Source organism: Stigmatopora nigra, chromosome 3 (assembly GCF_051989575.1).
Source record: "Stigmatopora nigra isolate UIUO_SnigA chromosome 3, RoL_Snig_1.1, whole genome shotgun sequence".
Taxonomy (NCBI): domain Eukaryota; kingdom Metazoa; phylum Chordata; class Actinopteri; order Syngnathiformes; family Syngnathidae; genus Stigmatopora; species Stigmatopora nigra.
This window is the reverse complement of record NC_135510.1, coordinates 1,055,465-1,177,360: the sequence shown is the minus strand read 5'-3', so window position 1 is coordinate 1,177,360 and position 121,896 is coordinate 1,055,465. Positions and strand designations below refer to the sequence as shown.

At 39.1% G+C, this 121,896-nt stretch overlaps 4 protein-coding genes across 7 annotated transcripts; 2 read left to right on the top strand and 2 right to left on the bottom strand.

The window, feature by feature from the left end:
* Nucleotides 1-4,105: 4,105 nt before the first annotated feature.
* Nucleotides 4,106-48,554, bottom strand: crtc3 (CREB regulated transcription coactivator 3). 4 transcript variants are annotated; one of them, XM_077712682.1, is made up of 15 exons: nt 47,297-48,554; nt 44,872-44,982; nt 40,923-41,051; nt 37,160-37,221; nt 29,616-29,678; nt 23,805-23,908; nt 22,155-22,193; nt 21,990-22,075; nt 21,276-21,325; nt 20,650-20,870; nt 16,228-16,463; nt 15,148-15,321; nt 14,928-15,011; nt 8,294-8,501; nt 4,106-7,134 (listed from the first exon to the last, which is right to left on the bottom strand). In XM_077712682.1, the coding sequence occupies exons 1-15, from the start codon at nt 47,426-47,428 to the stop codon at nt 6,929-6,931; spliced, it is 1,905 nt and encodes a 634-aa protein (XP_077568808.1). In that variant the 5' UTR covers nt 47,429-48,554; the 3' UTR covers nt 4,106-6,928. The 4 variants fall into 4 exon arrangements, with proteins under 4 accessions (XP_077568808.1, XP_077568807.1, XP_077568810.1 ...); XM_077712681.1 differs by having other exon boundaries at nt 22,155-22,205; nt 47,297-48,553; XM_077712684.1 differs by lacking the exon at nt 29,616-29,678.
* A 1,191-nt stretch (nt 48,555-49,745) lies between these two features.
* Nucleotides 49,746-92,857, bottom strand: iqgap1 (IQ motif containing GTPase activating protein 1). Its single transcript, XM_077713096.1, has 37 exons — nt 92,566-92,857; nt 91,210-91,312; nt 76,784-76,940; nt 74,079-74,156; nt 73,671-73,747; nt 72,414-72,481; nt 71,966-72,079; nt 71,325-71,503; nt 68,797-68,884; nt 68,563-68,720; nt 68,398-68,482; nt 67,762-67,925; nt 66,686-66,846; nt 66,464-66,588; nt 66,192-66,355; nt 63,311-63,401; nt 63,046-63,213; nt 62,819-62,961; nt 62,565-62,735; nt 62,248-62,331; nt 62,091-62,162; nt 61,176-61,245; nt 60,730-61,094; nt 59,780-59,943; nt 56,926-57,150; nt 55,590-55,730; nt 55,422-55,506; nt 54,644-54,876; nt 54,438-54,570; nt 53,451-53,553; nt 52,836-52,971; nt 52,666-52,753; nt 52,149-52,358; nt 51,884-52,050; nt 51,675-51,794; nt 51,073-51,181; nt 49,746-50,971 (listed from the first exon to the last, which is right to left on the bottom strand). The coding sequence occupies exons 1-37, from the start codon at nt 92,609-92,611 to the stop codon at nt 50,858-50,860; spliced, it is 4,959 nt and encodes a 1,652-aa protein (XP_077569222.1). The 5' UTR covers nt 92,612-92,857; the 3' UTR covers nt 49,746-50,857.
* A 5,210-nt stretch (nt 92,858-98,067) lies between these two features.
* On the top strand, nt 98,068-100,259 carry cartl (cocaine- and amphetamine-regulated transcript-like). The gene is made up of 3 exons (XM_077713636.1): nt 98,068-98,286; nt 99,267-99,341; nt 99,945-100,259. Exons 1-3 carry the CDS (start codon nt 98,149-98,151, stop codon nt 100,050-100,052), a joined length of 321 nt encoding a protein of 106 aa, XP_077569762.1. The 5' UTR covers nt 98,068-98,148; the 3' UTR covers nt 100,053-100,259.
* An 18,343-nt stretch (nt 100,260-118,602) lies between these two features.
* Nucleotides 118,603-120,641, top strand: cart3 (cocaine- and amphetamine-regulated transcript 3). Its single transcript, XM_077713150.1, has 3 exons — nt 118,603-118,894; nt 119,873-119,956; nt 120,074-120,641. The coding sequence occupies exons 1-3, from the start codon at nt 118,694-118,696 to the stop codon at nt 120,179-120,181; spliced, it is 393 nt and encodes a 130-aa protein (XP_077569276.1). The 5' UTR covers nt 118,603-118,693; the 3' UTR covers nt 120,182-120,641.
* The last annotated feature ends 1,255 nt before the right edge of the window (nt 120,642-121,896 follow it).

Sequence of the window (121,896 nt, the reverse complement as noted above, 5' to 3'; positions counted from 1 at the left end):
AAGACATGCATGGTAGGATGATTGGACACTATATTGCCCCTTGGTATGAGTGTGAGCGTGAATGGTGGATTGTCTCGTTGTGCCCTGCAATTTGCTGGCCCCCAATTCAGGCCCCGCCTCATTCCCAAGACAGCTGAGATCGGCTCCAGCACCCCATGACACTAATTAAGACAAAGCGGTTCAGAAAATAAAAAAATAAAAAAGTGTATCATCGAGAGAGAGAGTATATAAGAATACAGTTTGGAAGATGGCACGTCTTATTTAATAATATTGAATGTGTAACTTGGGAGATAAAAAGAAACCACGTTAAAACATTCATTGTACAAGGCCAACTTTTCAAAGCACTTCATGATCACAGTCGTAAGTGCAACAGGCTTATAATCATTCAGGCTGTCAATGGTTGGCGTTTTAGGGACAGGGATAATGGTGGCAGATTTCAGGCAAGATGGGATGATGGATTTATTCAATTATTCGGTAAATTGATATTCTTTAGTGATTATACTCTATAAATACGTGATTCCATTTTTTTTCAGCAGCCAAAAAGCAAGATACAAGGTACTGAAACGTAGGCAACTACTGGATCACATCCAATCCAAGAGTAGGCCAATAATTTTGAGAATTTTAGTTTGAATGTCCTTCGTATTATATCGTATCTTCTGCATAGTTGACTTGACAATAGTTAATGAATAAGTTAATAAAAATAACTGAATAAATAAATAAAAACAAATACATAAATGAACAAACTAAACAACTAATAAACAAATAAACATAAATAAATATACACATAGATATATATAAATATATAAATTAAGGGATATATAAATAAATAAACATATAGAATGTAAAGTTGCGTAAAACATTAACAAGTGCATTTCAAAGGACATACATATTTCCTATTGGCTCTATGACAGATCCGCAGCCAAGCAGTGACACTTGGTGACACCTATGATGGTGATGACACTGATGATTGTAATATTGATTGGAGGTCCCTATGACATTTAACCGTGACACGGATTGAAAGATTATATGCAAGGATTCGTGGCATCCAAATTCCCTATAACAAAGAACAACCTGTCAATAATCATAATGATGTCTTTAACATGTCTCAGTGACTGTTGTACCTTTTCCATGACATCATTGCTGAAACTTAATAAAAGCGCGACTTGGGACTGGGGAAGAGGAGAAGGTCTGCTGAGCCGAGCGCGTGTCCATAATGGACTCGCGCCTCCAACCTTCCCCAGCCGCGCGGTTGCTTTGAAATATAACACAGTCTCATGCCACGTTTTTCCTTTGTGCACGGTTGGTAAGTATGGGGATCTGTAACTTCAGACCCAACAAGATAAATAAATATGTCAATATATAGATAAATGCATAAGCATGATGCTAATATATATATAAACATTACACACCAAAACTTGAAACGTTTCTACACAAGTTGTGAACATTTGAGGTCATTCCAAAAAAAATTCTCAAAATGATTGGTCAACGAAATGGGCTCAAACATTTTGGAACACCCTGTATTTTAGAAATTTTACTCCATCGCTCCGAATATGCTTCCTTTTTCCCCCCGTCTGCAAAACCGCTTCCTGTCTGCTGTTTTCTTCTAATAAATAAAACAATGTGCACAACCACATTGGGAGCACATCAAACTCTCATGTGCTACTTTATAATCTAAACAAGGGGTCACCAACTCCGGTCGTCAAGGCCACCTGTCTTCCATGTCTCCCTCCTCCAACCCACCTGAATCAAATAATCAGGATCGTTAGCAGGCTTCTGGACAGCTTGCTGTTAAATTGATTATTTGATTTAGGTGTGTTGGAGAAGGGACACATGGAAAACAGACTGGATGGAGCCCTCGAGGACTAGAATTGGTAAACTCTGGTCTAAATAATATTACAAATGGTGTCATTTCACTTATCAATCAAAATAATTTCCAATGAACCATAGAATATTGATGTCAAATTTAAGAGGTCAATGATGTGTACTATTTAAAGCTGAGATTTTGAATGCAGCCTTGCTGTCATATTTGAATGTTTGCCTTCTGACTGGGGCAGCCCGGTGGAGTGAGTGGTTAGCACGTCGGCCTCACAGCACTGGGGTTTTGGGTTTAAATCCAGGTCACGTCCACCTGTGTGGAGTTTGCATGATCTCCCCAGGCCTGTGTGGGTTTCTTCCAGGTACTTATGTGAACCTACAATCCTTCAATTGCACTCTTTAAAGGCTTTCCGTGAAAATTTTCACCATGAAAAATGATGTAATTTGATAGTGAACTTTAATCCGAGAGGATTCATTGGTTCTTGGGTTCAAGATGCTCCATCAGTATATTCCTTTACAAACAATCAAAGTATTTAATCAGAAATGGGCGGCAAGGTGGATGAGTGGTTAGCTCGTCTGCCTCACAGTGGGGGACCTAAGTTCAAATCCAGGTTGGTCCACCTGTGTGGAGCTTTTGTGGGTTTTTTTGCCCCTAAGTATGAGTATGAGCAAAATTGATGCCCTGCGATTGGCTGGACACCGATTCAGGGTGTCCCCGCCTCTGGCTCAAAGTCAGCTGGAATAGGCTCCAGTCCCCTACTCCCACAACCCTAATGAAGATAAATTGGTTCAGATAATGAAATGAGACTTCTGACTGTCATAATTGTCACTAAAAAGTAGTCTGGTTGGAACAAACAAAAACAAAGTCTACCTTGTTTCATGTTCATTTTATTTTGGAACAAAGTGGACTGCTGACTGTGTCAATACTCTCTTGTGCTCAGCAACTACCCTAAAGACAGAACTCGGCATTCCAAATCTGGAAATGTTTTTTTTTCTTGTTACAGAAAATAGGTAAAATGCATTACAACCCCTCGTGGATACTTTGAATTTTGCTTGTGTTTTTTTTTTTCCCATGAGGTAAAATTAGTTTCCGGACTGTGCTTTCTAAGCCACCAGAACAGAACATGCAGTGACTTGGAAGAGTTGATGTCAAAAGACCCATTTAGATGATAAACACGATAAATAAATAAAAAATCAAAACCAATCCTCCTTTTCGGACCTTCTTGGAAACTCTGCTGTGGGAACCTTCCCAGTTAGGTGTGGAGGGTCGCTTTTGGTCACTAGTGTGGTAGATTGGACTGCCATATACCACATTGGGGACATCATAGTATACTTCCAATCAATATGTGGACGCAGTGGTGCCCAACGGCAAGTGGTATAAAACTATAAAATCAAGTCTGTCAAGGTTTCCAGGGGTCTGCAAACTGTTTCTTCAGGTTTTTGTTCCAACCGATCCAACACCAAGTTTAACCAATGAGGTTTCTGCTGAAACAAGAACCACCTGACTGCAATCCACAAATTGCACTTCTAAGATACCAGATTGGTGGAAAGGTTTCCTCATATAGGTTGGAAAGAAAACCCATACCCACTGTGGCCCTTTCTGGAATTGTTTAGAGACCCCTGCTGTATATTGTAGCATATTTTGGCTCCTCCAAAGCATGTTCAATGGGATTTAGGTCAGGGCCACCAATTCCTGACACCGGGCAGCACATTTCTTTCTACACTACCTTGGTAGTCTTGAGATTTCATTCACCTTCTCATAGACACGGGAACACTTCCTCTTAACATAAGGAGGAGGCCATCCATGTTTTTCAGAAGAGAAAGTGTACATTTTTTAAACTAAAATATGTACTGAACTTTAAAAAGTACTCTTAAAATTTTGGGGTTTACACACAATTTCAAATGGGTTAGCTCTTTTAGTACTCGTAAACCCAAAGCAGTCACAGAAATGTCCACCAATATGTCCTACTATACTTGTACGTTATATACGAGCATGTCATATAGCAAAATATAAACTGTTTCATAAGACCTTTGGTAATTTTGTATGAAATTGATGCAATCAAATTGGTGTCAATTAGTAACGTTGGCTTCATAAATTCTTAATCCAGATTGATTACAATAACCTCGTAAAATTAGCAGTTCATATAGCTTTCTTGGATGAGTTGACCTCAACAATTCTATTTAACACATTTTCAGTGAACTGAACACATTTGGGAGCAGGTCGTCATAAAATTAATAGACAAAAGCACCTTTAGTGCCATCTACGTCACAAAAGGAACAGAAACAATCATTCATTATACAGTTATGACTTTATTTCTTTATATTAAACCAAAAGGGTAAGCACTAAACGTATATTCAAAACCAAGACATTTTTACCTTATGAGAGGAAAAATAAGATCAAATTACAAAATAAGTAGTAACACAAGTGGGCACATTTTTTTTTAAATAACAGAACTGTACATCATATGTAGCTAAAAAGTAGGCCAGACTAAAAAAAAAATAAAAAATCAAATAAAAACAACAAAAATACGCAAAATTGATACTAAGAGACGAGAGAAGAACCACAGGCAGGGAAGCGGTGGCTAGCTGGAATATAAAATAAAGTTTCTAAAACATGTAAGGCAGCAGAAGGCAGGCATTGAGAGAGCGACAGAGAAGGAAACAGGCGGGACACAGACAAAAATACATTTTGGAGACCTTCAGACACAGAAAAATAAGCTTAAAAGTGACTCCATCACTCACAGAGACCACAGCGCCTAATGGTGTTCACATCAAAGCCAGTACAAATGTATAGAAGCTTCAACTAAATATAAACTCTGATAAACAAATTCCCAACACCCACTTCATTTTCTAATGAGATATCGCAAAGGTGAAGGATCTTTAATACTCCTGCGTCAACTTGGGCCTGAAAAGTAAAATGCCAACTCTGCCTTCCACTCTTCCAATGCCATTGACGATGGCACCTCTCCAATTGGTTGACATTTTTCATCCTCCTGCTATGATTTTCAAATGGGCTCGTTATAAGTAGACATTCAATTTATTAGATCTGGGAGGCTGGCCGCCAATACACATTGGTTAATTCGCGGCCAAACTCCTAGTTCACACAGACTGGACGCTTTTGGTTTTCATTGGCGGCCAATAAGCTAAGGAGTTTCAAATGTAGTGCTGCTCAAAATGGCAATAGCGACACTTTAGTTCTCAGGCTGGTGACACCCTGCGGAAGCAGATTGAGGGATGACAAACACCAGTGGACACTGAACACATGTAATATTGGGACTTCACAATATGATCTGCTCATATATAAAAAAAATAAAATAAAAACCTTAATGGTTAGTTACACTGCATAGTGTAGAAGTACCTGTTCAACAGGCAGCAAAAAAAAAAAGAAAACAAGTTGCATAGCTAGAAGTGCAAAGCCAGATCAACGCATCTTCACCTTGATTTTACAATATTAAAAATATAATTCTTTAAATTGCAGTCCCTGACTTTCAGTGAAACAGACAAGTGGGCAATGGATGCCCCAAAATGGCAAATTTCTCCCTGTGAACTTGTTAGAAAAACATCACCTGTACTTTATATAACCCAAATATTTCAACCATAGAAAATCCCTAGTTATCCCTAGTTACTAAATTAAACTGGTGCACCATTTAGAAATCAAGCCAAGAATCTTAACTTCCTTATAATGGCTTCATTCAATGTCTTTGGGTTGTCATTTAAAAAAAAAAACATTTGGGTAGGTGTAAGACAGCATGAACCAATCAGTGCAAAAAAAATTAAAATAAAAAGCCCAAGTGCAATGTTACATGGTGTCCCGTGTCCACGTGATTTGTCACTTTGCGTATTCTCCGAGCATGTGCATTACTGTGCTGCTAAGACAAGTCATCCACAGCAGTTTTAGAGCAAGGTCTTCCACACAACATTTAAGCACAGTGTAAGCGCTAGTACAACTTGGTACAAAACTCAAATGACAATGTAAAAAAAAAAATTTAAAAATGAAGAGTTAATTTAAGTTTTTAAATTGATGCATACAATGTGTCCCTGCTGAGGGGCTATAGCCTTAATGCAGCACACGGTCATTTTTAGCTCTTATAAATCTACTTTATGTCCTTCAGTAACATGTACTTAAAATATCTTTGTAAACAGTTTGCCCTTTTTGTTTTGTAATACATTCTAATCATCCTAAAATTGCAACGTGTATGTTAGTATATCTCTGTGGCAAACACCTTCAAAATAGTTGGATCACCATTCTAGGCGACCGATTTTTTTTCTTTTTCTTACACGATTGTTCGAGAAGGTGAAACTGTGGAAGTGGATGTTTTCCTGGGCACAGTGGCCTGCAACACACATCTGACATGCGCTCATGCACGGAAGCTTTGGGAAAAGTGGATTGTGTGTTAGCATCCCAATGGCATCTGTTAAGGAATGGGATTGCCGTGCCATGTAACCGTGGCGACAAGGCTTCCATGGCCACGACGAGAAGAAAAAGCAGAACGGCTGAGATTTTTCAATGAATTGCCTCACTTGTTTGTTACAACACTTTTAGATTTGTAGTCGACTGCTGTGACTGCTTTTCTTCCACTATACATGTCTGAGTATGAATTAAGATGAACCTTTCATAGGGCACTCATTTAAATACTATATTAAAAAAATAATTCAAAAAAAAATCTCTTGAAACTTTAGTATGTATTTGGGGACCATAAATATATAATATTTTTTTAAAATTTAGTTTTTATGGTCATTATTCCTACATTCATAATTCAATCTTATAAAAATAATTCTTAGTAAATATATGGACATTATATTTTTGGTCACATAGGCCACATTCGTATACCAAATAATTATTGGGCCTACTTGGATGTTTTTTGTTTGTGAGTGTTTTTTTTTAATGATAAAAAAACATCACTAGTGCTATAAAGGGTTAAGTGTGACGGTACCTTTTATTGTAGTAGGTGTAAACCAGGTCTCTTTAACATCCGACTTCAAGTGTGTGCGCGAGCGTTTATGCTGGTGTATGCACAATTCAACATGCATATTCCAATTCATGCACTTTGCTCCTTCTATCGTAAATGTGACTGTCTCTACATTTCCATGAAAGGAGTCTAAAATGTCCCACTCAGAGTCTGTCGCTGCGGAACGTATCCTCCACAGACGGGTCTGGCAAGACCATATCGGGGTCGCTCAACATGCTCAGACCGTCCAGGCTGAGGGGCTCGATGTGGAGCTCGTCTTCCAGGGGGAAGACTCCTTCCGAGTCGAAACACTCCGGCACCGTGGAGAGCACATTGCTGATGTCTTTTGAAAGACTGGGGCTGGACTCATCTGTAGGGATATAGAAATAAGGGTGGTTAGGTTCTCCCCACTGCCTTCTTAGTTTGTAAGTTAACCTGAAATAACCCCATTAATAGTTTACAACAGCAGGGAAACATTAATGCACGAGGCATCATATCTAATTTCACCCTCTATAATCAGATAGCATATCCGAGGAGAGGGCAATTTTGCAGCCTGAAGACCCATCATGTTATGCTTCGTAATCTTAATGCTCCTGTCACTTATTTGCCTTATTTACTCGCATAGAAGACACTTTCGTTGGATAAAAAAAAATATGACTGAATCGGATACGGCTTATGTGCGCATAAAAACATGACATGCACGAAACTGCACGTTGACAATGATGTCACGAAGACGTAACGACACCATGATGTCATGACTCGACGACGTCAAGACCCAACGACGGCACGACACAATGATATCACGACAAAATGACGCAAGACAACACGCCTGATTATTTCAAAACAAAGAAAAAATAAACAGATAAAACGCTAAACAAAATTTATTTTAACGTCCATCCAAAAATAAACAGTATCTTGCATAAAACGGGAAAAAACTCACGTTCTGCGATAATCCGACGTACACGTGTATTAAGGTCATCGAAATGAAGATGTACCGTATTTACCCGCATGTAAGCTGCCCCTGCATATAAGCCAAACCCTTAAAATGGTCAAATTTACAATTTCTCACGTATAAGCCGCCCCCTGATTCACAATGTTCCCTTCCATATTCATGGTTTTAATAGGGAGTACAAATGTGTTACTTCGAAGGGAAAATCTTAAGAAAAATGATCGTACGTGGTATTTCTGAAATACTGTATGAATCAAAAGCACATTATTATGGTCATTATCATAAAGTTAATATACCTGTCTTTGTAAATGCAAAATATCAAATTATTCAACTTGAAAAAGCTCTATCTTGATGACAACCTGATGCTTTTTAACGACAGAAATTACAATTTCATGATGTTTCATTTACTCAATACTTTCTTGAGTTTTTCCATGCAAATAATTTTCCAAATTATCTTGCAACAGGTTGTAAATTAAAGATAAGTTGTTACTTCTAAGTATGAACATTTTTATTTGTAGTTTCACACGTCCCTCTTTATGTAGTATTTTGTTACCTTATGCAAAAGCAGGTGGTCACTCACCGGTAAGTATGATGTTGGGCAGCCCTCCACTGTAGTTGGAGTACAGCATATTTGAAGCCATGGTCATGGGGTCATGCAGGTTCCCATGGCTTCCCACCAGGCCTGTGAGAACTGGCTGGGAGGAGTAGAATGAAGACGAGGAAGGGTCGAGGCAAGACCCACCCGCTGTGGAGCTCATGGTATTTTCCAACAGACTGAACTGGTCCAACTTGTCGCCAGATGGTTTAGAAAGAGATGGCACAAAGCAGAAAAAAACAGTGGCTCAACATGCATGTTGTTTCTTTTTATAGAGCACCACTACTGTCACAGTCAATTTTCATGAAGAATTTTAATTAAAAATGTGGCATATTCTAGGATGTGACCCATCCAATTTTAGTTTTGCTGTAATGCTGAATTATATCTATGTTCCCAGCAACCACAGAAGGCCTGCAAGATAAAATGTAGCACAATTGTTACATCAGCTAGGGTGAATCAAGCGGAGAGCAAGGTTGCCAGTAGACTACAATGGTAAAAGGGAGGCCTCAGATATTTTGGGAGTCCTCTTGGGGAATGAAAAGTTCATGACAAATATAATATTTTTTTGTTTGTTTTTGGGGTGGAAGTGATTTTGGTCATCAAGAGAAATAATAACCCTTTTTTGAGATGTCACTAAAATGAAAAACAGTCATAGCCGATAATCAGTCTTTTCTCAAAAACAGATCTACTTGTTAATGTCCATTATTTAGTTTTTATTTATTTTACATTATTGGTTACATTATTGGTGAAGTGGTTCTTCAGCCTCACTGGTGCAGGCAGTCTAGGTTCGATTCCAACTTGGTGGCAGTGTGAGTGGTTGTCTGTCTCTGTGTGCCCTATGACTGACTATGACCAGTCTAGAGTGTAGTCGGCCTTTCACCCAAAGACAGTTGGGTTAGGCTCCAGCAACCCCCGCAACCCTTTCGAGGATAGGCAGTATGGAAGATGAATGAATGAATGAACAATATTGGTTAGCGGTGCAGCCACACAGCTCTGGGGTTGAGGGTTTGATCCCAGGTCTGTCCTCACTGTGTGAAGTTTGCATTTTTCTCGCTGGGCTTGCGTGGGGATTTTCAGAGTACAATGTATCTCGACATACGAGTGCCCCGATTTACGAGCAATTTGAGATACGAGTACAATTTCGGACAAATATTTATCTTGAGATACGAGGCAAATTTTGATATACGAGCATACAGTGGACCCAAGAGGCTGCTCATAAGAGCAACATGGGCACTATCTTTCTGGTCGCAACTCCCTTGCACTATTATTGCCCCGCAAATAATTTTAGATTTATTTAATATTTTCTTCTCACCCAACCAAGCCCCCTTTCCCCCCGAAAACTGAGAACAGCAGGCATTGGATACCCTGAATTGGTGGCCAGCCAATCGCAGGACAAAGGCAGACAGACAGCCATTTATGCTCACTTTCAAACATACTAAATGCAATTTAGAGTGTTTAACAAGCCTACCATTCATGTACGAGCATGTATCAGTGACAAAGCAAATTAATTTTTTTCTTAACTTGATAATGTATATTTTTAGATTGGGTGCCTAACACTATCAACCATTTTAAAAGTACGCAAAATCAAGTATTTTTCACAACTTTGAAAACATGAACATGAAATTCGAGCACTTTCAAGGAATTGTACAAACACTGACATGCAAGCTATGTTTTGTTTTAATTAATTCACCCAGATCGTTTTAAAATTGATTGAAATTTAAAATTTTCTTCCTAGTGTATTTCATTGCATTTAAAATGTAGGACATAAAAAAGCTTTGAGTTGTGTAATATAATGTTTTATGGATGATGTAATTAACCCAGAAGAGGGGGATTCATTTTTTTTGCCATTGGAAAAATTATAATGTTAGTAGAAAACAGAATTGTTGTCTACAATGCTTCTCACGTGCCTTCCATTAAGCTATCACTCAATGCGACTGTTCAGTAAGTGCTTCCGGACACATTAAAATTAGACAGACCATTTCCTACCAGGTTAGTTAAATAACAAGGCATGCTTAAGTCATCCTTTTTTAAATACTATACTACAAAACACATAAAATGCAAATAGCACTTCATATCACCAAACAAAAATATCAACACAAGTAATGATAGCAGTACAGAGAATTTGTGGTTAGCTCGCCTTCAAAATAAGGATATTTAGGATTCAAATCTCTGGTAAATCTCTAATGCGCTTTCTTTTTTTTCATGTCATAATTGTCGTCTCGTCCAGTTAACCCCATTTTTGCATGTGATTGTCAATCTTTTTAACACATGGAATACAGTGGGGAAGAAAAAAAATCGTACGGGAAAACAAAATTAAAAGAAAAGCAACAACCATAAACATATATTGATAAAATGATACTTCTGTTTATGGTGCAAAAGATTTATAGTAAAATAAAATCTAGCTCTGCATTATCGTATTTATTTTGAACAGCAATACAAGTACATTGACGGACTGCTACTTCTGTTTATGCTGGAAAAACATTATGAGCAGTGAAATAAAATCTCGCTCCGCATGAGTGTATTTATTTATTTGTTCCTTGCCAAAAGAACGTCATAGTTGCAGTGATTGTATTTTATGATTTGAATTGCCTCTTAAAAACAGCAGTACGTTTCAAGAAGTAAATCCTACAAGGCCAAGCTTTACGCTCATGATTAAGTTCTGCACAACAAATCACCCTTTGCAGCTGATGACTTTACAGATCTAGTCAAAACAATGTTTCCAGACTCAACAATTCCATGATTTTTTGTTTTTTCAAATGTTTTTGTTAACAATATCTATCTCTATCTCTATCTCTATCTCTATCTCTATCTCTATCCCTATCCCTATCCCTATCCCTATCCCTATCCCTATCCCTATCCCTATCCCTATCCCTATCCCTATCCCTATCCCTATCCCTATCCCTATCCCTATCCCTATCCCTATCCCTATACCTATACCTATACCTATACCTATACCTATACCTATACCTATACCTATACCTATACCTATACCTATACCTATACCTATACCTATACCTATACCTATACCTATATCTATATCTATATCTATATCTATATCTATATCTATATCTATATCTATAACTATATCTATACACACATGTATATACACACATACAAATATAGAGTGAGAATATTACATTTCATGGATACAGTTGTGGTCAAAGGTTTACATACAAGAACATAATGTCATGGCTTTCTTGAGTTTACAGTTATTTCTACAACTCTGATTTTTTTCTGATAGTGATTTGAACAGATACTTCTTTGTCACAAAAACATTCATGAAGTTTGGTTCTTTTATGACTTTATTATGGGTGAACAGAAAAAAAGTGATCAAATCTATTGGGTCAAAAATGTACATACAGCAGCGCTATTATTTGGTAACATGTCCCTTGGCCATTTTCACTTCAATTAAGCGCTTTTGGTAGCCATCCACAAGCTTCTGGTTGAATCTTTGACCACTCCTCTTGACAGAATCTGTGCAGTTCAGTTAAATCTGATGGCTTTCTGACATTGACATGTTTCTTCAGCATTGTCCACAAGTTCTCAATGGGATTTAAGTCAGGACTTTGGGAAGGCAATTCGAAAACCTTAACTCTAGCCTGATTTAGACATTCCATTACCACTTTTGATGTGTGTTTGGGGTCATTCTCCTGTTGGCACACCCAACTGCGCCGAAGACCCAATCTTCGGGCTGGTGACTTTAGGTTATCTTGAAGAATTTGAAGGTAATGCTCCTCCTTCATTATCCCATTTATTCCCTCTAAAGCACCAGTTTCATTGGCAACAAAAAAGCCCCACAGCATAATACTACCACCACCGTGCTTGACGTTGGCATGGTGTAGTTGGGGTTAAAGGCCTCACCTGCCTCACCTTTTCTCCTACAAACATATTGCTGGCCATTGTGGCCAAACAGCTCAATTTTTGTTTCGACCGACCACTGAACTTTCCTCCAGAAGATCTTATCTTTGTCCATGTGATCAGCAGCAAACTTCAGTCGAGCCTTACGGTGCTGCTTTTGGAGCAAGGGCTTCCTTTTTGCACAGCAGCCTCTCAGTCCATGGAGCTGCAAAACACGCTTGACTGTGGACACTGACACCTGTGTTCCAGAAGCTTCTGATTCTTGGTAGATCTTCTTTTTGGTGATTCTCGGTTGAATCTTCACCCTCCTGGCCAATTTTCTCTCAGCAGCACGTGATAGCTTGAATTTTCTTCCTGATCGTGGCAGTGACAAAACCGCTCCATGCACTTTATACTTACAAACAATTGTTTGCACTGTTGCTCTTGGGACCTGCAGCTGCTTTGAAATGGCTTCAAGTGATTTTCCTGACTTGTCAAGGATTCACTTTTTCAGATCCATGCTGAGCTTCTTTGACTTTCCCATTGTAGCGTTTGTGGGCATTTGCATCAAATGAGCCCTTATTAAATGGCCTCAGAGAAGTCATCAGCTGTAGTCCCTCAATCACTCACAAGAAGTTAAGAGGCCATGCTATGAAGCTCATTTCACTGACACAACTTTCTAAGTCACCAAAATTGCTGTTGCATGTTGCTGTACGTATATTTTAGACCCAGCAGATTTGATCACTTTTTCTGATGAAGTAATAAAATAAGCAAACTTCATGAATGTCTTTTGTGACTAAGAAGTATCTGTTCAAATCACTCAATCAAGAGAGCCATGACATTATGTTCTTCATAAGTGTATGTAAACTTTTGACCACAACTGTACATATGAAATCCAATTAAACTATGGTTGACAATATTACTGGCCGAGTGGTTAGCGTGTCTGCTTCACTGTGGGGGTCCTGGGTTTAAATCCACGTCGGTCCACCCGTGTGGAGTTTGCATGTTCTCCGGGGCCTGCGTGGGTTTTCTCCAGGTACTCCGGTTTCCTCCCACATTCCAAAGACATGTATGGTGGGCTGATTGGATACTCTAAATTCCCCCTAGGTATGAGTCTGAGCATGAATGGTTGTCTGTCTCCTCGTGTTTTGCGATTGTCTTGTCACCCATTCAAGGTATCCCCCGCCTCTGGCCCGAAGTCATCTGGGATAGGTTCCAGCACCCCCCACAACCCATAGTGAGGATAAAGCGGTTCAGAAAATGAGATGGAATGAGATACTTTTATGTACATACATAAAAGATACATATGTCTTCTTTTACGTTTGGGGTGATTATAATAACAGTATACTCCATGTGTCAGGGACAGACAAGGGGGCGGTTGGGCCTGTCATCCAATTCCAGGTCCAGCACCCCATTAAGCTAAGCAGCACCAAGTGCAGCTCATCACAGCCACGGAGCTATGTGATGCAGTTGCAAATGTAGCTTTGAAACAGTATAAGGACTGAGTCTGACGCAAATATTTAAACATCTGGCCCCATTTTACCCATTTCCTAACAATAGCAATATCATTAGTGTGCATGACTACTTTCTTTTTGACTATGTTTGTGATTAGTAGAAACAGATTGATCCAATTCTACACACACTCCAAACAAAGCTAGGGAAAGTGTCCAACTGTTTTTATCAATTTGTTGATTAAAAGAAGACATTTGAGTTGTGTATATTTTGTAGGTCATGATAGGCTACTTAGAGGATACCACCTCTGACACATCAGGTATGCTCTAATAGGTTATTGCCATCTTTTTAACTTTTTTTGTTCAAATTGAACCACAGTATTGTGTGATTTCTGTCTTTTTCTGCATCATTTCTCTTCTCAGTCTAAATGAACGACTGCAGAGCTTGAATGGAAACGAGCCGAGAGCTCCTCAGCTAGGCGCTCGTGGCTCTGTTGTTTTTTCCTGCATCCGTTGTGCCCAAATGAACCCATATTAATGGAGACCCGCTCTCAGTGTCAGAAATAAATCCTTCAAATGGTACAGTCTAAACCAGTGATTTTCAAACTTTTTTGGCCACCGCCCCCTTCACCGCCGGGCCAAAATGCCAACGCCCCCCTCTTTACCCCTTTCCAACGAACGAAGCTTAAATAAATAGAAGACAGGCGCCTCAGATATTATTCGCTAATTTCGTTTCTTTTAATAGACCAATGCGCAGTTCACCTCGAATCATAAAAATTGATAGCTGATGCATTAAGCCGGACGCTGTGCGCATACGTCTGTGGTTAAGCGTTGCCGGCGCGCTATTGTGTGCTCCTCTGCGGCTGACTGGATGGTGGTGGTTTCCCCAGTCGCCTGCATCGACGATAAACTCGCGACAATTAGTGATATACGGTATATGCGCGCTGCTCGTGAGCGCTCGAGCAGACAACGTTTCTTGTTTTTTTGTCGACTTTTTATCACAGACAATCAATTTTTCCGGTCTTTCTACAAACACCAACGTCACATTTTACTGTAATTGCTCCATCGCCCCCTTCACTATTTCAACGCCCCCCATTCGCCTGTTTATTCGTCAGCGCCCCCCTGAAAGTTCACACCGCCCCCCGGGGGGCGGTACCGCCCACTTTGAAAACCACTGGTCTAAACTCTAACCTTAGAGGTCTTCATCAGCGTCATGTGGAAACTTAACCAGTTCATTAGTGTCACAATAATTGTTCAAGTTCAGTATTTTTCAAATCTTAATGCTGCTATATATAAACAGCTGGAAAACGTATTCAACCGTGGTTGCATACCTGGTATGGGAAGGTTTTGTTGTGACGATTTGAATACTGTTGCTCCATGAATGAGTCACTGAAGAGGGCTGCCATGTTGTTGTGCTATGAAACAAAACAAAGTCAAATTATTAAAATACTTGAAATAAATTGCAATTACATTTGAATGTTGTAATAAAAAAAACAGCAGTAGTGTGTTTTTTCTAAATACATGGATGGAGACCCTCTTTCTGCCACTGACCTGGTGTGGGTTGAAGTCCAGTGTGATGCTTTGTAGAGGGGGAACAGGTTGGTGTTGATGCTGCTGCTGCTGTTGACACTGACGCGTCTGATCCACTGCATGTTGTGATTGCTGGTAAATTGGATAGGGAGGGGGTGGCTCCCGTGGCATGTTACTGGTATCTAAAGCAACTCCCTAAATAAAAAATAAAGAAAATACCCATTACAAGAGTCTTGAGGATGATTTTCCTAAACTGTTGAAAGCATTTAAATCAATGTACATTGGCCTTAGTTTAGAATTGAATTTCAAGTATTTTCACATTACTCGATATATTGTACAGCATCTTACAAAAATGAGTACGCCCCTTTCATTCCTACATTTTTAATTAGCTTTTTATGAAACATCACTGAAGAAACTATATTTTGATAGAATATTAAGTAGTTACTGTAGAGCTTGGACAGCAATGTGTAAAATGCTGCCAACAAAATTAAGTAAAATCCGAGTTAAAATCAAAAAATTGGGCCCAAAATGTCAATATTGTGTGTGGCCACCAATATACACTTTCGTTTGAGGATGTCCCTCAGATACTCAATAGGGTTTAGGTCTTGCCTGATTTCCTTAAGACAACTTCTTGATATGACGGCGAGTGAGTACACTCAACTTCTTTGGATGACCGTGGCGAGGGATGTTTAGTTTTGTTTATCCTTTGAACCACATTATGGGGTGGGCCACCCTGCTGCACTTCAATTTCACAATGTTTGAAACTCTATACCTGAGGTCATCTTTATGTAGAGCAGTGGTTTCAAACCGGTCCTCAAAGGGCCGCAGGCATTGCTAATTTTCATTCAAACCGAACAAGCGGACACCTATTGCAGGTGTAATCAGTTGATTTCAGCCAGGCGGTACTTATTTTAAACAATCGCTCATTAGTTAAACTGTCGACACTGGATCGGTTAAAACAAAGACCAGGACCCTCTGTGGTGGCCTCTTGTGGAATTGGTTCGAGACCCCTGATGTAGAGTAATACATCTTTTTGTTTGTGGTATTTTTGGGAAAAAAATCTGCAATAACCCAAGTTCTACAAAGGCTTGGTATGTGTACCTGTGTGATGGGGGACAACGATGGGGACATGGTGGGAGACAACTGCTTAGATAGACCTCGACGCTGCTCAGCACCAGGGGACAGGGTAAGAGGGCTGATGGGGGCTGGTCTTCGCCGAGGGGAGTTTCCAGAAAGACGCAGAGAAGAATTTATGGAGGGATTGCTAAGAGAAGACTGTAGCTGACAGTTGTTGAGGGATACTTGAATTGTAGGATTACTCAGAGAAGAGGAAAGGCCTGCAAAACAAACACATGAACGATATCAAATAATTTTTCAACCGGATTCGAGGCGCTGAAAATGAGTCATGATTCCTGTACGTGTTACAGCAAGATTGGCCTTAATTTGCACAACAGTTTCTAGGTCGGTCGGATACAAATAGCTGCAAATATTGTTTGTAAATAAGATGAGGCCATATCAGGATAATAATATGTAATGTATCAAAGATATTCAACAAACAGCAGTTTTTACCAGAAGCACATTGGAACAATCAATCATCAGCTATCAGCTTTTTTTCTAATTTATGTAGAAAATGACTCGCCAGCGTGGGTCCCTATTGAAATGACGACAATAGCAAAAACGGATTGATCTAAATTCAACCAAACTATCGTTTTAGCTTATGACTTAATAAACCAGTGAAGCCTAGTAAATGTGAAGGCATTAAGAATTCAACAAAAATTATGGCTGCAACCGTTTAATGCATTATGTATTACATTTCCAACGAAAGACCAGTCAAAGACACCAGCCTATATTGTGTGATTACGGAACTTTATTGCGTGACGGAGAGGCTCAATCCAGAAAATGGAGGAAAACTAAGAGGGAAAAAGAAGCTTATTGTTGAGACGGGTCAAAAGTTCCTGTGTCTCTGCTCAGTCAGGCTGAACTGTGCTCAACCGCACATAGACACAAACTTCTGAACCTCAAAAGGAGCAGTCGTGGCAGCCAAAGTACAAAGTTAAAATGTTTGAAACAGAGAGATCATTCACTGAGCTCACACATAGTTGGCTGACAGAGATACGCATCTCAAGCCCAAAAATGTGAGCAGTGGTTTAAGTGTGAGGTGCCCTGCTTTGGCAGGAACTGGTCAGAAGGAGTGCCACGGTCTAAAAAACAGGATGTGATTGGCTAAACTGTGTGACAAAAAGTGACAGTATGAAACAAAAAGTATATGGACAGTAAGTACACAAGACAAGATCGTGTCTATCGATGATAGACATTCTTTCAGTGGTTATTTCAATGTTTTCAGTCGTTTATCGCCAAATAATTTGACACACTTTTTATCCGACGCATTTTTTCTACCTTTGTTCTCCGGGTTAGCGGTTTACCACGCCTCCACCCTCACGTTCGCTATCAATGGGCTGTTTGCTGTTGTATTCCCTTTAAAATATTCCGGAAATGATGCACACAAATGTCCTCACAATGGGATAACGCACGACCACCTGCCAACAAGAAGTGGTCTTGAATGTGCGAAATCCCTCCGCTAACGGGAGCTAACAGGCTAAGGGGGCGGGGGGAAAACACTGAAAAAATGCAACGCTCCGCTCAGGGGTCATATATATCTGTTATACACGAAAGAGATGCTACAATGATAAACAGCCTCTCATGTCTTGGCTACCTGGCTTTCTCGCATCTCGAATTTTTTCCCGTATCTAGAGATTTGCCTCATATCTCGAGCTGCTCGTATGTAGAGGTGCTCATATGTAGAGGTACCACTAAATCTGTTCTAGGAAAAAAAAAACACTCAAGTGGACACCTGAAAGCGTTGCTTTCTAACGCTCCAACATCAGATCCATTGTAAACAAGACAAATGATTTGGAATTAAAGCTTGCCGTGAATCACTACGTTCGAGAATGCTGCATGCTAATCATAACCGAGAGGTGCCTACACCAGAAATACCCAACATGTTGTGGAGCTAGCAGGATGCACGCTGGACTCGCGACTCGGTGGGAAAAAGAGGCAGTGGGCTTTGCATTTACATGAATGAGGGATGGTGTAACAATAGCAGTGTTCTGGATAGACACTGTTTCCCAGAGCTCGAATTCATGTGGGTGAATGCAGACCCCTTTTTCTGCCCACGGAGCCAACCGTCATTATCATCACTGCTGTCTACATACCACCAGATGCTCATGTGAGAACCGCCCTCTCTACTACTGGACACCATCAACAATCATCAGCACGCCTACCCAAGTGGCGCACACACCATTGCAGATTATAATCAGCCAGATCTCAAAAATGTATTGCCGAAATTTTACCAGCATGTGAAATGTATAAAAATAGAGGATAAAACTCTGGACCATGTTTAGATCAAGTCTGCATACAGAGCCATACCACTAACACACTTGGCAGAGTCAGACTACCTCTCATTGTTCATGGTCCCAGCATACACTCCCTTCAACCGACAAAATCCCCAAAAACGAACGTGTGGGAGACTTTACATAATGTGGACCTGGGCACATTCACAGACACTATTGTCTTACATCAAGTACTGCGTGGCGAGGTTCACTATGGACAAGACCATCCAGATGTAACCAAACCGGAAACCGATTACTCCTCCAGGCCCGTGATGCAGCCTGCAGATCCGGAGACGGGGCTCTCCACAACATTGCTCGCTACGGCCTGAGGAGAGGCATCAAGGCTGCCAAAGGGGACTACAAAGGGAAGAAAGAATGGTAACTCAACAAATCCTGAACGATGTGGCAGAACATACAGTTCTTTACCATCTACAAGGGCCGAGCTGTGACTCTAGCTGACTCAGGTGCGTCACTGCAGAGGAGCTAAACAACTTTTTTGCTCGCTTTGAGTCCCAAACCCAGCACCCAGTCAGACCACCTCAACCTCCAGTACATCCCACACCAACCTGGGGAGAAAGCTACACCCCACTCAACGTGGAGGGAGTGGACTGAGAAGTGTGCTCCGTGCAGTCAACCCTAGGAAGGCCACTGGGCTGGATGGAATAACCAGGCAAGGTACTGAAGGCATGTGCTGACCAACTAGCCCCAGTCTTCCCAGGTATTTTCAACCTGTCACTAGAATTAAACACGACCACCATCATTCCAGTCCCCAAGAACTCACCTACAAACAATCTGGGCGACTACCACCCGGTAGCCCTCACACCAATCATGAAAAAAGTGCTTTGAAAAACTTTTACTGAAACAAATCAAAGCCTTCCCCCGCATCACTTTGCATATCGGCCAAATGAATCCACCGAAAAAGCAGTAAGCACCCACCACATTGCACTGAGCCACCTTGAAAACAGAGGTAGCTATGCAAGTATGCTCTTCATTGACTACAGCTCAGCCTTTTACCACCAAGAAACCTGACATTCTTATTCCCAAATTGGCCAATCTGGGGCTTCCACCTGCCCCTGGATTAAGGACTTTCGGGTCAACCGACCCCAGCAAGTGAAGCTGGGTCACCACCTCTCATCGCCCTAAGGCTGCATGCTGAGACCACTACTCTACTCGCTCTACACATACAACCGGAGACCCAAGCACTATGAGACCATCAAACGGCCGATACTACGGTGGCGGGGATGATCACAAAGGGGAATGAGATGGCCTAGGGAGATGAGGTCCGTAGACTCAGGGAATGGTGCGCTCTCAGCAACTTGGCGCTGAACGTCTCCAAAACCAGAGAACTCAGGCTGGACTCCCGACGGAACAAGCCTGTTCCATCCCCTTGTATAACAATGGTGAATGTGTGGAGCAAGTGGAGACTTTCAAATTCCTGGGGTGCATATCTCTGATGGTCTCAATTGGGCGACAAACACCAAAGCACTCGTCGAGAAAGCGCACCAGAGGCTACATTTTCCGAGAGTACTCAAGAGGAGCTACTAAACACCAACATGCTAATGACCTTCTACTGGTAAGCCATTGAGAGAGAGGATGCTGACCTACGCTGTGTCAGTGCGGCACTCAAGCTGCACAAAGAATGACAGGAAAAGACTGCAGAGTGTGATCAACAAAGTCCAAAGGATCATTAACTGCCCCCTACCTCCAGGTTCCCTGTCCATGATCTACAAATCCCAGTGGCTAGGAAGGGCAAAGAGCATCATAAAAGATAATACACATCTAGGAGGACCTAATCTCGACTCAATTAAGTAGTCACTGCATATCTAAAATGCCATTACATAACACTCCTAGATTCATATCAATAAGGAATGTGCTCAGACTTTTATTTCAGTCTTAACACAGCAAATTTTTACCTTGCACTTTGATAGTTGCACTAAAACTCCATAGCTACCCAACGCGCTGCTAACCACTTTAGTCACTTTTTTTTAAACTCAATTCAATTTTATTGCATGTACATCCTTTTATGAATACTTATTTCTGTGTGCACTTTATGGTGAATTTTGAAATGTCATTGTACTTGTATAATGACAATAAAGGCATTCAATTGGAATGGGCAAGAAAATCTTGAACTCACCCTGTGAATTGCTAATGCCAAGGTGCATCATTGCAGCTGGCAGATTTCCAGTACTGCTCCCTCCACTAAGATTGGGGTATCCGCCACTGTCGTCAGGGTCCAATGGGGTTGAGAGAGGGGATGGGAAGTGAAGGTTGCTGAGATCTGGTAGGGAGCCCCCTGTATTTAAAGACCCCTGGTAGTGCGAGAGACCAGGGTTTTGCTCCGGTGATGGAAAAACACTGAAAGATAAAATTGATTCATTCAGTTCTCTTATCTTGGGCATGCTAAAAGTTGAGCATATATGGAATTTGACAAAAAGTGGGTTATACCCAGTACTCCAACAGTCCATTGCATTACTTGCAGAGATAAGTTACCATTGTCATTGAGTGATATTTAGATCAACTCTTCAAAATCCTCCATCAACCAAGCGTCAAAACACAGAAAGATCAGCGCTAGGTTTGAAACCTCAATCTTTAGTTAGCCAAAATTATACCCTTAAGTAATGCCAAATCTTAATGATAATAATTAGCAATTAATACAATTTATACAATATTAGGTGAATTTTGGAAATGAAAAAACAGTAAACAATCAAACCGTTAGTCCATTAAATAAAGGCCCATCTGTACTAATGTGCATGTACTTACTTGATACCAGGCACTTCACATGATTTTGGCCTTGAAGCGAGAGACTGGGCCTGAAAGAGATTTGTTTCCGATAAGAAAGATAAGGGGGTCTTATTCACCAAACTTCTCCTTTGGCAAATAAAAAGCTAAATTTGAATGATGAAATAATGACTAAAAGGAATAATGAGGTAAGTATGTGGGTCAAACCTTTAATAGGTTGCCAAAAATTAAAAAAGCAGCACAAATATGTTAAATATTTAGACATTGAGACCGACGTGTGTATATTATATATCCCTCACATAACAAACAACTATATTTAGTGAGGTCCATAAAATTTTGTACATGGATATAATTCTTCCATATTTTTTGCTATGAACTCCACTTTAGTAATTTAAAACACAACGTCCACTGCTGATTTTTAGCAATAATATTAATGTACAGTAATCCCTCGAATATTGTGGCTTCAACTTTCGCAGCTTTACTACATCAGATTTTTTTCTGGGGGAAAATAAATAAATAATAATTTTCATCAAATTCATAAACATGCAAAGATCCATGCTGAAACTCCCAAGCAGAAGCCACTCCCCTGCCTTCCGCTTACTACTAGGACACTAAAGGAAAAAAAATGGTATGGATATGGTTGCCTTTCAAATGCAGGACTATTCTAGTTATATTTTTAAGAATATTTTTTTAACACAGTTCAATGACATTTTTTAAAGCATGCACCAATCTTACCTTTTTGGCTTCCCACAGCTGCTTGGGGAGGGGCTTACTGACACCTATGAGACCCTCTTCATTGGGTAAGGTAGGGAAAGAAAAGACTGCAGAAAAAGGTGAAATACTTTGTGATTTGGTGCAAAGTAATATCTATTATAAGGTACGGGGACCATGTTAATTTACCGTCTCCAGACCGATCCACCTCTGCCTCATTAGCAGTAGCTGCATGCCAGCCTCCACGAGAAACACATGTAAACAAGCAGGACAAAATAAAGTAATGATTAAATGAATTGCGGAAACCCCCCCTGAAAAATCAGAATGCCCCCAAGGCAAAGCAGGGAGTAAAATTCACGTTGTCATGAAAATTGGACTGAAAAATTCAGGCTAAACACATCAAACTTAAATTTTAAAATCTCATTTTCTGAACCGCATGAGGGTCACGGGGGGTACTGGAGCCTATCCCAGCTGACTCCTGGCCAGAGGCGGGTGACACCCTGAATCCCGCATGCTGGCGTGTGCGTACACTGCAGACACTTTGCCGCATTTGACCTCGAACGCATGAAGAAATGCTCGCAATGTGCGTGCAAGAGCAGTTGCGCGTCTTGTGTTTTTCTGCACGCATGCATTGCAAATTTGTCGTGCTATGCAAAGAAGGGCTGAGGAAAATTGCTGCAATTATGTTATTTACCCGCATATAAGCTGCCCGCACGTATATGACGCATTCTCTTGCGTCATGGAGCCATGGTGTCATCACGACAAGATGTTATGGTGTTGTCAACTTGCAGTTTCGTGCATGTTGACTTTTTATGCACATATAACTCGTACCCTTGATTCAGTCATCATTTTTTTTTGTCTGACAAAAGTGGCTTATATGAGAGTAATTGCGGTAATTTTGGTTCGGCGACCAATAATTGATAATTTTTCTGCATAAAAATAAGTATATACATCATAATAGCTCAACTGAAAATTTATTTGCGGAAATGTATTGCAATCATTTTCTACCAATCATTTTCTACCAATTATTTATTGCCGGCACCTATCCAGCACTCCCCGCATTGCTTGTCAGGACAAACGGTTCAGATAATATTAACAAACCAGCCGGAATTTTGTTTAAGATCATTCTATAAAAAGTTGACATTCAGAAATGGCAGATACTGTAACCTAATTCTCCAATTTAGATATGTTTTCATAATACTTATAGGACTTTCAAATGTTTTAAAGTAGACATGGACTGAAATGAAACTTTTTGGCCAAAAGCCAAAACAAACGCAAAATCAAAGCTGAAAAAATTCAAAATCACATTTTCGAATTAAAAGAGGAGTCGTTACCATGTTTCCCCAATTCTCATTTCAACTTTTATTTTTCATGTTATTTGTGTATTTATTTTTTAACCAATGCTGAGAAAAGTGGTTCTTAAGCTGGCTTCGATCGGACCCTAGGGGTTTCGGTGAGTCAGGTGGAGCCTCTACAATCACTGGCTGCAGTGGAACACGTGACATTGCTTGGCCAATCAGTGCTCCGAGGAATTTATATATCTTAATTATTGTATTCTAAATTAAAGTAGGGTTCGGTGAATGCGCATAGGAAACTAGTGTGGTTTGGTAGCTCCAACAAGGTTAAGAACCACTGTCTTAGAATAACAAAAATATTTATTTGATACACAAAATTTTAAAAAAATAACTTGACCCACTACACTACACAAACCTATTTTTCTAACAACTGGAAGAACACATAATCCTGAATACTGAAGTGCAAAATTGTGAGGATACATGGCAAATCATACTACAAAACACATGCATCTAGTGGATGAGTGCGTTCAAGTGCTATTCTCACCATTGCGCTGTGGGGGACATCGAGCCATTTGATGGTTCATGCTGAAGGGGTTCTGAGGGTTTGGGTTCATAGCACTTGTATGAAGAGCAGAGTCTGAGTTGGTTCTGTGTAGGAGGGAAAGAATGAATATGTTCTAGCACCCTGGACAGAGGCCCATCACCCTTAGGGCAACAAGATCAGTGAGTCATTTTGCTTCCTCCACATTACTCCGTCATTTAATACAAAAAAAAGAATGAAAAAACTTAAATAAATGTCAGTAAGGGCTAAATATGTTTCCCTGGCCCGTAATTGAATATTTGTGACCTAAAAAAGTCAAGGGAAAAATTTACACTTTAACATCTACGTACTTCATTATATCACTGGTAAAGCTTGTACAATGGCAGATTGCAAAAAATCCATTAATGTGCTAATACCAGAGACTGTCATTGTTTTTAAATCTAGAAGTTATTTTTTTAATTATGGTCCATCATTATATAGCATTTTTTTCATCATCATTATCCAGTATTCATTAATGACTCGCTTTGTAAACATTAATAAGGTCTCCTCAGTGGGTAATGGCAAATCATACATTTTGAGTATCATTGAGTTAGATCTACAGACTAAAGAAATAAGATCGATAAAAGTTTTTTTTAAAGGACGACTCCAAAAATGAAAAAATATGATTGGTATGATGAATAAAAGATGATAAGTTCATCACATTTAATAAATGATCTTGGGATCACATTAACTGATCATATTTTAAACAGTGTGAATTCACAAAAGGTTTTTACATTGAGAATAGATGACAAATTGGTCTCTTATCATAGGTAAAAGTCTAAAAATAAAGTACAAGTTTAACCTCATGAAGGAGAATAAAAGATAATGAATGAAACATTATAAAGTGTATACAAAATTACAACACTAGGGAATATTTAAAAATAAATAAAGGACTCAAAAAAGAAAAGGAATAGGTGAAAACATGCAGGACACAGTAATGACTCAAACTTGAGCTGAAGGAAATGCAGAGAAATAAGAATGGGGTTTGAGGCAGGTTTAAAATAAATGGTGAGGCGTGGCTTTTAGAATGAACAAAGGAAGGTCTTTCTATATTTGTAGAGCAGGAACCATGAACCTTTTTTACATTTCACACCTCTTTCTGATTTTCCAATCAATTTGACCACAGGTTTGGCAATTCATGGTCTCATAGTATATACACTGTATCCATTAGATATAGCGGTATCTCTACTTACGAACGTCTCTTCACACATAATATTAAGGTTATGAAAAGCCTCAATGAAAAATGTTGTTTCTAGAAACAAAGAAATTTCCAGTTTCGAAACGCAAAATCCCAAAAAATTCAAACCTTTTTGTAGCGTCCTGTATTCTATTTTGAAATGGTCGTGATAGAACTGCTCAGCTGCTCTCTCAACACGCTGCCCTCCCATTGGCCAGAACAGGACTGCATCTTCATGATGCGACAGGGGGAGAACGGCGGGACCCCAACCCGAAAGTGGCGCACTATAGACTTGACCCCGGCTGCGATCTCCTACCAAAACCCCCCTTTCTGGGGGAACTTATTCATCTTTTTAAAGGACTATGGCAAAGCCGCTCTGGCGGTGAGGTCCCGATCCATATACCTTTGACCCTTGTTCGCCACTGAGTTCTAACATGTTTCTTGAGTTTTCCTTATTGTGCTGCTTCTTCACCTTTCACCATTTTCAAACAAGACGTTAATAAGCATGTCCTTATTAAAAGGGTTTACGAGCCCAGTTTAATGAAGTATGGCTTTCACATTTTAGGAAAATGATGAAAGGTCGTAAAAGGTAATCTTTGTTGGATCAATCTTTCACCTAACAAAACGTAATTATAGTTGCCTTTTTAAAATCGTGTTTTTAGCGTGCGGGTGTAGCGTGCATTTGGTGCATGTAGCACCAAATTAGTGTTCGCCGTTGTAGTATATTTACACTATTAATGCAAAGTTATCGCAGCCGTCAATCTGGGTGTATTGACAAAAGGACTATATATCCAGCAGTCACTGCGCACCAGAAATAGCGTCTGGTGCTGCTCCCGTAGACAGCGCTATTCCATAAATAAATGCCATGCCTGGCTGCGTCTAAAAGAATGGTGTGTCCTTTGTGTGTGTAAAATACAGAAATAGCACTCGTTATTGACACTGCGGCTAAAAATACGATGCGCCGAATAGTCATGAAAATACGGTATTCAAAAAATGACTGGTACCTTTGTGTTAAAGAATGTAACAAACAATTATTTATTTATTAATTAACTTATTTATTACCCATTTATTTATGTCCAAAATGTCTTTTCCGGTGTCTGTATTGTCACCCTCTTGCTACAGTGACAGTGAAATTTCCCAAATACGGGGTGAATAATGTTATCTAATCAAGTCTAATCTAAATTTACACTAACTGGAAAGTGAGTAACGATTTACACGAGATTAAAACTAAGGAAAACCATTAAAGCCTGAATCATCACAAGAACATTATGGCGTATGGTTTGTATCTTGTCGAACTGAATATATGGAAAGAAAATAGTGGGACCATAAAAAAGGAAAACTATGTACTTTGAAAGACAGAGGAGGCTTGGTTATATTTAGCAGCAGCTCTGCATCATTTGGAAGAAATTGAGAATTTACTGCCAATTCTTAAAGCAATAGGTCAGGGGTGGCCAACCCGCGGCTCGCGAGCCGCATGCGGCTCTTTGCCCGGTTTCATGTGGCTCTTACGTCCATATCAAGAGTTTGTATTTGTGTTTTATTTTTATTTGCGTGTGCGCTTCGCTTGAGTTCAATACGGTATTTTCGTCCAATGCGCATGTGCTTGGGATGAAAATACCTCAAAGTTTCCCAGTAGGAGCAAGGTCATTTGAGTAAACGTTTTTAACAGAGTGGGAGAGCTCCCGTGAACCAGAAGCGACAATGAACAGCGTCGCGCACACAAAAAGTATCCCAAAGATCGAGCGTCGGCTGAAAAAGCCACACCCCCTGCGAGGCAGACCAAGGCGAGAGTGCTCAGCCGGGAGCAGCCAATAGGAGAGCGAGGTGTACACCCACGTGGTGGGCGCGCTAGTTAAAAGCCATTCATAATAAATGACAGCTCACAAGGAGCGAACGTTGCGCAAAAATAGGCTCTGATTTTATGACAGAAGTCCCACTAAGTAACATGCATAGAAAAAGAACAACGCTATTGTAAATTATTATATTTTTGTTTGTGGACTTGGTTGAACTGAGAGTTTGTCTGTGTGAGACAGTGCACATAATGTTCATTGTTGATAATGACTGGCCTGTGCTGTTAGTACTGTAGGAGTCAATTTATGTCATTACTATGCTGGTGTGTGACATTTACAATAAATCTGTGTGATGTGGCTCTTTGCGGTAACACAGTAAAAAATGTGGCTCTTTGCGGTAACACGGTAAAAAATGTGGCTCTTGGTCTCTGACTGGTTGGCCACCCCTGCAATAGGTCTCAGTTGGAGGTCAAGTGTCATGCAACAGGCCAATAACCCTTAAAATAAAGGCACAATGACTAGGAGCAAAACATTGAACTATAATAGATGTTTTCTAAGAATGCTGTTTTCAAGTCTATTGAACACCAGCAATCTAGAGAAGGCTACAGCCACACCAAAGTTCTTTGGAGCGGGTTGCTCAGAAGGAGAGGCCAACATTATGGTGCACGTCTGATTGACAGTTTGACTCAGGTTGTTGTCTCAAAGTTCTGGCAAACAAATATGAAGTTACTTCCATTCTCCAACAAAGGATACCAAACATTTTGTCCACATGTAAAATAAAGAATGATATCCAAAACATGAAATGTCGAACAGACTGTTGGTTGCACTAGTTTAAAGATACCTTAAGGCAAAGATAAAACAAGAACAAAGAGGAAATGATACAAAAAAAATGTAAATTAAGAAGTCAGATGCTATCTTAAAGAAAGTCTTGACTCCTAACGCTGTGTTATCAAGAAAGAAAGAAAGGATTATTATCACGAGTATCAAACTGCATAGAAAGCAGGAAACAAGAAGCCGGACATTCAGTCATTACAAATAATAATACTTGACCTGGTTACCTTAAATGCTCCAGAAGAGAAAGGATTAATGTAATGTTAAAAATGAAGCAGAGGTAACAAAAATTATAGAAAAGATGGCAATAAGACAATTAGGAAATTAGTTTTAGTATGAGCAAGGGTAACTGGACGTTTCGTCGACGGAACCTTAGTCGACGGACACCTCGTTCCCGGACGTTTTGTTGACGGACAGTTCAGCAAATGGACGTTTTCTCAGTGGAAAATTTTTCGCCGGATTTGCCGCCAGACATTTCGTCGAAAGGAAAATTTGTCGCCGGAATCACTCGCTCTCAAAATTTTGTGGTCTAAGAATGTACTTTAAAAAGAGGTTTAATATTAAAGCAGGGGTGGGCAATTCATTTCACGAAGGGAATTAACCTGTGGCTATAATCTTACATATTTATATGTATAAGTTCATTAATTTGTATAGTCCCATTATCCAATGAATCTAACTCAAACTCAAGTGCAGTTAAAATGCAGTTGCCACACGGCCAATCCATTTAAAGTGGAACCTCCGGTTGAAATTTACTGTTGACAAGCGCAGTGAATGAAAGGGCTCTTTAATTGCCAATCGCCCAATGAAAATGGATTGGACGCTTATTGCCGTCAGTGGCAGAATATGAGTTAACCTCACACACTGACAGCACCATGGACAGAGGTCACATCTGTTCAAACTGGACAGATGACCTCTGAAGTCCTTATGCTGCTACACAAACTCAAGGGACTTCACTAGAAAAGTTGCCAAGGAAGCTATTGTGCAATGTGGGTTCTTTGCAAACAATAAAGCAGTAGGTTAATTTCGTCCAATCCCAGCAATTCAAGTCACTGATGTGACCTCTGTCCATGGTTCTGACTGACCAGCAAAACAATGATTTAGGGAAGCAATAATTCGGTCTATTTCCTATGTAATACTTATTAATGAATATTGTTTAATGTCGGCATTTCTTCAATGAACATAGTTTCCTATTCAAACAACAATAAATGAACAAACCAATAGTGATAAACACATGGCCTTCATATTGTAGTAGCACCTCTGGTCAGTTTGTTGTGCTGTCCATTGACGAATCTGTCAGTATTGAATAGACAAAATTCCACAGAAAAGCTTAGACAGCTCAGTGTGTGAAATTAATTCATTCTGCCATGGACGGCAATAGGCGTCCAATCCATTATCATTGGGCTATTGGCAGTTAAAGAGCTTATTCATTCAGTGCGCTTGTCAACAGTACATTTCAACCAGATGTTCCACTTTGAATGGATTGGTCGTCCGGCAACTGCATTTGAACTGCACTTGAGTTTGAGTTAGATTTATTGGATAAAGGGACTATACAAATTAATGAACATATACATGAAAATATGTAAGATTATAGCCACAGTTTAATTCCCTATGTGAAATTAATTGCCCACCCAAGCTTTAATATTCAACCTCTTTTTAAAGTACATTTTTAGACCACAAAATTTTGAGAGCGAGCGAATCCGGAGACGGATTGTCCGTTCGACGAAATGTTCGGCGGCGAATCCGGCAACGAATTGTCCGTCAATCAAACGTCCGTTTGACAAAACGTTCGTTCGACAAACTGTCCCCCGACCAAACGTCCGTTCGACTAACTGTCCGCTGACCAAACGTCCGTTCGACGAAACGTCCGGGGACAAAGTGTCCGTCGACAAAACGTCCGGTCACGATGAGCAAGGTATGAAGCAGTCACCATAGATTTAAGCATAGTGACAATAGAGGGGAAGTGGGGTCAAGGGTCACCTGTTGAGTTGTGATATTAATCTATACCCAGGCCGCTTTTCCTCACTCCACGGGGGCTGATCCCTTCAAAAGAAACAAATGTACTTGGAGTTAAGCAGAAATTAGTATATTTGTAAAAATGTAGAAAGTCTCTGGAACAAAGTCAGAAAATTATTAGCACTGTAGCTTTGTTCAAAAGTCAATTAGATCCCTACTGAATGTAAAATTGTTGACTCGTGTCATGACTTGAGTTAAAAACAATAGGTAAAACTAGTTTTTCATCCATATGGTGACTGATTACAAATTGAGTTGACCTTGACATAAACTTATTTGATGTCACTGGCTATGGTTACACATTAGAGGCCAATAATAATTTCATAACCTTATTTTTTTTTGCCGTAACCTCATTATGTAAAACCAGGCAAACACTCTCTATTCAAGACAAAATAGCAAGTCACATAACATCACTGCAAACAAGTATATAGAAACTCATCTCGTTTTCTATACCACTTTATCCTTATTTGGGGCGGTGGTGGTGGAGCCTAACCGATTTCCATCAACTAATTAAGGAAGTCGGAGAAATCGACAATTTGCACATGATATTGTGAAAGATAGCTCGCTTTTGGGTTGCATGAAAGCCAGCTGAGTTGTGCTTAAAATGTGTTTGCTTCACAGTCGACTTGAGTGGGTGGATGCAGCAACAAAGTACCTGGCTTGCCCCATTTAGATCCATTCCTTTTGTAAGCAGTCCACCTTTAAAAGGCTATTTCAATCAATTGTCAAGTTCAGACATGTGGAATTTGAACCTGGTCAATTCCCATTTTGACCTGCCATATAACTCGGGGGGAAAAATATTTTATGAAAATGATGTCACTCTAATGATGAAAATGCAATAAAAAAAATTATGTTCTCCAATATTATAAAGAGTGGAAGCTAAGCTATTACAAAAAAACTTTAAAAAACAAAAACTTTTTTTTATCCATTAAAAGATGTTCAAAAATTTTACATTGTATTCTGCGGACTTTGAAAGATCAGTCAAGCTGCTTGAAATTGGTTGACACCCACTTTTTGGAAAAATAAGTGGCACTGAAAAGGTTCAGGATGGTAAAAAAAAATGTTCGCCTTATTTTTGTGCCCACGGCAAATCTAGACTATTGCAAGACTGGCAAGTGAAGAGGTAGTTGAGACGAGGTGTTGGTATTTTAAAAGAAATAAAAGAAAAGAAAAAAAAGATGAGATGAGAAAGCACTATTTCGCATGGCATTTAAGAACAGTGAGCTTGTTGGGGCTATAAAGCTTTTGATTAAATTAATTTTACAATGATTCAAAGGCCTTTAAAGTATTGTATATACAGTTCGAATGAAGTGCTTTGAGATCCAACACATATATCCAAATATCGATGTTTAAATATGCTGGCATAGTTTGATCAAAAGGTAATCATCCATTATGACTAATGATGTTATTTTTAAAACAACACATGGAAGTCAACTGCCTGGCCACTCGTTGGGGATGTTTTGAATGGATTTACCGTGATGCTTGGAATACGCGAGGAGTCCATTTTTGGGTGAACATCCGCTGGCTTGATCACAATAAGTAGTGTGTCGGAGAGAAATGAAACCAGCCAGTCAAGCGGTCAGGGTCATGCAAAATGTTGAATTTAGTGCATAACCAAGGCAAAGCAATTGATATTATGGTACCATGCTGTTGGAGAATTTTTGTTGGTGGTTTCTGCTCTCTGATTACTGTTTGGTGTTATATAATGCATTCATTATATTAGTGTTAAGGATGTTATGAAAATGATTTATGACTTGGGTATTGGATAGAATTATGTTCTGTTTTGTCTCAAACAGAAGCAAACCGGTAATTAAGTATTTCATCAGTTTGGCAATATGATTTCAAATACTGAATTTGTTTATATAGCAAACGTTCTATAACATCTTGTGTTCTGGTGTTTTGTTTACTTGTAAATTAGTTTAGCTTACTGGTAAATTTCAAAAAGGGCAAGACAAATTCTTGAGTTTCAAGCTCTTAAAGGGTGATACACTGCAACATAGAATAGGGCAATATGGCCCAAAATTGGCAATAATTAATTTGTTATCATATTATTTGATCTTATCCATTTCTTTTTTAAAACTTCTGTTTTCAATTCCTTTTTAAACTCGTACATTAAAAAAACAAATACGGTGCAATGAAAATAATCCACACTAACTTAAAATTCTGCTTTCTCCCAGAAACATTATTTGCCTTGACATGGTATTCTGATCTGGTAGCCTACATCACTTTGTCTGACACATTCTATTTAAGTGCTTTCTTGATTCAATACGTTTGGTGGACATTAGGATATACTATGTCTCTCTCCTTCAAAGGCAATTCTACAATACAGTGCTATCATCTCCAGGGACTTTAGTCTGAGCTTCAATCCCAGGAGAGACCAGCACAAAAACAAAAGGCCAAAGATTGGTATAAAGAATGGGAAGAGCGTGGGACTAGATCATGGGTTTGACCTTCAAGCAGACACACAACTCGACACCAACAACAAGCTACATGCAAAATCTGATTTACATACAAAAAATTGCCAGCACTGTCATTCAAATCAGTCACACAAAATAGTAGGTTAACATGCAGCTCTTTGTAATATATGTTACTAAATCACGTTCAAAATGCAAGTTTTGCTGTTGTTGTTTTGTCTCCTCAAGGTGTACAGCTGCAAAAGGCAGCACACTAAGGAACAATTAAGCTGTGTTGGTGATGTGTCTATTGAGATCCTGTAAAAGATTTTCCATTTTTTTTTTTACAAAACATGTTTGAAGTGCTGAAAAGTGCAAAATTGATCATAAGCACTGGATCACTGAGGTATACCAAAGAGTCTATATCACCTTCTCAGCGTGCAGTTGTTTTCGGCATGGCAAAACAGGATATCCACTGACATCAGTAAAAAGTCTGTGTTTCTGCCCCGCCACTCCCACTATAAACTATGGACTAAACCATGACGGTGCCTTTTGGTGCAATTGCAACTTCCTCAGTTGGACATCAAGCTAAGCTTAAAAGTTACATATCTTCTGTCAGGCCTTTATATAATTTATTTATTTTGGAATTTTTAATAACTATTGGCCTAAATAAATCTAACAACTACCAAATTAGCCACGCAGAGGCAATTGCAAACAAAGAGAATCAAGAAAACAATGTAACATGCCGTAGTTTTTGTTACATACTGTATTTTTTAAAACTACATACTACTACTTTATTTTCTACCTTTGAACCATGTAGTTTTAAGAAGATAGCGGTTTATCCACATATTTTTTTGGACTAATAAGCACCATGCTCTCTTGTTGCAGTAAATGGACCTTTTATTCATTTTAAATTTTAAAAATCCACCAGATCAACGAGAGCTGGTTCAAGAGGTGACTGTGTAGTTCCCTTCAGAAAGAGTGTGCATTTATCCAAACCACCTTCTCTGTTCGTGCCTCACATACCTGGAACTTAATACCAATTATCTCACACGAACTCCCATCTCTGAAGCTCTTTGCCAATCATTTTAATGGCTGCTGGATGAACAACATTGGGATTACAATGTTGACCATACCTGTGCTACTTGTGCATGTCTATTTTTTTCCATGCTGCTTTGTAGACTTATTACTTTGTAAACAAATTATACATGGAAGATTATTGAGCAAAAGTAATAGTCATTTAAACCATTGCAGCTGTAAAAGCGCTTTCTCCTCCAGATTGTACTGACTATTAAGCAATGCAGATGTAGTTGATGTGGTAAACACTCCCCACCCAACAATCCCTGGAGACAAAGAAACAAGCAATTGTTCCTGCATTGCAAAACAAACCAAAGATAATTTCCCAGGGTAGCCGTTGAATTGAAACATATCTATTCTTTAGAAAAGTTCCTCTGACTGTACAATGTAAATAACTTATAAACAATAAAACAAACTTGATATCTAGATTGCCCACTCCACTGGCGTCCGTTATCTCACGGGACATTTTTAAAGATGTATTTTTCATCATACACTTTTATAAGATTCATTTCACCCCTATTTCCTCTCTGTGATCAGTTAGCATCCAAGATATAGGCAACACTCCACACTCAGTCAGTGTCCAAGATTCTTTAACAAACAATTCTAATGTTCAAGTTGTATTTTTCTACTATTTATGAACGCACGTGGAAGTGAGCAGAGGGAGGGGCAAATAGATGTGATCAAGTGTTGGACAAAGTTTTTATTGTTGTTTGCATTGGTTATGACGGAAATTAATAAATGATTAAAAACCTGACAAAGCTGGTGACTCCCTTGGCGATGTTACAATATATTTTAGCGATGATCCCCTCCATGCTCAGTTAGTGTCGGAGAGTGACAGAGAATGATGACAATTGTCGGGAAGGTACAAGGTCTTGATGTGGCAAAGAAAGAGAACACTTGCGCTGCCATCTTGCTCAACTTTAGAGTAAATTAGTCAACTAATCGCTCTACAGTCGTACCTCGACATACAAGTGCCCCGACATTTGAGCAATTTGAGATACGAGTAACATTTTCAGCAAATATTGATCTTGAGATAAGAGACAAATTCTGATATACAGCGAATGCAAGAGGCCTCTTATAAGAACATCATGGGCACTGTCTTTCTGGTCGCAACTCCCTCGTGTAATGCATCTACGAGCACTGGGCGGAGCATTGCATTTCAGTGTTTTTTTCCACGTCAGTCAATGCGAATCGCATATATAACACTTCTTGTTGGCAAGTGGCCGTGCGTTTTCCTATTGTGAGGACATTTGTGTGCATCATTTTCAGAATATTTTGAAGGGAAGATAAAAGCAAACAACCCTCGATAGGTTGCATCTGAAAGTCAGGATGGAGGCGGTAAATAGAGCCAACCCGAGAGAAGAATGGTATAAAAAATTAAAACAAAATTAGAATTAAGTTTAGTGTAAGGTTAGATTAAACTTGTTTTTGAGTGTCTGTATCGTAATTCTAGTTCATTTAAATTGGTTTATGTTATGTTATGTGAGTCCGTTGCCGTGCAATATATACAAATACATAAAACTACAAGAATGCCCAAATGTATGCACCTGCCTACTTTTGTTTAATGAATTATTGCCCTTTCTGTAAATGCTACAAACGTACTTTCACTTTTCAAATATCACGGTTTGTCTGTTATATGATATTCATTCAAAAAGTTTCTGAACCGCTTTATCCTCACTAGGGTCACAGGGGGTGCTGGTGCCTATCCTAGCTGACTTTGTGCCAGAGGTGGGGGACACTGATGAGAACTTACAGTGAGATAAGATATAAGGACTTAATTCGGTCTCACCCTAGTTGTGGCTAAACCACCAAACACAGATTTTAATGATTATAGAGACTCACCAGGCACACTTCATTGTTTTCAGTTCATTTAATTTAATTTAGATAGAGGGCGGCACGGTGGACTGAGTGGTTAGCATGACGGCCTCACAGCTCTGGGGTCCTGGGTTCAAATCCAGGTCGGTCGACCTGTGTGGAGTTTGCATATTCTCCCTGAGCTTGCATGGGTTTTCTCCAGGTATTCTGGTTTCCTCCCACATTCCAAAGACATGCATGCTAGGCTGATTGGACACTCTAAAATCGCCCCTAGGTTGTGAATGGTTGTCCGTCTCCTCATGGCCTGCAATTGGCTGGCCACCTTTTGAAAATGAACGAATTATCATCAACCCCAAAAATGATAACTAGATTCGAAAAAAAAAGACTCATCGTAAAAAATAATCGAGTCGGGAGAAGAAAAAAACAGTTTGGCTCAATCCTAGTTCATAGCAGCTAGATTGTGGAATAGTATACTTATTCAATGTAAAATACTTCTCTATTTAACTAAAATTGCTGATCCAAACAACCAATGATTTCTAACTGACTGTATATGTCCAGTAATTAGAAATATATGTGAATCATAAATGCAAAGTTAAATTGATCAGCATTGTTAGCATATTAGTCGTTAAATGGTCTCCAATGTTAATGCGTGTGGTGTTTGGTTGACAAGTTTCCAATTATGGATTCCAACAAAATGTTGATGATGTAACGGATGTCCAGAAAAAGCAATATTAAAAATACTGTCTTAAAATCACATCAAGCAGTCAAAATGTTACATCTTTATAATTACTCTGATTACATTACAGACAGCTTGTGCTTAGTCAGCTTGGGAAGATTTGAATTCCCGCCAAATAAGTGATATCGCACTGGGCCAAAATCCACTACTGAGGGAGAGGATGCCATAATTCACACTGTGGCAACAATATCCTGCAGATTGTGCAGAAGACTATGTTTGGTCAGCAGATAATTGACAAATCTGCTGCCTAAGATTGCAACAACATATCATTGGGGTAAATAAACATGTATAAAAATGATATAATGTGTTTTGAGATTGTTATGCAATTTCACCTTCAGGGTCACGCAATGATGTATGGAACAGTACAATTATGCCCGAAATTAAAATCAAAATTATTTTGACGAACAATCTAGTCATTTGGCCTGCGATTGGCTGACCACCAATTCAGGGTGTCCAAACTTGGCTAGGTTAGGATTAATTAATCTGATCGTAATCATGAATAATCAGTCATTATAGGGGAAACACTTGTACCTTTATTGCAATTTTGAAGCGACCAATAAATAATACACTTTGCGATGTAAACATTTGCTGTCAAAACAAAATGCCCCTGTGAATAACTGAATGTATTTAAGGAAATCTGAATAATTATGTATATGCACCGTGCACTTATGCCACAATGTCACATGGCACAGAGAGAAACACCTTCTCTATAAACCTTTTTGTATGGTTGCTCTGTGTATTTATGAGCCAACCTGTTTTAGTGGCATCAACAATGACAAGTGGGTGAGGCTGCCACTTTTACTTATTTTACAGTACAAACTGATATGTTCCACTAATTACACAGCAAGGTAAATGTCTGTCAGGTCGATGGAAGGCAAGCAATGTTGACCGGCATGTGGCCACGCAAGCATTGAAAACGCAAGAGTGTAGGGGCGTGCCTCTAGAAAGGTTTTAGTAATTTACTTTCTTCTCAATGCTAAGTCAATGTTCCCTATGGTGACTGCTACAATCAGTTCAACCTAATGTCTACCTATACAGTAAAATATATGTACTTATATGGTTACATTTTATTTGAATGCTTCTTATGTCAGTGGTATGACTCTTATACTTGAAAAAATATGCCATGAATAAGATGTTTTGCAAGGAAGAATGGGCAAGAATTTCAGTCTCTTAATGTGCAAAACTCATAGAGATACCCCAAGCAAAAAGTGTACCTATAAAGTATTGATTGAATGAGGTGCAATAATATTGCACTCCCCACTTTTCAGTATTTTATATATTAACAAACTATAAAATATCCAATAATTTTCATTACATTTGACGATTATGTCCCACTTGTTGATTCTTGACAAAAAAAAATCCAATTTATATCTTTATGTTTGAAGCCAGAAATGTGGCAATAAGTTGAAAAGGGGGGCAACAAGTTGACAAACAATGATTAGTTCCAGATAAAAAGACCATAAAACATTTTGGCAAATAAGGCAACTTACCTTCTCCAGTTGTTGTCTGGAGGTGGGGAGAGGTACACGGTTCCATATGGAGAGCTTTCTATGTGGAGTATGGTCAAGGAAAATGAATGCTGTAAAATCTTTATTATACCAACTTGATTTAAATGACAAAACTAGTCAAATAAATGTCAAGGAATCCAAGCAAATAAGGCAACATGAATGAAAGTATATTGAGAATTGATATTGTTAAATAATTGTTTTGTCAATGTATCAAATAGTATATCAATGTGCCTGGTATAAGTATGGAAATCTGTAACTGGTGACCACTGTACTCATGTATTTATGCTCAAGAATGAATCAGAATATTATCAGGGTTTATTCCAATCTGACATTATATATTTAGATTAAATGCAAACTCTAATCTTCTGGTGTGCATTTTGTCCCCAGGCTTGCGTGGGTTTTCTTTCTCCAGGTACTCTGTTTTCCTCGCACATCACAGAAGTGTTTTCATAATTTTGGCGATATTTAATTTTTGCTGTACTTTTAGCCCCAAATAACATGGATGAAAGCGGGAAGAGGATTTTCTATGTAAAAGGCTTTAAGACCATCTCAATGCAGTTTGATGTTCCTGTTAAAATACACTTGCATGTATCAATCAGAAATTTCAGGTCCACTGTACTGTAGCCAATATTAAAGGAGCATTATTTTGGATTTTCTCTTCAATTATTCATTTAGTTGCCTTAATATTTTATGAAGAAACATTTTTTTAAATACTTTTAACATGATTCTCAATGGTTTAGCCGAGGGTTATTTATTTTAAAAGACAATTTTGATTTTGTTTTGATTCTGTGTTTACAACAGATAACTTGGCCTCCACCATTAGACCAGTTACGAGACCAGCTGTTAGTCTTCGTCCGGGTTGCCACATGAACTAAAGTTGTCACCATGTTCACAGTCAGTCTCATGTCGTGTACCAATAATGCTAAAGATTACTGTTTCCAGTATCAGATGATTTATGAAAAATTCTGAACGAAAACAAGGCTATGCATTGGAGAAGCTTTTGAACAATGGCGACTGCCGTACTAAATTGCACCAATTTGGTAAATTGACTAAAGGAATAGAAACAAACTTTGTGCTCACATTATGTAGCATTTGGGTCCATTGACCAGGGCATGTATGCATGTTGTACAGTAAAAAAAAAATGGAGGAATAGGTACTGTGCTTACACCTCCAGTAATGGCGAAAGAAACACAAAGCATGATAGTTCTACAGAAAGTAAAAAACCTGGAGTGCACCAATGTAACACCGGTGAAACAGTTTCCTTCAAAGACTAACATTAGACAGCATGATAAGCAGCATGATCTTATTTGGCAACCGAAAGTGGAAAGGATGTTATGCGCTTGGATATATTGATCCTGGTTACTGTCCCTTTTTTGGCCACCAGTCTTACATAATGCTCTTTTAATGACAACCTCAATAATATGAATGGTAATAAAACAAACAGCCCCTGAAGAAAATAAAGTTGAACTCCAAGACCAAAGCACACCAGCGTCATATCGCACCATCCAAGTGCTGCATGCCAACTACTAAGTGGTGGTTATCCAACGGATTTATTTAAAAAAAAAAAAGCAACTGCTGGACCACATTGCAAAAGCAATAAAACATGTTCAATGGTTATTTCTTTAATTAACTTTACTATTAAGTATTTTTCTCAGACTGATCTTATTTCTTTGGTCACTGTGTGTTTACTTCGGGGAATCACAATTTTGAACATGTGGAGCACTCATTCTGTAGAGCAATTGTTTTAAAATGTAAATTAAATTTACACAATCAGAAAGACATCATTTCAGCTCTTCCACTTGACAATTAAGACACAAACCAAATCCAAATGGTTCATATCCCTGTCCCTGACACAAATGGTTGCACTGTGGCGTAGAATTATCAGTCATTTTAAAGGATTTGGAGGCGTAATGCAAGATGAGTGGGCCATGTTTTATATGCAAATATAACATATGGGGTGTGAAGAAAAAAAAACCACTCTAATTCATTCTCCATCTGTAAGTTGTATTTTTAGCATTTGGCAATGAATTGAAAAAAATCTTTTACATTTTCATTTTCTCCATTTATTATATATTTTTTAATTGAAGTATTGATACAGGATCGATTGATTAAAAAATATCAACGTCCCATCAAAGCATTCCAAATGATCGTACTTTAGTACTTAGGAGCCTTGTGGTAGAGCTGGGTGATAAAACGATAACGAAAATTAGCATGAAATATTTTTTGTAAAAGATAATCTTAAAAATTTGATAATTTTAAATTGCCACCCGACCACCACAGAGAACAGGGGCGCTGTTGCAAGATGAACGCTTTTATCGCACAGGAGAAGAGGCTACGGAATTAGAGGTTAACAGGGAGCATGAACACAAAAGGACAATAACGCGGCCAAAATGAGCGATTATAAGATGCAGGACAACACCGATCCGATCCACTAAAAGGTCCAAGTGAATTAATTCTCCTTAGCGTTTTACTTTTTTTTTTTTTATTGCCTCGTAAATACCTGTGCAAAGAGCAGTTTTATTGAACATGTCCTTAACACACGGTCCTCATTTGTGAATATTTTTCTTACTTGATATCAAGGTGTTTTGCCCACTCTATGTAAAGGAAAACATTACAAAAATCAAAAACATTTTATCTTGGGTAAAAATAGGTTCATCCCAATGTTTTTTATTATTTTTTTTATTGAATTTAATGTAAATGGCCTTATGTAGGATGAATTTAGGTTCTTTTTGTGAGGCTGAAATTAGTCTGCTTCGATGTCTTCAGTTAAATATATTTTTTTTCATATTGCACAGCAACTTTTGGTTTGAAGGCAAAATTATAAAAATAAAGACGCCTGTCAACATTTTTTGTCATATCGCCCAGCTCTACCTTGTGGTTAGATTTACAGCAGCTGAAATGCACCATACTACTGAAAACATGCATGAATATTGGATGGGATCTCCTTTTATGAGCCAATCCAATACTGTCCAATACCAATGAGTATTAGTTAGTATATCACTGGTGTGTTGAGTAAGGGAGAATGAATTTATCACATTTATAAATGAGGCTGTAAAATGTGAAGCACTAATACTCTCCAAGTGAACGGTAGTAGTACTTAATAGTTTAATTATTCTGACGTGTGATCAATTGGATTTTATTAATCGTATTATTTATCTACATTGTCCATGAACAATCATGTTTGGCAGTTGATCTTCCTAAGCATCAGTGCAATCAAACAAGCTAATCCTCCTGAACTTGAGAAGTCGCATGGCCTGAAGTATGTCACAGATCACTCAGGGAGAGTATCTTCCTCATATGTCTGTTATAAAGCAACGGGGATGCAAACAGATCCACTATTGATAAACTGATGAATCACTTACATGAAATCAGGTTTCAAGAAAATCTTCAGTCTAATGTGTCTAAGATACTGTGCAAACTCTTAATGGAAAATAGATTCAATGGCTTAAATGTATCTTTCAAACAAATTATTATTACAATAATTGCTATTTTTCCGGTTCTCAAAAACATTCAGCAAATTCAGTGATCAGAACCTACTACTGTCAATGGTCATCAAACACCTATCTTGCCCAACATCACTGCATCACTTCAATACCAGGACTAATTCTGTTTAAGAGGTTAAAACAGCAGGCAATTGTGTAAACACTCTTAAAACTACAGAGTATCGGTACAAACAAAAAGCCCAGGGGAGAATGTTCAAAGTACAAATAATCTCCTATTTTTTTATTTAGATTTGAAAGGATATCTGCCGCCCATGCTTGTCATTGGCTCTGCGATGGGGAGAGTTGATCCGGTTACGCTCCCTATGGACTCTCTCAACCAGTCCGTGGTGACGATTACCTCTTACAGTATCCAATCCCGATGGAAAGCCTCCCTGAAAAACAGATGGCAAGCACAATAAAGAGCATTTTGGAAAATACATTCACATTAAAAGAGACACTGAAATGAAGTGGCGGGCCATGCATTTCAGACTCAGGCTTTCATAGTGCTGTGTGAGAATCAATCCAACACCTAATAAGTATTTAATGGCTATAAGACCTTTAATGCTACAGCTGCGACACATAAAAAAAAGATCAATAATAACCTAAAAAATAGAAATATTATTAAGGAAAATAGACATTTTATTCACCAACAAAATATTTATACACAAAATGCATCCTTTGTTTTCTCAAGAAGATTTCAATTACACTGTGGTACAGATTACACGTGCTTTTCAGGTCCATCAAAAAGTTATTTTCTATCGCCATCAAAGCTAATACTGACAGTCGAGTCTGTCCTGTTGTATTTCTGGCATAAGTTTTGATTTTGTTTCGGGCTGAAAATGTCCATTTGACAGAAGCAATGGACACTGTCAAAGCCACTTATGTGTACAGCCGCCGCATGCTCTCACTGCAGAAGGATTTTCATGTAAAATCATCCGCGGCATAAATTAAAATCAGTTCTGTTCTTAGCCGAGGCAAATCAAAAATAGTGCCGTGGCTCTGCGTTATGATGGAGAAGGTTACATGTGGGAAAGTTTTCTGGTATTCCCAAAACTTCAGGGGGTCGAGGAGGGAGAGAAACGTCAGTCTTTTGTGTTCTTGAAATCTGGTCCGTGTCGGGCAAGTAATATTGTCCAGAATCCAACAGCAAATCTGCAACCAAATCCATTTTTTTCCCTCCGTTAATGGCGTTTCTCTACAACTGCGAGAACGCAATGACGTATCTCTACGCCAGCGAGAAGGCCTTGGTGTCACCAAATCAAATTCTGATTGGTTAAAGCAACAGTCTTATCGATGCTTGTTTATTGCAGCAGAGCCTGCAGAACTGATTGTGAGGGCCTTGAGGCCGATTTCTGACCCTGGCAACAAAACATGAAAACACACATCTGGCAGCAGTGCAACCAGGGGGGAAGCAATGAAAGGAAGCTAACAGACAATTTTGAATTATTTAATAAGTATTGATGGACAAAATATAATATATGATTCAGATATTTCTTAGGCCAGCAGAGAAGCCCTTGAAGGGCGTGACGGCACACCACTGCTGAAATGTAAAGGTTGTTTTCCTGCTTAAGGACTGACAGTATAAATACTAATCTACTGCAAATCGTGGCTAAAGTTCGAGTTTGATATATTTAATAAAGGAACGGTGCATATTAAGGAACATATGCATAGTCATGTTAATGAACATATGTAAGATTATAGCCCAAGGCTCATTTCCATTTTAGTCCCTTGTGCAGATTGAAGATAAAATCAATAAGGCATAGAAACAAATGAGACATAAAAACACACAACTAGTACCTTTCCAGGCAGCATTGTGATCACACTTTTGTTAATCTAATAGCCAGCCTTTAATATGATCACCGCCCTCCACACTGAACTGAGCTACCTTGAGAAAAGAGGGAGCTATGTCAGAATGCTCTTCATGGACTACAGCTCAGCCTTTCACACCATAAGACCGGGCATTCTTACCCCAAGTTGGTCAATCTGGCACTCCCATCTTCCACCTGCTCCTGGGTCAGGGACTTTCTGGTCAACCAACCCCAGCACATGAAGCTGGTTCGCCACCTCTCATCCACCCGCATGCTCAGCATCGGCTTGCCCCAAGGGTGTGTGCTCAGTCCACTACTCTACTCAATCTACATACATAACTGCGGACCTAGTCACCCTGAGAACATCATTGTGAAATTTGCGGACGATACAACAGTGGTGGGGAAGATAACAGAGGGGAATGAGACGGCCTACAGAGATGAGGTCCTTAGACTCAAAGAGTGGTGCGGTCTCAACAAATTTTCACTGAATATCTGCAAAACAAAAGAACTCATCCTGAAATTCTGATGGAACAAAGCCGCTCCGTCACCCTTTGTACTTCAATGACGATTGTGTGGAGCGAGTGGAGACTTTCAAATTTCTGGGGCTACATATATCTGCTGATCTCACTTGGGCAACAATCACTGCAGCACTAGTCAAGAAGCGCAGCAGAGGCTACATTTCCTGACAGTACTTAGGAAGGAGCAACTAAACACAAATTGCTAGTGACATTGTACTGGTCAGCCATTGAGATGGCATGTAGACGTATGCTGCGTCAGTGTGGGACTCAATCTGCACAGAAGCCGACAGGTTTGATATGAAACAATCAAGATGCACTTGAAGTGCAGACTATCATCTTCTATACCTCCCGTCCTCGAAAGGGTTGCATGGGTTGCTGGAGCCTAACTCAGCTATCTTTGGGCGAAAGGCAGACTACACCCTAGACTGGTCGCCAGTCAGTCTGAGGGCACACCGCGTGACAAACAACCACCCGCACTCCCAATCATACCACCACCAGCGGGAATCAAGCCTGCGCCTGCCCACAGCAAAGTCAGGGAAGTGAAAGCACAGACTACGAACTTTAATTTAATGTGTACGTATTTTCATCCGAATCACTTGAGAGGTGAAGGACTTAGAACACATTTACCTTTGCCTTTCACTTTAAGGGATTAAAAGCAATTGGACAGACCAACATAATCATAAAAGTAAATCTCTTACATAAATTTCCTTTTTTAATACTGTGTCACAAATCCTTTGCAGTTTGGCAGCTTGAAGTTTCAAACCCTTGGACATCAAAAGATGCTCGATTTTGTTGGTGATGCTCTGCCAGGTCTCTGCTGCAAAAGTATTTAATTCAACTAACAATCTCGGGAAAAACATCTACAATTGTCCTGTTGGCAGATTAGCAATAAATACAAGAAAACCTGTTTCAATGGCAACGATAAATGGCCACACCAAGAAACATCTGATCAGCTAATTGTCTCATGAGTTTTGAGAATTCACTGCCAGTCCACTGAGCTCAATGGGCGTTGATAGCAGGCAATGATACAAAATAAGTTGAGAAAAAAAATTCTAATATGTGGTATTTATGGTGCAGCTACAACAAATAATTTTGAAGCAGTGCTTTGAAATAGGACAGATGACTTAAAAATGATGGCAGACAATATTTTTGACAAATACTCTCACTAAAAAGAATTTAAACAGAAAATGGCAATTAGAATGAGCTAGATTTTCACACTTTGCTTCCATTCTTTTTATTGTGTTCCTATTCTCTTATTGGTGTTTGACCATTCTGAAATTTTATCAACGCGTGTGTACTACATAATGCAGTATTACAAAGCTAGACACGATCAATAATTATGGTAGTGATGTCGCACATAGAATTAAGTAGGCGTAACCTGATGCAAATATTTGGATGGAATAACTATGAAATGGTAAAATACAGCACAATTTGGTTCCACATTCATTTTTTTTACAGGCAAGTACAGGTATTTTCATTTTTTGACACCATTTCTTAATAGTATGGCACAAATCTTATGAAAAAGGTTTGAAAACATCCAAATGGAATCTTTTGTAGTTCATGTTGCGTACAACTGAACTTCCTTCGAAAATATTGTACTGTCAAAAGTCAAAAGCTTGTTTCAACATTCACCACCTCAATCTCTTGCATATCACTTGGGGAGCCCGCATACTTCCTGGTAGTACTCGTTAGTCACTAACAACCATTTTTGGACATTGTCTTCTCTTAGAGCACCAAGGACAATAAAGGTAATAAAATGCACGTATGCGTTAAGGGACATTGTCGTCTCAACATTTACAGTAAAATGGGAAATAGAGTTAATTCAAAATACACGTTTGTTAATAGAATAGTGATTAATAAACTTATTTCGGCTGAGCAATTCTTACCTGAAATTCAATGTTTGTGTTGCCAATCTGATTGACATTGGGCAGAGAGCCACCATAGTATTGTGGTCGTGGCTGAGACAAACGGAGCTGCTGGATCTTTTGGAATTGTACCTATCAGTCAAAACAGACAAAAATGTATACACATTATTAAGAGTGATTAGAACATAAAGGCTGCATTCAGATTAGTATTTCGAAGTAGAAATTATCTTCATAATTGAGCATGGCTACTCCTCAATTGTATTGCCCCACAATTGTGATGATTCCCCTATAATTTATCATGGTAAATGTTATCCAATTTACATCCCTACAATAGGGAGACCAGAAATTTTGAAAGTTATTTTACATATTTGTGTAATGACACTCCAAGTGTTCACACCACTGTGAGACCCTATGTCCACACACACAGTGTAAAGTCAGACTTCCCATCACATGGATTTTTTTACAAATGTTTGAGGTTTTTAATGGTTTTTTTTTAAACTATGCAACTCTTATGTAATACCACAAAAGACATCAAAGTTTAAGGGGGGCAATCCCAATGTGTTTGAACTGTAGATATCCAGATAAAATTAGAGAAGCTTTGATAAAACATTACATTCACAAAGAGAAAGGAGGGCACAAATTTAAAAAAAAAAAAAAAACTGGTGACATAACTTTAAACTGAAGTGTGTTTCATATGGTCATTACCAAATCCTGCGACATTCAGTTGCTACATGTTGATTGCTCTTGCAACTTTGATCTCCATTATGTGAAACACATGCTTACATCATTTGATCTCTTGTGAAAAATAAGTCATTTTTCATCAAACTGTCTTCACTCAGATCTTTGTGGTAGTCATCTGATTTACTTCTGGGCCTAACTTTAAGAGAGAGTTCGCAAACATGGCTTTGTAACAACACCAGTCATCTGTGATTATAAAAGCGCAATTAGAAGTCTTCTAACTAACAATTTTGAGCAATCCCTAGTGGATGTGTCAAAATAAAAGCACAGTGATCCCTCAAATATCACAGTTAATGTAGTTTAAAAGTGAAATAAAAAAAAGTTATATATATATATTTTGTCGCCAATTATAGATGCGCGTTATACTTGAATAAATACGGTTGGAGCAGGGGGAAGACGGGAATGGCTCCTCACATTTTTATGAACTTTAAAAAACATTTTTTTAAAATAATTATTGGCAGAAAAAAAATCACAAAGAAGTGAATTTGCATCAAGTGAATTTGCATCAAGTGAAGTTGCGATAATTGACAGAAGACTGTAGCTCCCTTAATCCAGAACAATTCCTTGAAAGTTCTACTCTCGCAGCGGAGGCTCTCAACAGTTCAAATTGAAGGAATTGAGCCAGTACAAGTGAATGACCAGATGCGAACTCAGCACAAATCTTCTCAGAATTCCCTCCCTTTGGAGTACTTGAGATACATAGCAAGGGGACCGGTGAGCATTGATGTGATGTGAAAAAAAACACTTTCGCATTTCCTGTGTTACAGATGGCTGCAATTTTATCGTCTTGAGTTATCACTCTAAATGACCTGTGGTATTCAAAACCTGATTAAAGAGGTCCCAATTGCTATGGTCAGAGGATTGGAATTGGGTGGGAAAAACTGTTCTTAAAATTGTACTCATTTATTCTTTGCTATGAATTAATTGGCTGCCAAAGATAGCGATAGACCTCATATCCATTTTGACAAACGCAGAAGATTTTGTTTCGTCCGAACCCCACAATCAAATTGCGTTGGATATGCATAGGCTTCATAGGCTGAGCAACATGATTACTTAATGCCAGCCATATCACCAAACACGTATACAATCCTCACAACCAAAATGACAAAATTAATCACATTGGATGACCAACTTCGTTGAAATGAGGTAATTTGTTTTCAATCTTATTTTATGTTGCATAGCTGACTTGCAACAAAAAGGAGGGGGGTTCCCTTGTTGAACCACTCCTGCACCACTCCTGCACTAAAAACCTTTTATGTGGCTGTAATGTTGAGAAAGCTTTGTTCATATTGGACAGGAGTAGAAGGAGGAGGCATCGGGGTGTGCCTTTATATTTTATTGTTTATGCCTCTTATTGAACAATTGCTGTGGCATTCGATCGGGACTCGGTATCGGTAGATCCCCAATCCTCAAATTCAGTGGACTTGGATTTGGACTCCCAAGCAAAAAATAAATAAATTGGGATATTTAGATTTTTCTTTAGTTTTACTCGTAGGAGGGGGCAAGCGGGATTGTACGGCCCGGTATTTGGCAGATCCTCAAAATCAGGCGACTTAAATGCAAAAATAAAAGATCGAATGGACACTAGCTCATGATCAACTCATAAGCTGCCATTGACGTTCATAGATCTCTAATCCAATTTGACTTTGGTAGGTAATGTTGCATAGTCTGGTAGAAAAAGACACCAAAATGAGAACAGTAGTCTTACCCTAGAGACAGTGAGGTCCGTCATCAGCTGTTCGAATGCCCGCGTCTCTTCTGCTTGTTTCTGGTTATGTAGCGCAATCTTTTCGCTGAACTTCCTGGGGTTCGAACCCCCCGTGCCCGGGGAGCCGGACATCGTTTTTTTACAACAACAGCTACTTTGGGAAAACAGGCGTGGGCGACGGTTGTTAAAATCTATTTTTTAAAGTTATTACTGGATGGCCTCCATTAAAAAAGTCCTGATATGTCGCACATTCCAAGTGGTTGAACGTGAAATTGTGTCGCAACCGAGTAAAGTGTCCAACAAAATTTGAAACGGTCTATTTCCGAATAACCTATGGCTAAAAGTTAAAGAAGGCGACTTTTACTGACGGAGGTGTGTCGAACAAAACAAGTTAATGGCGCCACACAACTTCATATTGACACATTGCCAGTGAGCCACTTGTACGAGTTTGACGTAGACATGGCGTTAGCTGTCAAAGCTAACAATAATATGGAGGTAGACGGACAGCTAGTAGCTATGTTAGCAAAATTGCTGTCAAACCTGCCACGAACATTTTCTGCAAAATCACTTTTCAAACTCGTCGATGCCAGACTTAATCAAAGAGTTCTAAAACCAGTATCCGAGTAGGTTTTGGTGAAATTATTCCGCTTTTCTGCCGAAGTAGAATGCCCCGTGAGCGGAATACCTTGCTAACAAGGTTAGCTCAGTTCCCAAGCAATGGAGCCAAGCTTTTCTCGCTAAATTGTATTTCAACAAGTGTCCGCTGGTCTTATCCGGACTCGCTCAGTGTCGACTTCCCGCGAAAAGGCTCCTCCGCGCACGTAGTTGTTGTCACTTGAAGCCGGGTTAGACTCCACAAATTCACACTTCAACTGAGAAATCATCACAGCGGAGTCGAGTCTTTCGAGGTTAATCCACGGGCACCAGCGGAGCCCTCAAACTCCGACCCGATGACTCCATGAAGTGAAAGAAGCAAGCGACGGAGGTCAAAACTCATTTCCTCGTCGCGGATCGAGCCCAAATCTCTTACCGAGTCGCCAAACTCGCGTGTAACGTATTAACTGCGGCTTGAAAAAGCAAGTCTGATCCGATGGCTTGTTATCCAGTCACTGCCTGCGAGAAAAATATTGCTTGGTAAATTCCACCCGTTCTCCCGCAAACCACACGGGGGGGACAACGGCAGGCCAAAGTGAGAAAGTGATTCGGGTGAAGGGGCAACCTTCGCTTTATGGCCTTGTTTAGGCCAAATTCAAAATAAACCATCTCATTTTCGGAACAGCTTTATCTTAATTAGGGTCGCGGGGGTGCTGGAGCTTACCCCAACTGACTTCGGGCCAGAGGTGGGGGACACCCTGAATTGGTGGCCAGCCAATCACAGGGCACAAGGAGACAAACAACCATTCACGCTCACACTCCTATCTAGGGCAATTTTAGTGTGTCCAATCAGCCTACCATGCATGTTTTTGGAATGTCGGAGGAAACTGGACTACCCGGAGAAAACCCACGCAGGCCCAGTGAAAAATGCAAACGACACACAGGTGGCCGACTTGGATTTGAACTGAAAACCCCAGAACTTTGAGGCTAACCAAACAAAATGAACCAACATAACCACATATTCACAGAAATAATGGACATATATTCATATGGACTCAAAAAATGGCAGACAAAAATACACAAATGGTCTCGAGAGTGCAAATTCTTATTTCTCTATTCCTATCTATGGCAAGATAAGTATTCTCCAAACTCCAAAAATACATCAGTATTCAAGCCCAGAGAATCTAAACTGTTGACAACATCAGTAGATTTGTCTCAGAATTAACTTGGGTTTCATCAAAACAAATGCCAGATTGGGAGAAATATATGGCATTATAATTATAGGCTTTATCCTAAAGGACTGCCCGCATAAAACATAATGAAATGTATTACCAAAAGCATCCGCCGTTCATTAGATAACGCTAACAACAACAGACATTGTTATTTTAATGAGGAGTAAAAAGTGGAATGGGAAAAAAAATCAGGATCCTCACGTAATTAAAATTAAATAGTAGAGTGACATCTACTGGATGTATAAATATAGATTCTCTAGTTCATTTTCTATGATCAACAGAAGCTTTCAAAACATTAATCCCAAATAAATCAAAGAGGCATGAAAGTAAAATCGAAATATTGGTAAAACAAAATTATCATTATAAAACATAAAACGTGTCTATTTGAAATCTATGCATTCTATTTAATCTTTTAAAGACGTGTAAGTTTTTAAAACTTTTGCATTGTGATTATTACATTGTAACATGATACAGATAAACTTAAAATCATAAAATTAATTAAATTCAATATCAAAAATCAAATATTACAAATAAACAAAGAACGTATAAGCACTGATGACTTTCAAACATGTTTTAAGCAAAACAGGAGGCAACTACAGTTGTCATGACAACATTAAGCAACATTTGTCTTTTTCAACAGGAATCTTTAATATTCACTTTTATCTGCATTTATTTCTTTGTTTAGATAGTTATAAATTGACATCCATAATCATGCAAGATTAATTTAGTGAACGGAAAGGCACTGGAGTTCCAGTTGATGAAATGTGACTTTATATTGTTATTAAATTATAACAAAAAAAAAGAGATGTCAAGATAGGGTAAGCTGAATCAAATCCAAATCTATGAATATACATACTTATGAACATAACATAAAATACACTGTTTCGCTGTCTTGGGTTTCTTTTGAATACAATTTAACAAAGCAACACAACATACAAATACCCAGTTAGAAGTCCAGGAATATATTTCTTCCAAAGCCTTATCGTGCCGAAAAAAAATGCAAGCACTCATAGACATTGGCAAAAAGATACTTAAAATCCTATTCCTCAGTCAGCAAATAAAAAGTTCTCTCTCCATTAAAAAAAGACATTTTTTTTATAAATGATCAGCCAACCCGTGGAAGATATTTCCATTCTTTTTAAAAAAAAAAAAATACAACTAACGTTTGCATTGCTTGCAATTACATTAAAAAGGTGAGCAAATATTGGGGTTTGTGTTGGCATAATTTCCACAGAAGTGTTTTATTACAAACCAAACATTTCATCTCATCTCATTTACGGAACCGCTTTGTCCTGATTAGGGTCGCGGGGGGTGCTGGAGCCAATCCCAGCTGTCTCCGGGCCAGAGGCAGGGAACTCCCTGAATCGGTGGCCAGCCGATCGCAGGGCACGAGGAGACGGACAAACATGCACACCCACACCCATACCCAGGGGCAATTTAGAGTGTCCAATCACCCTACCATGCATGTTTTTGGGATGTGGGAGGAAACCCACGCAGGCCCAGGGAGAACATGCAAAACTCCACACAGGTGGCACGTGTCCTGGATTTGAACCCAGGGCCGCGGAGCTGTGAGGCCGATGTGCTAACCACTGGTTACATAATATATCTTCGTAAATGCGCAGAAGAGAAGTGCATCGGGGAAACTCTTTAACAACAATAATTGTTTTTATTAAGGCTTTCAGCATGCCTTTTTGTGGTCAACTCAGTCTGTTGCCTTCTTAAAAAACGATCTTCCCTATTTCCCATAAAATTTCTTGTTGAGCAAGAAAATGAGTAGATTGACATTTATTGTCGCTCTGTTGAAAAGCTTCATCAATGCCACACCTTCGTACTGTAGTTGGAGGAGATCCTGAGAACATATATGAAAGATGAGAAAAATCATTAAAAAGGGGGGTAAAGAACTTACAAACACTGCAATGTGCAGTCTATGCAATATATTTAAGATAATACCTGATATTCTAGTTGTAATGTCTCCAAGTGGACTCCCATCAACTTGGCTTTTACGTCAAATACTCCAACCGTCTCGGCTGGAGAAATCTCAAAAATAACATTCTTGAACCTATGAGGAGAAGAAAAAATACACTTATTGATAAAACGTATTATTTTCAAAATACAGGGTGTTCCAGAATGTTTGAGCCCATTTCGTAGGCCAATATTAAACGCTCATATTAAACATTAATTAAAATCTGTCATACAACCAACAAAAATGTATACTTTTCTTTGTAAATTTAAATAATAAAATCAACATAAAGTGTATTTAGCTTCATTAAGATCCACCAAATAGTTTCCAAAATATGGGCATTTCGAATGGGGTCAACCATTTTGGAACAGCCTGTATATCATTTTCAATATAGAAAATGTAATACATAGTCATTTATATATACTACAACAATAAAAACAAAAGTGTTTGTTTTTGTTGGAGTTCATTCTATAAGCTTTAATAGGGATTGTCGCTGATTGTGGGATTTATTGTGTCATAGTAAGGGTCAGTTCTCCATTTTGAACACAGTGATAAATGTTTTTTTTTTTCCTCCCCCAAGTTCAGAACTTACTGGTTGGGCTGCAAATCTTCGATTGAAATCAGTACGCCCTTCTCATGTAGACGGGAGGCAGTGTATTTCTGTGAAACTTGTTTACTCTTCTTGGCCTTGTTGGCACCAGGTTTTGACAGCCTGTGTTGAAGATATTGTAAGCATTTATTAGCATACAGTTTAGCGTTCCACGGTTTGATAGAAAAGATAAAAAATGTGATGACACTTACTTGCCCTTGCAGGCCAAGTTGTCCATGCATGTTTTGATATATTGATTGTATGAATCAATCTGCACATTGTAAAACTTGGTCTTTGAATTCAAGGCCGTGTTGGTTTGCTGAAGTTTTACGAGTTCGCATTTTCTGCGTTGGCGATAACGTCTCTGATTACGGATGTCCTGAAATACACACACACATACACACATAAAAAAACATTCTGTTATCACATGTATTTTATTTGGGGAAAATTAACACAAGAATAATGCATTCTTTTAACCTTGGCTACGTCATTGATGAGGTCCTGATAGCGATTCTCCGGATTAACTTTGCCAAGCTCTGCTAATCGCTGCAAGTTTGTCCTTATCTTTTCCTTTTTCCCTTGTAATGTTAAGCTGTCATCCACCACAGGTTTGACCTGCTTTATCTTTTCTGGGGTCTTGGCATCCCGGATGGCCCTTCTCTGCATCACACGCTGGTATTCTGCTTCCTTTAACCAATGGAACACAAGAAAAAATAAGTAAATAAAAAGTGAATCAAAAATGTCCTCAGAACACAGCCAGAACTTGTTTTTCAGTCACAATTGCAGTAAATTTGGTCTAAAAAAACAAATCGAGATTCCCAAATGGTGGTAGGCAATATTACAAGAACAGTCTGATACAATACTGAACAAAATCATTGCCATTGGTTCATGTTAAAATGCAAGACAGATTTATATCTGTCTTTCGGTGTTGGTCCGGTTTGCTCAGGTAAACTGAGAAAGGTATAGAGAAGATATGAATGGTGCTTATTTTGACCTGGTTTGGATTGGCCGTTGTGTCAAGTATCTCAGTCAGAGTCTCTCCAGGCTGGAACCGGATAACATCCACAATCAGCCGTTTGGTGCTAAAAGGATACATTCATCTTTAGACATTTATGGAGCGGCTAAATGACGCCATGCTACACAAATCAAAGCGTTTGAATTTACTTCAGCAGGAGGGTCTTGGCATCCACCTCACTATTGGCCTCACCAGGGACGTCAAATTTATTCGTCAGTGTAAGTGAAACCTCAGTCTTGCCCATTAGCTCCTTGTTGGGGTCACCGGGTGGGAGAGGATTTTCACCTGTTTAAACACAGTGCAACAATGTTTCAGAAACAGCAAGCAGATGTAATATTCTACTATTTTAACTTCTAAGTGTAAAATTCACATCTGTCTGGTGGAAGATGTGTGAGGTTTGTTCGGATCTCAGCCAGTAACTCTACACTCAGCCACTACACAACAACAAGCCAAGATAAATTGGAGCATTATTTCATAAAGTGCATCTGGTGTAAAAACTGTGCCAAACCAATCATGTGAATGACTCGCTCTGACAAACACTGATGGAATTTATTCACGAGACATAATATTCTATTCCTGATGTGTTAATCGTTTATTGATTCATTTTCATAAATATCATGTTCAGTGTTTCCCAGATAACTTTATGAATAACTTCATGATTGACTATGGAATAACTTGCCATGGAAATCAGATTTTCCACACTACAATTTTTTGTTTATTATTATCATAATATGTTCTTCGAATGTGCTTATTGAGCCACTCACCAATGAGAGATTCTACAGTCGGAACCTCTCCCAGGTCCTCCAGCAGCTCATGTATGGGATCATTGTGCTCTGGGGCAATGGCATCCTGGTGATCCAGAAGAAGCTGATAACAAAGTAAGAATAAACACATATGAGTGAAAAAATATTAATTTGTCTCCCATACTATGTATCCACGCAAGGTTTACGGGGATTGCTGGAGCCTATCCCAGCAGACTTCGAGGGAAAGGCAGACTCCACCCTAGACTAAACCTGGTCAATCCAGTCCTCGAAGGTCACTGTGGGTGCAGGTTTTTGTTCCAACCGATCCAACACAGACAGTGTAACTAATTAGATTTCAGATGAAATAAGAAGCACCCGACAGCAATTTGCTGATTGAACTTCTAAGATACATGATTGGTGGAAAGGTTTCCCCTCATGGGTTGGAACAAAAACCTGCACCCACTACAACCCTTTGTGGAATAAATAGCTCGGGTCTGTCCCAGAGCAGGGGTGCGCAAATCGCCCCTTCAAGGGCCACTGTGAGTGCAGGTTTTTGTCCCAAACCGAGCCAGGCACAGTCAGTTTTACCCAATGAGTTTTTATCAGAAAACAAGAAGCACCTGACAGCGATCCGATTGCACTTATAGTATATCAGATTGGTAAAAAGGTGTCTTCTTTATAGGTTGGAACGAAAACCTGCATCCACTACGGCCCTTTGGGGAAGAGTTTGCCCATCCCTGTCCTAAACAGGTCTTCAGTCAACCATAGGGCACAGAGAGACTGGAAATTATTTGCACGTCCAATCATACCACAACCAAGCGGGAATCGATCCCACGCTTGCCCGCACCGTAGTCAGGCAAGTGAACCCTAATACCATCAGGTGCCGTGAAGAAAATATGAATAAGAATTCAATTAATTGTGCTTAGCAGATAAAAGTCTGAGGTAAAGTGGAGGAAATCTAAATTCTTGATGCTTTTTGAAATATGTAGGATATTGTATCAAACTCACTGTGTGTGTGTTTATCATTTCACCAATGGAGATGTAAATGACAGGTTTGGTGACAGTCACCAAATCGGAGTACTGATCCACATTAAATTTATCTTCAAGCAAGGGGACATCACATGCTGTCAAAAAATACCGCCTGTAAAACAAAAAAGAAACAGCATTGCCACATCCATCTAAAAGAAAATACAAATTGCGCAATGGTTCCTCACCTGAACTTTTGATAAGAGTTGCTGAGATATTCATTGATGGGATTCAGGTGGGCATTATCCCCGAGAAACATCTTGTTGGAAGCTGCGTGCTGCAACATCTTTGCTACAGAGCCCAAGTTTCGGCGTTGCTCAGTAGTTAACTGACCACCTGCTGACATCTCAATGATGTCAAAGGCATCTGGGGCAACAATTGCCGGGTTCATGTAACGGTAATACAAAAGGTTCCCCACAATCTGAAATCGTAAAATTCTTCAGTTACAAGGAATTCAGTTCATGCTTTTCCAAATGTTTTATTCAATTCTGATCTTTTTGTTTCATTGAAATAAATGTGCTAATATTCCGAAGGTTTACTGTGGGTAGAAGCAAGAGGAGGGAAAAGCTGTTGAATGTATCAAAGTGCAACTTGAGCAAGAGAGGAGAAAGACAAAGTTAGGGCTCACCTTGAGAATACAGCTAAAGAGTAGCAAGAAGTGGGCCTCAACACTGAGGGATTGGCAAAGGGAAAAAAGGAAAAAAGCCAAGAGAGACAAAAACAAAGACATTATTATGAAATAAGAAGGCCAATAAGAAGAGAACCTGGAACAAGGAAAAGCACCAGAGGACTACACACATTAAATAAACATGGTGATTAAAAAATAGACGTTCCTGGCAGCACCCCCACAGTGGTGAACTTTTTTTTGTCTGATATTACTCTCCAAATTGGAATTAAATGTTGTAATATTATTATTGTAATCGGTTTGAATAGACACTTTAAAAGTAGCAGACAAAGTCATCCAACCTTAAGCAGTTCGTCCTCTGTTGAATCTGGAAATTTCTCGTGAAGGGTGTCTTTAAGGACTTTGGAGATAAAACGCATCCCGTAACTGGAGGACGCAATATTGCCATTTTGAGTCGGATAAGTTTACACAAGTTGAATATATCCTGGTTTGAATCATCGGACACTTACGGAATTTTATCTACAGAGACAACAATGGCAGAAAGGAACTTGTCGGTGACTGCCTTCATGCTCTTGATGGAGGCTTCCAGTCTATTCCGAACTTCTTCATGGGACATTGCCTGCTCAGGCGTTACATCATATGGCAGTTTACTGTGGAAAACGGGAGAGCATGAAAAAAGAATAACGTTATATTTTGTTGATTCTTTTTGAGTGGTTTGCCATGTGACATCTTAAATAAAAGATGGCCCAAGCATTCATCAGCCAGCTTTTGAGGCTGTAGAAGAAAAGAAATTCTCAAGTGATGTAATGGACTGAACAAGTATAAACAAGTCTCAAAAGTTTTAAGATAAACTATAAAGACTTCATGGGTCAAAACAATAAAATATTGTTCTAAGTTGACGATTGTAAGACATGGTTTGGTGAACATACTGGATATTTTTTGTTCTTTATTTATGGATATGTAAAAAAAAATGATAGAACAAAAGTATATTTTGATTAGGTTCTTAGTTTTGAATGTGCCTAATGATGTCGGCACCCGATACCGCTATCGAACAGAATCAGGTTTTGTCACAAGATTGCATCTGATCCAGTAGTCATGTGTTTTCAGTACCAAGCTCTTGGTGCTTTTCGGCTGCTCTAAATCCAGCCATTAGGCAAAAATGTTGGCTGACTGGGACAACTTCTTTTAAGAAGCTAATCATAGTGAGAAAGTATCATAATATTTGTAAACAGAGTATTTCCTAAAGAGGTTGCAGCAGCGCTCACTCCAATAGGTAAAATTGAAATTGGCATATTCTGGTAACATTATTTTTTGTATTATTCTTACTGGTCTAAAAATATGGGCATCAGAGCGACAACAGATCAGTGTTGGCAAAACACCTCGAAAAAAATTGGATCAGATTGAAAGCGAAAAAAAATCTGTATCAGGACATCGCTAATTGTGACAGATTAAACCATTCAGTTTCGTAGAAATGTGATGGCCCAATTTGATTTATCGATAATGTGGTCAACAGGGGAAAACCAATTTTTTTTTAAAATTAAATGGTCCAAAACATCAGAGGGTTGATTAAATAATAATAAACAATGACGTAGAGAATAAAGAATGCAGATTATGAAGACTCTTAAATATGGCTAAAGAATGTCAACACAATGGGTGATATTGAGCACCACAAATATCATGAGGATAACAGTAGACTACATTCGGGAAAAAAAAACAAATGTTGTTTCCCCTCATACTTTAACTTGTGTCATGGAATAAAGACAAATATTATGTATTCATTTGAATTAGTTTGTCTTCTGTATACTAGACTGAGCTACTATACTATAAGTCTCCTGTCGAACTCACCTGGCCTCTCCAGTTTGCATTTCCATCTGGTTGACCCAGCTCTTATAGATGTCCACGGGGTCTGTCTTAATGTTAAGTGATTTGTCATCCATGATCTCCTTTACAACTGGTGCCAAGATCTGTCGCAGTGCATTCTGGCCCCTCGCACCTCGGTGAAAACTTACTACCATCTTTATGACAGTCGGATTTCCTGTGACAATCTCCTTCATCTGGTCAACTTTTGACCTGCAGATAAAGGGGAGGTTATGTTAAAATGTTCTGAGAATTTCCTGAAATTATTACTTTAATTTCATCCATCCGGGCGGCTCGGTGAAAGAGTGGTTAGCGCGTCGGCTTCAAAGTAATGAGATCCGAGGGTTCAATCACAGGTGGGTTCAGACCTCCTTTTGTGGTGTTTGCATGTTCTCCCAGGGCTTGCGGAGGGTTTCTGCGGGTACTGTGGCTTCCTCCCTCATCCGAACTACACGTGCCAGGCTGGTTGTCCCTAGGTATGAGTGTGAGCGGGAATGATTGTGTCTCCTTTTAACCTGTGATTGGCTGGCCACCAATTCAGGGTGTTCCCCGTCTAGTACCCATAGTTGGCTGGGATAGGCTCCGACATCACCAGCCAATAAAACACACCTGAGAGTAACATTTCAACAGAAAACTTTAAGCCACCTTTCACTGTGCCTCTGTGCCTTTGGAAACAATACAACAGTTCTCTAAACAATGACCACAATATCACCACCATCAAAACCCAACTTCACTCCTGGCTCAAATCAATCCATCAAAAGCCTTTATTGTCATCATGCACAGCTGCGTATAACGAAATTGGTGGTGTCACTCCACAAAGTTTGTTTTGCCAGTATAAAAAAACATAAATAAGTAATATAAAAAGTCACATCCAGGCAAGGTAAATTCTAAAATATTGCACAGTCTAAGATATCGCACATTGTTATTGCACACCCCAAAGTTATTGCACAGAAAGGATTGTGTGTCATGCAAGTTGAGAGTCTTGATGGCTGTGGGGAAAAAAAACTGTCCTCAAGTCTATTTGTCCGTGCTTTGTGAGACCTGTAACGTCTGCCAGAGGGCAGCAGCTGGAACAGGTTGTGACCAGGGTGCTATGGGTCCCTAAAAATGTTCTGCTCTGCTGAGGTGGCAAAATGGATGGAGGAAATGAAAGTAATAATTTCAGAAAGCAAAGCAATCGATTACAGCCAACCTCTTGGGAGATTCAGTCTATGGGCTTCCAGTATGGCGTCTAACATGGATACAGTAGCCCTTCCTACTCTACGACTTTCCCATGTCCCAAGTAGAAGAAATGGAGAGTGTGTCCCACCCCATCTTTTAGAGCCAGCCCCGCGACCCAATTTCACCCACCTCAGACAGCGGTTCAGGACTTTGAGTTTGTCGAAGGCACTTGGCGGCCAAGTTTACTCCAAACAAAACTTCAAGACCTCAACGATGAACGGTGGTGAAAAAAAATAGAGAATCTTGAAACATGAAGTGAGTCTGTTGAAGGCACTCGGCCACAGCTTCTTCCAAGCATTGGTTTAAGCAGAAAAAGGCGGTCAAAGAAACATGAAGCATTGTAGTGAAACAGCCAATGAGGGCCCAGTAGAGTGTAGGTAAGTCGTGAAGCGCTATTTCCTACAGAGGATATGACTGGAGTCAAAACAGCTATAGGAAGCCACAAAGGACTAAGCTACAACAGCCGACTCGAACTCAAGATGTCTGTGGCTCAAAAGAGCCCAGAGTTGGAACCCTTCCAAAGATGAGGCCTAGCAAAATCTTCGCTGCTACCCAGGTGAGGTGTACAGGTAAGAGGGCGAAACACCTGTGACCCCAAGATTTTTGGTGACAATGCGTAAAGGTTTCCATAAAGGTTTTCAGCCCGAGTAAGAGCACCCCTAAAATTGTTTTGCATTTTGTATGTTTGAGTAGTTCCAAATGGTGCCAAGATGAGATGTGTTTCCTTAATCAAATTAACCCCAGAAAAAAATGAACAGTTAATGGTTTTTTGCTTTCAGCACCCCAGGCAACTCCTAGCTAAAACTGCTCAAGTTCCGGACACGCCGAAGATTGAGATGTAAAATTAGATAATGGCATGCCAGAATGTTCTGCTGACAAATGGCAGTGTGTGGTTAAAGTAAATTGCACAACACAAATTATGCTTTTTTACAAAAGCACTTCAAGGCTTGGCCATCACATGAATGCAAAAATACTTGAATCAAACAGCTCAGTCATCTTAAGCACCAGCATTCCGAGCAATGCGAGTTTTGAGTTAAGAGGGTAATAAATAAATTTTAAAAAAATACATATATATGCATATGCATATGCATATACACATACACACATACATACACATATACACACATACATACATACATACACACATACATACATACTATATATATATATATATATATATATATATATATATATATATATATATATATATATATATATATATATATATATATATATATATATATATATATATATATATATATATATATATATATATATATATATATATATATATATATATATATATATATATATATATATATATATATATATATATATATATATATATATATATATATATATATATATATATATATATATATATATATATATATATAGTATATATAGTGTTTGAATGAATTATTTGCATTAGCTTGAACATTGTATGGTCTACTTTTTGGGTTTGCTTTAAGGCCAAGTGCTTCCGTGTATGATGAAACAAGGGTCTCAACATAGGAGGACTGATCTGGGATTGAAATCAAGACCCCAAAACTGTGAGGGTGGTTACCCACCTACACTCAGCTGTTTACCATAATATTAGGATTCCTCATTAACTACTCACTTGATTTCCTCCTGCAGAGCAGTTTTAAAAAGCTTAAGCAACAGGTACTCCTCTCTCTGGTTTGAGGCATAATTATATAGGGTGAAGATTACAGAATCCATGAACTTTGTTGATTTATTCTGAGGCATCTGGAAGATCAGCTTGGCGAGATAGGTTGGATTGGTCTGAAAACAGAAAGATGAGTTTGAATATCATTGGAGAATAGAGAGGGTACAAAATTATTCATGTCTTTCATTGTCAGTTTTTATGTCAACACAACGACCGATATTTTCCCATTGTTAATGTGGCAAAAAACGGAACAAAAAGAAAAACTTTTGAAGAGAGTATGAGTAAAAATGCATCCATGGGAAACTTGTAAATTTGAACATATCATCTGCCAACATTCAAAGTGGTTCTGATTCGCCCAAAAAGATCTTAGTTATTGGCTAAGCATTGGTGGAGGTGGGGCAAATAGAGCCCGGGAGAAGAAAGGTATATAAAATTAAAACAAAATTAGAATTAGGTTTCGTGTAAGTTTAAATAAAATTTATTTTTGAGTGTGTCTGTATTGTAATCCAAGTTTGTTTAAATTTGTTTATGTTATGTTACAAGCGCATTACTGTGCAAAAAGTCTAGTTTAGTACTATTAAACACCATCTGTTAATTGATGGCGAATTAGAAAAATAAAAATGTTTTTCCATTCCAATATCCTGTTTTTGGTGTTTTTTTCAGGGAGTTGGAACCAATTGATTTGTTTTTAGTGCATTTCTATGGGAAAAGTTGCTTTATGATACGGGTAAATAGACATATGAGCTCAGTCCTGGAACACATTAAGCTCGTATCTCAAGGTACCACTGTATTTGAACATGGGTGTATGAGGCCCGGCACAGACAAAAACTGTAACCAACCCATCATTCTCAGGAAAATTTGCAATGCAATGACTTGAATTATGAGCCATACTATGACATTACCTGTAAAAGGTAAAAGAGGTTCTGGTAAGCTTCTAGTTTGACCCTCTTTTCCTTGCTTAGTGCCTTTAGACCACCTCTGTGTTTGTTCATCATCATCATGTCTGACAGCTGACCCTTGTTTTTCTTGGTCAGTTTCTTGCTGTGTGACACCACCTCCTGCAGGGTGATTTTGTTCTTCACCAGCAGACCAATCTTGATATCCATCAGATTCAGGTCGTTCTCCAGCTGCTGATTGGAGCGGATGTTGGTGATCACCTCCTCACGGAGGCGCATGAGCTCTAATTCTTCTTGGAAGTCCTGATCACTGTGATCCAGCAGATGGACAAACTTCCTCAACACCGCCATTGGAGGATTTTCAGCATTAACTGTTTAAGGGCAATTTCAAGAAATTAAAATCAAATCAAAACAAAACCCAGCATTTCATAAAATCAGGATTTTTATCTTACTTAGCGTCTTGTAGTCATCCCGGGCTTTGTTGGCTCTAATGAAAGCCTGAATCTTCACCACATCTTTAATCTATTGTGAAAATATGTATCACAATACCGCTCAATAAACATTGTCATTGACAACACACAATCCAATTTAAATTACATAGGTAGGGCATATTAAATAAAACTCCACCCAAACACCAAAAAACGACCAGTAAATGTTATCTGGTATAGCGGGAAAACATGTGACATAAGTAGAATGTGATCCGTTCATTCATTCATTCATTTTCTGAACTGTTTATCCTCAAAAGGGTCACGGGGGCGCTGGAACCTATGCCAGCTGACTTTGGGCACTAGTCGGGGGAGGCCCTGAATTGGTGGCCAGCCAATTGCAGGGTCCAAGGAGGCGGACAACCATTCACGCTCACACTCATGCCTATGACTTTTAAATTCTAAGTGTGGCTCTCAAGGAATAATGTTTGAAAATATGAATTGTTTATGGCTCTCTTCGTCAAAAAGGTTCCTGACCCCTGATTTAGCGTGTTCAACCAGCTTACAATGCATGTTTTTAGGAATGTGGAACCAAACCGGAGTATCCAGAGAAAATCCACGCATGCCTGGAGAGGACATGCGAATTCCACACAGGAGGACTGACCTGGAATTGAACCCAGGATCCCAGAACTGTGAGGCGGACGTGCAAACCACTTAACCGCCGGGTCGCCCCTCTGTCATATGAACCATTAAATAGAAAAAACAACTAGATAAAGTACTGCAACATTAGCTGGTCGTTATAAAATGATATATTTCATTACATTGTTTATTTTTTTTACCGACAATATTATTTGTATAATAATATTAGAAATTTGCACTGCAACAAAACGAATTAAAATTGAAAACAACACACACACACACACACACACATATAATACTCACATGATCATTGAAGTACTTGAGGCGATCTGTGTACTTCTTACGAGCTTGATGCATTCGAACCATTGATTGGATCTGAGAGACCAAACAACAAAACCTCAGGTATAAACTTTAGTTTTTGCTTCTGTGCTTGTGTTGCTATGGAACGGGTTGACTTTACCTTTACAGCATCGTCACTGTGGTCTTCCAGGTATTTCTTACGCTCCTGGAATTCTTTCCTCTGTTTGTAGCCTTTCCAGTGAGCCTGGACAAAAATGATCAGTGAGCTAGTTCCATTATGGCTGAGTCATAAGGCAACAAAATGAAATAACATAATTTACATTTTTTGTATGGGATTTTGACGGCATTTATTGCAAGACATGGCGATATAGATTGTTTCTCCTTGGAACGTATAATTAATAAAATAATTGAGTTTTTGTTTTGGGCAATGTTATACAGTAATGTGAGTGTGCACATATTAAAAACCTTTGATCTTACCTGAATTTTTGTAACAGCTGGATCCTGTGATTTTAAGAAGTTCATCCGTTCCTTAAGGCTTTTCCTTACAAGGTATCCACGGCAACGAGCTTGCAGTTTGGTAATGAGAGTTTCGTTTGCCAACCACAGCTGCTCTCGATTGTAAGCTGTGGTTACCCCTGACACTACAGACTAAAGGGGCATTTAAAAAAAATAAAAAAAAACATTTGTTCCAAACAGCTAAATTTATGCAATGCTGCATTCGCTCAACATACCTGAATGTCCTCCTTATTGAGTTGTGTGTTATTTTGTATGAACCCTTCTGGTTCCACCCAGGTACCCTCATTAGTATTCAGGTTGTAGTAGTAGTTGTGTCCACCTTTCACCCAGTGTTGTACCCACTCACTGCCGTTATCACCTGGATAATACAGTACAATTTGAGCAAGCTGTTAGACTGAGATGCAATCAACGCCATGTTATCAATATACAGTGATGTTCTCACCATCTTTTGTTTTCTCTTCTTTAGCTTTAGCAAGATCATCTTGGTAGGTCTGCCCACATTCAGGGGTGACTCCATAAAGTCCTGCACCAGGGTGGCGCAGAGCTGTGACAGTCTGAGCTGCATCACCATTATCCACCGCCACATTGATGTCGTGGATAGACTGAGAGACTGTTGACATAAACAGAACATAAAGAAAACAACAGCATATTATTGCAAAGTTTCTTTTGAATTGAAATGTATGGAGCATAAAAAAATGTGTGCTTACACAACAATGCGTCCTTTGTGTCCTGGTTAGCCTTTAGAATAGCATCCTGTATCTCATCCAGCCAAAGCACAGCAGAAGGATCTTGTGTCTCCTGGATTGATATTAAAAATTATACTGAGTGTGCAAATGTGCTAAATTAACTGACTTTTTGGATCTCAGTTTCATACAATGTCCATTGATTATTATTAACTCTTTATCGAGCGCTCATTTCACTCATTGGCTGCCATTGACAGAGCAAGGCTTCCAATCCATTGAAAGAGAGCGTATGGCCTGCTAGTTAAATTAGACTGAAGTTTTAGGATGCCTAAACATATGAAGGTTCAGCACTGATGATCTCATTTAGATTTAGAACAACAAAAAAAGAGTTAAAAAAAAACTGGAACCCAACTGCACGATCTTATTCCACATTATCAGATACAAATGCAAAAGATGTGGAAAAAAACAGCAGTAGCTAACCTTACACCCTTACACCACAAAAAAAGCTCAACCAATGTTTCATTTAAGATAAGCAAAGAAAATTAACACATAATGCTGTATATGACACCAAGTTAAGAATAGCAATAAAGTCACACCAATACATAGTACATTGTAGTAACCCTTAACTATATCCAGGTGGCGCACCGTTTTACTATACAAGCCCTCAGTCACAGCCACCTCATCCTGTTTCTGCGCTCACCCTTCATTTTGTGTTGCAGGGCGGAGAAGGGGAGGTGTGTGCACTTGACGAAGGGGCGGGTAAGTCAGACTGATACCTGATCTCAAAACTTCATGAAGGGGCAGGCAACATATGAAGCAGATTGCCGCTCAATTCCAACAAGCTCAAGCTTTGCAGAGGTTACCGTTAAACCTGATTAGTGATTGCATATTTCCGGTAGTTGTTTTAAACAAAATGTGCAGGAGTTGAGTAATGACTGCAGGATAAGGGTGTGGTTGCCTGAGCAGTGAAGGGATTGGCGCAATAACTCCAGTGCGGAATATTAAAGAGTACCAACTAATGTCATTCGACTAAAGAGGCAGTGAACGTTGCAAGGGCTGGAAATATTTTTCATGAATTTACTACCTTCATGATCTTTTCTTCATTGGAAGTCAGAAGCTGTTTTCTGGGGGGTTTCAGTTAGTTTTGTAAATCATTATAAATCTGGGGACAAACCCATTTCAAATAAGCACAGAGAAAAGTCTCTAAGGCTCAAACTCAAAGTGACCAATCTGTGACAGAACTACGTATATCAATTTAAAGAAAAACTAACTTTATAGAGTTGTTAGTCATCTGGGTAGGGAGGAACAAAACTTCTTCCTGTTTGTCGAGGCTCTACCAACATCCAATCACACTTTCTGTCGCTTTAACGGTTTTCTACAGAGGTATTGAGGAAAAACCGCATGTTGTTTCATCTCATCTAACCTCAGTTCACCAACCTATCAACAGTTTGATTGTAGCTTTGATTCACCATGCAATCTCCAATCTAACAATATACGCTTTGACTGTACCAATGTTATTTTTATGATCATGTTACTACGTAAAAAATATAAAAGTCAAATAAATTTAAAAAAAAACCTTTGCCAATAAGTCCAGCCAATCAAAAGTAGTATCCAACTTTCTGTCCCTTTATGGAAGTAAGGTTATAAAAGCCTGTACTTGTTATTTCCTGTCAAAAAAGGTATGGAAATAGTTCCTTTTCGGTCTTTGTTGTATTTGTCAAGCATCCCTATTTTAGTTTGTGTGTTTGAGTGAACGCTGGTGTTTATATTTGGCAGAAGACTGGGCATAATCCACGCATATAGCCCAAATGAATAACTTCACTACTATTATTTCCTTATTTTCTCGAGGGAGGAGGAGTTGGAACATACAAATTTGAGTAATTTAATGTAGTTAGGAGGGGATTTTCCAGAATAAAATCTAATTATACGTCATTTAAATGCTCAGAGGTGTTAATCAATTTCATAACTACTTAGGTGAACAATTTCTCATCAGTGTCGGAGAACCAAACCAAATATAGTGTGCATATGCAAAACCAAAACACACAACGGTTGTGAGTCAGAGCTGTTTTTGGATGGCTATCAAAGATTGCACTAACACACCCAAAGCAAGGTATCTTGTGAAACACGTGTTCAGGAAGTGATGGGACTTGAGAAGAGATGACCACAGAATTACATCATCCGCTTGCACGAGTCATGTGCTGTGCATAACACTGAGTCAAATGGGGTTGTCTGCAAGCATCATGTGCCTGTAAATTCTGTGATCAACCGTTCACATACATCTATTTATTCCCCAGAATGATTCCTTTTGGTGAGTAACACAGCAGGTAGCACTAATGAGGTCTATTGTTTTATGCAAGAGAAGTGTTACGTAGAAAACATTTCATGTGATAACGGTAACCTTATCATGTAAACAACTTATTTGAATATACAGTGGTACCTTTACTTACAAAATTAATTGGTTCCAGAACTTTTTTTGTAACTTGAAAATGTTGTAAGTAGAGGTGTACTTTATATGTAAATTCTCTAATTTGTTTCACGGTTCTCACACAACTACCAACAAAACCCTTTAAAATTAGTAAATGTGTCCTAATTTTGTATAAATGACGAGATGAAACACAAAAAAAATGAGAAAATGATAAGGACATATTTTATTATTATCTTAAAATTAATATAATGGCTAGAAATCCCTGCGCAGCTGAAATAGTTCCCTCCGTGGCCGTTATATTGGGAGAGCCCTTCCTACTAGGGCCGAAAGCTGTCCACTTTGTAGTCCTACATACATTTTAGACTTTTACGGGTACCCTGTGGGTGTGTGTGTGTGTATACATTTTTGTGTTTGTTTAAAATGTTAATGAAAATATTTCCCTTTCAGTGTTAAGTAAATTTGTGTCCATGGTTAACTTACATGAGCTTTCTCCCTGCGGGCCTCCAGCAGTTTATCATGGTAGTGCTGAGCCACAAATGGGTCTACATCTGTAAGCTTCGCAGGAGGGTTCTGCAGCGCGGCCAGGGTCTTCATTTGATCTCCTTCATCCAAGGCTTCATTGATCAGTCCAATAGCTGCAATACCTGTAAATGCAGTTATTTTCCATTTATACGTTAAGATAATGAATCGGTCTAAGTTTGATCTGAAAATGATGTCTATGTTTTGTTTGATGTGACGAGTGTGTTCCTTACGTTCATGCTCCTCTTGCACAGACATATTGACCTGATCAATACAGGCTTGTATGTCATTCCACGTGAGATAATCACAGCCTTCCTCTCTGGCAGCTAACTTAAGACGAATCAACTCATCCATGTACCTGACGCACAATGGGAAAAAATATATATTTAGACGCTATCTGATAATACAACTGTATTATAGCTTTTATAAAATTGATATCAGTGGTCGGTACAAACCTTTGTGCGTATTCAGGCTCCACGTTACTAAGCCCTGTGATGGAACTAGACAGTTGTCTCCATAGAGTGTCTCGGTCTCCAACGTCAATGGCCTCATTCATCAAAACTACCGATGACAACATCTCAACTGCCACAAGAAGTTCTGGATGGGATAGGGAGCACTGTAGAATAGACAAACGGAATTTACTGCACTGTTTATATGTCAACCGAGGGGTAAGATGAAATTTCAATCACACGTAGGAATTTTTAATAAAACTTTTTGAACCAGCAAAATAAAGTTTGATATTTCAAGCATTTATCATTTTAAACTACCATTAGGTATAATAAGCATCTAATCTTAGTCAACCCAGTTGTTGGTGAGGGAGGCTTGGAGATTTATAGAAGTTTTTCAACTGCTTCTACACGGCAATGAGAAAGGTTTCTAATTGCTTTGCTAATGCTATCCATCTATTTTATCTTACTGACTACCAGTAGTTCAAATTTGTCCTCTGTAGAAGAGATTTGTAAACCTAAATACATCCCATCGCATGAACTCCTTTTGTGCTTTATCGAGGACATTCCGAGCTTTCCAATGATACAAAATTTATTTTGCAGTATTCCAATTACTTCACATAGACTGGGGAATTTTAAAATAAATTTGATTGGACAACATTTTTGTGCTGGTAGTCAGAAGGATATATAAAATTTGTTTCATGAGTTGCAGGTGGACAATTTGAGAGAGTAATCTGTACAAGAGGCAGTTTCAGGGCATGCATTAAAAAACAACCTTTTAGACTCACATTAATATCTATTGAAAATTGTCTGTCCTCAATTATGGGGCATGTATATTTTGGCAAACTCTACCTGGATAGGTAGGAAATTATAATGATACATTTATATTAAGGATGTGTGTACGGTATCAAAGATTGGAATAGTGTTTAATTTTTATTGTAAACAAATCAACTAGGAGACCATGATAAATACTATATAAAGTGACATGGAATAGGTGTCTTATAGGTGGAATAGGTTCTTTAGGACAATTGCTACTGTAAACCTTGGTTCTACTGCGTGTTATTGCAACGTTTCATTGTATGTACCTCGGGGCTTTGCTGTTGCAAGCTAGCCAACTCTCGCTGGTAAAGATTTGCAGCACTGGGATAGACTTCAGGAAGTTGAGCGTCAGGGTTCATCAACTCCTTTACGGTGTTCTCTGCTACTCCTTCCCGAATGGCAAAGTTGATACGTTCCACTGCTTTTAACACTACCAACGAAAACAGTCAATTAAAATGAAAGAGTTCTTATAAAGAGCCTTTTTTTTAAAACAAGTCTACATTTTCCAGTTTATAAAAAGACACGATGCTACTAGAAACATTTTCAGGGATAATGTATACATATTCTGGAAAAAAGAAATTGTAAAAAAATCAGATTAGTCGGTTAAGCCAGGCCATCTAAATAAACAGTGTTTTAAAGTAAATCTCATTGTGTTCTCAACAGCTCTTATTTTGATCGGAGCAATAGGGTAGAACCACGTAGGAATTTTATAGGAAATATGGTGATCTTGCATTATCTTGAAGGAACTATAGCGTGGTAACCCTTGAATGGATACCACACTCTGTAATAATGCTTTTACTAAAATCTCAGTTACAATTCCATACAAATGGGTCGCATGCTAAAAATGTGGTGTGTCAAAAGAAGATTCAAAATGATTTAGACTTGTGATTGGGTGTACATACTTTTTAAGTAGCTTTCTGCTAAGTCATTAGCCAGAACGACGCCAGCCTGCAGCTCATCCTTAGTTAGTGCTAGGCCTGGAGATCCCTAATAAGAAAATAATTGAATAAGACTACATCAGCAAGACAGAAACAAAAAAAAATCAGCAGTTTCAACATGCATCCTACCAGTTCTTTGTTCTCTCTGTCAGCCTGGAGTTGTTTCAAGTACCAGCCTTTGTTCTGGGCCAGCAGGTTTTGAATGCCCATGGCCTTCAATGCCTCGTATAATTTATCCGCATCCCCGCTAAGCAATGCCTGTTCAGCAGTACTTAATGCTTTATTCACTGTTAGGCAAAACACAATGAAACTTCACGATACATCCAAACAAAAACCATGGATACGTTCAGATTGACTAATTACCATTGACGTTGTTAACATTGCCCTGGATTTCAGCCTGGGTGAGAAGCTCGTCATAAATATCTCTCTCAGCGGCAACATTTTCCATTTGCTGTTTGACCCAAAAAATAAAATAAATTATAATTAATTCTTTATGTACTTCTCTGCCCTAAATTCAGTATACACAGTTTAGCATGGAGGTACACACACAAACAGATATGAACAGAACTACAATACCCAAAAGGAAGTATAATTGGTAGTGCACAGAGGTGAAAAATACAATAAATGTAAACCTAGCATGGTTTTGTATCACAGCAAACTACACACTCAACAACTCCTGCATCTTAAAGTGAGTCTTTTTAATATGAGACCCACTTCAATCTGTATCAAAATACAAACCTTTATTTTGTCTCCCTATATTTTGTAATACCCCAAAACATATTCCTCACAAAGGCGCTTTCCTATTCCTAGGTTTCTCGTTGTGCTTTAAACGCCCAAACTCTAAAAATGAGCTTACTTACCATGTCAACAACTTATTTGAATATTCAGTCGTAACTCTACTTGCAAAATTAATTGTTTCCAAGACTTTTTTCTAACTTGAAAATTTCGTAAGTAGGTGTACTTTATATGTAAATTCTCTGATTCGTTCCACGGTTCTCACACAACTACCAACTGAGCTCTTTAAGATTGGTAAAAGTGTCCCAATGTTGTATGAAAGATGTGAGGAAACACAAAAAGGAGAAACAATGGGAAATTATTTATTAATGTATTAAAATTTTAAAAAAGGATATAAAAATGTGCCCTGTGCCACTGAAATATTTCCCTCCGTGGCCATTGTAGATGCAATATTTGTGCTTTTCCACCAGGTGGCGGTAAACCCCCGTTCTACCAGACTCGAAAGCCGTCCACTTTGTAGTACATTTAAGACTTTTATGTGTGCTCTGTGAGTGTGTGAAAATATGTGCTACGTTGCATTTGTAGTTTTTCATCGCGTAACAACGGAATTTCTAAATAAAATAACGAATATGGAAATGCATTTCTTTTTGGGGATTTCCTAACTTGGATCTTTTTTGTAACTTGAGTCATCCATTTGCATATAAAAAAAATGTCGCCTGAAACTTCCATACCTAGAGGCATTTGTACGTACATAACATAGGAAGATATAATTTCAAGAAATAGACTCTAGTCATGGGTTCTTGAACATTTCACATGATAAAACCTTAAAAGTACTCGTACGACCATAGTGGGGAACATTAAACAGTGTATTAGGCCAAAATGTTCCCCAAAAAAAGACAAAGGATCCAATTATCTATTCCTTTATGCCACTATTTAAACATTAACACAGTGCTGAGAAATATACGGTTAAATGATAATGCACTTGAAAAAGCACTACTGCAATTATCCAATGGTTTAAAGTGCTTCATGATTGAGATGAGGCAAAATGGGAAAGTGCTTTATTATCGTAAACTGTACAGAAAAAAAACTGAACACTGCACAGATGATGTCACCCCGGCTCCAACGTGAAGCTTGCTTTAGAGTGGCGCCATGACAAAAGCCATGCTTTCCTCCAATTTCATGAAGCCCATACTTGGGAGTATTCGAGCGGTACACCTTCTTTAGGTCACTTAATGGGCGGGAGCATTGAGGCGTCGGGCTGCATAAATATTCCAAAATATCCTGGAAATGCAAGTGCCCCGAACCTCCTCATGATTATTTATTTATTATTTGTTTTTTTTTTTAGATTAGCAACTACTTAACAATTGTGGTATAAAATAATTCAACCCCAAGTGCAAATTCTTAGTTTGAACCAGGCTCAAAACTGTTTTTTAGAAGGTAAATTCGGGCATTGAGTTGCGAGTGTCAATGGTAACTGCTCACTTCAATAACACGAGGCAGCCTATATCAAACACTTCTGGGCCTTCATTTTCTAAGAAGGCAAGTTGAGGCTCACTTATTTTGTAAGTACCTGCCTCATCGTTCTTCCCCAATGCACACCAATAACAGAAGTACTGAAAATAAATGTTGGGAGTTTGCAACTTCCTAGTTTTTAACTGAACCGCATCAAGCATACAGTATATATGTATATAATGCAGCACTGTTTAAAATTGTACATTGCTTTAGTACAGAGGTGGCCAACTCTGGTCCTCAAGAGCCCCTATCCAGTCTGTTTTCCACGTCCCCCTCCACCAACACACCTGAATCATCGGTATGTACCTTCTGGACAACTTCCTGATGAGTTAATCATTTGATTCAGGTGTGATAGAGGAGGGAGATATGGAAAATAAACTGACCCTTCACACTCACATTCACAACATCACTAAGTCGGACTTGATTCCACGCCGCCTGCATTGTAGTCTACTACTCCACTGACTTGATTATAAAATCATAATATTCAATTTCATGTAGCTCAGCTGCTTTGTGGGTAACTTCCGGCTATTTCACAATTAATTTTATATTTCATCTTCGTTAGTCCTTGTGTTAGTTGAAAAAAAAATCCAGCCGGCATTCATATAAGACATTACTAAGAAAGTACGTATATTGTTAAGTCATACCCTTTTTCGTGAGTTGGCCACCTTCACTCCTTTTGCCTGGTATAAGGTGTTTTGATATTGAACTGCAGAGTTGGAGTCTAAGTTGACTAACATGGCATTGGGGTTTTGCATTGCAGCCATTGTGCCCTCAGGGACGCCTTGGTCGACAGCCTCATTGATAGCAATCACAGCAGCGTGCACTGAAGGTGAAAGGAGATGTCTGGTTAGGAAGTGGCTTCACAATAATCAAGAAGGGCTTACTTTGAGTTTTGTTTATAAAAGAAAAAAAACATACATTAAAAATTAATATGATTATAAGTACTGCTTTTTGCATGGTGGTTTCCCATTTGAAAAAAGAACAATGTGATCCCTACTGCATTGTCATCTTGTTCACTTGAATACATCATTATATTTAACAGTGTCCTCACAGGTAAGTAAAAGTAATGACCCTTGATAAAGCAATAATTTCAATTTATTGTAGTAGATTGTGTGCTTGGGGCATATTTTGTTTGATGTATATTGATCCACAAACTGATATGTATATACACAAATATACATATATATATATATATAAAAATAATATAAAATATATATACATATACCCATCTTTTAAACATGGTAAATCAGATTCGACCCGTGACATACGAGCGAGTAACTCTTACATGCAGCTTCATCCACTGAAAGCTCATTGGCCAGAATGCCGCCAATCTTGCTGAAGGCAGGCATCTGGATTCCATACTTTTCTAGCTCACTCTTCATGTTGTTGATCTCTTCCTCTACAAAAGAGATAAAGGCAAAACCACATGGGACATGGTAGGAAGCTGAGAGACTGAGAAGACAGACTTGTGTGAGAATGTACATGCTGGCTGTGAGGCTGATTGGAGCACTAACTCCAAACACAGGAAAATCCCTCACAGTTACTATCTATCACATTGCCAGAAGCTCTTGCACTTTGGTTTGCTGGAAAACATTAAAATCCAACTCGGCGGATTTCGGCCAATAAGCGCAGTCTACAGATACATTCAACATGTACATGTCAACAGTGCCAACGTGGCCAACTTAACAGAATCACAGACAGAAGGAGGCTTGTTTGTAGGTTTACAGTCTTACCAGTGAAATCTACTTTTCCATAGAGATCCTGGATCTGTGGGGCGAGGCCCAGCTTAAAAAGGTACAGGCTATAAAAGGAAGAAAGAAAAGATTTAATGCACGCAAGACAACATTTTAAATGTCTAAATACTAGAGGGGAAAAAAATAGCAGCCATCTCATCACCAGAGCAGCATGTTTAAGTGGTTTGTATTGGACCAGTATGAACAGTGTCACCACTAACACAATTGTTAAGTCATGTACATTGATCACACAAACTTTGACAAACAACATTGGCTGAAGACTGGTTGTCACAAGTCAGGATACATTCATTGGTTACACTCACAATGTTATTTTATTGTTTTTAATGATTATTTAACCCGAGATGCATACACTCATAAATGACCCCAAGGTTATTCTGAATGTATTGGTTGGTCGTCCAAGAACAAAACAGAACTGCTTTGGCGTTCTCATACCAGAACAGCAGGTCCTTTATGAAGGTAAATGTAAACAGTTTTGGTTCAGAAAATGTTCATAAAAGCCCATGTGTATATACTGCCGACATATTTTAGACATGGGACAGTGGCCTACAGTTAGCTGGAATCAGTTAGGAAAAACAAGAGTCACTACAAATCAGTGAAAATGCCCCTTTTCATTCTAATTGCCATAATGGTTGGTTAAGAAAGGAAAATAATTGAATAGCTCAAATGTTCACAAAATCTGTCATTTGGGGGAAGTAGGAGACTTCTAAGGAATTTTTGTCCCGGGGACAGTCTCTAACACAGACGGCAGAAGAAACACAGCGGCTAGGGCTCTTTTTGGAGGAGAGAACAAATTAGCCCATGATTCGGAATAAAATAAACTGAACATGTGTCTAAGAGTATTCTCTGATGAGATGGAATCCTACTGTACAACAGGGGGCTCAACAACTAAGGGCCAAATACTTCAGTAAACTCATTGTTACTTTGAGTGATTTTGTTTATCCATTGAAAGACTCCCATTGTCTGCCCTCTTAAAAATGTTGCTACACTACATATAAAAGTGATTATGTGAACACAGTAAACACTAGAGCTTTTGGGGCTTGTACAGGTAATGGCATCATTATTGTCAATAAAGCGTTGTTTACCTTGATAGAAACCAAACGGAAAAAAAATAACTAATGCATATAACACAGTGGAAATCAAATTACATTTTCTGATGTCCTATGCCCAAAGACCAATTGGGCATAACTTTGAAATAGCAACAGAGGAAGAATAATTTCAAAACGGAGGGGTAAGTACCTTAGTGCGTGTATGCAGTAGATACAGCGTGGCATATTCTTTCTGTCATAAATGTCTGTAGTTTCGGGGTAGAAGATCTGAAACGGGCAAAGATTCAGGTAATGTAGTAAATTATTAAAGTATGAATCAGCGTCCAAGATAATTTCTTATGTTCTCTGTCATTAGTATAAAAGGGAAAGGTGATAAAAATATTACTCTGGGCTATGTATGAAAATATTTTAACGAAACAATAAAGTTATTTCCCTGAACTTTCATGGTTAACTGTTCTAGGATGTACATAAGGTAGAGCTGAAAATGCAGCGTCAATAAGAAACTGTCATTTTTCTTTCATTTTAAAGCAACATGCCTTATGTAATTTGAGGAGATTGTATCGTTGTAGGTAACAAAAACAAATAACACCACACTCACCTTTGGCAGCCCCTTCTCAGACATGGCATTGAGCCACTGGATTACGTTATCAGTGTGTCTGAAATGGAGTCCTGTTGCCTACAGGAGAGGGGGTGGAGTGAAAAAAAAGAAGTGAATAGTTGGGCAATTGGTGTAGGAAATTCATGCTCCATTGATTGAGCAAGATGCTTTCAGGATCTTACAAAACAAACAAACAAAAAATGGAAAAATATAGGGCCATAAATGCATTGTATTGTAGTTGAGGCATCAAGGTTGCATTGTAATAAAGCAAGATGTTTTCAATACTTTAAAATGATCAATAAAATGTTTAAATGAATAAAATCAAAATAACATGGTGTAGAAGGCGATAGCACATTTGCTTCACACTTCTGCGATGAAAGAATCCCTCCGTGGTGGAATTTGTTCTTCCTGTATGGAGTGAGCACCTTCTCCCGGCACGAGTGGGTTTTCTCATGGCACTTCTCCTACATCCCAAAACCTGCTGATTCAACCCAATAATTGTCCATTGGTTTGAGTGTGGGCATGAAAGGGTGTTCGTCCCATTCTGCCTGCGATTGGCTGGCATTCAATTCAGGCTTTTACCTATTCAGAAATTGATGATACAATTTCTGAATAGGTAAAAGCAATTTAAAAACTCCAGCCAAGTCACAAACAATACGTAAACTCACAATCAACTTTTATTTCCTGTCTTTGTGTTCAATGTGGCCACCTGCAGCAAAGGCAACATGAATGTGATGAGAATAATGACAAAATGATGAGTCATGCCTAATAAACTCCATAAAAAGCAAGCACCACAACAAACTAACTAATTTCCGCAGACCCACAAAAACAAGACTGTTTGCTAAGGACTCCCTAGTCTGAGGGTAAACAAGAAATGAACTAAAAATTGCCAAAAAAATGAGATATTTACAATGGACTTATAGCAGGCAACTCAACCATTTGTACAAAACAATGGACTTAGGTAATTGTCGTGATGCTGGGAAAACGATAAAAGCCTTCAAGAACAGTTCTGGCATGTTCATTCAGCATCCGGAAACAGATTGATGTCAGAATATTATTATAGCAACTTTCATAGACGCGCTTATGCATGATTCAAACAGATTGTTTTCTTTAATATTCTGCATTTACTGTAGCATTCAGTCTCTGGATGATTGTTTACTGTGCTCAACTCTAATGGATTGTCCAGCAGGATTAAAAATTCTACTACATGCAACATGGGACAACAGGACATTCAAATAACCCAGGAATTGGAATCCTGTCCTGAAGGGCCGCTGTGGGTGCAGGTTTTTGTTCCAATCGATCAAGCACAGAGTTTAGCCAATGAGTATTCTGCGGAAACAAGAACCACCTGACTGAAGTCCACTTATTGGACACCAGATTAGTGAAAAAGGTGTCGTCTTGATGGGTTGGAACAGTTGGTGATAGTTTTCCCGCCCCTGAAACAGAGGGCGGCCCGGTTGGCTTGACTAGTTAACGCGTTAGCCTCACAGCCCTGGAGTCCTAGGTTGAAGTCCAGGTCGGTGCTCTTGTGCGGACTTTGCATGTTCTGCGTGGGTTTTCTCCGGTTTCACCCCCACATTCCAAAAACAAAAAATGAGGTTTTCCTAAGATTGGACCTATTATCCATACACAAAAGTAGTATTTTCAAAATGTATAAAAATAAAAATAAAAAAGTGAAATGCAATGTTTCAACTGTGGTTTCCAATCTGAAAAAAATTGTGGGCATTGCTTAAAAAAAGTAATGCGTAAACAACGTAAGCCCTGGTGCAGCGTGATTACTATTTTTTTTAAGGTTTTCCTTTTTCTAAAAGGAAGTTTTGTTTAAAAAGAAAAACATTGTTAGATGTAGATAAAGCCTCTTCTCATGCCACTTAAGCTCTCAACTGGCTTACCGAGTGAGACAGAAACTAAGTGTAAACCCTAGTGTCAATCATTTAGAATCAATATTCTCGCTGTGCACACACACCTCTTTGTCAAAAGGCCTAACGAATCACAATGTCCTGATGTATATATTTCTCAGCCAAACTGTTCCGGGTCTGGGAAGACCTGTACCATGTGCCATTCGCAGTGGCTGACTACCAATTGACATTGAATGGGAGCCGATACCAATCACAATGGATTGGACGTCCATCACTCACAATAGCGCTGAAACATGATCATTCATGGCCACCCCTACTATTTCAAATGGATTGGACATATATTGTTGTTAATGGTTAACAATGAAGAAATCAGTTTTAATTGAGTAACAAATGATGAGATTTGGGGGGAAAAAATATCAATTTTGCCAAGATAGCACATTACAATCTTTTTCCCAATGTGTGGAGTAGGAGTAGCACTCTATTGAAACACTAATTTAGAGTCCAAGGTTGAAAGTGTCTCGTCTGAGAAGTCATTTATTTTATTAATTTTCACACCAAAAACTCACTCTGTTCATGTGTGAACTAATGAGTATGAGACCGGTTCATCAGTTTGTGTTTAACTTTGGACGTCCTCTTCAATTGCTAAAAAAAAGGTTATCTTATCAACTCCCTTACCCTGCAAATGAGTCGAGCCGCTACTCTACTCATTTGCAGGGTTAGGGAGTTGTCAAGATGCCTGTCTGTACACTACAATGTATTTACTACATTTAAATGTAGTGTCATGGTAGTGAAATTTACAACACCATAATGAATGCCATAATGCTCAAATATACATGTTGCCATTACCTTGTAACGTGTCTGCTCACGGTCATAGATCTTTTTAAGGGAGACAGTGCGTGGTGCGAAGAAGTTGCCGAGTTTGGCCAGATAAACTCCATTACGCAGGCCCTCCTCTAGTTCTGTAGTAGGGGGCAGCTCTTCATCCAAACAGGCCTCCATCCATCTAGAAAGAAAGTTACAATGCAGGAATCATATATTGATGTTCATTTGACTGAACTGCAGGTAACATTTATTTAAGTAAAAAAGGGGTGTATGACCAGACACATTCGGTTGAAGCTACTATGAAACTCAATTCATACACCATATTTTCACACTTTTAGGGCACACTTAGAACTCTAACATTTTCCCCAGAGTGGACAGGGCGACCATGTTCAAGATTCTGTAGATGTCGCTGTATGATGCTGACCGCTTGAATGTCTGGGTGCTTTTTTTGCTGATGCGCTATATTTATATGATGTGGACGTCCAGCAAGTCCGGCAAATGAACACCAAGCTTGCTGTCATTCCGGGAGCCTTGACGGAGAAACTACAACAACATTGCCATAAACAGAGCATTCAAAACAAATTCAATCATCATTTTTGTTTGTTGCAAATACGGCTTGTATGCAAGAAAATATTTTAAAGTATTCAAAAACAATAAATATTTATTGAAACCAATGTGAAGCATGCAATTATGTCATGTGGTGGCAACCATGGAAACATATTAACTCAAAATAAAATTATCAGCAACTCCACAGGCAGACTTTGCATGTTAAAATGATTTTGCACGCTTCAGCTGTTGATTCAATTTACACCGGGGGTTTTGAAAATGTCATACAAGATTAAGTTAAATAACACAATGCCCAGGAAACACAAGCAACTTTATAATGGAAAACATACACTTTTAAAAACTTGTAAGGAATTTGTAGGTAACTAGGGAAATAATTAATACAGCTGTTTGTTGCTGCTCGACATTTTGAAATTACACAAGAGCTGCTGCCTTCAAACACTTGTCCTGGACAGACTTGGTTTAGCTCAGCTCCACTTGTTTTAGTTTCTCCTTTATGTTTTTTCCCCAGTTGAAATGAGGTCAAGATAGCATTGAAGGAATACGTGATAGTACAATGCAGTGGAATTCGGCAAAGAGATTTATACGTTGTTGCTCTGTGGGGAACTCTGTGTTGCTGACAATGAAGGCACTGTTTTAATAACTTTCAAGTGACAGGTATCATAAATTGTTGCCCCATAAAGATAATAATATTCACTAGGAAGCATGGAAAGTGGGCAGGAGACATAAAAAAAAACTTAAAAATTTAAGATAAACTAAAGCAACTGGAGCACTAAACCAAGTTCAACCACATTGTTTAAGAAGAAAACAAATCCATAAACTTCTTAGCCAAGCTAAGATCTAAAGTGGCTTTGGAGCTATCAAACATTGCCTCCTCTCTAATGTGCTATTTAGATTATTTAGATTAAGACCTTCGTGTATCAACTCTGATTAGGAAAGCCTTGAGTTTATCTGACGAGGAAATTTAAGAGTGCTGTCAGACAAAGTGAGGTCATACTTGGCCTTCTGAAACAGACACAGCATAGCTGTTTTCGGCTGCTGAGAAAACATTCCCACTTTCTCATGAATATTTTTAGTCACACAACCGCATTACGGATAAATTTAAATGGGATTTTATGCAAATATATCTAATACTCAATTAGTACCACACCCCAAAAAAGTGACATGTTCTAATCCTGTCTACAACTTTTGCATTTCATAGTTTATTTTAATGCCAATCATTCACACACACACAGATGCTGATCAGCACAAATCCTGTCAGCTTAAACAACTCCCCTTTTCGGATATTTGGAAATAAGGTCTCCACACAAGGTTTCTATTGAAGTTGGGGTGACCGACCTGTAATGTCGGGCTGGGCCTGCCAGACAGGAACAAACTCCCCCTTTCACTATGCAGTGGAGCAGTGAAAGGCCCCATGAAGACTAATGGCTTCTTTATCAGGCAACACACCCTTTCCAGTCTCATACAAACAGGGACACACCCACCACTAAATCTTTGGGACTGCAACTGTAATTGGGATATTTGAAAGTCGAGGAGTGGTTTCAACAACAGTGGAAAGCAGCCAAAATGCATTTGAAGCTTTAATCAGTAAGTTACTTGCAACAAAAATAAACAAAAGGATAGTGATTATTTTGAATTCTAAAAGAATTTGAAAATCAATTGTTAATAGTCAAGAATCAACTATTAAACTCCTTCCCCTCAGTGGGTGCCAATTTTAACAAACACTAACCGATTAAGAGGATAAATTCTCACCAATTTGATGTCCTCCAAGTTTAATAAGTTGACTGCAGTAAGGAGGTGCTTGTTTTAGCAGAAAATTAATTGGTTTAACTATCTACACTTTACTGGCTGAAAAAAAACAGGACCTTCCTGGCCCTTTGTGGAATTGTTTTGACTTCGGTGTACAATTATTAAAACATCTGGGAATGCATCTATTTTAGTAAAATGTCTACAATTACACTATACAAATACTAAACCCACGAATACCATATTTTTCCAACTATAGTAATACTTTTTTCATAGCTTGGCTCGGCCTGCAACTTATACTCAAGTGTGACTTGTATGTAGAATGTGATCTTTTTTCACTTCGCGGCTTCAAATTTGTGGCTTCACTACATCGCAAAAAAATTTTCCGGGATAAAAAAAAGTTCATAAAAATGTCAAAATCCCCGCTGAAACGGCAAGAGGAGGCCACTCCCCCGTCTTCCACTAGCCACTAAGAAAATGGCGGAAGACAGAGGACTGTGTCACTCAGCACTGAGGAAAATAAATACATAGCGGGCGGTGACCGCCAAAATAGAGTTTTCTGATCCAATGTGAGGGTCGATTTTTATCATAAATGCGAGCCCAGTGCAACCTTAGTCCATGGCGCTCAGGGACGGTCCGTGCATTTTATTGTAGCGCCTTCAACGAATCAATCCAACCCTCAAAAAAATATTTTATGCCTATAAAACCTTAACTGCAGCTACATTCTCAACAAAATAATAATCAATAAATCAATGCAAAAAAATGGGGTAAAATCCACTTCCTAGCAGCATTTATTGATTAAATAGTAATACTGGAGCTTTTCGACATTACAACCGGGCCAGTGGGGTGATTTAACCGGGAAAAGGCAGCGATGGACGTCAATGGCGAAATGGCAAAAATAGCACTAAGATGGGGTAAAATCCACTTCCTGGCAGCATTTAGTGATTAAATACAAGCACTGGAGCTTAAACACAAACACTGGAGCTTTTCAAATATCAGAACCGGGCCCGGAGTATCATTTCCCCAGGAAAAAGACAGCCATGAACGTCGATACGTCCATATACGTCCATACGCAAGACGATAAAAATTGCAAAAAATGGGGTAAAATCCATTTCCTAGCAGCATTTATTGATTAAATACACATACTGGAGCTTTTCGACATTACAACCAGGCGAGTGGGGTGATCTAACCGGGAAAAGGCAGCCATGGACGTCAATGGCGAAACGGCAAAAATTGCACTAAAATAGGGCTCCAGCACCCCCCTCGACCATAATGAGGATGAAGGGGCTCAGAAAATATGAGATATTATATCTATATATTAATACATTACAGTCTTTTTATGAGAAAAATAAGCCTTCTGACTCAAATAATATATTGGAGATCACTGGAATGGGAATATAAAGTGAGTGAATACTTTGTTTTTGTTAAAGTGTTTGAGGTTTAATACACAAATTGCCAACACTCACAAATACCCTACCAACACACTTGCTCCACTGACGGCCAATCGGTGCAAAGAGTATTCAAATACATCGAGTCAGCTATATATTAACGAGAAACCACAAGTTTGCAAAACAATCCCAAAATAACCAACTGAAGTAACTGAAAATAGAATTCTGGGCACTTTCAACAAAAATTGTTGTGAGTAGCTGGTAAAATGGCATCCAAAGTTGAAAATAGATCATGTGGAAGTAAATAAATAGTCCGACTTCGATTTAAAGGGTCTTATAACATTACAAAAGTGTGATTAAATAATCTCTTCTATATATAGAATGGTAGGAAACACAGAGTTGTGCTGAGGTCACAGTTCAGTCTCATAGGAAGAGGCTTGAATATTACCACTGTCTCTCCAGGAAGAGATCAGCACTCCCTCCACCCACTAATGTGGAAATACATCCTTTTACAGTACAATTCAAATCCACCCAACACCTTAAGTGAGCTTGCAGGCTTCACAACCTTACAGGAATCCTTTATTCACACATGTATGTTGTATTCTTGATCCATTGAAACACACACTGCTTGAACATTCATTTAAATTTTGAGTTAATATTTGATTTTAACAAAAGTAGATAGTGTCTCATTAATAGACAAGCCAAGTAGATGAGTTATTAGGAGGTGGTGGAGTACAGTAATGCCCTTTTGTTTATTGTAAGCGGCCTCTAAATGGACATGGCTAAACCATCCTTTAGAGTTCCGTGGCCTATAAACAAACAATGTAATTCATTATATGAGCTGACATAATATAATCCAACTCATTTCAACCAAAAAGCTATTACATAAAATGCAAAATAACTGGTTTATTCTTATTTTTATTTTTTCTATTTATAATCAAATACAATCTGTTTTGGTGATAATGACTCGATATCTAAATTTCTAGACAATAAAATAATGCTAAATAATAAATTATGCAATATGTATAGTTGTATTTTTGTTTATAAAATGAGCTTTATCATATTAAACTTTCTTTGCCAACCAAATTATGAAGATACAAAAATAATACATATATAAACAACACAGTAGACATGTTTGCAATGGTATAATATGTAGCAGCCCAAAACCATGATGACGCTGAAAACACCAGGATCGGATCTGACCAAATATGATACTCTAAAAAAATAGCACCGATATCGATTACACAGCGATACTCTATTGGATCGAGACAACAATATTTGTAGTGTTGTAATTTTTAACGACTCACAATATAAAGAAAGCAAAAGCCCCTTATCATAATTTAACAGCTTCACCCAAGTCAGTCAATTTTACATTCTTAAATTTATTGTCAAACTTATATGTACAAAATGTTTATATAGTAGATACAAAACTATTTAGTAGATGAAAGCAAATTCAATTAAAACTAAACCACTGATTTGAATTTTATTTTGTATCGTGCCAAACCAGAGAAGAGGGTTTTTAATCAACTCTTCTTTCAGTGAGGAGGTTGTTCAAGGAACAGTTCCACCTCAAAATAAAACAAAACGGCCCCGCCTAATGACTTGTGTTTAGCTTAGAGAAATAGTAATGAGATGAAAAGAGGAAAAAAAGATGAATGGATATTTTATCTTTCTAAAAATAAGGAAACGGAACCAAATGGTTCATTACATGCTTTACTGCAAGAGTGGAATTTGTGCACCAGCAGGGCTCTAATTGAAGCAGCCTTTCGTACTAGCGCTATGACAAACACTTGCTTGATGTCTGTTTTAGGACTTTTCCCTAATCCTGTTACATAATCCATGTTCTGATGTATGACAATCCGACAGACTAATGACATTTGAGTCATTACATTCTTGATCACGTTAAACACTTATTCCATGCGAATCTTATTGTGACTATCCTTCTATAGACACACAAATCTCTGCAAAGTGTACTTTAATTTAAATATGTAGTGAGTGTATGGTTGGATGGAATGTATATTCTGCACGGAGTGTACTCAACATTTGGACATTCAATAATGAACCACTTTAGAATGCCACAAACAAGCTGGACAAAGAAAATAATTTTCTCTTCTGGTCATTTTCCACTGTCTTTTCTTCACCAGTATAAGCAAAATGGCCAATTACAGACCACGTACTACAGCTAACACAATTGGAATTATAACTAAAGAGATATCACAGTGGGTTGAGGACAAAACTCAAATGTTGAGTTTTCTTTTTTGCTTTCGCAAAAGCATGCTACGACAGGACTGAGAGTCTAAGTCAGGTAGGCAAGCTAATTCTGATAATAGAATGGTAGAATGAAGAACAACGGTTTTATCTTAAATTCCGTCACCAGGGTCAGATACATTAACTATTCCATGGTTATCAACCAAGTCAAGACTGTAATGCTCAGTCTGCTCAAATTGCCATAAATTACCATAAGAGAGGATGGCTGGATCCTCCCAAAATAGTACTCAGTGACTATTTTGGGACCAGCCTACAGAACATTGTAGTTTTTACAAATTGAAAAGTTTTATTTTTATCAGTTTGTTCTGTATAAATATGGACCAAAATGAACCAGATATGCAGTATATTAAACGAACTCGTTAAACTAGACATTTGCGTTTGGGAAAGCCCGAGTAAATATTGGCTGGATTGAGACCAAACTCAACAAATATTTGTATCTTCAAAAAGCCCAATATGAAATTGCTCTACTTACACTGATGCGTCATTATTCACCCAAAGACACTTCCTAATACTAAAACAACCTTTATACTATATGTTATTCTTGTTCAAACCAACACAATGGCTTTTTGAGTGTTGCATAACTTGCACTTCAGCAGCGGCAACTGGCTATTTGGACACTTCTTTGGAAACAGGAAATTACAAGTAAATGACCTGATCTTGAGAAGGGAACAGGATTTGTATTGCAGTGAGAGACTTACAGTGAGAATATTACACTTGCATTAAAATGTGATGTTGATGGAAATTCTCTTAGAATGACACTGCACCATGTCAACTTGTTAAACGTAATTTATAGTCATGATGGGAGTTTTGTTCATGCAAAACAAGTTGATGGAAAAACGTCCCTTGATGGCACCTCCCTCGTTTTCACTTTGATGAACATAATATACAGTTGTGGTCAAAAGTTTAAGAACATAATGTCATGGCTTTCTTGAGTTTCCAGTTATTTCTACAACTCTGATTTTTCTCTGATAGAGTGATTGGAACAGATACTACTTTGCCCCAAAAACATTTATGAAATTTGTTTCTTTTATGACTTTATTGTGGGTTAACAGAAAAAGTGATCAAATCTGCTGGGTCAAAGATATACATACAGCAACACGAATTAGCAATTTTGGTAACTTATAAAGTTGTAGGAGTGAAATGAGCTTTATAACATGGCCTCCTAACATTTTGTGAGTGATTATGAGTGACTACAGCTGATGACTTCTGAGGCCATTAAATAGTGCTCATTGGATGCAAACGCCCACAAACGCTACAACGGGAAAGTCAAAGGAGCTCAGCATGGATCTGAAAAAGTGAATCCTTGACTTGAGCAAGTCAGGAAAGTAACTTGGAGCCATCAAAGCAGCAGCAGGTCCCAAGAGCAACAGTGTAAATAATTGTTTGTAAGTATAAAGTGCATTGTCACTGCCATGATCAGGAAGAAAATGCAGGCTATCACCTGCTGCTGAGAGAAAATTGGTTAGGAGGGTGAAGATTCGACCGAGAATCACCGAAAAGCAGATCTGCCAAGAATTAGAAGGTGCTGGTACACAGGTGTCAGTGTACACAGTCAAGCGTGTTTTGCATCTCCATTGACTGTGCGGCTGCTGTGCAAAAAGGCTGCTCCAAAAGCGGCACCTTAATCCTCGACTGAAGTTTGCTGCTGATCACATGGACAAAGAAGGCCTTCTGGTGGAAAGTTCTGTCGTCAGACGAAGCAAAAATCGAGCTGTTTGGCAACAATGCCCAGCAATATGTTTGGAAGAGAAAAGGTGAGGGCTATAACTCCAAGTACACCATGGCTACCGTCAAGCACGGTGGTGGAAGTATTATGCTGTCGGGCTGTTTTGCCGCCAATGGAGCTGGCGCTTGACAGAGAGTAAATTGTATAATGAAAAAGGAGGATTACCTTCAAATTCTTCAAGATAGCCTAAAGTCATCAGCCCGTTGATTGGGTCTTGGGCGCAGTTGGGTGTTACAACAGGACAATGATCCCAAACACACATCAAAAGTGGTAATGGAATGGCTAAATCAGGCTAGAATTAAGGTTTTCGAATGGCCTTCCCAAAGTCCTGACTTAAATCCCATTGAGAACTTGTGGACAACGCTGAAGAAACAAGCCCATGTCAGAAAGCCATCAAATTTAACTGAAGTGCACCAATTCTGTCAAGAGGAGTGGTCAAAGATTCAACCAGAAGCTTGCCAGAAGCTTGTGGCACCTAATTGAAGTGAAAATGGCCAAGGGACATGTTATCAAATATTAGCGCTGCTGTATATTTTTGAGCGAGTTGATTTGATCCCTTTTTTCTGTTCACCCATTATTAAGTCATAAAAAACAAACTTTATGAATGTTTTTTTGTGACAAAGAAGTATCGGTTCCAATCACTTTATCAGAGAGAAAAATCAGAATTGTAGAAATAATTGGAAACGCAAGAGCCATTACATTATTTTCTTCACAAGTGTATGTAAACTTTTAACCACAACTGTACGTGTGTTCGATTTACTTGTCAAGACTAATTCGATTTACGTTGTTACTATGGCAAGTAAAACTCAAACACTGCAAACTTGCACTTTTCGACTGAACAGGACAAGAATAGTTTTTCAAGGGTAAGTAAAAACCAAAGTAAAATGTGGTGTTGTCATGGTAATGGAAAATGCTTAAAAAACAAATTGGTTATACACAGAGAGTTTGCTTTGTTTAAGTCAGAAAGAGGGAAAACTGGCTTGTTCAGTTACTGCTTGCTTAATTTTGTTTATAAAACTGCTTCATAGACAATTGTCTGACCATAAAATCTGCTTATACAGAAAATTAGTCCTATCCTAAGTTGTTACGTGTTTTAAAGTCGGCATTTAAAATTAGCTGAAACAACAATATAGCGCTCACTACACGCTCACGTGTTCATTCTAGAAATAAAATCAAATGTAATACCACGGACATGAATAATGAATATTTAGCAAAGAACACAAAGAAATATAGTATAAAAATAACATTTTCACAGCTAGCAGAAATAGATTAAAAAACGATTTAATTAAGGAGTAAAACTTTAATTCCCTGATATCTTAAAAGTGCTTTTGACATCTTTTGAGAACCTATGCTAATGCCTTCCAGTAAAGCTGGTTACTTCATCATCGGGTCTCAGTGATGAAATGCCATTCGATGTACATCCCAAATTCTTTTCATTCTTCAGCCTAGTTTTCATTCATTTGCAATACTCACCTGGCAGCAAGTCCAAGTCAACAATACATTCCAGAGTCAGTGTAAAAAAAAAAAACACAAATGACACTTATTTACTGACTTTATCCTTAATAATATGAATGCAGTGGATTTACGAAGTAAATTTTATAGCTAATCAAAGACGCTTTTGATTGTTTTATATTATTCAGTCACATTTACACACACATTTAAGTCACTGATGTCATTCAAGATGTTGCCATGTTTCAGTGGAAAATGTAACACTTTTTTTACATTGCATTTTAATAATAACTAGTTAATCACATTTTAAAAATTAAGAAATCTGGCGCTGGAGTATAGTATAAATAAGTATAAATTGCAAAAAAAATGCCTTTGTAACTCACTGAAACTACACTCTGTAAGGGGTTCCATGTTATTTTAAGGATAATGAGACATACTGCTATTATCGATAGACACATTGTTGAAAAAAACTGTTTTTTGGGGGATTTTCTCTGTGCATTGGAAGCAAATTAGGGTCCAGTTTGTTGCCCAAGGTTATTTCTACAGTGAGCAATCACAACAGCAAACCTTTGGTTGGAGAAAAACCTGCGCTACAGACTGCGCTTATACATTAAAATACTGATTAAACAATATCATATTGGGATTGGCAGATTCTTGCATGTAATTCCGCAGTGGTGTACATTTCCGTTTAAGATGTTTAAGAAAGTTACAATCATTACTATGGTATGAATTCCACACTGTAATACTACACCATCTCAACAGTCAAAAGAACTATAAACACACTGCTTCAAATATTAGCTGTTATATGTCATTACTTTGGGACAGCATGCTTATGTCTACGTTAAGCATTATATTGTTATCACTAAACCAACCTAATGAAGAGAATTTTACCCCCATTTTCCTGAGACAGTAATGATAGACAAATATATTAGCAATCCCGTTAGAGATGTTCATCTTAATCCGTCATGATACACTACCAAATGGATGTCCGTATAACCTAAGCAACCTTTTCTCAAATTGTTACAAAACTATTGGACAGATTGAGACTAAACTTCCTACGTATTTCGTACCGGCTGACTACAGACAGTACGTTAGGTGAAAAATGAAATAAAATAGGGAAGGTACAATTTTGGATGGCGTCACATTTTAAACACCTCAGAAGTAATGCTACAACAAGGAGAGAACCAAAGTGCATTCTTCACCTTACAAGACAGACAAGTTAGTGTGTTCACACACCCATCTTAGCACCTGTGCAAAGGGCATTCTCTTCATTCCACATGGTCAATTGCAAGCCAGTTGAGAGCATGCAGGTGCCAAACCAATTTAAGATGATTGTGAAAATAAATCACTCTTTACATCATCTCATTTTCTGAACTGCTTTATCCTCACTAGGGTGACGGGGAATGCTGGAGCTCATCCCAGCTGACTTCGGGCCAGAGGCAGGGGACACCCTGAATTGGTGGCCAGCCAATTGCGGGGCACAAGGAGACAAACAACCATTCACACCCATACCTAGGGGCAATTTAGAGTGTCCAATCAGCCTACCATGCTTGACTTTGGAATGTGGGAGGAAACTGGAGTACCGGGAGAAAACCCACAGAGGCCCAGGGAGAACATGCAACCAGGTCTCCCAATGTGAGGCTTACGCTGTAAGCACTCAGCCGCCGGGCCACCCAAGGCAATTTTTTATTTATTTATTTATTTATTTTAAGTGACAAGATGTCGATCAGGTGCCACGTAGTCGTGGACACCCCCATAGGGCTCACAAGACTTCGACTTATTTTTGGGATACATTTTGGTTGACCTTCATACTGGACAAATGAACGGAGAATTGCATTTCACTGTGTGCAATCTGTCAGTGGGAAAAACGCTCAGAAAGAGAATACGTAAGTGTGCCGGCAGCCAAACTCTTCCCACTGTGACAAGATGATTTAAGAGAATAAATTCCGCCTCAGCCTGGTCTGAGACGTGTGGGTTTATATTGAAAAAGTCACATCATAAAAACTTGGAAAGGCATCTTCAAAACATTCCTCTCTGGAGAATGTGAGGCATTTGTGTGTGACTCTGAGCTCATCGAAAAGGTAAGAAAGTACAGTAGATGTCCAAACATTCCAGATCATCAATGGTAGCAAATGCAGTCGATGTTTACATCGACCCACTTGTTTATTTTTAATCAGGCCTTTTACTTTTGTAGCAATGTGGACCTGAACACTCACACCGGAACCCGTTGCTATGACAACACCGTGTTTCTGTGGCAACAGTGGTAAATAGAAAAATCACCGGGGGACTGAGTCACTTCCTGTCTCGTATGATCCTTCCTCTTTTATAAATCTATGAGCCTGTTAACCAAACACACTCATGAATATATGTTTGGGTAAACAAAGGAGCAGGCCTCACTAAACGGATATACTAAGGATATAGTACTAAAAGGAAAAGCTCTTTGGCTAGATTTGATCTTGCCATATCAACAACAACAAAAATGTTGAGACTGATGTTGGAATTATCATGACCAATTTTGGTTTATCTAAAAATTAACCCTTTGCAGACGCCGGAATGAACATTTCTTAGTAACAAACAACCATTGTATCATTCACCGCTTATCCTCAAAAGTGTCGCAGGGGGTACTGGAGCCTATCCCAACTGACTTCGAGCACCAGGTGGGGTACTAATCAAAGGTAACAAGGAGACGGACAATTATTCACCCTCAGACTCAAACCTAGAGGAAAGTTAGAGTGTTCAACCAGCCAACCCTGCATGTTTTTGGAATCCACTCAAGCCTGAGGGAGAGTAGGGACACAGTAGAGACTCACCTGGGATCGAACCCAGAACTGTGAGACTGACGGGCTAACTACTCGACTACCTAATTTTTCATTTTTATCATTAATAAATATATTACAGTGTTCCCTCGCTACTTCGCGGTTCAGCTATCGCGGACTCAGAGCTTCGCAGATTTTTTGGGGAAAAAAATAAAATACAAAATACAAATATTACATTGAAACAACATATTTTACAGTTTTTTTGTTATAACATGAATTTCATCCTCTCTACCCGTATTCTATATGGTGTACTGTATTCAGGGGGTAAAAAAAAATAAAACAAAAAAATTAAAACAAAATTTTTTTGGGGGGAATTTTGGAAGCATTTTTGAAGGGGAATCCCTACTTCGCGGAAATTCGCGATAAGCGAGGGAACACTGTATTCATATTTTGAGTGGCTCTTGTTAGTGAGAGGGGGTGGTGGAGATGATCCTAGCCAATACTCAGATTGGTTGCCAGTCAATCATAGGGCACAAGGAGACAAACAACTATTAATGCACTCATTCACACCTAGGAACAATATGAAGTGATCAATCAGCAGCCTCAATCATGCATGCATTTGGGATGTGGGGGAAAACACACAAAGGGAGGTGAGACCATGCAAACTCCACACAGGAAGCACTGGGATTGAACCCTTGATCTCAAAACTGTGAGGTGGACTCACGAGCCACTCATTCACAGTGAGTAGAACTGTCAATGCTTTATTTAAAAAAAAAAGAGAGAACGACAACTTGGGGTTTGTTGATTTGATGCGGGACGTTGCAACTGTTCATATAAGCATGCAAAGTGGACAAAATATATATTTTTTTTCTCCAAATGCTCATAATCAATTGGCAAATGCAATCTGCAAATACAGACAGTATTGGAATAAAACATATACTAATAATAAATTGTATGCCTTTATATCTGGTAGTAAGTGATCCCTCCAAAGAAAAAAAAACTATGAAATATTTTTTCAATTCCTGGGACCCTCGTGAGTATAAATCGTAGAGAATATGAAGGAATGTATGAACAATATTCCTAATATTAGGGGCAAACATTATTTAAGTCAACAAGACTAAAAGACATACCAGGTGGATTCTAGTGGCATTTGGTAGCAAGATGGGTGAGAAGCCATGGCTCAAGTTGGTGGATCCATTACATATTGCAAAAGTACAGTAATACCTCGACATACGAGTGCCCCAACATACGAGCAATTCGAGATACGAGTAAATTTTTGCGCAAATATTTACTTTGAGATTCTAAGCAAATTTTGATACACGGGTAAAATTTTGAGCAAATATTTACCTTGAGATACGAGGACATTTTTGATATACGAGCATACAGCCAGGTTTGGCTTCTTTTGAGAATAACATGGCCACTGTCTTTCCCGTCGCAATTCCTTCATGTAATGTCTCTACGAGCACTGGGTGGAGCATTGCATTGTTTCAGTGTTTTTTTCCCATTTAGTCAGTGCAGAATGGCGGAGCTTGCTTGCTAATACGAGAGGAGTGTACTACTTCTCGCTGGCCAGTGGTAGTGCCTTATTCATTTGTGAGGACATTTGTGTGCATCATTTTCTGAATATTTTGATGGGAAGACAAAGGCAAATAACTCTCGATAGGTAGCAGAGGAAAGTCAGGGTGGGGACAGGGTAAATATAGCCAACAAGTTAATAAAATTGACAAGAAGAAAGGTATCAAAATGTAAAACAAATTTAGAATTAGGTTTAGTGTAAGGTTAGAATAAACTTATTTTTGAGTGTGTCTGTATCGTAATCCAAGTTCATTAAAATTTGTTGGTTATGTCACAAGCGCATTGCCGTGCAAAAAGGCTCTCTCTCTCTCTCTCTCTCTCTCTCTCTCTCTCTCACTCTCTCTTCCTCTCTCTTCCTCTCTCTTCCTCTCTCTTCCTCTCTCTTCCTCTCTCTTCCTCTCTCTTCCTCTCTCTTCCTCTCTCTTCCTCTCTCTTACCTCTGTGAAATTTGTCTAATTTTAGTACTGTTAAACATCATGACCACTAGTTATTTGTTAATATGTTAATATATGGCAAATTAGAACAAATAAAAAAGTTTTTTCCAATCCAATATACTGTTTTTAGTGTTTTCTCAGAGGTTTGGTACAAATTAATTTGTTTTTTTAGTTCATTTCTATAGGAGACATTGGTTTTGAGACACGAGTAAATCGACATACGAGCTCGGTCCCGGAATGCAGCTTGTATCTCAAGTTACCACTGTATGAGTTTTTCATGGCTCTCTCCTTATATTGCAAAGAAACCTCCAAGCCAGTTGTAACCTGCTAAGTGCATGAATGGGCCTGATCATGACTAGTACTAGAAACTACGTAGCAGAGCTGCCTTACACTTCATGTTTTTGGACAAACCAGGTCCAAATACAAAATAAACATAAGGTATAGGGCAAGACATTGACGGTCCCTCTGATTTACAAGTGGCAACATTCCAATCCCAAATCTTGTTGTTAGTTATACGACACAAGAGAAGACTTCCAGTTCTAACCTTTTGGCCTCTTCAAGATGACACAGATACTCATAGGCCATGTTCTGCTGCCGCCTCTCATCCATCTCCTCTGCCGTGAGTCGCTCGACCCCATCCAGGACAGCTGCCGCAAGAAAAATAAATGAAAATAAGTCTTAAAAACAAAAACAGAAATAGACGTTTGCGGAGGTGAGGGGTGCAGAACAGACAGTGGAAACAATCTGTGATGAATTTATTGTCATCCACTCCGACATTACCTTTTTTTTCCAGAAACAGATTCCCTGGTTGCATAATATTGCACACATTCCACACGGTTTGCTGACTTGTACATAGTTCCTTACATTAAGGGACTATAAAAAGATGTCCAGGTTCGTTTCTTAGTCATCTGTGGGACAGGTTAATACAAATGGGCTCCTAAACGTCTGGTTGTATGATGTGGGCATGCCTTTTTGCTTTTTTATACAATCAAATGAAAGAGGAAAACAATGCAATGAATGTTTGTGCGGAACAGCCATGTTTCCCAATTACGGGGAGGGGTTGTGGTGAAAGGGCGCGAGCAATACGAAGAGACTTCTTTTAACTCTTTCTGCGCCATTGACGTGGATAAATGTCCAATCATCCGGGTCTAGATATTCTAATTAGTTTGGCGCTAGCAGACATCCTAGCCATTGTAAATGGGATATCATACCATTTCATTTCATGATTTGAACCACTTTATCCGCATCTTCCATTTCAAAAGTATTAGACTTCTATTGTCGTCAATGGCAATCAAATGGGTTAATCATCTTGTCACAGGTCCACGGGCAGGGCCACACAGACATCAGGACCAGGTAGACCACAATTCAAATCCACTTGAAATTGGGACTTGGAGTAAAAAAGGTGTCTGTGCCATTGACTGTAATAAACGTCCAATCCATTTGAACCGGTGCCTGATTTTTATATATAATACCAAAGACAAAATGTTGTGGATGTAATATATCCCTTCCTTGCGGAAAATTGGCACAATGTCTTTATATTTGGGATGATTATATTAATTATATGTGAAACCACTGTGATGTCTGTTTGTTTAAGAGGTAAAAGTAAATAGGCAAGAAAGATTAAAGAGAAAAAGGGGTGTCCTGTGCAAAGGATAAATAAGGCCTGAGTGTCTATCAAATCGGGATTACTGGAAGAAAACGCGGAAGTAAATTCGGTTGGAGACATGCTGGCGAGGTTCATACAGTCCTCCGGCTGGGCGTGAGATTTCTCTTAAAAAATACAAATCAAAGACACGTCCCTCATTAATCCCCGTTGGTTTGTCGGCAAACGTCCAATTTGGAGCAGCTTGCGTGCAATGTACTTAAATAGCCCGTTAAACAAGAAAGAATGACAACTTACAGCCATATCTTGGCCGCAGTCCGTCTGCCTCGTCTGAAGTTGACATCCTCGTCTTGACAATTTTTCCACCTCCTTTACTATTCCGATCTTCACTTCGAACTCAAATAGACTCAAAAGCCGCCAAAGCCCGGGGTTGAAAACCGCGGTGAGCGAAAGAACCCCAACAAGGACCTATTGGCCCTCTTGTTACTCCGCTGTACACTTACAGTTGAAACTTTTTTTCCTTCAAACCTCACTTGTGTCACTGGGTGTGTTCTTCCGAATCCAAAAGTATGCGTTTCAGGAAACGGACTTCTGCAAGCTTTGCCGGGCCAAAATTAACGGAGCAGCGCCCTCTGCTGTTAGCTTTCGGCAGGCGAGTAACATCAAACAGTCAAAGCGTTTCCAAATGCCCCCTTTGATGTTCTTTCCCCTTTCTCAAACGGGACCAAACAGACCAATCACGCAACATGGGGCGGCCCGTTGGAGCGAGTGGTTAGCGCGTTGGCCTCAAAGCTCTAGGGTCCTGGGTTCAAATCCATTTTGGTCCGCCTGTATAGAGTTTGCATGTTCCTCCCGGGCCCGCGTGGGTTTCCTCTGGGTACTCCGGTTTCCTCCTACATTCCAAAAACATGCGTGGTAGGTTGATTGGACACTCTAACTCTGGGCACCCTGAATCGGTGCCCAGCCGACAACCATGCACACTGAAACTCCTACCGAGAGGCAATTAATTTAGAGTTTTCAACCAGCCATGTTTTTGGGATGTAGGAGGAAAGTACCTGGAGAATACCTATGCAAACTCGGAGAGAGCATGTAAACTCCAAATAGTGAGAACCCACCTTAGACCCCAGAACTGTGAGGCCGACAGCTCTGAGGTCCTGGGTTCAAATCCAGGTCGGTGTGTGTTTGCATGTTCTCTCCGGGCCTGCGTGGATTTCTTCTGGGTACTCCGGTTTCCTCGCACATTCAAAAAACATGCATGGTGGGCTATTGGACACTCTAAATTGCCCCTAGGTATGGGTGTGAGTGTGCATGGTTGTCCGTCTCCTTTTGCCCTGCGATCGGCTGGCCACCGATTTAGGGTGTCCGCCGCCTCTGGCCTGGAGTCAGCTTGGATAGGCTCCAGTACCCCTAATCAGGATAAAGAAAATGAACGAATGAATTAGTTACAAACTCCAGGTTTTTTACTTTCTGCACGATGGTATAATTAACTTTGTTTGAACTGCAGAAATCTATACAGCTGAGGTGAGAGAGTCTGCCCGTAGGACAACAATAAGTCACAGACTGCACAAATCTGACCTTTATGGAAGAATGGCTATTTCTAAAAGATATCCATGAAAAGACTCGTTTACAGTTTGCCACAAACAAAATGGGAGACACACCAAACATGTGGAAGAGGGTGCTCTGGTTCAAATGAAACCAAAATCAAACTTTTTGGCCACAATGCAAAACGATATGTTTGGCAAAAATACAATACAGCTCATCACCCTGAACACACCATTCCCACTGTCAAACATGGTGGTGGCAGGCTCTTGGCATGGGTCTGCTTGTCTTCAGCAAGGATGGGAAAGATGATTAAAATTGATTGGAAAATTAATGGAGCACAATCCAGGACCATTCTAGAAGAAAACCTGTTGGAGTCTATAAAAGACCTAAGACTGAACAGAGAATAATCGTCCAACATCTATCGATGTGCAAAACTGAGACATGATCCAAGCGACTTGTAGCTGTAATTGCAGATAGAGGTGGCGCTATAAAGTATTAATGTAAGGGGGTAATAAGATTGCAAGCCCCACATTTCAGGTTTCTATTAGTTAAAATATTTAAAATTAATTTTATTCCAGTTCAAGATTGTGTCCCACTTGTTGATTCTTGACAAAAAATAATACTCTTATATCTTTGTTTCAGTTTATGTTCAAGGGAGCCAAATCTTTTCACAAAGAACTGTACATATATAATAAAATAGGTAAAAATATCCAATTATTTTCATTCCACTTCACAATTGTGTCCCACTTGCTTCTTATTGATTCGTGACAAAAAAAACATTATATATATATATATATATATATATGTGCTGGATACTATATATATATATATATATATATATATATATATATATATATATATATATATATATATATATATATATATATATATATATATATATATATATATATATATATATATATATATATATATATATATATATATATATATATATAGTATAGGCTCCAGCACCCCTGCGACCCTAGTAAGGATAAAGCGGTTCAGAAAATGATTTGGGATGAGACTGATTATCAGAGACTGTTTGTTATACAGAGTTCCTACCGATTACCAATTTCTCTAGCAAGTTTTTTTTCTTAGAACTCGTTATTGATGGTAGTATTTATCATACAGGCTAATGTGATTGGTGGTGCATCAAGCGAGACCCTTTGAGGGATTTACTCCTGTCACCACCCAAGGGTGTAATTACACAAAACCAGTCTTGTGACTATTCTAATATTACATTGAGGTTTTTGAAATGGCAGCACCAGTAGCAATTATCATCTCCTTTCATTACAAGATAGACTAAACACATTAAAGTATTTTTTTAATTAGAGAATGATTTGTTTTTTGTTTTTTTTAATCTAAATGTCATGAGAAGCCGCGTGATGGTGTAGCGGCTCACTTGCCTGACTTCAGTGCGGGCAGGCGAGGGCTCAATTCCCTTTGGTGGAGATATAATTGTGAGTGTGAACGGTCGTTTGTCTTTCTGTGTGCCCTATGGCCGACTGCCCCGTCTAGGGTGTAATCTGCCTATCGCCCAAGGTCAGCTGGGATAGGCTGTGGCAACACCCGCAACTCTTATGAGGATGTGTGGTACGGATAATGAATGTATGAGTATACACCATCATTGATAATTGTATTTTTTGAGCAATATTTAATTACACATCGTTTCTAAACACGAAAGAATTAAGAGAAGTTAAAGATTCATTGTTGCATCTATCTTTATCAAAAACATGCACTTCTATCCATCCTTAAAATTGCTATACCACGGGAAAGCTATTATTTGCTCAGCAGTGTTGCATTCATTATTCGTTCATCCATCTTCAAAACTGCCTATTCTCGAAAGGGGTGCGGGGGTTGCTGGATCCTAACCCAACTGTCTTCGGCAGGCTACACCTTACACTGGTCGCCAATCAGTCATAGGGCAACAGACAGGCACTCGCACTGTTGTCGAGTTAGACGGTAGATCCACTGCCCCATCGGGTGGCTTGGTGTTGCATATCTACTGTAAATATATCTTAGACTGTCTTTAGTTTTTCTTTTGAAATTTTAATATCCTGATATTGCAGTGGTGGACCGTCAGGGCCTGGTAGGCATTCTCTGCTGGCCTAAAAAAATATATCTGAATCACAAACTGTTTCTGGAGCGAGCTGCACAAGCAAATATATTGTTGTGTTGAATTAATAGCGGTTTTGTCAACCCGCAAAGCTTGAAGGAGGAAATGAAATGGATTTGTTTGTAGATGTACTGTCAAAGCCATCTTCAAGACAGACTTTTCAAGAAAAGCTTGACACCATTAAGAAATGTCGGACAACTTCGAAGCAAGCAAGCCTGTCACAACTGGGAATGAACATTTTCAGCACTAAATCGAAAAAAAAACCTATGCAAGAAATACGACAGGACAGGCGCGACTTTCAGCATTAGCTTCGATGGCGATAGAAAAAAGGGAGGAAAGAAAGGAGTATGGAATTTGTGTACAGATAAAAATGATTTTTAGGGAGTAAAATATGGCTTTATTCCTAAATAATATTTAAATTGTCTAAGGTTATTATTGATGTTTTTTTAATATTAGTCGCAGCTGTAGCTGCAGTAAAGGTTTTATAGCCATAAAATATTTTTTGAGGGTTGGATTGATTTAGACATAGCACTGAAGGCGTCGGTTTGAAATTCACGGCCCGCCACCGCGATATTGTGATGATATGTATATGTATGTTTGAACCGACACAGTAAAATGATTCATAGTTATGGATTTTTCAAAATTGTTGGCATGATCAAAAGTCCATACTCAACTTTCCAATGGCATCTCATTTGTCATGTCACTTTTGCTACAATGTTTCATCTCCAACTTTAAATTGGACGGCTCATGCAGCTAGGAGTTTTAAAATTAGGAAAACACTCGGAAATTGCCACTTACCTTTTCAGTCTTCTTAACCAATCTTAATCAATCGTTTAATTCAAAATGTCTCCTCTATGTTGGACATTTGTTTATGCTACAGACAACTAAATTTACTCTAATTGAGGATTTATGGGTTTTTCAGTTACTTCAAATGTGAAGGGTAGGGCTTGAGACATGCCATGGCGAGCACTCTGTGGGAAGAGTAAATGCAACTCTGTCATCTTATTGATCACATTTATTGAGGATACGTGACATCTTAAAAGAAAAAGGTCTCAATGTTCAAACTAATTTCCAAAATTTGGGGCTTGACGTGTTTGGCATGAGTTGGAGAAAGAAGCAGACAAGAACTTCAAAGTCACAACTTATTTCACAGATGAGAATACTTAAGTGACAAACAGAAAACTGGGCATGGCAGTGGGAATTTAGGTTTTTACCAAGCGTCTATCATGCGAAGCTCAGTTTATATTATTGGTATGTCTGCCCCTTTAAATCCCCAGTTGAATGATTTATAAAAGAAAACAGCAGTAAATGCCCACTGCTAAAATAAAAAAATGGATCTAAAATGTTTATTCATTATTTACACAGATGTTGTGTAAATAATGAATAAACATTTTAGATAAGTCCATCAATACAATAATTGAAATGTTATATTTTTATTTAAATTTAATTGAATTTAATAAGATAAAATAAAGATAAAACCAAGATAAAATCAATGAAAACTTGAATATTTACTGTTCATTCATTTTCTATAATGCTTATCATTACTAGGGTCGGGGGGTTGTTGAATAAAATAATAATTAATTTTCAGATCAAATTTTGTCCTGGAAACTTATTCCATATTCTCCCTGAGCCCGCATTAGTTTTCTTTGGGTACTCTGGTTTCCTCCCTCATCCCAAAAACATGGTGGGCTGGTTGAACACCCTTTATAATTAATGTTTTCCTTAACAAGGCGATCATATACTATTTATTTTTTAAAAACTTGATGACAATGTTGGCAATTATTTTGTGGCCCTTAACAGATAAAACAAATATAATAACATCAAAATTAATCATTATAAGTACTAACTCATGCCTACCACATCAGTTTCTTAAGAGCACCTCTGCAGTCTTAAGAGTTTGTTTATGTGTGTTTTTGATCAATTGTTTTAAATTTTCTTGCTCCGTGCTTGCTGTGAGTTGGTTTCAAGAAAGAACATGACTGCTTCCGATGATGGCGCCCATTCAACGTCTCTGACCCTTCCACACTCGAACCCTCTAGGCACACAGCACTTTTTATCCTGCCGCAGTGGCCTCTTGGGCGGGGCCACAAGTCAATATAAGAGGGCAGAAATCATCCGACCGGTGAACAGTCACACGTGAAGCGACTCCGAGACTTGCTCCGCCTCCACTCTCGTTCGTTTCCACCTAGGAGCTCCTCCATCCACTCAACGGGGCCAAAGCCATGGAGAGTTCCGCTGTTCTCCGCGGGCTGCTGTTGTTCAGCCTCCTGTTCGTCTTGTGTTACGGCCAGACTTCGCAAGAATTGTCTGTTGAGGAATTGGATGGGGACAAAAGCGAACAAGAAACAGACAGGGATTTGGTCAGTATAACTCCAGTAGTTCATTCATTGCCTGCCTTCGAAAGTAATAGACGTCCAATTCATTTCAACTGGCAGGGTTGACTGTGAATCATCATCTTTTAGTGCCATTGACGGCGTGAGACGTCCAATCCATTTTGACTAGGAGGGGTGAAAAATACATTTGCCTCACTCCAACAAAATGGATTGGACAACTAAAGCATCAATGACAGCCAATGATCAAAGATGATTTCATTGCGCTTTTTATGCGTTCGTCTATTTCTTATATACTATTCATTCATTCATCTTCCATACCGCGTATCCTCAAAAGGGTTGCAAGGGTTGCTGGAGCCTAACCCAGCTGACTTCGGTTGGGCGAAATGCTGACTACACCCTAGACTGGTCGCCAGTCAGTCGTAGGGCACACGGAGAGACAAACCATACGCACTCACAATCATAGCGCCGCCAGCGGGAATCAAACTTGCACCTGCCTACACTGAAGTCAGGCAAGTGATCCTCTAAAGTCTAAACCAAGCGATGGCTTTGTAATTCTGCATTTTTTTTAAATGACACACTGGAAACTGGAAGGAGTCTATACGTTTTCTGATTCTCAATTTAAGTGCTAATAGTCTGTGATATTTTCTTTAGTTACAAAATAATAATTGGCACAAAATACTAATACTTGATCTCAATACAATTTATATACTCAGTTCTATATCTCAAGTTATTTATGGCTTCATATAGATTTGTATCATGACAGTGATCATTTCAAATTGTAAAAAGAAAAAAGTACATGATATATGGATCATATATAATGGTCGTCTCTAAACACCATTCCGTGTACAGAATAAAAACTATGTTCGAAATGAGATACAGCATGCCAAATGTTTTGAATTAATGCTTTAAATTGGGCTTCTTGTAATGTGTGACACACTAATTGTGATATCACTTTTAGCATGCATGTTCAGTCAATTAACATGTATTCTGTTAATCTTGCTGAGCAGGTAGAAGCTTTGGACGTTCTGCTGGGCAAGATGCATAATCGGATTTCCACACAGAAAAGAGGCAGCATCCCACTGGTAACAACATTATTGACAGATTTATGCTAATGAGCTTATTATACAAATCCACCTTGTTTTTCCTGTGATGAATAGCTGAGTCCAATTTAATCAATTTCTAGTCAATGCTCATTTAGTGCAATGTAGTTCATTCATCAGTTCACCATTGCTAATTAAGCCTTAAATTGCCTGCCTAATTAAAAGATAAAGTAAAGAAACAACAGCAATTCTAGGTACAATTACAGAGAAAACTAAATTGCTTTCCATAATAAATTAGCTGAGAAACAACAAAAATAAGTAGTCTTTTGATCTTCTCTAAAGAAATACAAGCAGAGTAATTTACTTCCAATTCAAGTAGGGGAAGAAAAATCGGTTATATTACATGAATCGGTGACCAGCCAATCTCGGCACAAGGAGACTGACGACCATGCACACTCACAAACGTACCTCGGAACAATTTCAATTCCACCAGCCCACCATACATGTTTTTAGGATGTAAAAGGAACCCACATTGAACTGAGTAAATCATAAGAATTTGTTACCATATTGCCAGTTTCTGACAATAAAATGTACAAGAGCTTACTGCTCAAAAATGTTCTGTGGTTGTCTTGTCTTCTATCTTAGTGCGGGATGGGGGACCGGTGCGCCATGAAGTTCGGGCCACGGATTGGAAAGCTCTGTGACTGCGGTCGAGCAGCCAACTGCAATTCGTACCTGCTTAAGTGCATCTGAGCTACTACCAATTTGGAAGCCACATCGACAGGAAGAATGCACATTTTTAAACCCTAAAACTTGATTCTGGTGATTCAGTGCCCTTACTAATCGTATGTTATGCATTGTGGCTGTTTACATATATCTTCAGCATGATTTAGTGGCGTGTGCACTCTCCAGGTTGTACTGTACGAATGTTTCACAAATCAATAAAATAATTCATCAACATTGGTTGCCTTTCTTGACTTATAACTTCCCCACTGTGTTGTTTTGCTTAACTTAACTTCTTTCAATTCTACATGAGATTTCAAAAGCAAAGGAAATTGTATTGCATAATTCTGGCTTGCATAATACACATGGGAGTGCACTCATCTTAAAAGAGAAGTTTCTGCGCCAAGAATGAATGAATCAGAGCCCCCCGGTCAAATATTTAAATTATTTTCACTCAGATGGAGACCTTGATTCAAATTTGTCTCTCGTCAATTGTTCTGATGTACAAAAGAAAAGTAAAAATGTTGGCATTGGGTTAGTTTTACCCTGTGATTGAATGAAGATTTGCAGGTTTTGCTCAGTACAGGAAAGGAGCTTCTGCTTGGTTGGTTCAAGTGTTTTGGCTAATTCCTACATACGTACGTAAAATTTATTTTCATCCATGACCTTATCTGAATAACAGGTGGATGAATGCATCAGTTTACTGTATTCGTTGTTTTATTTATGGTTTAATGGAGGGGTAGGGAACCTCTGGAGCCACACGTGGCTCTTTTGATAGGTGCGTATGGCTTTCTGCTAAACTGTGAGCTAAAATATGGACACTACGTCTAGAGCCGCTTTAATCTTCAATTTTTTTAATTAAAACCGGTGAAATCACTCAAAATGCACGTGTTTTCATGTATTTTCACTTTTAGTAAATTCTGAGCTTTCTGGCTCTAAAAGAATAAAATTTTAAAATATGAATTATTTATGGCTCTCTCTGTCGAAATTGTTCCCGACCCCTGGTTTAATGAATGTCTTGAGCACATTCCTGGCGTTCTAAGATACAGTAATAACTCGCCACTTCACGGATCAACGGATTCATCACACAGCCTGGAACCACCAAATACAACTGAAAAGTTTGTAGTTTAGGAACAATAATACAAACATGAAAAACATGGAAGAAAAGGCAAGTCACAATTGGAGAGTATTTCCCTGGCCACCGGAGGCATTGTCTATCTTTTGTAGTGTGGCTACTACTAGTGAGGAAGAAGCAAAGGCAAGGAAGAAGAAACTTGTGCTGTCATCACTTGCTCTTTTGGAGTCAATGAATCTAACATAAGGGTGGACTGGTGGATGAGTGGTTAGTCCGTCGGTCTCACAGTGGGGGACCTGGGTTTGAATCCAGGTTGGTCTACCTGTGTGGGGTTTGCATGGGTTTTCTCTGGGCTCTCCGGTTTCCACATTCCAAAGACATGCATGGTAGGCTGATTGGACACTCAAAATTGCCCTAAGGTATGAGTGTGAGCGTGAATGGTTGTCCATCCCGCCCTTGCTCTGTGATTGGCTGGCCACCAATTCAGGGTGTCCCCCGCGTCTTGCCCAAAGTCAGCTGGAATAGGCTCCGGCCCCCCACCCCACGACCCTAGTGAGGATAAAGAGATTCAGAAATGAGATGAATCTACCATTCGATCAAGGACCAGGCTAACATTATGAAGACGTCTTACATCCTTTTTTACTCGGACAGCAAAAGGTTGGTACATCTCATAGTAGGACTATCGTCTGAATGGAAGCTGCGTTGGCCTTACGGATAGCTGACTGCCAAAAGAAAAATATAGCGTATATAAAAATATCCCAACGACAAGGGTGCAATGCAATCTTTATCTTATTTCATATTAAATGCTTTTTTTTTAAGAATTGTTCTTTGTCCAGGAATAGTATTGTAATGGGTTCGGTAATTAATAGTAAAGTGAGGGTTTGAAAAGTCGAAATAATATTAAATAGACAACATAAAAACATTGTCCCTACATTTTGCGGTTACTATTCCCCTTTTACAGCAGGTCTCAAAACCTATTAGCCGTGCTATACGAGGTATTACTGTAAATCTTTTGTTCTCCATTTTCAATTGGGTTTGAGGTCATCAAGAACATCCAAATTTCATACATTAAGTTCATTGAATTATGCAGTGTACTGTCTATTTTCAAGAAAAACAAAGGATTTTAGTAGTTTTAGTGTTAAGTGTTCTTTATTGTCCAAAACATACGGTATACAGAGAATGTTCTCGTTTTATTTGTCTGCAGTCTTTTGAAGAACCAAACCATAGAAGACAGATGATCTTCTGTAACACTCTCTTGTCTCCTCCGGGTTTTGACTGGGTACTAAGACAGAAACAGAAGACACATGTTGCCGTCATTCAATGCCTGAAGCTGTTTGGCCTTTAATCAAACAGGTCAATAGCAAACAAATCTGCTTTGCTCTTGATATTGAACAGGCAGTTTTCTTGCATTTTCTTAATGCAACTGTCTGTTGACTGTAAAACAAAGTACTCATTGTGTATCTTACACTTTTTTGTGTTTTCTCATTTTTTTTCCCTTAATGAACTTGCTGATGGTGCAATGAACCATTGGAGAAAGCAGAAACAAAAAGGAGCAAAACGTTTGCACGACCCAGGCATGGGAAGAGTTGGGTTAGGCCATGGAAAATGACTTCTGGGTGGTTTCAGGGATATTTTGGTCCACCATCCAGCAGCTCAGCAGGGGAAACTAGTGCACTATTAACATAGTATATGGTGGGGATGGGGCGCTGCTGGCCTCAACTCAGGATGCTTTGAAGACCTCCTCAACTCCACCTTCACACCGTCTCCTGGGGAAGCAGAGTCGAGGACTCTGAGTCGGGTTCTCGAATCTTTGGCGTTGAAGTCACTGACGTGTTTAAAATGCTCCTTGGTGCCCAGGCCCAGATGGTTGAGATCCACCTGGAATTTCTAAGGACTCTGGATGTTATGGGCTTGTTTTGGTTGACACGCCTCTGCAACATTGTGTGGACTTTGGGGACAGTGCCTCTAGATTGGCAGACTGGGGTAGTGGTGGTGTGTTCCAATTATAGGGGGCAGTCAAATATTGGATTCAGGAGGAGCAGTTTGGCTTAAGTCCTGGCTCTGGAATAGTGGATCAGCTCTATACTCTCAGCAGGCTTCTTGGGGGAGTCATGGGAGTTCCCCCAACCAATCTATATGTGATTTGTGAAACTGAAAAAGGCGTTCTACCACGTTCCCCGGAGATTCTTATGGGGATACTCCAGGAGTATGGGGTACTGGAATCCCTGATACGCGGGGTCCGTTCCGGTGGTAAGTCAGATCTATTTCCAATGGCTGCCTTTTGTCAACTATTCTGTTCATAACTTGAACAGTATATCTAGACACAGCCATGGCATTGAGGGATCCGGTTTTGTGGCCTCACTATTGCATCCTTGCTTTTGTAGATGATGTGGTTTTGATGGATTCTGATGGTCTCCAACTCTCACTGGAAAGATTTGGAACTGAGTGTAACGCGGTCAACATGAGAATATGCACCTCCAAATTTGAGCTCATGATGGAAAAATTGTCGTGGCCGAAATAGGGATCTTGGACACAAATGTCTAAAATGAGTTTCCTCCTCAGGATGTATCAGACTCTCCCTTAGAAATGAGGTATCAGAAGTTTGTTTATAGAGCTGCTGCATCGAGAGGAGCCAGTTGAGATGTTTCGGGCATCTGATTAGAATGCCTCCTGGAGGCCTCCCTGGAGAGGTGTTCCGTGGACGTTTCAGCGGGAGGAGGCCACGGGGCCAACTCAGGACATGCTAGGGAGACTGTCTCCTGGCTGGCACGGGAACACCTTGGGATCCTCCTAGAAGAGCTGGATCAAATGGCTGGGAAGTGGAAAGTCTGGGATTCCCTGCTGCAGATGGTGCCCCCGTGACCCGACCTCGGATAAGGGGAAGAAAATGAAGATGAGGCAGCACAAATCGATAGTGGGTAGAGCATACAGTTGGATTTAGATTAGGTGCATTTATTTTATACAAATATATCACTGATTCAGACACAACATACACACATTACCAGAAGATGGCAACATTTTATCACATACATATATACTCTGAATTGTGCAAATTTGGTTGAAATTGCCTTCATCAGGCCTCTGAACCTGCCTGAATTAAAAGGGTGACTGGGATGATGAATTACCTTGAGGTTGTGGCTCTACACTTTTAAGTGTTTAATGTCAACACACTCACAACCTGCATCGTTAAAGTATACATATATTTTTTTCTGTTGTTTTTTCTTCCTAGTGGAGTGCGTAAAAAAAAAAAAATTGAGAATACTGGGTTGGATGAAGGTGGCCCGGCGGATTGAGTGGTTAGCACATCGGGCCTCACAGCCTGGGTGTCCTGGGTTCAAATCCAGGTTGGTCCACCTGTTTGGAGATTACATGTTCTCCCCCTTGTGTGGGTTTTCTCTGGGTACTTCGGTTTCTTCCCACATTCCAAAAACGGGTTTGGTAGGCTCAATGGGCACTCTTAATTGCTCCGACGGGTGAGTGTAAGCATGAATGGGTGTCCGTTTCCTCGTGCCCAACGATCGGCTGGCCACCGATCCAGGGTCCCCCCGCCTCTGGCCCAAAGTCAGCAGGCATAGGCTCCAGCACCACCTATGGCCCTAGTGAGGATAAAGCAGTTCAGAAAATTAATGAATGTTATTTATTTGTATTTCTATATTGGTCTATGTTATATATATGCTGTCTTGGTAAGTTCGGACCCCCCCCTCCTCCCCCAATTTCCTGAAATGTGACAATTTTGCTTGCTTGTTGTTTTTTTGGCAAGCTTGCTGTTTTATTTCTAAAATGCAGCTCTCATATAACACCATTTGAGTATATAAGGTAGACACCAATGTTCTCTCTAATTTTTCGTTGGTCTGGGCAGAAAGACAACCTCCCTGAGCACACTGAGTACCAGTGTGAGGGACATCATCATTGCTCGTTATGGGCACACCAGTATCACACCTGCCAAAAGCAGGTGCATGTCAATGTTCCCTCTAATTTTTCATTTAAAACATGTTTGCATGCATCATTTGGAAAGGGGGGGGTGTATTTTATTTTACTGCGGCCCATATGATTGCTGCTGCGCAGAGAAGACGAGAGTAGTGCGCACAGCTTAGAGGGAACATTGGTAGACACTGCGACTCAAGTTCAATTAGTGAACAACAGACAATAAAAACTGTTCACTAATGACTTTTTAACCTCAGAGTACAATCATTTCCAGCAAACATGTCACTGTAGTTCGATTGTCACAAAAGAAAACAATGGAATGCAACAAAAGAAAGAATTTGTCATTGACAAATGTGAGTCATTGAGAACAGCTTTGATAACAGCCTTCTGTTTTCCAGGGTGAATTCTTTATCCTAACAACTGAAGTTCATGTTGTTGTCTGATAACCATTTATGTTGGAGATTCCTTTTTGACTTTCTGCCATTCAATTGCAGGTCACGTGATGGAGAAATAATTATTTCAACTCATAATAACACCAATGATGAGACAGTTCTCTATTTGGATTGAATAAATACAACATAGCCGGCAAAATAGTGTACGTGTAGGGCATTTCCCTCAACTTTCAACAATAAAACAACATCATCTGTAATACATGGCTTTAAACATTCAGAGAAACTGCCATTAAAACAGCAGAAACTATAAAAGTTGGCCCATAAAAAAGTGACCTCCAAACTTTGCTGCAACCTCCCAATGGTAACGAGATGATCCATTTACACTTTGTTTTCAGCAATAAAACCTCTAGGGTTTTTAAAAAAAAAAAGCACATACACCCATTAGTGAGTCATTTATGCAGTAGAACCTGATAAAAGCATTACTGGAAGTACTTTTTTCCCCTCATGTCTGACAAATGTTTGATTTAAATGGCAAGTGATTAAGCAATTGAACTAAAGATCAAACCTTTTCATGGTAAGTGAGTATAAAAAATAACCTTAAATTATTAGCGATTATTATTATTATTATATACACATAGATATATATATTCTTTTAATTAATCATTTTGGTATTTGGGTGGCCCAGTGGATCAATGGTTAGCGTATCGGCCTCACAGTTCTGGGGTCCTGGCTTCAAATCCAAGTCGGTCCTCCTCTGTGTTCTCCCGGGCTGCGTAGATTTCTTCCAGGTACTCCGGTTTACTTCCATGTATGGTAGGCTGATTGAACAGACTCTAAAATTGTCCCTAGGTATGGGTGGGAGTGTTCATGGTTGTTCATCTCCTTGTGCCCTGCGATCGGAGTGATTCCTGGGTAGTCTTTCGCATGGACATATAGAACAGCATCATTGGCATACATTTGGCAGGTGACACTTGAATTTGTACTTTTAAAGACGAATTTATTTCCAAAAATGATTGGCTACCATTAATGACGTTCGACTTTGAAAATCGTTCGTCATCAGTGGCACTAAAACATAACCATTCAATGCCAGCAAATCCTTGTTGAAATTCAGGGTATCCCCCAGAGTCAGGTGGGATGTGCTCTAGCACCCCCGTGACCCAAATGAGGATTACGCGGTTCAGAAAATGAATGAATGGATCATAACTATAAGATTATTACTAATAATGATAATAATAACAATAATTATAATAATTAATGAGTACAATAATAATTATACTAGTAATAAATAATGATAACAATATTAATAATGAAAATATTTTTAATAATAAAAATTATAATAATGAAAATATTTTTAATAATAAAAATTATAATAATGAAAATATTTTTAATAATAATAATAACAATTATAATAATGTACCTCACAAGGGTTATGGGGGATGCTGGAGACTATCCCAGCTGACTGGATTGGTGGCCAGCCATTTGCAGGGCACGAGGAGAAGGACAACCATTTACACTCACCCATAGCTATTGGCAATTTAGAGTGTCCAATCAGCCTACCATGCATGTTTTTTGGAATGTGGGAGGAAACCAGATTACCGGGGGAGAAGAACATGCAAACTCCACACAGGTGGACGTGATCTGGATTTGAACCCAGGACCCCGGAACTGTGCAGCAAACTCCTCGCGCCACCGTGCCACCGAGACTAAATTTTAATTTAAAAAAATGACCATGAGAGATCTGTGTAGTGCGATTAAGGTGTGTTAAAGATAATTATTTAGTACACAGGTTATTGAGAGCTCTATTCCAAGTCGGGCTCGCAGCCGTACACTCAACGCAGACCGATATATGTTTGTAGTAGGGCGACGGCGTCCTCGATAAGGTCGCCCGGAGCTCGCGCTTTGAAAAATTTCTGCAAAAATCCGCCCTCCACATTGTTCTTCTTCGGCACCAAGTTGAGTGGCAGTCCACTGTCCTCCGCCATTTCTCTTTCACGCCGAGTTTAAAGGTGGTCCCCTGAACTCTTGGAGTTTCAGCATGAATTTTTCCTTTTTAATGAACATTTTCAATTTGAATACTTAATATAAAATACAGTGGTAAACGGAAGCTGCAAATGTTGAAGCTGTGCAGTGGTGAAGGATGACAGTACATCTGTTTTTAAAAGTAAATTGTTTTTCAGCATATTACAGAATTCTATCAATTGTATAAAGGTCAACACCAAGAAGGAACATTTAAAAAATATTCTTTATCCTTTTGTTGTAATTGCTCGCTGATCTGTGAATGCACTCACTAGCTCAATAATAAGTTATATCTGCGCAGTAACATAGAGGACAGAGGACACTGCATTATTTAACCACAAATGGGAGTCGTGTGGGTAGATAGAAGCAAAAAGGTTTCAAATTCACAACCCTTAATTACCCCACAGTGACGCACATGGAGGCTTCTAAAGAACGCTTGGTGTTCTGTGTTAAGTCTTGCAAGTGTGTGATATTTAAAAATCAGTGAACTTCAGGCACATTTGTCCTTAGGGTTCTTAGGGTTGACCAAAAAAGGCAGAATGAGGTACTTTTACTCATGAATACTTCATGATTGAAAATAATGTACTAATGTTACTTAGTATTGTCTTTTTGTACTTGAGAGAATTTAGAATAATGAATGGCAGATCAAAGCTGCTTGATGCGGTTGAAATGTTATGCAACGCAATGCGCGAAAGTGTTCAAAGAAGCTGCTCACCCACGCTTGCAACATTGAGTCTTCACTGAACTGCACAGACTTCAAGGGATTAAACATTACGATTTAATGGTCCTGATTGGCAGCTTTTGCATTAGTCATCTTTCTTCATGCACGTGTTTTTGCAACTCCATGTTTATTGGGTGAAAATCAACAAAGGTAGAGTTGAAATAAAACAAATGTGACAGATCAAGTCAAAATGGATTGGACCTCTATCGCCATAATTGGCAGCCAATTAGTTAATACTTATCAATAAATAAATACATTTTAAAACCCCTATTTCTTTTTACCCAATTCCGATCCTCTGAAAAAGACATAATCGGGCCCAATTTTCAATCACATGATTGGATCGGGGACATCTCTAGTGAAGACATTGTGATAACATATATTCTCCACCCATGAGCACTGATTGATGATTGATGAAAATGATTGATATTAAATACAGTTGTGGTCAAAGGTTTATAAACACTTGTGAAGAACTTAATGTCATGGCTCTCTTGAGTTCCAGGTATTTCTCCAACTATGATTTTTATGTGATTGGAACAGATACTTCTTTGTCACAAAAAACATTCATGAAGTTTGGATCTTTATGACTTTATTATGACTAACTAAGTGACCAAAATTGCTAATTCGTGTTGCTGTATGTATATTTTTGACCCATCAGATTTGATCACTTTTTTCTGTTCACCCATAAAAATATAAACACAGCAGCGCTAATAATTGGTAACATGTCCCTTGGCCATTATCACTTCAATTAGGCGCTTTTGTTAGCCATCCACAAGCTTCTGACAATCTTCTGGCTGAATATTTGACCACTCCTCTTGACGGAATTGGTGCAGTTAGGTTAAATTTGATGGCTTTCTGACATGAGATTGTTTCTTTAGCATTGTCCACAAGTTCTCAATTTAAGTCAGGACCTTGGGAAGGCCATTTGAATGCCTTAATTCTAGCCTGATTTAGCCATTCCATTGCCACTTTTATGTGTGTTTGGGGTCATTTTCCTGTTGGACAACCCAACTGCGCTCAAGGCCCAATCTTCAGGCTTTAGACTTTAGGGTCTTGAAAAATTTGAAAGTAATCCTCCTTCTTGGTTATCTTATTTACTTTCTGTAAAGCACCAGTTCCATTGGAAGCAAACAGTCCCACAGCATAATACTACCACCACCATGCTTGACGGTAGGCATGGTGGACTTGGGGTTAAAGGCCTCTAAACATATTGCTGGGCATTGTGGTCAAACCACTTGATTTTTTGTCTAACCACGGAACTTTCCTCCAGAAGGTCTTATCTTTGTCCATGTGATCAGCAGCAAACTTCAGTCGAGCCTTACGGTGCCGCTTTTGGAGCAAGGGCTTCCTTCTTGCAAGGCAGCCTCAGTCTATTGAGATGCAAAACACGCTTGACTGTGGACACTGGAACTCGTGTACCAGCAGCTCCTAATTTAACTTTTTGGTAATTCTCGATTGAATCTTCACCTTCCTGACCAATTTTCTCTCAGCAGCAGGTGATAGCTTGCATTTTCTTCCTTCTCGTGGCAGTGACAAAACAGTGCCATGCACTTTATACTTACAAACAATTGTTTTCACTGTTGCTCTTGGGACCCACAGCTGCAATGAAATGGCTCCAAGTGACTTTCCTGACTTGTTCAAGTCAAGGATTTGCTTTTTTAGATCCATGCTGGGCTCCTTTGACTTTCCCATTGTAGCATTTGTATCCAATGAGCCCTACTTAAATGGCCTCAGAGAAGTCACCAGCTGTAGTTGTTGTTGTTGTTGTTGTTGCACTACAAGCGCCTGAGGATTGCCCTCAGATAGCGCTAGAGCTGCCACTGGAACGCGGATTATTTCATCCGGGGGGTAGTCGGAGGTGAGGGGCAGTCAAATGTCTCCGGCTGGATGAAAACGTAGGGTGCCACGGTCCTTGTTGGCAGCTCTGAGTGGTATTTGTTGGAATTCGCAGGCCGCAGCGAGCGGCCTCTCAGGAGACACCACGTGAAGGTTTCCAACTTTGTCTCCCCCAGCTGTAGTCTATGAAGCTCATTTCACTGACACAACTTTCTAACTCACAAAAATTGCTAATTCGTGTTGCTGTATGTATATTTTTGACCCATTAAATGAAATCACTTTTTCTGTTAACCCATACTTAAGTCACAAAAGAACCAAACTTCATGAATGTTTTTTGTGACAAAGAAGTATCCGTTCCAATCACTATCAAAGAGAAATCTGAATTGTGGAAATAACTGGAAACTCAAGAGAGCCATGACATTATTTTCTTCATAAGCGTAGGTAAAATTTTGACCACAGTTGTATGTACTGCAGCACTGCATATTTACTGCTTTCATAACAGCCTTTTAGGGAACTGAGCAAGGAAAAAACATGGCATTTTCTGAACAAAGAAAGAAATCCTTTGATACTAACATGGCATTTATTGCCTAAACACACAATTTAAAAGGCCAATATAACATATACGTACATTTCTAGTCCCAAATGGAATATGATTTGCTTCACCCTGACAAGTGAATAGAATCTTTTCCAAGTAGTCTATCAATCTTAGGCAGTAAAAGTAAAGACTGTTTGTAAATTATTAATCGGTCAATTACAAATGATGAATTCATAAAAAAGGGCAGCACAGAAGCCCAGTGGTGATAATTTCTGACTCATAGTTCTGAGCATAGGACATCATAGTTAGATGATTTATCAAGTTATCACAATGCAAGATTTGCATACCTAAGACAATAAATTTAACAACTATACGTGTTTTGCTGTTTACTTAAGTTAGACATGTAGAATTTTAAGGCTGGTGAGGGTTGCCGTAATGGGCGCTTTTTCAATGAACATAATTTACTACTGCAATTGTAATAGGGAGGGTGTTTTTCCACATGACTCACCCTGCAATAAAATTGGAATTGACAGCCACCGGGAAAGCTGGCTTCATTTTATGCATTTATTTTTTCAAGGACTTAATTTGTCTTTTTGACAGCAGTGCTATAATGATGCACAATATTCTTGCCTATTTCACAGACTGCTATGCAGCAATTGGTGATGAGTCACGGAAGGAATTAAAAGTAAATCTTGCTGATACTTGATTCTACAGCACTTGATGACCAATCAAAATCTGGCAGTTGAAGGAATGGTGGTTTAAAAGCTACAAGCTGTATGAAGAAGGATATGAGTGATATGATGTGATCCTCCTAAATCACCTCCTCCTTATCATCGTAATTATGCTTTTCACTCCTTTCCTCAATTTTTGAGAGAGTTCCTTGAACGAAAAATTGCAATGAAAATGGCCCAAGTTAAAACTCCTCCTGCAAACTACAGAAAAATAAACATTATTGCCCTATGTCCACAGGTAATACTTAAACAAACCTTCCGTTTAGTTTGAATGATCTCATTGTCCATATTTTTAAATGATAAAATTCAAAGTAATAAAAAATTATTACTCTGCAGCTAATAGAACATGTAATTCTGCGCTGCCTGGATGAGTTATTTTATCACTATTCCACAAAGCGCTGCTGGGTTTGCGAGTGTTCGTTCAAACCCATGCTGAGGACCCTTTTCACTAATCTGGTGTCCAAATGCAATCATTGGGTGGTAATCTGGTGATTCTTCAGAATCTCCATTGGGTAAACGGTCTTTCCTGGATCCATTAGAGCAAAAACCCAGACCCACCCTGGCCCTTGAGGACCGGTTCGCTTTCTCAGCACTAGGCAGAAAATTACACAAGTTACACCGAGCCGAGTGAGAAGTGAGTTTCAAATTATTTGGTCCGAGTCTCAAGCGAAGTCTTTTGTCTTGTGGACGAGTCAAGGCAAGTCACAGGATTAAGAGTCAAATTGAGTCGAGTCACAGGTTTAAGTTGGCTCAAATCGAGTCAAATCGCTAGGTTAGGTCGAGTCAAGCCGTTTATGAAGCTGAGTTGGCCAATGTCTTATCTCATCTGATTTTCTGAACTGTTTTATCCTCGTGCTGGAGCCTATCCCAGCTGACTTTGGGCCAGAGGTGGGGGACACCCTAAATTGGTGGCCCGTCAATCCAGGGCACGAGGAGAAGGACAACCATTGAAGCTCACACTCATACCTAGGAGCAATTTAGTGTCCAATCAACCTACCATACATGTCTTTGGAAAATGGGAGTAAACCGGAGTACCCGGAGAAAACCCAGGCAATTCCAGGGAGAACATGCAAACTCCACACAGGTCCACGATTGGACCACTACACGATTAGGTGGCTGTTTCTGACATGAGCCAAAAAACACCAAATCTGACCAAACCTCAAACAAGCACATTTTTGCACTGTTAGGAATTGTTGCCAAGCCAAGTCAGACATTGGACATTGTATCAACATTAATGGCAGTCAATAAGTCGTGTCCGTCTTTTCTCCGTTTAAGAGCGTAAGCAGTAGATAAAAGCTCATGGGAGAGGCTTTAACTGACAAAGAAAACAAATGGCCTCTTCCGTAAGAGGGACGCCACATGCCAATATGTGCATTTGCAATCACAACACTATTTATGCATCCCTAAGGGTTTTTCAAAAGGCATGAGCAGCATCACAAAAAATAATGGGGAATAAAAAAATCACGAACCCCTATTTTGAATGTGTTCTATTCAATAATCAATTCAATTCAAATACATTTCTTTTATCACATATTAAATTAAACAAACAACATCTGTGCCATGTTCCCTCTAATTTTTTGTATGTTTGGGCAGAATTGGCACACACCAGTATCACTTCTGCCATAAGCAGGTGCATGTCTACTACACATAAATGATTTAGTAATAATAAAATGTAATGATTAATATCTATGAAAGGGCGGCCCGGCCCAGTGGTTCGCGCGTCAGTCTCACAGCTCAGGGGTCCTGGGTTCAAAACCAGGTCGGTCCACCTGTGTTGAATTTGCATATTCTCCCTGGGCCTGCGTGGGTTTTATCTGAGTATTCTGTTTTCCTCCCACATCCCAAAAAGATGCATTGTAGGCTGGTTGGACACTCTAAAATTGCCCCTAGGTATGGGTATGGGTAAGGGTGTGCATGGCTGTCCGTCTCTTTGTGCATTGCGATCGGCTGACCACCAATACAGTGTCCCCCGACCCTGGCCCAAAAGTCAGTAGGGATATATTCATTAACATGAATATAAATATGTTCATTAATCTACGCTATCCCTTGTTAAATAAATGAAAGCAAAATCATGGAAAAATATTGCATATAAATGAAAACTTGACTATCTCAAGTGACAAGTTCAGCAGAAAAGTCCTTTGAGCGAAAATGGGAAGTGAGGACAGGTGTGTAAAATAAGGTAACATTTAAGTCGGATTTGTGCATATTCCAATGGTATTTATGAAGATGTTTTATTCATATATTTTTTTAATTCAGTTTCTGAACCGCTTTATCCACTTCATCACTCGCGGGGGATAGTTCTCACCCGATTTCACCACTTGTTCTTCTATTTGCACAGTAAAGTAAAAAGGAATGTATTATTAAGACATTTTAAAATATTATTAAAAAAAGATAGAAGGGCTGTAAAACACGAAAAATATAAGAGTGGACAGAGCTACTGCCACTGGCTGCCGCGTATCATGGGAAATGGGGGGGGGGGGTGAATTTTATTTTGTGCGCTCCATATCATTGCTACTGCGTGGACAAGATGAGAGTAGTGCGAAATTGAGGTACCTGTGGGTAGTTTGCATGTCCTCCCTGGGCCTGCGTGGGTTTCCTCCGGGTACTCTGGATTCCTCCCACATTCCATAAAAATGCATGGTAGGCTGATTGGACCCTCTAAATTGCCCCTAGATTTTCTGTCTCCCTGTGCCCTGTGATCGGCTGGCCACCGATACAGGGTGTCCCCTGCCTCTGGCCTGGACTCAGATGGGATAGACTCCAGCACTCCCTATGAGGATAAAGTGGTTCAGAAAAGGAGATGAGAAATGGAACACATTTGTTGAAGGTTTATGGGAAACTGTAAATGCTTTAAGAATTCAAATGCAGGCTAAAGGTTTTCTTACTTGTCAATATGATAAATTGAATGGAATTAAAAAATAACATCATGATGAGTCATCACCTTATCCTGTTGGTGGACCTTGTGCATCCCAAAAATCCTAGAAGCCTTGTAGTCTGAGGTCTTGTGCCCGTGGTAAGGTCACCAGTGGCAAACTGGTCCGGGGTGAGGAGGTACCAGACAAACAATTCCTCAGTGGACCTCTTATGATGAGTTGCATCAATGAACTACGTCACCAGGTTCGCAGTAGTCACAAAGCACAGAAATTAAAATGTTGTAAGACAGATTAAAACCACAATAAAAAACTAAAAACAACCACACAGGGAGTATTTTATCGTCCCTAGTTTCATAACTAATTTTTTCTGGCATGAAAAAACATGTTTTCTCTCTACTGGTGTGTTTCTCCATATACTCCAGCATCCTTTCTCATTAAAATCACGCATAAATGGTGATTCCTGTACGATGCAGTTCCCCATATGGTAGTGAAGTTTAATTAAACAATTAATTCATTCATTCCGCTTATTCTCACATGGGTCACGTGGGGTGCTGGAGCCTATCCCTCACCAATGATGGAGTGCAGGCGGGTGGAAAGCCTGTAATGGTTGCCATCCAATCGCAGGGCAGAAGGAGACGGAAAACCATTCATGCTCACACTCATACCTAGGGGCAATTTAGAGTGTTTAACCAGCCTAGCATGCATGTTTTGAGGATGTGGGAGGAAACTAGAGTACCCGGAGAAAACCTACGCACGGCCAGGGAGAACATGTAAACTCCAAGTTTAATTAATCTTAATTAAAATCTGAAACCACATATGGGAAAAAAAGCTGGCCACAATAGATGAGATGGAAACATTTACACAAGCAACCAGTATGTTGCTATTAAGTGTTTATTACAATCCAAATGTTTTTTCTATTTTTTCAGAACAACCATTTGAAGTTGGGTGTTTTCAGTGGCAATGGAAATATATGGAAATCCTTTAGCAACTTCTACATTACATGGGTACAAAAACAATTAATTAGGCTTAGGGAGAGGTAATGGTATTCTGTGAAGTCTAATTAGAGATTACTGGAAATGTTAAACCCCATAAAATATTTGCTCCATAGCAACAGTTACACAGTGTAGTGTTTTTGTGTAATCTCAAAAGACAAATCTACGAAATGCTGCAATCCAAAACAATAGCAATGGATGTTAATGGTCTCTCTTTTTTGTTGTTGATGATGTTATATTCGCTATACCTCAAATTGCCATTGTTGCAATATATTTTCATCCACCTTCAGGTCAATTTTTGCACTGAAATTAACTAATTGCATATTTCCATCAATTACTTTGCTCACATAAGTATTTGAGAAAAATCTGATTATTCCCCTCATAGCTTCTTTAATTTTTGCACATTTTTTAACCACTTTTCCCCCTTGTTAACCACTATTTGTCTTTGGGTTAGGCGATATTCATACATTAATTTCCTCAAACCGCTTATCCTCATTAGGGTTGCGGGGGGTGGTGTAGCCTATCCGAGCTGGCATTTTTGGAATTTGGGAGGAAACCGGATCACCCGGACAAAACCCACGCAAGCCCAGAGAAAACATGTAAACTCCTAGTTTAATTTATCTTGCTTAAATTACTCATGCTATAATGCATGTTTTGGGAATGTGGGAGGAAACTGGAGTACCCGGACAAAACCCACGCAGGCCCAGAGAAAACATGTTTACTCCATGTTTAATTAATCTTACTTAAATTACTCAGGCTACCATGCATGTTTTTGGAATGTGAGAGGAAACCGAAGTACCCGGTTGAAACCCACGCAGGCCCGGGGAGAACATGCAAACTCCATACAGGTGGACTGACTTGGATTTGAACCCAGGATCCCAGAACTGTGAGTCTAACGTCCCAGAACGTTTGACAAACTACAGTATGAATCCTTAGGGCCTAAGATGTAGTTTGTCAAAGTCTACAACTTTAGCAGTCAGAAATTCTGGCTGCAGATTTGAATACTTTAATATTGTGTAAGGGCGGCCCAGAAGCGGAGTAGTTAGCACGTTCTGGGACGTTAGACTCACAGTTCTGGGATCCTGGGTTCAAATCCAAGTCAGTCCACCTGTATGGAGTTTGCATGTTCTCGCCGGGCCTGTGTGGGTTTCAACCGGGTACTCCGGTTTCCTCCCACATTCCAAAAACATGCATTATAGCATGAGTAATTTAAGCAAGATAAATTAAACCAGGAGTTTACATGTTTTCTCTGGGCCTGCGTGGGCCTAAGGCTTAGGGGGTACAAATATATTTAGGAATTTGTGGCTGTTAAGGAAAAGTCAAATCGATCTCCAGGAGTTGCGGTCATTTAAAAATGTGTGGGGGGTGAGTCATGCAGCATCCATCCAGCATGATCAAAGTTTTATGCTCTTCCATTTTACACCAAACACATGCAGACGGGAGAGCAGTGAGGTGAAACAAAGTAGTACAAAAGGATGAGAAAAGCAGCACTCATTATCCCAACTCAAAACATGTACTCTTTGCATTGCGGTACTTGGCTGGAAGTTGTGCAGAATAGTTCTCAGATATATCTTGTTATAAATATTTGCTTCCTTGTGTACGTCTTTGTCTTTTCCATTCTATTTTTTTATGTTTTTATGTCTTATGGCAGATTTATGAAAGATTTAAAAATTAATATATAGCACATAAATAAACATGTCTCATAATTTGTGTACTTTATACACAATAAACAACAATGTTCTCATGTGTTTACTAACCCTATTGTCATTTTACTGCTGTGTGCAGTAGAATAAGCCCCTAATTGTCAAGGTAGCACCATGTCGGTTTTGACAACTGTGTTTTACTATTTAAGCAGAAAAAATATTGGGTGCTCTGACAACAACCATCTTCATAAATCTTGTTGTATTCTAAAATATCTGTTTGTCAACCTTATATAATGAATCCATTTTTTCTTTTAAATTGTATTGTTGGCAAAGCGAACCGCCCCTATCACTATTGTTCATACCTAAAACCAAGAGTTAAAAGGGTTGGATTTAGTTATTCTGTCATTAGTGAAATAAGTCAAAAGTACAAGTGAAAAATCGACTAAAATGTATCTTATTTAAAATGTACACAAAATAAAAATCGTGCACCTTTTTTTGAACATTTTTCTTTTTTAAAATGGCTCTAAAAAGTCAGGACGACAAGCAAAATCTCAGACGTGGTGTCAGGCCCAGGGTTAGACAATTCATTCTGATTATCTGGGAATCTCAGTCAAAACGGATCGGATATCTATCGTCAATTGAACTTATTAAATTGCATTTAAGCCATTAAAATAGTAAGATACTTTTTGATGTGTTTCTTTAGTTTGAGGGTTGCAAGTGGTAATATATCAAAGAGACTAATGGTCATTTTTTTAAATTAAATTTAGAGGAACTCTGGTTTATGGAGTTAATAAAGATATATAATTTAAAAGAGGCTCTCCGTTAACCTATGAGGTAAAATATGGAAACCATTGGTGAGAGAGCTGATTCCCGAACGCACTAATAGGAATGTCAGGACGGCAATCTAGCGCCTCTTTAATCATTCATTCATGCATTTTCTCACAACCAGTTTTACCTATTTAGAGTGTCCAACCAGCCAACCATGCATGTTTTTGGAATGTGGGAGGAAATGGGAGTACCCGCAGAATACCCACCAGGCCCGTGGAGAACATGCAAACTCCAGACAAGTGGACCAATCTAGATTCGAACACACACCCCCAGAACTGTGAGACTGACGCCGAGGCCGACCCTCCTTAAATCATAATTGTTTTTTTTCATTGGTCTCTTATACATTCATACTCTCATTGATTAGTAACAATGTTGACAAAAGAATTCAGAGACAGTTTGAACTTTAAAGGTGGTAAAATGACCCAAAAAGCCAATATTTTTATATATTTTTACTTATAAATACTGGCTCGGCGACTGAGTGGTTAGCGAATCGGGGACCTGGGTTAAAATCCAGCTCGGTCCACCTGTGTGGAGTTTGCATGTTCTCTCCGGGTCTGAGTGGGTTTCCTCCGGGTTCTCCGGTTTCCTCCCAAAAACATGCATGGTAGTCTGATTGGACACTCCAAATTGCCCCTAGTTATGGATGTGATTGTGCATAGTTGTCCGTCCTTGTGCCCTGTGATTGGGTGGCCACCAAATCTTAGTGTCCCATGCCTGTGGTCTGGAGACAGCTGGGATTGACTCCAGCACCCCACGCGAACGCTGATGAGGATGAAGCAGTTTAGAAAATGAGATAAGATTAAACGTGCCCTCCCCTCTCAAATAAACACTTTTCTTTATCTGCCTTCAATTCACGACCATTGCCCATTTATCACCCCCTGGTCATGTTATTCTTCTTGGTTTTTCGAAGCTCAATTTGCCCAGCAACTTTGACTGGATGACTCACCTCAGACTCCCGTTACGCATGACAAAACCTGGAAAGAGCTGGAGGGAGAGGGGGGAAAAGTATTAAATAAATAAAAATCAAGGGGCGAGGTGGAGCGAGTTGATCGTACGCGTCAAATAAAAAGGTGTGTGGCGCTTCCCAGACACTACTTGAAACGAAGACGATGTCGTGCACCGGGAGCTGCACGGTGCAGAGATCCGGACGCCTCAGCGGCGCGCACTTGTGCGCACTGCTGCTTCTTCTGCTCTCCTGCTCGCCCTCTCAAGCCCAATTCAACGAGCCCGAATCCGATGAGGAGCTGAGCCCAAGAGCCCTGCGCGACTTTTACCCGAAAGATCCCAATTTAACCAATGAGAAGCAACTGGTAAGGGAATCTTGATCTCGTGCTCCATATTGCTTGAATTGAATGGAATGCCTTTATTGTCAATATTTAAGTATAATGACATTTAAAGCTTTCACTACGTAGTGCACAAATAACAACAAACAGACAAATAAATCCTATCTGTCATTTTTTGACCCTTTATCCTCTTTAAGGTCGCCGGGGGTGCTGGAGCCTATCCCAGCTGACTTCGGTCCAGAGGCAGGGGACACCCTGAATCGGTGGCCAGACAATCGCAGGGCACAAGGAGACGGGCAACCATGCACAATCGCATCCAAACCTAGAGACAATTTAGAGCGAGGGTGTCAGACTCGGGTTGGTTCGCGGGCCGCTAACGTCAACTCGATTTCATGTGGGCCGGAACATATTATTTATATATATATTTTTTTTATAAATGGAATAAAAGTACTAAATCAAAAGATTTGAATATTCAGTTTTTATGAATTTAAAACAATGTTTTTTTTAGCTTTTTTTAAATATATTTTTTAGATTTTATTAAATTATTTTTGAACTAAAAACAGAAAAAAGGGATTAAAAATTTACAATCATTGATGTAAAAGAAAGGGGGTGCAGGAAATTTAATATACATCTATACTCTTCATTTTAATTTGATGCTAAAACAGAAAGTCGGCACTCTTGATTTACTTTCTCGGGCCGCACAAAATGATGCGGCGGGCCAGATTTGGCCCCCGAGCCGCCACTTTGACACCGGTGATTTAGAGTGTCCAATCAGGCTACCATGCATGTTTTTCTAATGTGGGAGTAAACCGGAGCACTCGGAAAAAAACCTACGCAGGCCTGAGCAGAACATGCAAACTACATACATCTGGAAGTGACTTAGATTTGAACCCGAGACCCCAGAGCTGTGAGGCTGACATGCTTACCACTCGCTCCACCACGCCGCCCCGTCAAATAAATCATCAATAAATAATGAAATTTCTTTCTGTGCACATTTCTTTGCAGCTCGGAGCTCTCCAGGAAGTTCTTGAAAAGCTGCAGGCTAAAAGACTGCCAATGTGGGAGAAGAAATTCGGTCAAGTGCCAACGGTAAATACAAATATGTTGTTTTTTTTCTTTGTTTTTGCTCTGTTAACCCTTTATATATTTTTGCCCAATCATTTCATTTTGGTGTGCTGACAGAAGCGTGTTCTTTGTGCTCAACAGTGTGACATTGGAGAACAATGCGCGGTGCGCAAAGGCGCTCGAATCGGAAAGATGTGCGACTGTCCTCGAGGAGCTTTCTGCAACTTTTTCCTCCTCAAATGCTTATGAGCTTGCATCGCAGCTCTTAATGTAGAATGTAGCAACAGCTGTAACTCACTTCCTTACAATGTGGGGGCAGTGAATAAATCTAATTTATTGATTTTATTTTGTATCACAGGCAACTCCATACAATATGTACTGTATATATCGCACAATACGTGTAAGACTCACATTGGCTGCCATTCACAGTGATAATACTTCAAACTAATTTAAAGATGATAAACAAAAAAATGCAGTTTTTAACTTGTTCAAAGCCAATGAGGGCCACAAACATCCAATCAGCTTAAATGTATTCGAGGTCTATCACCGTCAATGGCAGCCAATGAGTCAACAATCCCCACAACACACACAAACACTTTAGAAGGACACACGTCCTAATGTATTGTCCATAAAAGTTGTGAATTCTTATTTCAGAGCAATGTTTGTGTATCATGAAAGAAATAAATGGTGCATTTGTTTTTGTAAAGCAGTGCCATTGTCCAATATTTCTTTAATAACCAATGTGACGCTTGAAAGGGATGTAACTATGTATTTGTAAAGGAGGTGAATGTATGAATAGATCTCTAATTTAACTGAAAGCATCATTTAACCACAACATGAGCATTCATTCATCTGAAATGCATATGTCAAATCACTAGTGGAAAAGTGATAGACTTCTCTGACTTTTTTTACTTGCTTATTAATGCGATTTAAATGTTGTATTTTTTTGTGTCCTTGAATTGATGAGTAATTAGTTCCAACCAATGCAAAAATTAGCATTTCACCCAAAGTCAGGTGGCTTGAACTCCAGTTGCAGTTTTACAGTGTACCTCAAATTAAATAGTTACCGTATTTTCACGACTATAAGGCGCACTTAAAAGTCTTAAATTTTCTCCAAAATAGACAGTGGGCCTTAAAATCCAGTGCGCCTTATATATGGAAAAAAAAACAGAAAACCAAAAACGAAAAACCACCACTGTCGGATATTAAAAAACACAAACGCCTGAACTGAAACAATACTGTTAAATATGCAGAAGCCATCTTAGTTTACAAAATCTTCCATCATATAGCTCCTCCCCCACTGCAAGATTTTATACAAAAAAATCCAAAACATCAACAATGGCTGGCTCTAGAGGTGACTATGTAGTGAGTGCTTCATACCTGGAAGTCAATCGCAATTACCGTATTTTCACGACTATAAGGCACACTTAAAAGTCTTACATTTTCTCCAAAATAGACAGTGCGCCTTATAATACAGTGCGCCTTACATATGGAAAAAATGTCATTCATTGAGGGTGCGCCAAAAAATGCGGTGCGCCTTATAGTCATGAAAATACGGTAAATGTTTGGATATTGTTTTTCAATAAGTAACACTAGAAAGTGAATCCACATTTTCGACATGAATTAACATTGATTGTGTCAATGCATCAACATGTACCACTTTACGAGACATCTAAAAATCTCTGCAGGTACGTATGTCCATTTTTGAATGACGATTTCTTCAAAGTTCACAATCTTTTAAAACTGGGGATCTCTTTTCAAAACAGGTTGGCATGTTATCCTTGTTTTCATTTAAGGGTACACCTTGTGCCTGGTAACCCTGCAGATGAGCCCCGTGCTGAGATATAGATGAACTCAAATACAGTAATCCCTCGATTATCGCGGTTAATGTAGACCAGACATGGGCGCGATAAACGAAAAACCGCAAAGTAGGGTCACCCCTATTTAAAAAATATATATTATTT

What these genes read in the sequence shown, in the direction of transcription:
- crtc3 (XM_077712681.1), bottom strand. Translation starts at nt 47,428, where the DNA reads ATGTCCGGCTCCCCGGGCACGGGGGGTTCGAACCCCAGGAAGTTCAGC. An exon ending in TGTGAAGTGCCTGGTATCAA is followed by an intron (nt 20,871 to 21,275) that starts GTAAGTACATGC and finishes TTTATCTTTCAG; the next exon opens with TGTTTTTCCATCACCGGAGC. An exon ending in GCCCAACATCATACTTACCG is followed by an intron (nt 7,135 to 8,293) that starts GTGAGTGACCAC and finishes ATATCCCTACAG; the next exon opens with ATGAGTCCAGCCCCAGTCTT.
- iqgap1 (XM_077713096.1), bottom strand. Translation starts at nt 92,611, where the DNA reads ATGTCAACTTCAGACGAGGCAGACGGACTGCGGCCAAGATATGGCT. An exon ending in ACCTCTTTTACCTTTTACAG is followed by an intron (nt 59,944 to 60,729) that starts GTAATGTCATAG and finishes TTCTGTTTTCAG; the next exon opens with ACCAATCCAACCTATCTCGC. An exon ending in AAATGATAAACACACACACA is followed by an intron (nt 53,554 to 54,437) that starts GTGAGTTTGATA and finishes CTTTGTTATCAG; the next exon opens with CTTCTTCTGGATCACCAGGA.
- cartl (XM_077713636.1), top strand. Translation starts at nt 98,149, where the DNA reads ATGGAGAGTTCCGCTGTTCTCCGCGGGCTGCTGTTGTTCAGCCTCCTG. An exon ending in AAGAAACAGACAGGGATTTG is followed by an intron (nt 98,287 to 99,266) that starts GTCAGTATAACT and finishes CTTGCTGAGCAG; the next exon opens with GTAGAAGCTTTGGACGTTCT. An exon ending in AAAGAGGCAGCATCCCACTG is followed by an intron (nt 99,342 to 99,944) that starts GTAACAACATTA and finishes CTTCTATCTTAG; the next exon opens with TGCGGGATGGGGGACCGGTG.
- cart3 (XM_077713150.1), top strand. Translation starts at nt 118,694, where the DNA reads ATGTCGTGCACCGGGAGCTGCACGGTGCAGAGATCCGGACGCCTCAGC. An exon ending in TAACCAATGAGAAGCAACTG is followed by an intron (nt 118,895 to 119,872) that starts GTAAGGGAATCT and finishes ATTTCTTTGCAG; the next exon opens with CTCGGAGCTCTCCAGGAAGT. An exon ending in AATTCGGTCAAGTGCCAACG is followed by an intron (nt 119,957 to 120,073) that starts GTAAATACAAAT and finishes TGTGCTCAACAG; the next exon opens with TGTGACATTGGAGAACAATG.